Raw genomic sequence first — 103511 nt, 5'->3', positions numbered from 1 at the left:
CAGCATCCTGGGTCTGCTTCTGCCCTGCTGCGTGACCTGAGTCAAATCACTTCACCTCCCTGTGCCTGCCATGTTGCCAACTCTCATGAATTTATCATGAGTAAGGGGCACCGGAAAAGAGGGAACCAGGGGGCCATGGCCCCCACACTTTTTTCCACGAGCAACGGGGTGGGGGGAGGAAGTGGAGAGGAGCGAGCAGGGGGCAGGGTCTTTGAGGGGAAGAGATGGCATGGGAGTGGGGCCTTCGGAGAACAGGCAGCGCAAGGGAGGGGGCTTGGGGAGAAGGGGCAGTGCAGCGGGAACAGGGCCATGGTTCGGGCACCGGTGGCTCCCCCCACACTTGTAGGGACTTTCTGCCACTCCTGTCATGAGTCTCATAATAGCTGATGTTTTATTTAAAGCCCCAGCTCCTGGAGACAGGGGATTAAGAGAGAATCCCAGCTTTCATTAAAAAAAAAATAATAGGAGTAAGTTTCTAGCCCTTATGTTTGGAGAGAAAAGGTTGAAGAGGTGAGCTGAGCCCTCCCTAAGGCTCACAAACCAGAAGGCAAAGAAAAAAATCCCAAAGCTCTTACTTTTTGGCAAGAAAAAAAAAATCTCAAGATTTTTAAACCAGTCTCATTGTTTGGTGCCCCACTCATAGTTTCTGACTGCTTGGCAGTGCTGTGCCTGTCTTATCTATTTAGGGTGGAAGTACTTTGGGGGCAAAGACAACCTGTGGGTGTGTTTGTATCTGGCTACTTCAGGAGTACAAATAAAACCCTTCCTATTTATTAAGACGTGTCAGTCTTTGTCTCTATTCTCTTTTGATTTTAATAATGCTGGGGGGTGGAGGCTTGTGTTAGTAGGGGGCTTGAAAATAGATGTCGCTGACGTGATTAAAATGCTGGTGGCTACTAGCACCTCATCTACACTAATGCTACCATGGGGTGGATGTGACCTGTGAGCTCTGCCTTGTGTACATGTGCCGTCTCTTTCACAGCCTGTAGGGAATTAGGCTGTGGAATTCTTCATCTCCAGTCAAGGCAGGAGACGGTGAGAAAGGAAAGCAGGGTGTCTTTATTCACCGTCAGTCCTTGCAGGTGTTATTTGTCTTCAGAGCTCCCAACAGCCCAGTGAGGTCGGTCACTGGTCAGCCACTGTTTCGCAGATGAGGAAAACTGAGATGCCGGCTGGCTGAATGACTTGCCCATTGTCAGTGTTCAGAGCCAGGATTAGTATGTGCATGTGTATGTTCAGAATGTGTGTTGTTTTCATTCCTCGATATTTGCAGGGAGCTCCCCCCAGCGCTAAGGGGTGCCATGTGAGAAAGTGCAGAGCTGCTTGTGGGGAAATGTTACGACTGAGAAATCAAGAGTGGCGTAACTCTGACCTGGCCTCATCTCCCAAAGGTGATTTTTAAGTTTTGAGTTAAAAACAATCCACCCGTTTGTTGAGAATGAGGAGAGGAGAAAAACCCTTTTCCTATTATAAAGTAATTCTTGCCCCTTTAAAAATACCCAGCAACAATAAAACCCCAGCTGTAGCACCAAAGGGGTTTAGGCTAGAAAGCTGACACTCAGGAGCAGGGAGGTGTTCGAGGAGAACATGTGACTTTCTGTGCTCCAGGAATATAGTTACGGTTTGGCTGAGAGTTACAAGGGCTCATATGTGTCCATTAGCTTTCTTAATAATGATAATGCTTTTAAGAAGATATCTCCCAGTGCACCAAAGCCCCAGTTCAGCAACACTTCTTTGATATTAAGTGTGCAGTCATGCTTAAAGAAAAGCACCTGCATAAGTGCTTTGCTGGATCAGACTTGTAAGAAAAGAAGATTGCACAGCAAGTAATTTAGGTTCACGTTAAAACACCGAGGGAGTACTATCTGATTCTATGCAATGTGTTCCGCTGTGCATTGACCGTTCCATATGAGCCTTTAATGTGAGCATTGAACGAGAGCCAGGGGTTGTATAGAAATAATAGCATCATGTATTGTAATGCCCAGGCACAAAAGGGGCAAAGTTAAGTTTGCATATGCTACCTGAACAATAGCACTTCCTCTCTTCTAAGTGCTAAAATGTACATCCTGAAATATTCTCTTAAAGCAGCTGTTCTGTTGGAATGAGTGTCTTATGGTAGTGTGGCATCCTATCAAGTTTTTATTGCATGCATTTGGGATCGTTGTATTACTGGTAAGTAGTGTAGTCACATGTTGGTTTTAAGGCAAGAGGCAAAAAAAAACCAAAAAACTTTATAGGTCCTTATACCATTTCACACAGACTTTATGCCACTCGCTTTATTTATTCCTCACTCTTCTCTGCTTTTTCCCCTGCCCCCTTTGAAGTTATATTGGTTACTATGGAAACAGTGTCATTGGAAAAGGCAGAGCGTAGTGACATCCACAGATGCAATATGCAGTCAGCTCTACAATGGTTGGAGATTTGTGCCCTAGTCAGACAGCTATAGGTACTGGAGATTATTATCCTGGTCACATACAAAATCATGTACCTTGAATACGCGGATGAAAGTAAAGCCGCATAAATCTACTGGAACAGGTCAATTTAAAAGATTCAGAGAAGTCCAGCCAAAGAACCACAAAGATCAATGCCCTACACTGATTTCCCCCTGTATGTATGTAGGCTGAGGTTTTCAAAACTGCCTAAGGAATTTGGATACCCATTAATCTGAGGCTGCTTTGAAAAATCTCACCCCCACTGTTTCGAAAGACTAAAGTTACTAAAGTCATTCTTTCCCCTATATGAGCAGTTAGTGGCCCTTGTTCTTTGTTTTTTTCATACATCAACAAGAGAGGAAAAAAATCCAGTAGAAACAGGGAAACAAATTGTAAAAAAGAAAAAAATAAGCAAACAAAAACCTCCACAAAAGTTGGCCTGGGGACTCAGGAGCAGGTATAATATCTGGAACTACATCTCTACAGCTTTCTCTTCTTTTTTTTATTGACTAGATTTCAGGTTGCTTGTATCTCTTTAAGGAAACAGGAAAGAATCCAGGAACCTTCGTGTTGTTTGCTCAGCAGAAAAAGATTAGCCCTAACTGGGTAGCAAGTTGTGCTAATACGCTGCAACCTTTACTGATGACTGTATCATGGAACGAGCCAGAAAGATAAACTGGCTTATTCACAGAATACACAGTCAGCTGGAAAAGGCTTTGCCATTGGAGATATAGGGCAATCAATAACAAATAAATAAAGCGGCTGCCCATCCCAGTCTCTCCATCCCCCTCTTACTTCATCCCATGGACGTTTACAGAAAGAGAGAAAAGAGCCATTTGCTGCGCAGTTACAGTAAAAATGCGGTTCTAACCACAAACAGGTTTGTTTAATTAGTGATGCTCTATCTTAATTTGAAAACAAGCATGGAATTTCCTTTGCCTGCAACAATGACCTATATTTTGACATGATCTTTGCCAATAAAGTCTTCTCACTGAGAACTCATTCCACAGCTTGATACACTGATTCTATATTCCTGTATATAAATAGTAGAAGCGTGGTAACAAATATATACAATGGTGCCTTATTTCAGAAAAATCAGTACAAATTATATGCTTAAAATTGTATCCACTCATTAATGTTCTGACTCAAAGGGATATGAAGTTAAAATCACTATTAAGAATATGTTCTGTTACAAGCAAAATCTCAGAATATTAGAATAGAAGAAATAGTCTCTCATCATTTAGCACCTCTCTGTTAGGATCATGAACAGACAAGCCAGTTTCACTTCTGTTTCTAATCAGTTATACCTTGTGCATCACACACAACGTTTGGATTGCAAACAGTGAGAGGGAATGCTTATTTCGGCACAACTGTTTCTGTTAGAAATGATGGTGGGTTTTTTTTTAAATCATGGCCGCTTCTGATATTATATATTTTATAAATGTGTTTAAAAAAAACCACACATCTAAATTTGGGGTCAAAAATTTGTCTCTATTTCCCTAACATGACACTAGCACAGTTTATGCCATTTCACCAGGTACAACTAATAGTTTACAGCTACTGATATAATGAAAGTGGTATGCAGTTGCTTTTTTTCAGACTATAAGTAATATGGCAGTAATGGTAGCATCAAACACATTGAAACAATTCACTGAAAACAATTCGAACTGCGTTTCGCTTTAATGGGGATTTATAGTTCAGATGACTCAATTCTTTAAAATAAAATAAAGATATTTAAGGAAATAATGCCACATCATCACATGCCTGCTATGTGATGCTTGAACACCTATACCATAGCAACAAGGGGAAAGATAACTGCTACTTTATGGGCCTGATGCAATGCCCTTTGAATTCACTAGAAAGACTTCCACTGATTTCAATGGGTTTGGGAGCAGACCCTAGATCTATAAAGGACACTATAGCCAAGAATGAGCAAATAAAGCCCATTCATTCAGTTTAATAATGGAGGGGCTGAGAAACATCCGAAGTTGCTTTACCAGCGATGACGCTGTAAAGTTCTTTGGCAATTAAATGATCACTAATGGAGGCGCCTGAGGCATTCAGGTCAAACAATCAGATCCATGACATTATTTGAAATGTATGGGAAATCATTATTTATTTCCTAATGACCTTCAACGCATACCAGTCTAGGAGGAATTTGCACAAGATTGTTAATTCAATAATAAAAATTATGAAATTAGGGGTAGGCTTTGTTTAGAATACAGCAATGCGCCAGTGTAAAGAACTTGCTCTTTCTACGGCAGATGCCCCATCAGCTGACAAATGGCGAATCTTGTTTTGCACGATTAGTGACACCTGCTGGCTAAATAGGAGGGGCAGCTGAGTGTTACTTACTAGAGGAGTGTTGCAGTGACAGGAAGAAGATTCGGGGCGGGGGGGGAACCTGGAACCTTAAGATGATGAAGGTTTAGCACCAACACAACTGGGGTTTCATGACCAAGCAAGGCTGCCATTACCCAGACAGTCCCAGCTTATGGGGGCCTGTGGGGCTAGGGTTAAAGAGAACCCTATCGCACAGCTCTCTCTCTTGGCAGGGTACAGAGCCGCAAGCTTGAAGAAGCGAAGCTTCAGTAACACTAGACAAACCTCCAAGCCATTAACTCAAAGCTCTCACAGTTCCGCTCCCAGGCAGATGAGACAATAACACAGGGCCAGCTCCTCCTCCTTGGGGGTGAATTGACATAGCTCTGTTGACTTCATGGAGCTTTGCGGACTCACCCCAGCTGAAGATCTGGCTCTCTGAGCAAAGAAAGCCAGTCTGTACCCAGAGCACTTCATGAAAGCTCTGAAGAGCGAGAGTCAGCGCCACTCTGTTGGGCCCGGGCTACTTGTTAATCAACAGGTGATGTGCCATCCAGGAAAACTTAACACATGACTGCCACCAGCTCAGCTACCAGAGCTCAGCAGGGGCACATCAGCATCCCCGAGACTCCTCTTGCATCCTGCCAGCGCCCCAGTCTCTCTCATGTGCAGCATGTTATTTCATTGCTCTCGGGAAAGCACTGTTACTGCCTGGCCGCACACACTTGGATGCCGTCCAATGTGGAGAAATGTGACATTGGAGAGAGAGGCTCCCCTTGTTACCACAATAATAATTAAAAAAAAAAAAAAGCTGGACATCCTGTACTACATCCTGAATATACTTCAAGGTCACTAAAAGTATATTACACGGGAGGCTGCTTTTTTGTAAGTAGAGCGGGTAAAGAGTCCCCCCACACACACACACCTGCCTTCACTCTAGGTTCTGCATTTATGTAAAGTTGTGACCACTAATCAACTATTGGTCTTTTAACTATTCAGCACTGGAAGGAGTCATTTAAAAGAAAGGGGTGGGGTGGGGTTCACTCCCCCTCAGCTAACCTCCAAGTGTGAAGAGGGGTCACTTTCCCTGTCAGTCGGCCCAGCTTGGCTGGTAGATTGCACATTTGGGCTAAAGGATCATGGCATTTACTATAGCAGACCAGACCGTTGGGCCATCACATCTTGAGGAATGATGACCTTGAGGCTAAGGCACTGGACTGCAACTTGGCAGCGGTGGGTTCAAATCCCCACTCTGACTTTCTGTTCAACCTTATGAAAATAATCTGGGAGATGTTCAAAGCACTGTGCTTTGGCCTAACGCAGCTACTATTGACGTCAATGGGAGCTGGCTTGCATGGGAGCAGACTTAGGCCAAAACAAAGCGCTTTCAAAAATCCCTCTCAGTCTCGTTGTGCCTCAGTTCCCCATCTGTAAAATAGGAAGTGATATTATTCCTTTCTCCCACCCTTTTTCTGTCTCGTCTATTTAGATTGAAAATCTTTTGGGGGCAGGGACTCTCTCTTACTGGGCATACATACAGTGCCTAGCACAATGAGGCCCTGATCTTGGTTAGGCCCTCAAGGAACTAACAACAACAAACGACATTCCCTGTTAGTCTGTACAGCTCTGCTGGTGTATTTCACGTTTGCCCTACGGAACCATGGAATTTACTGTATTATATCAGAGCACTGGTCCATTGAGTCCTTTTGTGGAGGAGGGAAACATTTAGCTAAAGCTTCCCAAGGGTGACAGTGGTTATTTAATGTCTTTGCTGTACAGAGATTGCCTCTCCAGCAGATCTCCACAAGTTCTCCATGGCATCTGGCATGAGCCACATCAGTACATGGGATGCTGGAGTTACAGGGGAGGCAGATAGTTAAGAAACATTGCATCCATATTCCCTCACCCCAGCAATTCATTTCAAGTCTCTTTAGAAATGGACAGAATGAATCTGAGGGTCTCTTTACCATAATCTTTTCCAGGCTGCAAGTGCCACACAGGGGAAGGGAGATGGTCTCACGCAGCCTAATGGGCAAAGTGAACAGAACCATTCATTTGCTATTCCCAGCCTTTGACATGGGGTCAAAAGCCAGCAATGGTTTGCAAAAATTAAAAGCAGAAGAGGGTTTCCAGACACCACCATCTTCCCCAACTCTGTGCTTGGTGTTGTATCAACCTCTCCCTTTAGTGGTTTACAAGGCTCCTAGAAGGCTTAACTTTTCTGCACAAGGCATGTGAACAGCAAACACGGTGGGGGTGGCTGTCTGTGTCCAGTTTATACCATGTCTCCTCTCTCCAGTTCATACTATGCCTGCGAAGGCTAAAAGTATAACTGGATTCCAAAAGAATAAGTAAGTTCCCAGAGGATAGGTCTATTGATGACTATTAGCCAAGATAGTAAGGGATGCAACCCCATGCTCCAAGTGTCCCTAAACCTCTGACTGCCAGAAGCTGGGACTGGACCTCTTGAAACTGCCCTTTTCAGTTCATTCCCTCTGAAACATCTGGGACCAGCCACTGTCAGAAGAACGGATAGTGGACTAGAATGGCCATTGGTCTGAGCCGGTATGGCTGTTCTTATGTTCTTGCTTTTTCCTTTGAGGATCACATTCAATGAGAGACACACACACACATCGCCCAGTGGCTGAACTCTAGGACAATCAGACACATCCCAGTTTAAAATTTGCCCAGGGAGCAGTGGGTGAAAAGCAGAGATTTGCCCCTTTTTCTGCACAAAGCAAGTTCCAGCTGCTCAAAGCCTTAACTTTGCCGTTCAAAGCAGGCCTGAGAGGTCTTCACCAGCTTCTAAAGGATTAATCTGGTGCTTTAGGTACACAGACTAAATACATTTTCTGAGGACAACGCACCCTGTTTACCTGACCCCTTCGTTATAAAGTAACTGTGGATGAAATCTTGGCTCCACTGCATTCAACGGGATGCAGCAGAGCCAGGATTTCACTCCATAGATCAAATGTGGAGTCCCCAGGCTTCTGGGAAACTTCTCGCAGGACAGCTGAAGTGTCCTGTGTTTTCCAGTTAAAACCCACATACATTTGGCTTTGTTTTAACGAGCAACATGCCTTGGACAGATTGAACAGCGTGTGCTCTGTGTTTATCAGGAGCTGCCCCATGGATCAAGCACTCAGTGTGTGAAACAGTGTTTGAAATCAAGCAAGAAGCAGAATGAGAGCAGAGCAGACGCTATCAGCGTGGGTCGCTCGCTTAACTACCTTTGTTCAGCTGTTCCGACTGCGTTCTGAAGGAGTTTACAGTACTGGATAAACGTCCTCCTCGCTGACTGTTGAGTCAGAAGCTGGCAGCAGTAACACAAGCACAGTGTTAAAAAAACATATATTTGTGGGGCTGGTCAAAAATTCTGTCAAAATGGTTTTTCCAAGAAAAACTGGGTTTTGAGCTAAACAAAGCTCACAAAGACGGTCTGCTTTCTGTGGAAATTTTCAATTTTTTATGGAAAAAACAAATGTCTGAAGTGGGGTTGTCAAGCGATTAATTGCACTTCATCACATGATTAATTGCACAGTTAAACAATAATAGAATGCCATTTATTTAATATTTTTTGATGTTTTCTACATTTTAAAAGACATTGATTTCTACTACAACACAGAATACAAAGTGTACAGTGCTCACTTTATATTTATTTTTGATTACAAATATTTGGACTGTAAAAAACAAAAGAAATAGTATTTTTCAATTCACCTCATACAAGTACTGTAGTGCAATCTCTTTATCATGAAAGTTGAACTTACAAATGTAGAATTATGTACAAAAATATAACTGTATTCAAAAATAAAACAAGGTAAAACTTTAGAGCCTACAAGTCCACTCAGTCCTACTTCTTGTTCAGCCAATCACTCAGACAAACAAGTTTGGTTTGCAGGAGATAATGCTGCCTGTTTCTTGTTTACAATGTCACCTGAAAGTGAGAACAGGCATTCACATGACACTGTTGTAGCCAGCGTCACTAGATATTTACGTGCCAGATGTGCTAAAGATTCATATGTCCCTTCATGCTTCAACCACCGTTCCAGAGAACATGCATCTATGCTGATGATGGGTTCGGCTCGATAACGATCCAAAACAGAGTGGACCGACGCATATTCATTTTCATCATCTGAGTCAGATGTCACCAGCAGAAGGTTGATTTTCTTTTTTTGGTGGTTCGGGTTCTGTAATTTCTGCATCAGAGTATTGCTCTTTTAAGACATCTGAAAGCATGCTCCACATCTCATCTCTCTCAGATTTTGGACGGCACTTCAGATTCTTGAACCTTGGATCAAGTGCAGTAGCTATTTTTAGAAATCTCACATTGGTACCTTCTTTGCGTTTTGAAAATCTGCTGTGAAAGTGTTCTTAAAACGAACATGTGCTGGGTCATCATCTGAGACTACTATAACATCAAATGTGGGTAAAACAGAACAGGACACATATAATTCTCCCCCAACAAGTTCAGTCACAAATTTAATTAACGCATTATTTTTTTAACAAGCATCATCAGCGTGGAAGCATGTCCTCTGGAATGGTGGCCAAAGCATGAAGAGGCATACGAATGTTTAGCATATCTGGCAAGTAAATACCTTGCAACACTAGCTACAAAAGTGTCATGAGAATGTCTGTTCTCACTTTCAGGTGACATTGTAAAGAAGCAGCAGGGAGCAGTATTCTCCATAACTGTAAACAGACTTGTTTGTCTTAACAATTGGCTGAACAAGAAGTAGGACTGAGTGGACTTGTAGGCGCTAAAGTTTTACATTTTTTTTTGTTTTTTAGTGCAGTTATGTAACAAAAAAAATCTACATTTCTAAGTTACACTTTCACAATAAAGAGATTGCACTTCAGTACTTGTATGAGGTGAATTGAAAAAGACTATTTCTTTTATAATTTTTACAGTGCAAATATTTTTAATAAAAATAATAATATAAAGTGAGCACTGTACACCTTGTATTCTGTGTTGTAATAGAAATCAATATATGTAGAAAAACATCCAAAATATTTAATAAATTTCAATTGGTATTCTGTTATTTAACAGTACAATTAATCATGATTAATTTTTTTGAGTTAATTGGGTTAGTTAATTGCGATTAATCAACAGCCCTAGACAGAAGACTTACGTATTTTTATTTGACTATGCCACCACAATGTCTCATGGGAGTTATAGGTCAGTTGTTTCACTCATCCATTCTCCTCTATAGGTTGGTCTCAAAGGTCAGGCTACATCTCACACAATGCACCAAGGTCTCACCCTCTTGGAGAAGGTTGGCAGTATACATAGGAGTCTCTAGCCGTGGTGCATCATGGGAGATGTAGTCCAGCTGTGGCCCCCAGCTTACAAAGGAGAACAGGGAGATGAGGCACTGCAGCAGCATATCCAAGTCAAAATTTCCCAGGTTTGGCTGAAATTTCAGCTTTTGAATTTTTGCCAAAAAAGTCAAAATATTCAGCAATTTTTTTCCCCCCTAACCAGGTCTAGTATTTAGTTTTATAAGAGTATTTTGGGAACCTACCAGGTGTTGCCACAAAAGTGCCACAGTTGTTTTGAAACGCAGCCACCCTAATGGTTAATCAAAAACTTAATCAATCAATAAGTCTGCCTCTGCAGACTTATTTATTTATTGGTAACAGCACCATGCAATTCTCTTCCACTTATCCAAATCCCCATCCCATTTGTGTACTGTTTCTTTAAGTCTAAAGCAAGAAGCCAAGGAAGCTAGGGAAGGTTCTAGGCAGGAGCTCTGCTTCACTTGCTTTTGGGATCACAACTCTTTGTGCTGCTCTTTCATATTGTCACCATTCACCGCCCCTCTCCCTCGCCCCCCAGGATTTCAGATGTTCCTGTAACCCTTCAGAGAAAGACAGGAATTGTCCTTCACTTCTCACTCCTGGACCTGCCAACATTCCAAATCTAAAAGCAGGGAAGGAAATGAGAGAAGGATACACACATCAGTGCCATCAAAATGAATCAGACTTTGTCAGATCAGGTGCATTCTAGGAGGCGGAGCTCACTAATGAGTCAAGTTATAAAGTATTTGGCTCTGGGGTAAGCGGTTTCCTTTAGGCACACAGACGTTACGAGCCCCTAGTACATCCATCCTGTCTCGGACAACAAGCAATATCAGCTGCTTCAGAGGAAGATGAAAGACATTCTGAAGATGGCAGTAATGGGATAACCTGTCCCAAGCCCCAGAGAAAGTTCCCTCCTAACCCCCATTCGTTAGTGGCTGGTTTATATTCTGAAGAAGGAGGGCTTCTGTCCCTCTCTGTTTTGGAAGGGCTTCCTCAGGCAAGATGGGAAATGCAAAGAGGTAAGAGCATGGAGTCAGAGGCTACCCTGTAAACAGACCACCATGGCTTAGATTTCCAAAGCAGCCTAAGAGAACCCATCTCTTCTGGAATTTCAGTATGTGCCTAATTCCCTTTGGAAATTCTGCCCCATGTTTGTCCCCAGGTTTTGTGCTTTGCTACCTGCTTACAAAGAGAAGCACATAGAGCTTTGGGGACACAGAGGGAGAAGAGTTAAACATTTGGCTAAACAGGGACTGGCCCTGCACAGCAGAGTAAAGTGGAACATATGGTCCTCCATGAGTTCTCTATTAAACCAGCCTTTGCTGGCCTCCTCTCTCCTGGCACCACCCAGAGCCTTCCCCTCCCTCCCGTTTTCTCCACTGGAAAGAAAAAGCCAGCCAATTTGTGATGATGAACCGGGACTCTGGTTTGTTATTAAAGACAGCAGCTTCAGGGCTTTAAGCCAATACAAAGCTGTCCTTGGCCTTCTCCACTCCTATCAGCTGGGCTGGGGCCTTATCCCAGGGCCAGGAGGAAAAAACACACTGAGGCCCCGACAGGGCAACTCACCATTGTGTGGCCAGGTTTAATCCCCTTCACTTCCCATACCGGGCCCAACATATCTCCACAGCAGCCCTCAAGCATAATATTTGTCCAGCAAATACAAGTCCCAATGTACAAAAAATGACAGGGTGGGTGGGAGTGGCCAGCTCCTTAGAGAGAAAACATTCTTCGAAACGTTACCAGCTCAGAAACTCCAACCAGTAGATTAATTGAAAGAAAAGGCTTTTTATCAGTTATGCAATTTTCAGCCTGTGGAGGGAGGATTTGTGAACTTCAAATAATCCCCATACCTGCAGGAGCCAATGACAACATGACCTATGGAAAGCAAAGATAAATGCGGGTCGTTCTGAGGGAATTTCTGAAGTATGATCTAATGGCTCAGATTCCAAAATGGAAGAGAGGAGGTACTGATCCAGCTGCAAAGGCTGTCACCCACGGGCACACAGGTCTTCAAATGACTGTGGCACAGATGTGTGTGGGGGGGGACTAACACACTAGCTCTTCAATCAGGAGAGACAGGTTTAGGTTACACACGTTGTGAGAATGGTGGTCTCCAATGGAGACATGCTGCCAGGGTGATCTGCACAAGTTGGTAGAACCCAGTCATATTAACCTCCAGATACAGGTACACTGGTTAGGTGTATAGTTCTCTAGCTCTAGGATGAGCCAGTGTATGTTTTGGATACGGTGCCAATGAGTCCATTTGTGACACCCCTTTCAGTCCCTCTCCTACTCCGGCCTGTGCCTTTTTCCATTTCTCCCCATACATGGCATGCCCTCCCCTAACCCATTTGTCAAGACACCAAACCCTCCTTCCGCCAACCAACCGAACCCCCACAAGCCACAACCCCCACCACCAGCCTCCCCCCCCCCGCCCACTTTTGCTACCTCACCTATGGGAAGTGAGGAAGGATGAAGAAAAAAATCCTTAATTCACTGAATCATCAAGATGTGGACATGCCTTACACCCCAATCCTGTAGTCTGCTCTACAGGAATCCTGTAGCCTGTTTCAGTGCGACTCCATAAAGTCACAAGTATCTGCCCATGAGATTACAAGATCAGCTGTTACTGATTAACAACATTATCTTCGTACTCCTCTCCTCACCACCGTGGCTCCGGCTGTCATCTCAAATTCAGGACTGTAGGCTCCTTGGGGCAAGCTCATGTTCAGTGCCTAACACAGTGGACCGCTGATCTCAGCTGGTGCCTCTAGGTGCAAGCATAATACCAATAAAGAAGGGAACTGTTTGCTTACATCTGAGTTTTGCAGAAGATTTCTCATGCCCTCAGCATAGTCCTCCTCCTAGATTCCTTTATAAACCTGAGCCACATGTTAACAATACTCACTAGGTTTCCCTGAAGCTAGTTTTGAGCTTTGCATACTGAAACACTGAGCTTATTAAGTAAAAACATAACAAAAATCAAAGCCATGTTAATGCAGCATTAAGGTTACATGGATAAAGGTCAGGAAATGCAAAAGTTATGCAAAAAGAAAAGGAGTACTTGTGGCACCTTAGAGACTAACCAATTTATTTGAGCATGAGCTTTCGTGAGCTACAGCTCACTTCATCGGATGCATACCGTGGAAACTGCAGAAGACATTATATACACACAGAGACAAACCTGGCAAAAGTTATGGTTTCCAAAGTAGTGCTAACTCAACCACATTGCTCATCCGGTGTTTTTCATGGTACCTGCTCAAAGGGAAGAGAGTTCATCCACTGAGGCCAAAAAGGTTTTTGATTTAGTTAAAGTGTTTTGTTTATGGATTTTTAAATTTTGTTTTTAGGGCAAGTGGATTTCCAGGTAGAATTCATACTATTGATTAAACCGTATGGGCTCCATTAGTGCTGTCCTAAATCAGGGCAACAGCAAGGATTTTTCAGAGGGACTAGTGATTGGGTGCCTACAAGTTTTGGTTGCTCAACTCGACTTAAAAGGACCTTATTTTCAGAAAGGGCAGAGCGCCCATCCTCTGAAAAAATCAGGGCTTTTTCAGGAATCTCCATTTGGGCACCTAAAAAGTTTTGGCACAAATCTAAGAGAGAATCATTGACGTGACAAATACACACCAAGATCACCCTTTCTCGCTACGCCCCCTCAACAGAACCAGTGGCAGCCAGTACCAGAGAAAAATGAAAAATAAAGGGGATTAAAAATGTTAAGGAATGTCTGGACAGCAATTCTGCAGTAAGCTACGTCTTTTTTTAAAGTGTGGATTAAAACATACAGTGTTCAACTCGATCTCATTAATGTCTCTCAGGGGATTTTCTGTAGTTCTATCACTGCCTTTAGTATTCTGTTAGAGTTTGTTCAATGCAATTTCTCTCTTCTTCCTTTCCTCTTCTCGCCCTCCCAAACTCAGAGAAAGGGCTGGGTGTGGGTGTGGGTGGGTGTTTTTTACACTGGATAGCCTTGTGGCTCAGACGCTACCCTGGGAGATTTCAGTTCACTTCTCATGTGGCGTTGGACAAGTCATTTAATCTCTCTCTCTCTATGCCTCAGCTCCTCATCTTTAAAATGGGAACAATCCATCCCTACCTCACAGGGGTATTGTGAAGATAACATCCATTAATAATCATGAGGCACTGGGGAACTATGGGAAAGAGGACCATAAATTCCTAGACTGATCAACTGATTATGTAGGACCTACACCACTGAATGGTCCATTCCTGCAAGGGAGAAGTTCAAGAAGCTAACAGAGTATTGCAAAGCTGGGCTGACATGAACAATTTACTTCACCAGCACAAACAAGCTAAAGAGACCAGGATCAGGTATGAGGGACCTTGAGCACCTCTCTGTCATCAGTCCAGGCCTTGTCCCACTCACACAGCTGCTGAGGTCTTACCTTTAAATTCTATGCAACTCTGGTATACATCTCACTGGGGTGGGGGGGGGCGGGGGAGAAATGCAAATGGATCACTTGACATGGCAGCTTAAATCAGAAGCCAGATTTGCATGGAAAGCAACAGGATGAGCCAAATATTTCCAATGACACAGCAAAGAACTGAAACCTATTATCCATCCATCCTGGAGCTTATGGCTACTAACCCACAAGTGGAAGGGGCAGAATGGGGCTGTATTTTACCATTTGATTATCTCACTCTGGTCCTGCTAGACTTTTGAGTACCAGTTTAGAGGTAGATTAGAGATACTGGGGAATTCTCTTTAGGTAAGAAGGGAAAAACTGGAGAGAAACAGGTTGCTGTTGGACCTGAAAGCTGCCATTGTGTCTAGGAGATGGGAAGCCAGACTCAGGCATTTGTAGCAGGATTTTCTTACATCTATCACAGGTGAAAAGCCATTGGGTAAGGTTACACGGCCCTTGTCAGGCGATAGCCAACCCCTCCCCCTGCAGATATTCTCTAGGAAGCCATTATTAATTAAAGTAATTAAATGCTCCCAAGGCCTGATGATCTTGGGAACATTTAAAAACTGAATTTTAATCCCCGTTCCCTGAGAAAGAGAAAGCAGCTGCAGCCCTCTCACTAGTGGTATCACCTACGGGAGGGTCCCCCCGCCCCACATCTGCCTCGCAGATACAAAGCTACCACCTGCCACGGTCCCCTGTGAGTTCCCAAGAGGGGGTCCATCACATTCACACCTACCTCTCAGGTCCCAGCTAGTCCAGGAGGGCCCACAAATCCAAGCCAGAATGTAGCCATGACTGCCAGAGCTGAGAAGGACTAAATACATTTTGCCTCATCTAGAGTAAGCCAGTCTCAACCTGATTATTTGCAAGATTGCACCTAGGAGGGGAGCTGGATTCAGTCTGGCTGTAAAAGATTTCCAATGAAGAGCATTAGCTTGGGAATCTGCTAGGGTTGCCCATCCTCCAGGATTGTCCTGGAGTCTCCAGGAATTAAAGATTAATCTTTAATTAAAGATTATGTCATTTGATTAGACCTCTGGGAATACATCCAGCCAAAACTGGCAACCCCAGAATCTGCTATGGTGGAAAAGGAAAATCTGCATACACCCTCCATCCTTTCCCCCAGTACGTCCCCAGTGCTTTGGTATGAACCGTCACCAACCTCCCCAGTCTCACACAAGCAGCCAGGAGGGGGCACTCTCACCACATCGGCCAAAGAGGCAATGCTGTGCAGCTGAGAAATACTCACAGATGTCCTCTTACTTTTTTGCCTCTGTGTGTCAGCTGTATTTGCAATGGTTGTGCAGCTGGATTTCTTCAGAACACTTCGAGCAGTCAGCATACTCCCTGCCTTTAGATTAGGACCAGGCAAGAGTAGATGCACATGTACAGAAAAAAACAACCAAGTTGGGTTTACATTCTTTTATGAAGGCAGCCCAATCACTCCAAGGAAAGATTTTCATCCCAATAGTGGCATCATGTTACGCCCAGTCATTTACAGCTTAATGAACACAGCATTTATTCACATGATACAATACAGGATGCAGAACCATGCAGAAAATGTATGCAACTCTCCAGCCTTCTGGGAGCCAGCAAAAAAAAACCCAAGAAACCAGAGAGATAAATAGAATCTCTTGCCTAATAAGATTTTGTCCAGCTTCATCCTAACCTCTGAGGAAAAGCCCATAGTCGATTTATTTTTTCTTTTCCGCTGTTCCTTAGCAAGATGCCAATTTGCTTTTGTTTTATTTATAACTAAGACCCCTTCTTTGACGTTAGCATATTAGATCAATAAGTCCCAATATGCTAGTACTGAGACATTGAGAGTTACATCAGAAGGTTCCCCCTACAAAAACACAGACCAGGAAGACAAATAATTAAGATTCTTGCACTTTGATCCAGACTACTTGGTGTACATTTAGACTATCAGACAGAAATGTAGATGGTCATCATGAACCAGATCATATAGTAACCAATATCTGTTAATCAGAACAACTCCAAGAAACGTGAAAGGATGGTCCAATGGTGAGGGTGCTACCTCAGCCCTCGGGAGACTTGGTTCAATTCCTTGCTCTGCCACAGACTTCTTATGTGACCTTGGGCAAGTCACTTAGCCTCTCTGTGGCTCAGGTCCCCAGCTATAAAATGGAGATGGTAGCATTGCCCTACCTTACCAGGATTTTGTGAAGATAAATACAACAACAACTGTGATATGCTCAGATACTACAGTGATGTGGCCACATAAGTACCTTAGATAGAAACAGAAACTTCCTCCTCCTGTTTACAGCAACACCTTCCCTACCACAGGAGTTACTCACCTGATATCATATACACACAGAAGGATAATAATTTGAGAAAAGCACAAAAACTCTCAGCATATTCATATGTTCACTGATCCTTTCAAGTAAGTGCCTCCTTAACACAGGCAGGTGCCAGTTACGCCATGCTACGTTGCCATGACATCCCCAGACCTAGCATAAGCTTGTTGGTCTCCATCTGGCCACGCTCTGGGACCTTTTGAGTGTATGTCAGAGGATTCAAGACTCCCTCAGCTACTTCTCATAGACAGGGGTGTCTTTCTCCCCACCACCGTGAACTCTGCTCGCCCCATGAGTAATTCCTCAGAGATCTGGCCGGGCCTGTACAGCCCTCGCTGCTGCGGCTTTGCTGTTCCAGGGGCTGAGCAAGCTATATTAAGGCTACCTTGGGTATGTTGGCTCAAGCTGCAATCGTTCCTCATGACTGCAGTATAGACACACCCTTAGAATGTGTATATCACTAGATATTGCTATAGGCATAAAAAAAAAATCACGCCTGCATGCATACTCATACAGACAGCACAGCTGGCGGGACAGATAGCCACCCAAGTACAATCCCATCCAGGACCCTGGCTACTCTGTAAGTAGACATACCCTTTGAGAACAGGGTATGGATGCTACTAACATCCTCCCACGCAGAAATAATCTAACACTTGAATTTCCTCCAGCCTTGCCTATCGGCTCAGAACATCATGCTTAAATTTCGCACGCTGGCAATAAACATCCTCCTCCTCGAACAAACCAATGAGTCAAATAAAACATTCTTGGAGTCCGTGCCAACACTCTAGACATGAGTCATGAAGCCCTGCCACAGGTGGCAAAGAGAGAATACCTGCTGGGAAAGCCTAAATACCTACCAGCATCTGGGGGGTGCAGGACTCATTCTCTCAACCTGGGTTAGGGCCAGGAGAATTCAACAGAGCTCTGGCTCTGACTCAAAGTTCACAGCACCAGAATCTCCACACGACCCACAACAGACGCCAGCCCTGAGACGTGCAGCGTTGTCTGCTCGCATGAGTTTGTCACAAGTCTTGCAATACGTGCTGGTTTTCTGAAAGTCCAGCTCTGGAGTCATGTGATTAAACAAGACTCTCGGGTTTCATTTTAAAAATGAAAAAAAAAATGTCTCTAGCCCTCCTGGTTGCAGCGGAAAGCTTGAACACATGATCTGAGAGCAGGGGAAAGGCTCAGAAACCACAAAACACAGCAAATGAACCCCCCAGCTTATTTTGAAAATTCTTGTGATTTTTGGTGCTTGACTCATGATTTTTTGAATGTTTTGAGCTGCCAACATGCAATGTGCCCTAGAACACCAGCAGTCAATTATTTTTTTCAAGGTCCAAATTTCTTGGTCAAGGTATAGTCAAGGTCCAGTCTCCAGAGAAACTTTTTTCACACCAGAAGCGTCCCTGTTCAACAAATACATACAACGCTGTGCATTGGTAATGTACCCCATTGCTTATATTTTTAGTGTATTAAATGAAACATAAAAGCAAACCACCGTATAACCTAAAAATAACCTCCAAGAAAGATGTAATAAATTACATCTGAAACTGAGAAAGTATATATGCTCAGTTTTTTATTGGCAGAAACTGATGATGGCAAAAATTAAGCAAATAAGGAATTAAGGAGAACCAGTCAATCATTATTTCACAGAATAACATATTAGAGGTCGCATTGTGAGAGAATGAGAGGGTAAAAAAGTTTAAAAATAACAATATGGATAATAAGTAAATACAAAGATTTTGCAGTCCGTTCCAAAGCATCTGGCATTCCAGATTTGGTCTGCCTATTGACTACCCCTGCCCTAGAACATGGGACAAGCAGAGAGGGAATAAATCACTGAAGCCACCTCAGGACTTCCTGTACAGAAGCAGAGTCAAGGTGAGGCACACTGAGTATAGCACAGGGGTTCTCAAACTGGGGGTCCAGACCCCTCAGGGGGTCGCGAGGTATTACATGGGGGGGTTGCAAGTTGTCAGCCTCCACCCCAAATCTTGCTTTGCCTCCAGCATTTATAATGGTGTTAAACATATTAAAAAGTGTTTTTAATTTATAAGGGGGGGGTCGCACTCAGAGGCTTGCTATGTGAAAGGGGTCACCAGTACAAAAGTTTGAGAACCACTGGTATAGCATGTTCCTTAGGACATGTTCCACAGGAAGGGAAATAGCTCTTGGCAACAATCATGGACTTAAGGCTTTGGGATGCAGGATGAGGAAAAGAGGACTTTTGCTTTACCAGCACCAATAGAAGTGATCAGAACATCTCCAGGTAGCATCATCTCCATTTCACTCCTCCATGCTTCACCAGACCTCACAGTAAGCGCAGTGACAATCAAAGGAAAGAGAAGCTGGCCTATATTCATAGAGCTGCCCTTTTTTTAATGTTGCCGCAAAACCAATGGCTCAAGATTCAAATATTTAGTGAAACAAAATGTGCACCTTAGTCTCTACACAGAGATCCACGCCTGGTGTAAGATGACACAGCTCACCTGAAGTCAATGGAGCTGTGCACATTTATACCAGTTGAGAACCTTGTCCAGTCTCTCTAAAGCCAAGCTAAGCACCTTCAAGTAGATTAAATGGGATTCAGCCCCTAGGGCAGTCCCATCATCAGACCAGAACAGGTTTAGTGAGTGAATCCCATGTATGAGATTTTTGCCATTATACTGGGGAAAGTAACTCTATCCTCCTACATGTCAAAGCTGTTGCAATGACTGATATCTGTAAAGTCTTTTCAGCATGAAAAATGTCACGTGGGTAATGAATTTGGTACTGGTATGATTTGTTTCACTGTCAACTGATCGGATCCCTTTTTTCCCCCCTCTGCTGCTTCTTGGCAAAGCTATGAGCAATAGCAGAGAAACAGGGAGCTGTCTTCTGTCTGCAGACTAAGGAAGATGGTATATCTAGTTCTCATTTGGAAACTGATCTTTGCAATAGTAAATAGTAGAAGGTTATTTTTTTAAAAATAGTTTATATTCTGCAGAAATTGATGGCAAGGGCTTTTCAGTTGCATGAGAAAATTTTCCTGCTCACTAGTGGCAGACAGCATAGGTGCTGACTCTATGGGTGCTCTGGGGCTGGAGCACCCACAGGGAAAAATTAGCGGGTGCTCTTCACCCACCGGCAGCCAAGCTCCCCTCACCCCCCGCCACCCTTCCTCCTCCCTGAGCGCGATGCATCCCTGCTCCACTGCCTACCTTCCAGGGCTTCCTGCCCAGCTGCCTCCAAACAGCTGTTTGGCAGCATTTGCATGCTCCAGGAGGGAGGGAGAAGAGTGGGAATGTGGCACGCTCAGGGGAGGAGGCAGGGAAGAGGCGAGACCGGGGCGGGGATTTGGGGAAGGAGTTGGAATAGGGGCAGGGAGGGGGTGGAGTTGGGGCAGGGACTTTGGGGAAGGTTTGGAATGGTGCCAGGGCAGGGGTAGGAAGAGACAGGGTCTCATAGAAGGGGTGGAGTGGGGGCAGGGCCGGGGGGGTGGGTAAGAGCAGGGTCAAGCATCCACGGGAAAGAGGGGAAGTCGGCGCCTATGCCACACAGTATAAATTGTTAGGGCTTGAAAAATCAGCTGATTGGCTGGTCTCTCTATTGATACTGGCAACAAAGATGGAGAGGCTCTGGGAGTAAACAGATCTCTCACCCATTGAGGGGGTTTCCACATACCAAGGCTGAAGACTGTGAACAGACAACCACCTATCCTATGAATCAGTACAGAACTTCATCCATTCAAATGTTGAAAGGGATCTAAATCTTCATGTTTGAGGTCTTAAATCTGTCTAGAGATTAAGCTAAAACCTTTAGGGGGGAGAGATTACCTCACATTTGCCTACTGCAGGGTTCCTTTCACCCTTCTCTGAAGCAGCTGGTGTCAGAGGCAGCGTACAGGCTTAGATGGAGGACTGGTCTGATCCGCTGTGGCAATTCCTATGTTCCAGTCTCCTGGGCTGTCCAGCCAGCACCCTTTTAGCAGCACAGGATGCATATTCTTTAAAGTATATGTTTACTTAGTAGTATGAGCCCAATAAAAATCTGTATTAAAAAAGGGACAGGATGGTTTGAATTACACCCAGAATTCAGGGTAAACCAGTTTAGTAAGAGGTTCTAGGTGTTTAGATATTCTCTTTATGCATGTGCTGTTTGTAAAGGACACATTCATCAGCTCACAACAGCAATCTCCCGGACATCTCCACCAGAAAATCTTGGATAGCTGAGAGAGACACTCCCAGATTATGATGTCTCTGCAGGATATTCCTGGCCAAGATACACTGACATTTATATGTATCTGAAGCTTGCAGTCATTGGTCTCTTTCCCCTGCTGCTTTCAGGAAGCCCCACAGGAAGGATCTGAGGTTACATACACAGTCACTGCAGTCGTCCATACTCATGTGTAGCTGAGAGGAAGGCACCAGGGTTCAAAGACAGGACTTTCCATTGTAAAGCATCATGCTTTACTGGCTCTGACTTAGAAAGTTCAGCTAGCAGAGAACCATTATAGCTGATAGGTTTCAGAGTAGCAGCCGTGTTAGTCTGTATTCGCAAAAAGAAAAGGAGTACTAGTGGCACCTTAGAGACTAACCAATTTATTTGAGCATAAGCTTTCCTGAGCTACAGCTCACTTCATCGGATGTAGCTCACGAAAGCTTATGCTCAAATAAATTGGTTAGTCTCTAAGGTGCCACTAGTACTCCTTTTCCATTATAGCTGAGCAAGTCATTATTCTATAGAGGTCCCCTACACCCCACCCAAACATCACCCTCTTCTGCGCACCGAATGTCATCTGCATCCAGACACTGGCAAGGGAGGAGGTGGATCATAACCCGATTTGCATGTAGATATTGGAAAAACAAGGAGGGAAGAGCCCCCCATTGAAGTCAGTGGGAACTTGCCTGCACACAATGACTTGCAACATCAAGGCCCTACACTGTAAACTGCTCTGGTCAGTGCCCACATCTTTGTTGTCTGTAAAAAGAAAAGGAGGACTTGTGGCACCTTAGAGACTAATCAATTTATTTGAGCATAAGCTTTCGTGAGCGTGCCATGCACTCCACAGCACTATATACAAGTGCAAAAGCCTTACAGTTAGCCTTACAGTTTGCTCCATCCTATAGGGTTAGAACCCTATTTAATCACCCTACCATTATAAGGCAGTGTCTGGGAGGGAAGAGGGCTTAAGGCAGCAAACTTAAACCAGGTTGCCATCTTTTACAAGAAAGAGACTAATAAGTTAGACAGACAGGGTGAGAAGAGCCCTGCAGTGACTAGGAAAAGAGGCATATTTAATTCTGAATGAGCAAGAACATTCCCAGCTCAGGGGGATCATCCCAGTGCAGTATTAGGCCAACTTTCCCCACTAACCTACATACCCCACATTACAAGCTTTCAGATAAACGCAGAGTGAAGCATAAAAATTTTTTTTTAAGAGACAGTCAGACCTACTTAATCTAGGCAAGGTGATCCAATAAAGCCAGGTGAGTGTTCAAGTGAACGGGGTGCTCCGTTGACTAGTCTGCATGAAAGTGAAGCTCTGGAACTGAGCTGAACGAACGATTTTGTCCTAATCCCCGCATTTCTCTCCCTGGACTCTGTTGGCAGCTGCCTTCAGAATATTCACTTTCAATGGCTTATGACCAGTCAGTACCTCCATCTTTATACTGTCATAATCACCTCTGTGTCCTACTGGCAATGTACAGGATGAGAAGGAAGGAGCTGTGAAAAGGGATATAAATGTACCCTTCTAAAAACCCAGGAGCTCCAATCACTAATCTTTTCATAAAAGGCTTTTAGAAACAGACGTGCTGAACTTTTATAGTTCTCCAGCTCAGGGAGAATGAAAAGCTCAAAAATATCCTCTCTTGTTGCTCTCCATGGTTATTGCTGCAGGACCTGAGCTAAAGGCTTAAGTCAAAACACCAAGCAAACATACAGTCACAATGAATGTTCCAGACAATGTTCTGTATACAACACTTACCAAGAAGCCACTCTAACAATTTCAATCAAACATTAGTGATCCAATCTAAACACTCAGCAGAGCAGCAGCTCTGATAGGTGTGTGGAGGGAAAGGGAGTATATACAAAGGCTAAAGCAGCAAAAGCTCTGAATGAGTTCTCAGTCTGAGAAGAGACACTGAGCTGGGTAATTCAGGGGGATGCTCCCCATTAATGCTTAGAAACCCCAGATATGGGCAGCAGAATATACAGCCCCAAAATAGAGTAGATTAGGCCTATTGTATCTATAGCCAACTGGTGGTATTCCTTGGTCACTCCCAGAGTGTAATTAACTACCCCCTTAACCTTTCACAACACAGACCAGTGTTTCCCTGGCAATAATTATCATCTACCAACCTGCCAGGCAAGGGCTCTGGAACAGTTTTTATAGTGGGGGTGTTGAGAGCCATTGAACCAAACTGTAACCCTGTATATAATGGAAACCACTTCAAATCAGGGAGTGCTGAAGCACCCCCCGCACCCCGACTTCCAGCACCTATGTTGCCAGGGCCAAATGGAAAACAAGGAGCCAAAAATTATGGACACAAGTTGGGGAGGGGGCAGGAGGAGCCTGATGGAATGAGAGTTTTACAAGCATGTGTCACCGGCTCATTACTCAGCCCCCTGATGGAAATCACACAGGGCAAGAGGAAACCGGGGGAGGAAGGGGGGAGACAGCGTGGGGGGGGAGGGGAAGGGGGGGCACGGATCAATAGAATTCTGAAATGAGGGCCCTGGAAATGGTAGGAGCTGGAAATCTGACACACACACCCCCGCCCCAGTTCCCTGTAGGGTGACCAGATGTCCCGATTTTATAGGGACAGTCCCGATTTGGGGGTCTTTTTCTTATATAGGCTCCTATTACCCCCCACCCCCTGTCCCGATTTTTCACATGTGCTGTCTGGTCACCCTAGTTCCCTGCCACAGGGGCAGAGCCAGACTGAATAGTACTGGCTCCAGGGCGAGCACCCCAGGGCAGAGCTTTCAGGGAAATGCCCCCCCCCTCCTGCTTCTTGGGCTAACAAGATCCAGCCCCCCATGTTGACTGAACCCAACTTTACCTGCCAGACTTGGGGATTCAGAAGCGAAGCCACGGGAAGGGCAGAGAGGAGACTGGCCTGGAGGGGGGGGCTCGCCTGGGAGTCTGTAGACGGAGCTCATTGGGAAAGCATCCGACCTGGGAAATGATCCCTCCAGAGACCCCCGCCCGCCCGGGAGCGCCGCTGGAGCCGGGCACGGCGCGCAGGGGAAAGGGAGAAGCCGCCGGCTGCTCTCCGCTTACCTGGCGCCTGGGCTCCGGGCCGGGGAGCCGGAGCGGGAGCCGCCGGCGCTTACAGCTGGAGGCGTCTGAACCCGGAAATGCCAGGAGCCCAGCGGGGCCAGGAGCCCTGGCAAAGCCCCGCACACGCCAGGCGCCTTAACCCGCTGGCTGCTGCTTTGCAGGCGCAGCGCCCCGAGCCTGCCAGCCCCAGGGCAGCCTCCGCCGCGGGGGGGCTGGGGCTGGGGCTGGGGCTGGCTCTGGGGATGCCCCCCCCGCGGGGCTAGAGCAGCCGGGGGGAGGCTGAAGGCGTTTGCCAAGCCCACGTGGAGTTATTGCTTTTTCCACCCCCTGCGCAGGGAGAGCGCCCCGAGGGGAAATCCATGGGGAACAGACAGAGAAAGCTGGGGGGGGGGGGCACAAACGATCCGCGGGGCTGGGGGTTGAATCTAGCTGTCCCCAGGCTGAGACACTCAAAGGCGAGCCAGCAGCCGCTTCAGGGACGGCGGGGAGGAGCGAAAGGGAATCAGCCTGAAGGGCTCACACGCGAGGGGGAAGGAAGCCCAGGGCCAGATGCCAACGGGATGAAATGAACAAACCCTCCCGTTCAATCTGTCCCCCCGCCGCAAACTACAGGGAAGACCGGGGGGTGGGGGGCAGTGAACAGGGCTGTGAAGCTAGAAAGAGCCGCCGGTCAATGGGACACTTGGAGAATTTGAATATATACAAATTAGCCTGGCCAGGTTGTATTCATCCCCACTCTGTATTAAGGACATCCAGCCTCAGTCCTGCCATGGGTTAGTCGCAAGCCTAAAACTCACGCTGATTCCTGTTTCATTAACAAGGCTTCCGATTAATAATGTCCCTTCGAGAGAGAGAGGAGGGAGGGAGGGAGGCGGCATTTTAGGGGGGAAAGCAGGAGAGGTTTTCTAAAAGAGAGATTAGCCTGTCGAAAGCATCCCAAGAGAAGGGAGGCTTTGTGTCCTATCTACATTTTCCAAGCGCTTGGCAATGTGCGGGGTGGAGTATACTTCGATAAATACCTATTTTCAAGTTGAGGTTAAACTCCTTCTCCCGTGTAAAGCTCTCTTGATCTACTGGCATGGAAAAGGGGTGCATAGTACAAATAATTGTGGGGTGTAGGGAAGGTAGGAGTTGAACATCTTACCGGATCGGAGCCTTCATTTGTATATACGAAAAAATAGTTCTGGAATTGATTTTGATGACTCTGATTCAGCTCCGAGTGGATTCTATATGGCCAAATTAGACCCTTAGAGAATATGGGTTGTTGATGAAAGGTTACGCATGCTCTGTCATATTATACCTGTACATGTCATGCACTATCTGTCCTATTTAGTGAGAATTATATTTCCCTTTGCTAAGAGTCAGATTGTGATGCTTTTACTTATGCTAAATAGTACATTCCTCCACAAGTAGCACCACTGGTTGGAGACAGAGTGACCTAGACCTAGGGGATGGAGCTCTAGACTAGGACTCAGGAGAGGTGGTTTCTATTCTGGGCTCTGTCACTGGCCTCCTGGGCAAGTACACCCCTCCCCTCATACCTCAATTTCCCCATCTGTGTAATGGGGATATGGATACTGACCTCCTTTGCAAAGGAATCTGAGATCTATAGCTGAAAAGAGCTCAGTGCTATTATTGGTTTCAGAGTAGCAGCCCTGTTAGTCTGTATTCGCAAGAAGAAAAGGAGGACTTATGGCACCTTAGAGACTAACAAATGTATTTGAGCATAAGCTCTTGTGAGCTACAGCTCACTTCATCGGATGCATTCAGTGGAAAATACAGTGGGGAGATTTATATACATAGAGAACATGAAACAATGGGTGTTACCATACACACTGTAACCAGAGTGATCACTTAAGGTGAGCTATTACCAGCAAGGGCAGGGAGAAAGCCTTTTGTAGTGATAATCAAGGTGGGCCATTTCCAGCAGTTGACAAGAACGTCTGAGGAACAGTGGGGGGTGGGGGGGGGGAATAAACATGGGGAAATAGTTTTACTTTGTGTAATGACCCATCCACTCCCAGTCTCTATTCAAGCCTAAGTTAATTGTATCCAGTTTGCAAATTAATTCCAATTCAGCAGTCTCTCATTGGAGTCTGTTTTTGAAGTTTTTTTGTTGAAGAATTGCAACTTTTAGGTCAGAAATTGAATGACCAGAGAGATTGAAGTGTTCTCCGTCTGGTTTATGAATGTTATAATTCTTGACATCTGATTTGTGTCCATTTATTCTTTTACGTAGAGACTGTCCAGTTTGACCAATGTACATGGCAGAGGGGCATTGCTGGCACATGATGGCATATATCACATTGGTAGATGTGCAGGTGAACAAGCCTCTGATAGTGTGGCTGATGTGATTAGGCCCTATGATGGTGTCCTCTGAATAGATATGTGGACACAGTTGGCAATGGGCTTTGTTGCAAGGATAGGTTCCTGGGTTAGTGGTTCTGTTGTGTGGTGTGTGGTTGCTGGGGAGTATTTGCTTCAGGTTGTGGGGCTGTCTGTAAGCAAGGACTGGCCTATCTCCCAAGATCTGTGAGAGTGATGGGTCGTCCTTCAGGATAGCTTGTAGATCCTTGATGATGCATTGGAGAGGTTTTAGTTGGGGGCTGAAGGTGACAGCTAGTGGCGTTCTGTTATTTTCTTCGTTGGGCCTGTCCTGTAGTAGGTGACTTCTGGGTACTCTTCTGGCTCTGTCAGTCTGTTTCTTCACTTCCACAGGTGGGTATTGTAGTTGTAAGAACGCTTGATAGAGATCTTGTAGGTGTTTGTCTCTGTCTGAGGGGTTGGAGCAAATGTGGTTTTATCGTAGAGCTTGGCTGCAGATAATGGATAGTGTGGTGTGGTCTGGATGGTGTAAGGTACAGTCCAAGATAACTAAGAGCATTACAATCTGCCCCTAAATAGCTTGTGATGATGCATCTCCTCATACCTTAACCTAGGATAAGAATTGGGCCCAAAATGTTGTAAGGATCCTTCCCACCTCACTTGTCCTGAAAATTACCTGAAGTATTCAGACACATCCCTCTGTTTTACCTCCTTTTTCCTCTGTCAGAAGAATGTGGGAATGGCCAGCAGGAGAAATATCAGGAATAAAAGCAACAGCAACCTGAGGATGAAACAGTACCCAGGCAAAGCATCATCTGTGCTCAGCTACCCGGCAGTTCTCATAGCCCCCCTGACTCCGCTCACAACCTGCATCCAAGAATAAAAGGCATCTCAGGTGTCACCAAGACCTTATCGAATGACTATAAATTCTGAGCATGGCATGCCCAGGACTTGGATATTTGGTTATTCTGAAGAATCCAGCACTGTCATTAAAAGCAAAAGGTTGTTTGATCTGTCAGTCCTGCACTACAGACTCTAAAATATGGCTCCAATTTCCACTGCCTGCTGTGTGTTGAACCTGCACTTCCCTCTGTAACACATGAAGTGCACAAAATTATTTTACTATTGTCAGTATTGGCAAACTCAAGTGTTTGAAAACTAGGAGTCGGGCCACCACAAATGATGAGATTTTTAAAATCTCATTATTTTAACTCAGACAAGTTTTGGGGTTCTTTTTTGCCTTTTTTTTTTTAACTTGGAGCCTTTCAGATGCACTCAGATCACATTTTCAAACTTTTCTCCACCACCAGAGTGCTAGAGCCTGTAAAAGAAAGGTCAGAATCTAATATAATCACATGACTCCAGGAGCTGGAGCTTTAAAAAGTCAAAACTCCAAATATCACAAGAATTGATATCACTTTTTAAACCCTGGGGTGAAATCCTGGCCCCATTGAAGTCAATGGCAAAACTCTCATTGACTTCAGTGAAGCCAAGATTTCACTCCTGGTGTCTACCATTCAGTGGAAGGAGCAGCTCTGTTCTCTGTCCCCTCTGAAACCTCCCTCTTCTCCTTTGTTTGTAAGCAGGGGAAACTGAAATGTAAAGGAGACTCTCAGCTTTCATTAACTTTTTTTTAACCCTTTGAAGAGCCTGGTGATTGGCAACAGTTAGCAGATTGCTGAGACTGAACAGGACCTGCATCTGCGCTCTCTCTCTGCAACAGGAGCCAAGGGACCTCACGATCTCTCACACGCTTTTTGAGCTGTACCCCAAAGAACCATTTTGCCAATCCCAAAATAACACAAAGCAGCAGCAGTTCTGGGGGGCGGCTGCCCCAAGTTCCCACGCCCCCACTTATTCTTAGCAACTTGCTCCCCACCACTCAGAGAGTTAATTAGAGCTGGGAATAGAAACCAGTGTGACGCTCTGTACCTCGGGGGAACACCCTACACTGCCATGTTCAGTTCAGGGGCAGCCTGACGGAAAAGTAACCAGCCAGCCTGTGGTGAGAAGCATCTAAGTTTGTAAGGACATTGAAAGTGTTAAGATCAGCTTAGAATGTGTTTTGCTTTTATTTCATTTGACCAAATCTGACTTGTTACACTTGACTTATAGTCACTTTAAATCTACTTTTATAGTTAATAAATGTTTATTCTACCTAAAGCAGTGCGTTTGGGGTGTCAGAGGCTCCCCTTGGGATAACAAACCTGGTACATATCAATTTCTTTGTTAAACTGATGAACTTATATAAGCTTGCAGCATCCAGAGGGCATAACTGGACACTGCAAGACGGAGGTTCCTAGAGCTGTGTCTGGGACCAGAGATATTGGCTAGTGTCATTCGCTTGCAGGTAGCTGGGAGCAGCTTACATGCCAGAGGCCGTTCATGAACAGCCCAGGAGGGGGGGTTCTCACAGCAGAGCAGGGTAAGGCTGGCTCCCAGAGTCAAGGATTGGAGAGGCATAGCAGATCACCCGTCCGAATAACACCAGAGGGGAACATCACAATCGGGTCTCCTGAATCCCAGTCATGTGCACTATCCACTGGGCCACACTACCTCCAATGCACTCAAGAGGAGTGGCTCCCATTAGGCTGCCTAGAACTTGATGAACTGGGTGCAGCCCAAAGTTTCCAATGTACATCTTGGAGTGCATTTAAAATCTTTCATAAACTTTTAGTAGTAAAAGGAAGAAAGCAAGCCACCACACCAGCTGAGAATTTTTAGAAAGTTTTTATTAGAGGTATATTTTTGCCAAAATAAATAGTTACACTTTCTTCAGCAAAATATTAGAAAACAAGAACAGGAGGGGGAAAAAAGGCATCAAAATTTTAATGCTGAACGTTCAAGTGACTGAGTGCTACTTAATGACATTGTTGTGTAAATAAATCAGTTGCTTATGTTGTCACTGATCTAATCACTGCTCTGACTTCAGTAAATTCCCGCAGGACTCTACATTTGCTCTATATGCTCTGCACAGGCACACCACATCAGCAGGAGAGCTCTAAGGAGGAGCTGGCCCACAGAGTTCTCACCTATACACTGCAAGTGAAACACTGAAACAGAAAACAAGTTTTATTTCTAGACCTGTACTTGGCATCTGCGGTTCCCTGCACTTTGTAGGCAGGCCTGAGTGCATCAGTTCAGGGCAAGGGCGCTAATGCATTAGAGATTTACTGTAGTGGAGCCCTGCACCGGCATGGGGTGGTGGTGGTGGCAGATAGATTTCTCTCGTTTCCCTCCCCGACATGAAGCATGTTGAGAAACAACTAACTGCAGCCGCATTCAGAAAGGCAGATTCCACAGGGAGAGTGGAAAGGGGAGGTAGGGAGTGTGATCGGGAGTGCAACAAGGAAGGGAAAGGGTGGGAACACGGTGTAAAGAAGGCACACTGTGGAGTTCAACGCAATGCTGAACTGGCAGATGCATCTGACTGACCAAGCTAGTCCATTGTTTCCTTATCTCCTCCTAAATCAAATGCCAGCTCTCATCTGAGAAAAACGTATATATGCGCTCTGAATGGTGACCTCATGGGACGCTTGCAAAGCTCAGCATAGCATTGACCAGAGATGGACTGCACAAGGCGGACAGCAGGAATCTTGTCCACACACCCCTCGTCCACACTTGCCCTTTCTGCCATGGTAACTGGTGGAAGTCTCATCACTGAAGAAAACCATCGAAAACCAGACAGAAGCAGGAAGACTCTTTATTGTAGTCTGGTAACAGCCCTGCTGCATTGGCAGAGGGATAACCTAGATGACTAGAGAGAGCTAAGTTTCTCTGGCCCCCTATGATCTTCCAGAAGGGAGTGATCCCCAGGACCACTGAATATCAGAGAAGTGTTTGGCATCCTGTCCCCTTTAAGAGCCACTTGCAATAATATTAGGATTGAGGAAGACACGACACACACCCAGCATAGGGTACACTCATAGTTTACAGAGCGAGTTCAGAAGATATGCAGCGTTGTGCATAACATAAAATAACTATACAGCACAACTTAATTTAGTCATTGGTTATATACACAAGTTCATTATGTATTACAAGCAGCAAGCAGTATTTACATAAAGTATATTTAGCTTCTTGTGCACGTGGGCTAAGGTGCTATATTAATAAGCTTGACATTACAGAAAGCAACCTTGGTGTGAAAGTGGTGGAAGCTACGTGGCTCAGGACATTAGACAAAGCACTAGCAAATTGCTGAAGGGAAGTATCCTGCACTGGATCCCAGGCGATTGGCTCAATGTAACAGGGGTTCTCTCTCATTTCTTAAAGACACACGCTGACTAGGACCAGCATCACCACATTCAAGGGCTTTGAACTATTGCGTGATGCACATTAAAGTTGGTTTCTCTCAAGCCAAGTTTTCAAAGTGTCCTCTTGTGTTGGGCACTTCAGATTTTGGGCTGATCAATGTTTGTCTCACCAAAGAATGAGTTACAGCTGGCAAGGAATGTTAGACATAACAAGAAGGGGGTCTTCAAATATGTCAGACATAAAAGAAAGATCAGGGGGATGGTGTGGGTCCACTGTTCACTGGAGAAGGTGAGCTGGTATCAGAAGATGATAGGTAGGCAGAGCTGCTCCTACTTTGCTTCAGTCTTCTCACAAAAAACAATGTGACCGGACGATTAGCCAAGTTACCATAGACAATAAAGGGGAAGGGATACAGATCGGGATAAGTAAAGAACACGTCAGAGATCTTCTGATCAATTTGAATTAATTCAAATCAGTGGGGCATGATGCTATTCACCTGAGGGTACTGAAGGAATTAGCTGAAGAAATCTCAGAGCCAGTGGCAATAATATTTACAAACTCATGGATGACAGGAGAGGTCCTGGAAGACTAGAGAAGGGCTAAGGTGGTGCCCATCTTTAAAAAGTGGGGAAAGGAGGAGCCAGGGAACTGTAGACCAATCAACCTGACTTCAGTACATGGGAAGCTATTAGAGCAATGTATAAAACATTCAATTTGCAAATACCTAGAGGATGCAGGGGGGATCAGTAGCAGCCAGCATGGATATACCAAGGACAAATCGTGCCAAACCAGCTTGATTTCCTTCTTTGACAGGGTAACGGGTTTGGTGGATAGGGGCGATGCGGTGGACATAATATACCTGGATTTCAACGAGGCTTCTGAAATAGTCCCACGTGACATTCTGATAGGGAAGTCGGAGAAATGTGGGTGCACTGGAATTACAGTTCAGTGGATACATAATTGGTTAAACAATTGCAGACAAAGCGTAATGATTAATGGAAAGATACGGGACATAAAACAAGGGGAGACTGCCCACACTTTGGAGGATAAAGCTAAAATTCACAGGGATTTTGATAAATTGGAGGACTGGGTTATGGACAACAAAATGAAATTCAACAAAGACAAATGTAAGGTGCTATGCTTGGGGAAGAAAAACCAAATGCACAAATACAGAATGGGGGAAAACTGGCTAGCCTGGACTATTGCAGAGACAAATACCAGGCCCGTTTCATCAACTGAGCAGGGGCTTGCACTATGCAGGTAATGTCACTTGAAGATTGGCAAGGGGACACTCTAAATCACACAAGCTTGTTTCCAGACCAGTGTCTTGTGGGCACAGACAGGTCTACCACCACCAGGGCCTCTCCACCTTCAGAGTCCTGCTTGCAGATGGCAACCACAAAATGAACACCGTGGTTACTCGGTGAGCTCCTGGCTGCTTTCTGCCAGAAGGTCTCTATGGTGCATGTCATTATAGGCATTATAGCAATACTCCTTTTGGTGGAGGCAGACACTCCCACCCACACCAAGTGTATCATCCAGGCCATGGCTGCTAGCAAGCATGCAACCTCACCTTCAGAAGGAAGGACACCTTTTCTCATCAGGTCCAGGACACGTATGCTCTGCTGGACTTTCTATTCTCTCTCTCTCTCCAAGCTGTTAGTTATTGATCATGTGCCAATCACCACGGTTTCTGGGTGCATCTCCTCTTCTTTACAAAGTGGCATTTGAGAACCTTGTATGAGTCACTAGTCTATGTATACAGTATATAGCTGAACCTGCCCCCCTCCAAAAAAAAAAGGACACATTCATTTTGCTTTGGCCTATTGCAGCTTGTTTGTGCTAGCAGAGGTAGAAAGAAGCCCCACACAGCCAGAGGCATTGCAAGGAGAGGAACCTTGAAGATGGTTTTGTGTCACAGACACAGTCACAGTATTAGGATTTTGGCTTTTTCAGTACGTACAATCCCCACTGGCGGCCATCTCTCCCCTCCCACTGAGAAATGAGGCAAGTAACAGGTGGGACTAGACACCCATCCTCTCACGGAGAATGTGCCAAAGAAACAGCTTTGCTAGAAGCATATGTGCAATGGAATGCTACTGGGTTACCTTGGGACACTGCATATTTCAAGGCAGCACCTTCCGAACACTGGGCAGAGTTCAGCCCTGGTATAATCCCAATGACTCATCTTTTAAGCGACAAAATAAAGATACAGTGGCCTGCACACGGATTTGGCACTTCTTGCTTCACCTCCCTGACTTCCTTGTTCTTCTTGCGCACACTATGCTGTCACCTTTGGGGCAGTACCACCTTCGGTCAGAATGGGGGGCACACAGCTCCCGCTTGGGGAGTTGACACGGCAGCATCTCTGGGACCGGCAATCTGCATCATCCAACGTCAGCTCCTTCACTAAGGTCCAAAATCACCACAAGCATACGCAGGTGCAACATCACTGGCTATGACGGAATTCTGTCCTTTTGCGCCAGCGGGGAACTGGGTTTCAGGGTTCTCCAGCTCCGTGGTCCCTGGGACTTGGAACCCATTCCCCCTCCAGATGACCATCTCCTGGGCACCTGCTGCGACATTCCACCACAAGCCACTGGGACACAACATGCACTGTACAGTCTTCACATTCGGCCTTCCTACAAGTCCTTCACATTCCTTCCCCAGCGGCAGCCATCGGGCCAATCCAGGGAAGGAAGGCTGAGATTTCGCAATGCCACCTAAGGCTAGTTCAATTAAAATGAATGGGAATCAGGCACCTAAATCCTGAAAAATCTCAGATGAACATCTCATGTTTCCCCCCCACCAAAAAAAATTCCCAGCCAGTTTTATCACTTCAGATCTCAGGCCTCCAGAGCCCAATGGAGACAAAGATCCCTAAAGGAGAGAGGCAAGAGAGACCAAGAAGAGATGAAGGAAGCTTAGAGCACCATCTGGGGGTATCCAGTTCTCTCCTGTAACTCTGTAGTCCCAATGCCAATGAAATCTACATTAACAGCAGCAGGGTCAGAGCTGGCTTTGAGTGAGGACAGAGGTCAAAATTTGGCTCCAACGAAGGAGAGTTGAGAGGCGGGTTTGGGCCCATACGATAGCTGCTTTGGTACTACGGGCTGCTTTACCTCCTGGTAGCACAAACAGTGAAGAGCCACAGGGTGCTGGATTGTTTAAAACAAAAAAATCAAAGAAGCAAAGCCATGAATTTGTAGATCTAAAACCAGAGACAATTAAAACAAGCTCCAGAGCATGAGCTACATCCTGATCTAGGCTACATCCCTCCAGGTATGTCTCCTGGAGGAGCCCACTGGAACCATTACAGCACAGTCGGGGATTGCCACCTCCCCCATGCTGGGTGCTGATACACTTCTCTAAGTGGTCATCATCAGCAAACATGTTCACTTTAACACAGAGCCCCCTTCCCCTAGTCAGGCAAGTAGCAATTAGCTACAATGGATGCCACTGCTTTGTTCATGGGGAAGCTCCCATCACAGGCTTCCAAGAACCAACGGTGCCAGGTTGCTGAGATGCAGGTCTGACCCCACCAGCCTGCCTCCTCCTGGCTGCGGCTGGGGGCTCAGAAGTGTGGCAGGCTCTCTTGCACATGGTCTGTCGGTGAGAGTCTCATCTGCAGCCCATCCGACGGGAAGATGGAGGCCTGCATGTCCACGTTGATGCAGAACAATCCTAGCATGAGCTGGCGCTGATATTCCTCCCACTTTGTCTTAACGTCTGTCAGGGAGAGGTTGCTTCGCACCCACTGGGGCAGCACCTCACTGTAGGTAGAGGCCAAGGGGATTGGCAGGCTCTGGGTCCTTCGGAGCTCAAAATGGTAGTAAAGCCTGAAAGGCAATGAACATGGGTTACAACTTAAATACATGAGGGTAGGGACACTCAGACAGCACAGTCCAGTGGCCAGGGCACTGCACAGAGAGTTGGGTGATGTAGGTTCTATTCCCAGTTATGGCACCAACCTGCTTGTGTGACTTTGAGCAAATCATTTCACCTCTATACCCATCCATTTCTGCTCCCCCCTTTGTCTATCTTGTGTATTTAGACTGTAAACTCTTCTGGGTCGGGGTTGACTCTTACTAGGTGTACGTACAGTATTTAGCACAATGAAATCCTGATCTCCTTTGGCACCTCTAGGCTTTTCCATACCACAAGGAATGTTATTTAGATAAAGCATTATATTCTCACCTCAACCTCGGCCCACGCAGGGCACTGGCCAGGCATAATGCAGACAAGCAATGCTAGAGTTGTCCCCAAGTATCTCGACACTAGAGCTGGCTGGGAATTTTTTGGCAAAACTGTTTTCCGTTGGAAAATCCAGATTTGTCAAAATGGCATCTTTCCATGGGAGAGAGTCAGTTTTGATTAAACTTTTGTTGGGAAGGTTTCCTAAGTCCAGGATAGAATTTCTCGATAAAACCAGAGACAGAGAAAGAGCTGTACCCCAGAATAACCAACAGCTTGGTGTTTGGGGGACTCCGCTGGGAGACCCACGTGCAAGTCACTGCTCTGCCTGATTCAGAGCCAAGACTTGAACCTCGGTCTCCCTCATCCAAGAGGAGTGCCCTCCCTACCAGGCTGTTATGGGAGGTGGCGGGGGGTGTCTGTCTCACGGTCACATGCACCTCAGTTTTGTCCCAGTGCAGAATGGGAAATTTTTTTGAAATCGCCACAGTTTTCATGGGACGAGAAACCGGTTTCCCACCCAGCTGTACTCCATTTTGACCTGGACTACCCTGGCTCCCCTAGTACTGCCCCACGCTACTCCAGTCATAGGCCTCTAAGCAGAAACGGCCACTTGAGCTGAATTATCTTCAGAGGAAACTTTGAGGCTCCAGAGTCATCAAGCTAACAACCACCATGCAAACGGGCATCACTGCGTCTTCTATGAAATGGAGCCAGGTGGACAAGTGAGTACGGCTTTTATACCACGCCCACTGTTATGCTATCTGATCGTTTCAATACAGTATCATCCTGGGAGGGAGGGCGGGAACTTTACCCCAGGACTAAGCAACCCAACAGACAAGGTCTCTTGATTTGCTCCAAGTCGATTCAGTAAGAGTGACACAGCGGAAGGTGAAACAGATGTGTCCCCCTCCCACAGGCCGTACCCACCCCTAAATGGCTGCAGAGGGAGGGCTGGGAGGAAAGCAGAAGAACCTGGCTGAGAGATGGCTTCCCAGTTTCTTCTTGGCTTCCCTCATGAGATAGGTGCATAGATTACTCGTCTGTTCCTTCATCCACCTAATGTCCTCAGGGACATCCGGCAGCCATTCCAGCAACCTGAACAGGAGAGGAGGCACAAAAAGAGAACAATTAGCTGAGAGGCCACTGCTAGATCTGCAGACATGAGAGATGGAAAACATCTTGCAGACCTTCTAGTCCTAGCCCAGCAGGGCCAATGCATGACAGTTTTCCAAAGCTTCATGTCAAATGACTTGAATGATGGCGCTTCCACCGCTTCCTTGATAGGGCACAGCCTAGTCTTGCCTGGAGCAGCAAGATATACATGGATTTCACCCCTGAGGCACTGACAGTCAGCATATTCATGTTGCCATCTCAGGGAAATTTAGTTCATGAACTCCAAGGAGGAGGTAACTAAGAGATGAAAGGCCACGTCACTTTCCAAACCTCTAAGAAGACTTAAAAATGTAGCCAATTCAGGAATTGAACAAGGAATAGAATATTGAATGTGGTTTTCCTCTGCCTCTATTGCCTTCTTCCAGCCAGAAACACTATTTCCGTAGGGTGGGTCCATGCTTTACACCAATCCCAACAAAGCACTGAGACTTGTTGCTCTCCCCTTCCCCCTAAGGTGGCAAAATGGGGTCAAAATTCAGATCCAAAACTATCCTCCTCTCCCTCCTTTCCCCAATCAGACCACAATGGCATGTTAAACCTTGTAGGACTCATCCCACCCCCAGATTAACAATCGGGGGGGATGGGCCTATGCTAACGCCACGCCTCTCGACCCTCCTGTATCCTTCCACTCCTGTATTCGCGGTGCTGGGGAAGTTTCCAAACAGAACCAGCTCTCTTCAGCCTCATGAGTTAGACGGGCTGCGGCTGAAGTCCCAACACAGTGGCCGAGAGGAACTGAAGTTGTCTCCTGGGCAACTATCGTACACAGGAGGGCTGGAATAGATCCTTGGCCTGCCCTAGATCCATGCCCTACTGGCCACATGGCGTGCTGCGCAGCGCTACCAAGCAAACGGGTGCGAGGTTTACCTGACCGTGAAGGAGACGGCTGATTCCACAGGCAACGTGTAGGGGATCATCATGGCAGAGGCCAAGCGCACAGGCAACAAGTTGGTGATGCCAACTAGCAGGCCCCTTTTCTCAGTGCAAGCTTCCAAAAGGGCTGAGGACAGAGAACACCACAGGTTCAGACCAGCCCCCTAGCAAATGCAGCGTGATTGTCCACCACCCCCCCAGTGCTACATGAGCTTCACAAATTATCCTGGCTCAGGGAAAGTCTCATTCAGAGCATGCGCCGTTCCAAACGAGGAGACAAGGAGTTCAAGCCTTTGGCTTCATCTGGCTCATGAGGAGCAAAATCCAGAAACCCCCCTCTCTCCCTCCCACCAAGGGGAGGTGAGCGAGTTCCCGCTCCCGCTCACTTAGGCCACACCGAAGAGCTAAGTAGTGTAGAAGCAACCTACAGTGAGAGAAGGGGGTTTTCCCGTGGGGTAGGAACACCACCTCCCCGAGTGACAGTCAGTGGGAGCATTCTTCCATCAGCCTAGCTGCGTCTACACAGGGGGTTAGGTTGACGCAGCCGCGGTGCTGGAGGGTGTGGAGTTTTCACAACCCAGAGTGCTATAGCTGTGTCAACCTATATTTCTAGTGTAGACCAGGCCATAGTCTCTGTGGTCCCTCAGAAGAAGGTGCGCAAGCATAACCCAGTAGTCAGGATGTGTTGCACATGCTCCCCCGTCTCCACACACATACACCGGTGCCCAGTCTATACAGAATGTGAGGCTGGTACAGCTCTCAACTACAGACCCTGGCTCTTTAGCTCAAGGTGTAGAGTTTCCAGGTTTTAGCTCAGGAGGGCTCCAGTTCAATACGCGGTGCATTAGCTAACATGGCGGTCAACAAGCAACACTCACATCCCAACAGGCCAGTGAGCTATGCTGGTCAGCTTAGAGAGGAGTGAGTTTTTCACTGGAACAGTTAGAAGCCTGGACTGTCCTCCTAGGGACCATACCTTGGTTCAGTCTGGGTGGCAGGTGTTCAAAGATGTGGTCTTCGACAGCAGCCAGGGCAGCGTTCTCCCTCAGCTGGTCCTCAGCTCGTACCTCCTCCTCCTCCGGGTCCCTCTCCCCTGACGAGTTCTCAACAGCCAGGGGAGGGTGCGAGGGCCCTGGGCGGTGAAGGAGACCTGGGGAGGGAAGGTGAGTGGAGGGACTGTGGCAATTTAGCCAGTCGTTTTGCTTGCCGATTGGTTAGAGTGCTAGGTTTTACCTCATCTGATGCCACGAGCGGGGATTAACCTTACAGCCGTGAAATAGGCCTTCTATCTCCAACCGCGGGCAGCCATTTTGGCTACCTGTGTTATGGTGCATAGCCAGGTATATTAGATACCTGCTCACCTATGGTGCAACGTGAAGCTGGAGTGCCTTTCTCAGCCAGATAAGCTAACACCTCCCAGTACACTCTGGAAATACCGTAGGTTATTGCTTTCATAACTGTTTTATTGGTATATACTCAAACCATAGGCAGAGTCAGACCCATACTTAATCCAAACCTCTCGGATTTACTATACGGCACAGATCCAGCCCACCCTGCAAGACTATACCTGCTTGTAACTTCACCATTGGCAGACCCTGCCTACATGAAGGTCGTTTGCACCAGTGTAAGCACACTTCACCGGTGCAGGCCCCCCATACTGATGCACTATGCTGACAGAAAGCACAGCTTCCCCCAGAACAGGGACATCCAGTGACATAACAGAGACGCTGCCTTTGTTTCCTTACCATCCCCGGGGGCGAAGTACACAGGACAAAATGAATGAGTAAAAAGCTTGATCTGCTACAGCCTGGCCACAAGGTGGCATCACAGGCACATGCAGTGTGCCATGAAAACAGCGTTAACACGGGTTTCAGAGTAGCAGCCGTGTTAGTCTGTATTCGCAAAAAGAAAAGGAGGACTTGTGGCACCTTAGAGACTAACCAATTTATTTGAGCATAAGCTTTCGTGAGCTACAGCTCACTTCATCGGATGCATTCAATGGAAAGTACAGATGTATTTTCCACTGAATGCATCCGATGAAGTGAGCTGTAGCTCACGAAAGTTTATGCTCAAATAAATTTTTCCACTGAATGCATCCGATGAAGTGAGCTGTAGCTCACGAAAGCTTATGCTCAAATAAATTGGTTAGTCTCTAAGGTGCCACAAGTCCTCCTTTTCTTTTAGCATTAACACAGGATGTCAGTAAAGCTGGAGCAGAAGTGTCTCACTGCATCAAGGCAGAGAATACGAGAGCTCTGCAGTGCTGAGACATACTTCGATTTATTTTATTGCTTACAGGCTTTGAAGCATCAGAGGTCAAATTCACACGTGGTGTAACCCCGACTTCATTGCAGTTACACTAGGAATCAATTTGGCCCTCAGTTTTCCTGCATATCCCCGCCCCTCCCCCAACAACTTTCAGTTAAACCCCATGGCCTGGCACAGAAGGGGTTAACCAAGCCAGACAGTGTCCCTTTAACATAAGCAAATGCAGTCAGTGCAAGGTAGTAGCCTAGTGTCTTACCATTCTTCTTCAGGAAGTGCAGTGCATCCCGGTAGCCCTGCTTGCACATGTCCCGGAGCACCTGCATGGAGACACAGAGTGGGTCACTGGGGAGGCAGGGGAGTTTGAGCCCAAGGTTGTTTGGTTGGGTGCAGTGTGGTGCAGATTTCAATCCTGGGCTGGGATTTCTAGAGGAAATGCAAGAACTCTCTCCCCATCCTGCCCCACCTGATCAGGAGGTTGGTTCATTGCTTATCCTTCCTCCCCCCACAAACTCATCCCTGCCAACCTCTTCATCTGCTCCCCATCCTGGCACTTGAGCAGCAAAGGAGGGAGGGGAGGGTCAGAAACAGTCTTGGGGGCAAGGGGACACCATGTGAAAGGAGGCACCACTTGCATGGCCATTTGCATCTCAAGAGCCAGCCCTCTCTGATCCAAGGTCACAGTGGGCATGTCACATCGAGACATGGCCCTAAAAGTATTTTTTGGCCTCCCTGGTAAGCTGCTCTGATTGGTAGGTAAGTTGTGGAATCCTTCACCAACAGAATCATAGGATGGTCCACTGGATATCTGCCCTTATAAAGCCCTCCAGAGAACAGGGGGGTGGGCAGCGCATGTGAGGCAGAGAGAGAGGCAGCTCACAGTATCCAAGCTATCCATCAGCTGGTTGGAGGGCAGTCACTGCTGAGCCACCAATGGCAAGATGATGCTTAACCTTATGCCTAAAGGTTCCAGACTGGCTTTTAAAATGCAGGGGGGGATTGGTCCTGGGTGCATGTGCATCCTTGTTCGGAAGTGGTTCCCATTTCTTGCATGGTGCCAATTAAATCGAAAGCCACCCACAGGAGGGTATTTTCAGGGTTTCCACCAGCGCCTGCATTCAGGATTTCCCAGGAGGAAGGACACCAGTGTAGCTTGTTTAAATGGCGATGGGATGAACTCTGGGGGCTTAAATGTCGATGCAAACATAGGATCCAGAGCACCACCCACCAAGCTGTGCTGCACAGTCAGCATTCTGCTGCCCCAACAGGCCGCTCACCTGAGGCTCTGGGGGGAACAAGGCTTTCGAGAGGCGGTAGAGGTTGCGAAGGTTGAACTGGATGCTGGTGTTGGTGACTCTCAGCTCGTGAATGTTTGTGGAGCTGTCCCGGGGGCAGATGTCACTCTCGCCTGAGAACGGAGACACCGTGATGGTGTTCTTCAGCTCGTACTGTGGCAAGTTGTCCGAAATCCCTCCATCAACATACCTCTGGAGGGAAGGAGACAAAAATGACTGGATAAGGTTTTTTCCCCCACCTCTTCCTCCGTAAGCCAGTTTCTATCTATCCTCTGCATCCCTAGTGCACACACCCACAAGCCAGGAGTACTACAAATAGAGTTTACACTAACAGTGGCTGGACTGATAGCCATGTCTTCCCATCCAGGGAGTTTGTGATACTTTCTAACTGGCTTTCTGTGCCTATTCACCTGAGTGAATTTTTAGTCACAGGAATGTTTGTGGAGACAGGAAAAAGGTCACCCCTGTGAATACAGATTCACAAGTATTTGCACCAGAAACCATAATCAGCACTCTTTGGGGGCTTGGGAGCCATCCAATCAAACAGCAGAAATAATATGGTGACATTTAGGTGACCAATAACACTGTGGGTGGCACTAAGCTAAGCTACGTTCACAGTGACTAGTTTGCAAGGAAGTCTGTACTTTGAGCATTCCTATAAACCACGCATCTAGACATTTTAGAACAAACGAGTTAGTAAATACAGAGGCCTGCTGGTGGATAATTGGGCGATAAAAAAATTAAGGCGTAGATTCTTTGCTGCCAATTTGTCTGCTCAGCTGTAAAAGTCACATACATGCCCATTTTAAACCCTTTTAAAGGAACCCATTGGCTGGCTAGGTTTAGCTTTGGCATAGGAGTGGAACAGGAGGGTTCTCTGGTGTTGCGCACAATTACCATGCTCTTTTAATAGCGATGGTTCTGTGCACACAGTTACTGCTAATTATCCTTGGTGGAGAGACAGCTTTGGCATGTTCAGATCTAGCTAACTGGGTTGTAGTGAGGTGGCTGCCCCAGTCCTGGAACAGGGGTTAAAAGCAGCCAAGCTAGGCTGATTGGAGTAGCTGACCACAGGTGTGGCCAGCCCAATCAGGCCACAGCTGGCCCTATAAAGGGGCTGCAAGCTTAGCGCTGGAAGGAGTTTCTCTTCAGTTCTGGAGGAAAAGGGCCTAGCTGCCTGAGATCAAGGTACCTGAAGTAGAGCAGGGCTGGGGGAAGGTAAGAGGAGCTGTGGAGCTCCAGCCTGGCTAAACCCCCAGGCTGCAGGCCTTGTTGAAGGCCTACAAAAGGTACTGGGGCCACAGGGGGGCAGCCCAAGGATAGGCAAAGGCAGCTGGTCCTAACCCCTTACCAATAATGAGTGGCCACTGCAGTCTGCCCCAGTGAGCAGGGGCTAGATGATGACTGGCAGTTGCCACTGAGGCAAGGTGGGTTTAGAGGGTTGGGGGTTCCCCTGGGAGGGGAGACCCACAGTGTGGGTACTGCTGGGGCAGAACCCTGAGGTAAAGGGCACCGGGGTCTGGGAGGGACACAGGGGCCAGCGACAGGCGAGACACTGGCCTGGAGGAGGCGTTCCATATACTGGAGAGCTAATTCCTGAGATGACCAGCAGGAGGTACCGCACCAGTGAGTCATTGCTTTGCCACATGGATCAATTCAAAGCATCCTTTAGCTTTTGCATGATCATAGACTGAACACGATGACTCCCACCCTGGTCCAGCAAGCAGTAGCCAGATGCTAAAGGGATATGTTACTGGCTCGGCTGGCAGAGCAATAAGACAGAAGAGACTCCTGTAGAGCAACGAGGCAGGAACCTGAAGCCTCTCAGACAAGGCTCCTATTGACTTGCAGGGAACTGCAGGGTCAGCCCCAATGTAAGAGACCCTTCCGTCTGGGCAGGTGACTAACAAAAAGGAATGCCTGGATGACGAATAGCTGGCTAGAGGAGAACCCAAGCTAGACTAAGGAGCTGCTGGGAGGAAGAGGGAAATGCCCCCGCACTCAGCTCCACTGAGCAGCCCATTAAAAGGACTGCAAGGCTGAGGGCAGTCAAGCATTATAACAACAAGAAACTGACAAGACCTTTTGGAAGTCAGTCCAGCCCCATAACAGGACACTTGAGTTCTGGCTCCCTTTTCAGCCAGGCCAGTAAGAAGGGCGGATCTTTCACTGTGCAGTGCCGGGGAAGGCTGGATATTGGGAGGAGAGGGGAGGCAGGAGAAAATGTTTTACATTTTGTTCTCCCTAGCTGGAAGGGAGACAAGTGGCTTATCTCTGAACGGCTCCCATCAGCCCCCTGCTGTTGCTGTTATTCACGTCCTTATGTAACAGGCCAGAAAAAATTCCTTCTTCACAGATGGCCTTTCACCTACTTCTACTGGGGAACACAGAGCACACACTGAACTTCTCCAGCAGGCTCCCGGGGCCCCGGGCGAACAAGTTCACGTGCATGGTTCCTACTGCTGCCTGGACTGAGTGCTTTTGCCCACCGGGTGATCTCTGGGCTGCCCAGCACACTTCTCTGAGATAAACCTGGGGGAAAGCAAGACCCTGGGCTTTTATTGTTAGGTTTGCAGGGCAATTCTGATTCAAAGGGCCTAAAAGTAAGAGTTCAAGGAGGGGCTGGATTCCCCAATGGTTTTTACAGGCAATGGCGCCTATGGCAATGCAATCAGCAAATGGGCTGAGGGTGTTTACTGTGTGGACGCTGGCATCTCGACACACCAGATATGTGGAACTCGGTGACCATGCAGGAGTCGCAATAGCAAGGTGGGAGAGAGATAAGAGGGAACCAACAAAACTCAAGGGGAAAACACAGCATGGAATAGCAATAAATGACCCCTGCACAGGGCGCTGCCTGGGCATTAGCGAACCCAGCCTCAACAAAAGTTGCTAAGGAGGACCCTGCGTCTCCACCTGGTATTTCACAGACAGTCCTCCTCTATCCCCAGGCTGAAGAGAGCTGCAGTTGTTAGGTACCATTCCCTACCCTGGCAGCAGCTCATTTGAAGGGTCACTTTGTATAGCCAGAGATGGAGAGACCTGCTAACCCCACAATTTCGGGGGGGAGGAGAGGGGAAGGCAGAAGGAGAGTAGCTAGAGAAGTCTGCTCCACAGTATGAGAGGTGGATGAATGTTTGACTACCTTGGGTCAGGGACTATCTTTTTTGTTTGTACAGTGCCTAGTACAATAGGGTTCTGGGTCATTACCACAGTTCCTAGGCACTACAGTAGTATAAGTATTAAATAAGTTTAGCCCAGTGGTTCTTAACCAGGGTACGCATACCCCTAGGGGTACACAGAGGTCTTCTAAAGGTACATCACTTCATCTACAGATTTGCCTAGTTTTATAACAGGTTGCATAAGAAGCACTAGCTAAAATTTCATATGACTTGTTTATACTGCTCTATATACAATACACTGAAAGGTAAGTACAATATTTATATTCCAAATGATTTATTTCATAACTTTATGGTAATAATGAGTCAGCAATTGTTCAGTAATAGCATACTGTGATACTTTTGTATTTTTATGTCTGATTTTGTAAGCAAGTCGTTTTAATTGAGGTGAAACTTGGGGGTATGCAAGACAAATCAAGACTCCTAAAAGAGGTAAAGTAGTCTAGAAAGGTTGAGAACCACTGGAATAGAGTAGCCCAGTGCTTCTCAAGCTATCTGCTGTGGGGGACTGGCAATTTTTTTTTCCCCAATGTGCACACAGACTGGCAGCCGATGGCTCCGCGGACCACCACTCTGAGTAGCACTGGAGGAGACCATGGCACAGACAGTGTTTTTGTAGCCAGGGTGAAGAAGCAGATACTTTATACTGCCACCTGCAGGAAAGCAACAGCTCCAAAAAAGGGTGTGTTACTGCAGCAAAGGTGATGGTACCGAGGGCTTCTCTAATCAAAAGGAATCTACATGTGGGCCGGCGCACCCTGCCATCTGGTTGACTGCTACTGACTGTTCCTAGTTCAGGCTCATCTGCAGAGGCACCTTTGCCACGGTGCCCCTCTCTAGCCAACACTACCACTGTGCAAACCCAGGCTTGCTCTACACAGCCTATTATAACCTAGGCTTTAAGTCCTTGAGCGATCCCCTCTCTCCCTCTGTTCCTGCCCAGCAGTTACAGCCCTGCTAGGCAGGTTAGCTTTCAGTCCTTAGGAGCTGCCAGGATTGGGGCAGGGTCCAGGTGTCTCAGCCAAGGGTCCTCTTTTGTGGAGGAGGGTCCATCTCTGGCTCCCCTCAAAGGCATGTTACAAGCTCAGTTTCTTTCAGATGGCCAAGTTGCCAGGGGTTGGTTCTGGGCCCCTTTTCCCTCCTTTTGGGTCTCCTCCCCCCCAGCACCTGCTGCCTCAGCTGATGCCATAGTGGGAGCTGACTGGCCTTGCCCTGGTATGTATGGCACACAGATACAGCGCACACGTGGAGAAGACTGGGTTGGTTGCTTCTTTCCATTTTCACTGCTGGGAATAAGAATTGTCACACCCCTTACTTGGCTCCTGCTGAAATGGAGCCAAACAAGGGCCCAGCAAGGGGCTGTGTTTAAACTCCCTCATTCCTCCCCCTTCCTGCCCCAATAAAGGGAGACCCATGGAATTCCTCTGGATGCACACAAAGAGAGCAACAGGCCCAGCATGGCAGGGTGAGGAATGTTTAGTGGCTGGTGGGCTCCTCAATAGCAAAACCAGGAGCTTTCAGTAGGAGAACTGGGGCTACAGGGAACAAGAAAAGGAACTAGCCTAAAGCCAGGTTGGAGAGAACACCCTGAAATATTCCACTTGGTGACATGGCCCTTCCTTGTTACAGGGCTTTGCTCTGCTTTACAGCTCTTGTGGCTACAAGGCCCAGGCTGTATTCAGCATTATGAATAGGGGCTATGTTGGGTGGGATTAGTACGGTCAGATATTTTAACAATCTTACAGGTGGTGGCTTTTGCTGGTTTAAGGATAGCCAGAAGAACTACTCCCTGAAGCATAAACTTACCCTCCTTGTATACCTCCCCTGAATATTAAACCTGCTGCACAGTCATAGGCCTGCTCTGGTGCCAGCACGATAGTGGTGTTGACAAGTGGTTACAGCACGACAAGTGTAGGCTTAAGACATTGTTGCTTTATGAGAGGAGGAGGAGAAGAAGCCCATAGAGTGCTGAATCACGCAAGAAACAGTCTGAGGGGACCTAACACAAAAGGAATGCTATGAGGGACTTATGGGAGATGTGCACATGGCCTTTTGGTTGTTATCCATCGCAGGCTGTAAGGGGAGTCCTCTTGCTACATCTGTCTGAGTATCTACTGGGGTAGTTCTGTGAGATAGGGCTGTGCAGTTTGATGACCTGATTGTGTAGGGGAGTTACCAGGGTGGGCTTGGGAGCTGTGTACTGTGACTGGGCAGCTATAGCCCTTTTCTCATATGCTCACACTTTTTTTTTTGCCAGGTGGCAAGATGGTATGTGGCAAATGGTGACCCTGTCCTTGCTGTGTTCTCCACCCTCACCAGCAGCACGGTGCTTACCAAGAAGCCCAGGTGCTAAGTATATTCCCCTCATGCACACTAGTGAGTTAACCCTCTCACCCCCAAACCCTCCAACTCCAAAAGCGATCCCAGGGAGCAGCAGCTGTGGTGCAGGAAGGGGGTGTGGGAGTTTACTTCATCCCCTCTGTCCCTCCCCATTAGAGGCCTTGACCCCATGAAAAGCTATGTTGATACATCAGCAAAACCAAGTGGCAAAAAGGCAAAACAGCTCATCCTGAACATTAGAAGGAAAAGAGCCTTGAGTATTTAATGTGGTTTTAGCATGAATGGTTTTGGCAGAGATGGGCCACCACAGAATGGCACAATCAGGAAGTTCTCATGCAGCACTGATCAAACCCAGCATCAGCCCCCTCTGCCATTTATACTCCCTAGGGGTCATCCCAGGCACATGCTACCACTTCAATCACTTTTCTTAAAGGTCAGCTATTGCTCACATTAGCCTTTTTCCCCCTTTCTCCTCCTTGCCCATATTGCTTGCTTAATGAAGAGGGAGACAGCTATGCTGTATGAGAGGAAGGCTAGCCTTGTAATTGAGGCACTGGCCTGGCACTCAGGAAAGCTAGGTTCAAGTCCCCACGCTGACACAGACTGCCTGTATGACCTTGGGCAAGTCACTTCAACTCTCAGGCTTCAGTTTCCCATCTGTAAAAGATGATAACAGTTCTGTCTGTTTAGGCTGTAAGCTCTTCAGGGCAGGGACTGTCCTTTGTGTGTGTATGAACAGTACCTATCACATTAATAGAAACAAATATGTTAGCACTTGGAAGAGGGAAGACAGCCAGGACAAGTACTTGGACCTAAAAAGGTGCAAAGACCAAGGAGGGAGAAAAACTGTCCAGGGTGATTCCCACAAGAGGCAACTAAAGAAAGCAGCAATGTTTAAGCAGAGGCCTAGGACAAATGTGTTCACTGAAGAGCTCTGTCTGGAACAGCATCCCCACTGGAAATGGTGGAAAGAAAGCCTCCTAGATAAGGGATCTAGAACAGACAAGGCACTCGAGAAAATCCAGCAGGATACAAAGGGTTTGATTAGATGACTAAACCTACTGGATTATCTGCAATTTCTATCGCTGTGATTAATTAGGCAGCATGCCTTAGGAATTTGGCAAGCACCTGGGAGCCAGGCCAGCTCTACTAGGAAGCCAAAGCAATAGTCTGCTAAATTGTTAGGTGTTGGTATGGATAGGTGCCCACCCCAGGCAGACAGAAGAAGGTAGAGCAGCAGCCATTACCAGGTCTCCAGCACGATGACACAGCAAATTCAGCAATGTGGTTGCCCTTGGCAGGGAATGTGCCAGCCCCCTAAAGCAGAAAAATTCTACTGCTACCCCTCATTGACTGCAGCAAAAGCCTTAAGCTCCTCTGTTTGTGCAGCTAATGCAAGCCAAAGGAGGAGCATTATATACAGTCTGTTGCACTCGCAGTTCTGCAATGCAGCCTCCACCCAAGCCTGTTGTAGCCACTCAGCACATTCCACTTCAGATGAACAGCTAGGCCCAATCCTGGCCTATACAAGATAATTCTGATTCATCTCCCATGCCCTCAGCAGCATTTACATAGCAAGTGACCCACTTCCACCTCCCACACAGTTTTCCCTTAGGGAATCCTCATCTGCCCAGTTCCAACCAACACGCCCCAGTTAGCAAGGAGGGAAGAGAGCCACTCTGGCATTTTAACAGACTCCCCTTGTTATGGCACTGACTGAAGTACAATTGTTGTTTTAAGGGTTTCTGTGTCAAAATGGAGGGAAAAAAAAAAACACACACAACCAGCATCAGATGACAATGTCCCAAGGCAATTCACCTAGCTCAAGGAGAGCCATTAAGGATAAACCCATCCCAAATCTGCTAACTGGGCTGGGCTTTGTAGGCCTCACCACTTCCAAACCTGCAGTACAAAGTAGCAGCTTGTTGACCATAGCCATGTCAGGGGATTCCTTTGTGCCACGGGAACACAATGATTCCACAGATCAGGGCAGCCAGATGTCCCCACACACACAGGGGTTTGTGTGTCTCTCAAACTCACACACAAAGGTGTAAAATGTCCATAAGGATATTTGTTGTTTTGCTTCTTCTGGGGCAGGGGTGGGTCTGAAGGCAGTTGGGCAAGATGCAGAGTTTTTACTCACTGTAGACTAAAGGAGCCAGGTTTTGGTTTTGAAAAATCCAGGGATGGTTTGTGTCCAGGCTCTGCTTTACCAGAGCTTGATATGATGGCGGTGGGGAGGAATCAGAGATTCTAGATACCAGGCCTGGCTGAGCTCTAGCATTTACTGGGCAGAACATGGCTGCTGATGTTTTCACTGTATCAGGACAATAAGGTTGACAGCGTAGGCAGGAGTTCAGGAAGGCAACTGAATCTAATGAGAGACAAATCAAGGGTGACTTCAACTCCCTGCATATGACCTGGACAAGTGTCATGGCAGGACAAGGTGTAGGGGAATAAACACCTCTTAGCTGCTCTAGGAAGCAATAATTGTTCTACAGCCCACACAAGGAGAAGCTAGTTTTGATTTCACCCCAGGTACCATCTAGAGTTAATTCAGAATGTAACTATAGTTGAACCATTGAGTACTAGTGGCCACATACAACTGTTAAATGTGACATTCCTGGTGTGATTGTACCAGAGACTAGTATTGAATATTACAATTTAGAGGGGAGGTGAAGTGTATGGGAACTGGGTGGTATCCCTTTAAAAGGTTTGGGAGCCCTTTAGCAGTCCTCCCTGTTTTCTATTGCAGAGGCTACCAGAACACAATAGAGCAGCTGCATACATGTTACTCGAGGGAATTCTGCACCACTGCACATGTGTAGAATTTATGTCCCACACAGATTTCTTTGCTTCCCTGCAGAAAAATGACATTCTGATGGGGAAGCAAAGGGAAACCACAAGACCAGTCATATGACCCTCCTGAGCAGTATGTTTTGGGTGCCTAGGGCTGCCAGCAGAGAGGTAATTCACTGTGGGTCAGGGGAAGACCTGGCTGGTGGCTCCTACCCTGCGCCAAGCTCAGCTGCTAGTCCTGGCTGGGCTTGGGAGGACAGGACTTCCTCTTCCCTTGCACAGCATCCGGGGCAGTGTCAGACCCACCCCCAGATTTCTCGCTTGGCTGTGGGAAGCTCTACAAACTCTTCTCTCTCCCCCCCCAGCCCCACTTCCCTCATGTGCTTCCTGCACCCATTGCTCATCAGCTGCAGGGGGAGGGATCGCTGTACAGGGAGCTGCTCCTGCATCTGTCCAACCCCTGTGCATCTAGACCCCTCTCATACCCAGACCTTCCCATGGAGCCTCACCCCCACCCAGAACCCCCCTTGATGAGCCCTACTCCCCCAACAAGCCACCCACACCTGGATCCCCACCCCTCTCCCCCACTGAGCTCCCCACACCCAAGCTGCACCCCCCCCCATCACCCACTAAGCCCTAACCACCTTCACCTGGACACCCCTGCAGAGTCTAATTACTGTTGCACTAGAACCCCCAACATGCCTCTGTGCATCCAGATCCCCCCTGCACCTAGAGCCCTGACTGAGCTGCCCACACCCAGATCCCTCTCAACCCACACCTGGACTCCACACTTTGAAACTGCCTTGCTGAGCCTGCCTGCCCACACCTGGTGCACCTGGCACAGAGGGGCAGGGCCCTGGGGTGTTTCTTGGTCAGGCCTGGTCCTTGTGTGGTGTCAGTGTTGGGGGAAGCCTCATCATTGAGTGTGTCCAGGGGAGGTGGAGGGGTTTACAGAGTGATCCCCCCCCTCTGTGCAACCAGTGGCCTGTGTTCTCCAATGACATGCTGGAGCTCCCACATTTGACAAATAAAAAACATTTACAGAATTTTAAAATATTGTGCACAGAATTTTTAGGTGCAGAATGCCCTCAGGAATGATGTGCAGCAAGGCTTTGTATGTTTAGATATAGATAGTGTCATTTGGAACCCAATTGCATCTGTGTAGTCCCCCCCCGCCAATATTCTTAATGTTATGTAGCATGCCAAGACACAACAGGAGGGGATTCTAAAAACAAAACAAGGAAGTAGGGCTTAACTACACACACAACCCACCACAACCCTGAAGTCAAATGTGAGGCAATTCAAATCCTTAGACTCAGACATGGGATGTGTAAGTAGCCTCTGAACTAAGTCACGAGAGGAATGTATACTCCCTATACTTGAAAGGAAGCAAGAAGGCAAATAGACCAGTATAATTAAATGGAAAGGTTTTTGAGCCAAGCCATTAAGAAAATGGAAAGCCAGCTCACTTGAAGCCAACAAATTGATGTGTAAGGAGAAAATTAGGAAAGCCACCGTGAAAAGCAAATAGACGCAGATACAAGAGAGACAAATGGGTTTCCTGTGACAAGATTGGTGGGACAGGGATAGGGAGTAAACAAAATAGTTATGGAGGATATGAATGCTATGGAGATGCTCAGTGGATTTCTTAGCACCAATCTCCACCAGAGGAGGTTGGGGAGATACCTAATGCATCTTTATTGTCTGAGAAAAGTCAGTATCTGCAACTTTCTCTTTTCAAGACCAGAGTTTATGATAAAAACAACAAGTCACCAGCCCCAGATGGCTTACATTCAAGAGCTCTGATGCAATTTCAGAGCACCCTGACTAAGCAGTGCCGGATATATGCCTCAGCCGACCCAGGGCCCCCTCAGTTCCTTCTTGCCAGCTACTCTGACAGAGGGGAAGGAGGGCGGGTTTGGAATGGATATGAGCAACACATCTCGAACAATAGTTAAAGGTGAGTAACAGTCTTTTCTTCTTCGACTGCTTGCTCATATCAATTCCAATTAGGTGACTCCCAAGCCTTACCTAGGCAGTGCGGTTGGAGTGAGATGTCACGGAGTGAAGGACCGCTGAACCAAATGCAGCATCACCCCTGGACTGCTGAATTATCACATAGTGGGGGGCAAAGGTTTGCACCGATGACCAAGTCGCTGCCCTACATATCTCCTGTATGGGTACGTGTGTCAGGAAAGCAGATTATGAAGCCTGAGCCCACTCCACCCTACTAAGTACACTAAACTACACTAACTATTAACAGGTATTAAGAGAAAAAGCTAAGGAGAGTGGAGATCAGCTATGCTGTGCTCCACAGTTCCAATGACCATCACAGGTGGTAAGAAGGAACTGAGGGGGCGCTGGGTTGGCTGGGGCATATATCCGGCACCATGAAGGCGCCACTCCAGGGGGCGCCTCAGCCAACCCACCGAGTGTTGCTGGGGTAAAAATCTTCTGACGATTGTGCACGTGGTATGCACATACCTAATTGGAATCGATATGGGCAAGTACTTGAAGAAGAATACAAACCATCAGGCTTCAGATCATAAGCCAGTCAGTCACTGATGAGGTTAGGAAGCAGCTTCCATTATGGGCAAGGTATTCCATAAATTGTTGATCTCAGGGTTACTTGCACCTCTCTTAAGTATGTAACCAGACAGTGCTGGATTCAGGACTAGATGGACTATCAGCATGATCCACCATGACTATATCTAGGTGTCTCACTCTTGCACTCAAGGGGAATGTTACGAGGGCTACTTACCACTCCCTGCAGGCTTGGTGGGATCAGCCCACAGTATACAGGGATGAAGGTGCTGCAAACACAGGCCTGAAAGAGAGAGCACAAACCCAGCATAAGAGATCAGAAACATTTTTGTAAGAAACAAACCAGGACCTGAAGACAGCAATTCCCTGGGAAGGCTGGCTCAGCCACCTGCTGGATCATCTGGAGAGAGGTGGCCTGTTGACCAACAGCAACCTGTTCAGAGAGTCTTGGCTGTGGTTATATTCTAATGTGACAGAATTTTGGAACGAAGACCAATCCCTCAGTAATTCTCCAACAGAGAAGGGAGCCTGCAGATATCACCTAAGCCAAGGGTGGCCAAATTTTTTCGCCCGAGGGCCACATCTCGGTGCGGAAATTGGAGAGCCATGAATGTAGGGCTGGGGCAGGGAGTTGGGGTACGGGAGGGAGTGTTGGGTGTGATAGTGGGTGCAGTGTGCAGGAAGGGGCACAGGGCAAGAGGTTGGGGTGCCAGGTGTACAAGGGGGCTCAGGGCAGGGGGTTGGCTGCAAGAGGGGTTTGGAGCAGCTCTGGAGTGGCAGCGGCATACACTGGGGCCAAGGCAGGCTCCCTGCCTGCCTGCCCTAGCCCTACGCCACTCTGGGAAGCGGCCAGCATCATGTCCCTGCGGCCCCTGCAGGAGCGGGCTCCTTGTGCTGTCTTTGCCTGTGGGTACCTCCCCTGAAGCTCCAATTGACCACAGTTCCCCATTCCTGGCCAATGGAGCTTCGGGGGAGGTACCCACAGGCAAGGGCAGCATGTGGAGCCCTCTGCCCCTCCCCCCCAGGGGCTGCAATCCCACAGGCTAGATCCAAAGCCCTGAGGGGCTGGATCCGGCCCATGGGCCATAGTTTGCCCACCCCTGACTTAAACGGTGGAATGGGGGGTAACAATTTCCCCACCCACCTGAATCAGCTCCTCTTTGGAATGGAACTCTGACAGGATCACATTCTCTCCATCAGAGACCCGTGTCAGCGAGATGCCCAGGCGTCCTTTAGCCACTTCGTGCCCATTGTCCGGCAGGGTCTTGTACAAGCAGCTGCGGATGATTTTCACCAAGTTGAAGGATGGGTGTAGAGGGCCCAGGAACCTCTTCCGGGCTTCTTTTGAGACCTGAATGATATTAGCGCCCGCCTCACCTACAACCAAGATAGCCAGCAAACAGGTAAAAGATGCACCACGAAACTCGAGGGAACCAGGGAAAAAGAAAAAACCTCACACAGTGGACAGTCACTTTGTGTGATGGGAGGTCACGGAGCCTGATCAGTTAGTTTTATGACAATTAACAACATCCGTAATTATGCAGCTTAAGATAGAGGTAAATGAGATTCATTCTTCAGGAGCATCAGGTGATCTGCCTTGAGATTAGAAATATTTCCAACCCACCCCACTCTATATATTTCTAGTACTGCATGGTTGCACTGGTGCATTATCCCCTCAGCACAGACAGAGTCAGCCCAAGAGGCCAGTCCTTAAGACAACACAGATCTGGTCAGACCCTGCTCATCCATCCCCTCCATCATCCATACTGGCCCAACTTTACTGCCATCCCATACATTCCTGCTGGTAAAGCAGAGTGGCATTTAGCATTTCAGTCCTGTGGGAAGTTGATATTGCAACACTTGTTTTCATTTCGGATTGGGACAAAATTTGAAATAGAGGTTATTTTAATGGAATGAAAAGTTTCTTTAAAAAGTTTTATTTCGGAAGTATCAAAACATTCCAAGTCAGTTTGACACAGCATCCATGTAAGAGGCAATGGTGCCTTATAGATTTTGTAATTCTGATGTCCCTTGTCCCCTTTCTCCCTTACTGACTAGGATCCTTGGCTGCACTATATCTCCCATAACACACCATGTGACTTGGTCAGAGGGGAAATGGCAGCGCATCATGGGAAACAGCTTGGTTCAGTTCAAACGGAAAGGTTTCCATTCAGGTGTACTCAACCTGAAACATTTTTTTTTTCCCCAACTGGGTGGGAGGGGGATTAGTTTAGCCAAAAATGGAAATTCTTACGGAAAGTTTCAAACTGAAACTTTCAGTTTGCAGAACTTGCATTTTCTCTTGAAATGAAATGAAAAAATTCTGGCCCGGCTCTACATGCAGGTTTCCTGTGGCTTGCTACTGTGCTTTGTTAATTGGCATCTGACAAGTCAGGTCTTGGGGATAGGATCAGTGTTACAAAAAAGTCACCTCAGTTAATTGCATTTCCTATCACATACCTCTCCCCCAGACTGGGGGTGAATTCTCCTTATTTTTAAAGGGCCATTGTCTCATTCACCTGGTTTATGCTAGCCTGACATGTGGGAATAGACTCCAGAGTTCACCTAACCCTTCACCTTTCCAGTACGGCTCTTTACTAGCCAAATGTAGGTCTGGCAGGTGCATCTTTATTAAAGCCAGCAGCTGGGCCACCCCTGCTTATGCCCATGGATTGACCTCCAAGGAAACTCCTTTTGAGGGAAATTGCCTAGTTTGGAATGAACCTTCCTGCTACTAATAGAAATAGTAAGTGCTTTCCAACCATTAATTATCCTCAACTCTGTGAGCACCACCCACATGGGGAAACTGAGGCAGCGAGGTTTAGGCCACCACTTTCCAAAAGATCTTTTCAACTTGTCTACCTCAGTCATTTAGGTGCCCAACCGGAGACACTTGGGCCTCAATTTTCAGAGTGCTGAGCACCTGCAACTCCAGTGGACTTCATATGAGTTGCAGGTGTTCTGCACCTCTGTAGATCAAGCCCTAGGACTCTCAGGTCAGGCACCTAAATGACGGAGGTACCTAAAATTATCAGAGCTTTTGGAAAAGTTCAGGGCCAAGTGATTACCTAAGATGTCTGAGAGGGAGCATGCTCATAGCAAAGCTGGGATTCATACACAGTAAGCCCTTGCTCCCAGGGCTCTGCTCAGACCCCACCTCTCTAGATTTACCACCTAACCTTGCTCCGCCTTCCACAGACTGGAGATTCAGCCTCTCCAGAGGGCCAGAGGTCAGCTGGCCACCCAGACCTAGTATGTGAACATCAACCCATATCACCAAGAAGTCAATGAAACAGACACTATTGACCTAGGTTGGATTTGAATGAGGGGCCTACAAAGGAAAGGCTCCATATCCCAGTTTGTAGGGCACTGCTCTAGCAGAGACATTAAACGAGTGGCTAAATTAGACTGAAACAAGTCATGGGGTGAGACGGGGAGTGCTGCTCAGCCAAGCCTTGGAGCGGTCTCCCGCTGCTTTTAGTAGAAGAGAGGGAGTTGTGATTAAAAATCCTTCCACAGTTCCAAGCCTAGAAGGGAACATTTAGAAAAGGTTCAGCTGGTGAGCCACGGTCTAGGATGTGATTTGCTGAGCGCTGTTACAGTCCGATAGCGTGACCTTGTGACACTTTCCCTGTGGAGCGGTTCCACCCCATTTAACTTGGGCTGCTCTGGAGAAGGACCCAATGGGAAGCCTGCTTCAACTTTAGCACAGTGGCCTAGCTGGCACTGGACAGGGATGCAGCCATCTCCCTGCAGAGGGAAGGAACAGCTGATTCTGCTGAGCTGCCTCAAGCAGCCCAGTTTGGGAGGAGCATCAGAGCTCTGCAAAGAGAGAGTGTGAAGGAACAGAGGCAAAGGGGGCAGAATACCAGCCTGAGCCAAACCAAAAACCAGGCTGCAGTGCTGCTGTTTGCACGCACACATCACCACCCCCACAAGCCTCTCCTAGTAGAGCTGAGGAACAAGAGCCTTTGCTTTACATGCAGGATAAGAGCTACTCTCAGAGACAGAGGGAGAGGGGACAATGTGGGGCGTGAAGGACTCTCACAAAATAGAGCTTCAGCTTCATGCAGGAACTGTGTCTGATTTGTAGAGCAGGAAGGCAGAGACCCCGTTAAAAAATCAGCTCAGAATCCAGTGCCATCCCCCTCTCCAACTGCAGGAGGGAAACATTTGGTGTGGAATAAAAAGGATTCCAATTTGCTAATAAGCAACAAGCAATCACATTGTCAGAGCCCGAGGTATTGGGATGTTCCCCATTGAAAACAAGAAATGAAAAGCCACTTAGTACTTATATACACCACTCTTTCATGGTTAAAAGCATTCGGAAGCCAATTCCACACCATTGAGTTAATGGGACCTTTGCTAGTCACTTCAGTGGGTGCAGGATTAGGCCCTTGAACTTCATTGAATATTTATAAATAAAGAGGTTCCAATTTTTAAGTGGAATTTGGAAACCATTAGGCTGCAACGGAGCCGAACAGTCTGAGCTCTCACCTGTGAAGCAGGTTTCAGCACGATCAACCCTTTGTCCTGCTCTGCCTGAGACCAGTATTCAGTGAGTGGCTTCACTTCTGATCTCAGTCCAGCATGAATTAGTCACATTTACTCATCTCCTCTCATCCCCGCCTGCATTCTATCTCTGCCTATCTAAAGCTGGTGGCACTGGGGGCTAGTGCTATCTATTAGGACCCCCCACCCCCGCAACATGTTATAAAAATGGTGGCCCACTTGTGCCAAAAAAAGTGGTATTCTGCATATCCAGTAGATTAAAAGCAGGGGCCAGCACTAGGGGATAGCAAGCAGGGCAATTGCATGGGGCCTCATGCCACAGGGGGCTCTGCAAAGCTAAGTTGGCTTCATCCCCATGTGGCAGAGTTCAGGCTTCAGCTTTGGCCCTAGGCAGTGGGGCTCAGGCTTCAGCTTTCTTCCCTGGGCCCTAGTGACTAATACCAGCCCTGCTTTCTGGTTTATTTTGGGGGACCCCCTGAAACTTGCTTGTGCCCCCCCTGAAGCCTCAGACCCCCTGGTTGAGAACCTAACCTAGAAGGTTATCAGTATTCTGTTTAGGTTATTATATCATAACCATCACCATAGTATCCAAGTGCCCCACAAATACCCCTATAAGGGACAGGTATATTTGGCCTATTTACTGATGGGGGCAGAGTGGTTAAGTGACTTGCCCAACATCACACAAGAAGTCTATGGCAGAGCTGAGACGTAAACACAAATATCCCAAGTTCCAGTCCAGTGCCTTAACCACAAGGCCATCCAGCCCCCCATGCAAAACTGGGATGTGCATGTTGGGAAACTATGGGTTGAGCCAAGAACACCAAGCTCCCTTGCTGTGGTTCCTGCACTCTGGATGTGAATGCCTGCGTATGGAACGAGAAGGGCACAGGGTTAAAGAACCACATAGGGAGGATTATGCAACAAGAGATGTTTACTGACAAGAAGAGAGTTCTTAGAGCCAGCACTTCAGTTTGCTGGCCACGGCTGAGAGAGAACACACACACAATTAGCGCAAATATTGTTAGTATTTTAGCCAGTTATTGATTAGCAAAACATCTGGGTGGGATTTTTATTTTTTTTTTTTTTAAATCAGAGCTTGACCAGCAAACGCTAGGTTAAGCTGAGATATGTTGCTCCTCATGTCTGACCATCCACCTATTTTCCCCACCCTCCTGCCCCAGACAGTTGTAAAATAGGGCCTGGTGTGACATGGCGGGAAGGGGGCAAGAGGTAAAATGAGGAAGATGGGGAATGAGGCAACACTGACTGGAAGAGATGAGAAATCCTTTCCCTCCCCACACCAATTCCTTCCCCCACTCCGCAAACAGGGGACAGCAGAAATCTTTTAAGAAGCAGAAGCCTTAAAACCTCAGATACTGGCATATGGGGTGCAGAGAGACAGTGAACTGGAGCCCTGTGGGACTGAGAATGGACAGCATCTTTGGGGGACTTCTCCCGCCTCCTTTAACACTATTCAGTGCGTAAGAATAGAGGTGAGACTGCTGTAGGCTGTGAGCTTCTTAGGTTATTTTGAGCTATTACAGACAATGGTAGGATGGGCCATACTGAGCTCTCATTGGAGACTTCACTTTCATAGAATCACAGGACTGGAAGGGACCTTGAGAGGTCAGCTAGTCCAGGCCCCTGCACTCATGGCAGGACTAAGTATTATCTAGACACCCCCCCCCCCCCCCGACAGGTGTTTGTCCAACCTGCTCTTAAAAATCCCCAATGGAGATCCCACAACCTCCCTAGGCAATTTATTCCAGTGCTTAACCACTCTGACAGTTAGGAAGTTTTTCCTAATGTACAACCTAAACTGTCCTTGCTGCAATTTAACCCCATTGCTTCATGTCCTATCCTCAGAGAACCACTTTGGTTCTTCCTTGTTTTGTTGTTTCCTTCAGTCATTTAGGTGAAAAGTATAGGGCTGCTCTGTGTGTGTAAAGAAAAGAGAAGTGTATCATGAGGAGCCCAATCTAGCCTGTTATCCTGCCTTTGGCAATGGCCAGCACCTGAGCCTGCAAAGGCAGGGTTCTTAGCACGCCATGCAAGACTAATTGTGCAATGCTGTACGGAGGTCGAGGGGAAGGAGAAGCTTCCAGAACGCCACAAGCAGCAGCTAAAAAGCAGAAGCATGAGATTTGATTACTCTTATTCAGCTTGCATAGCCAGAGGCTTATTACTAGTCATATCAGTTACCCCACCATTTGATAAACGTTCCCCATGCCCTCCCACAGCAGCCAGTGCAACGGGTTGACAACACACTGTAAACAAAGAAGTTGGATAGAGGGTCTGTGGATCAAAAGTAGCAAGCCCAGTGCCCCAGATGGGCAGAGAAGGCTTGATGGAGCAGCACTGGGAGCTGTTTGCACTGCTGCTGCCTCTACTGGATTTGTTCCCTGGACGGAAATGATAGTCTCCAAGGCCGTCAGTACAGCACTAAGCTCACCACGTTATGTTAGATGAGCCATTGATCCTTGTGAGCTAGTTATTCTTTGAGTCCTTACATACAGGAAGTTGTAAGTATATGAAAAGCCACTATTCGGCTACTTCATTTAAAAGCAGCTGTTGCCCTGAAAGCTTGGGCGTGACAGCACTGAAGGATAAAAACTCCCTTGGGGAGGGATGGGCAGAGTGAACTCCAGAGCCAGGGACTTTCCTGGAATCAGGGCCAGTGCAGAGGTCCTGCCAAAGGGGATCATGTTCATTCATTTGGGTGGTCATTGTCACAGGACAGGTGACATCTGTGAAGGCATCTGAACATAAATGAGTGGGTGTTATACCCCCATGACAACCAGAGATGCTGTTCCAGGAAAGCGCAAAACAAATTCTGCTTTGGGTTTTGCTAGGGACTGCCAGTGAAGATGACCAGAGAGCTGGTGAAGGCCAAACATTAAGGGGAGGGGGGGGAAGGAGAGTGTGTGGGGGGGGAAGGGAGAAAGAGGAAGCCCACCTACCCCTCCCCCCCACAAGGTACCAACTAGCCTGCAATGGATGTTTGCACATTAGCCTCATTATTGGGCCTGATCTAACGCCAACAGAAGAAGTCAGTGGAAAGGCTCCAATGGGTCTTCGTATAGAAGAACCTAACCTGTATGCCACTTCTGTCTGCTCTGGCTGTGCCTGTGGGACACATGTAGAAAGTCTGTCTCATCAAAAAGCCATTTCCACTAAAAGACAGGTCAATGGAAAAATTTGACCGGCAGTAGTTATAAACAGACTCCTCCTCTCCCCGCCCCCACTTAAGTCCTCTATGCCATCTGAATGCTCCTGAGCAGCACCTGCCTATTAGAATCCCAGGACATGGTAGCACATGAGAAGTGCCAGACTGACAGCCCTGGTGAATGAAGTCCTAAATATCCCTGTGCCCTCGCAGAATCAGCTCTGAGGAAAGGCCATAGTTCAGTCTCCAGCCAGCTCAGACCTTAGCCTCTGTGTAGAGGCTACCAAAGGGGTGAATTAATACTAGCTGTGGCGCTGGTCTGCTTGTTCTTAGTCTCGTTCCTAGCTACACCAAACCCATTTCCACACAGGTTACTATATAGCTAGACATGGTAAAGACCCCACCATCTGTGAAGCTGCTGCAGTCTGGTTCCCACAACCATAACAAGTAGAACCTGGTGCCAAAATACCAGAGGTCCAAGTCTCCTTTGCTGTGCACACTGTGTGATCATTCACACATTAGTGCAAAGGGTGTGTAAAGGAACACAGTGCACAGGGCAACAGAGAACTGGGCCTCAAGCTGTCAGGAGAAGTGGGGAAGAAGAAATGGAAGAGGAGGAGACAGATATTCTGCAGAGATCTAAAGGAGCCTACAAGGCTATGCTCTCCACTGAGGCCAAGCACACTACCAGGGGTTAATGACAATCTAACCACACTTCTACAATAAAGTTTGGGGTCGGGAAAGCGGATGATAGGTCATTTTCAGCATTAGAACTGGATCAAAAGCAGCACCTTGAATCAAGGGCATATGGTACAGTACTAAAGAACGCAAAGCATCAGACCTAATTAACATCTGCCCTCTTATCAGCAAGAGATAATCTGACCTGCAAAATATTTAAGCCAATAAAAAACAAAATGGAAGAATGACTGCAAATAAAAAGATAGGAACAGCGCATCCAGGAGAATGAAAGAGGAGTTTTAACATTAGCCTAAAGTCATTCCTGCTGCCACCCACCCGGGGAGTTGTGGCTCCCTTTGGAAAGGCTCCATCTCGGTATAAAGAGCACCAGTCCATGCCAGGGACATTCCTGTTCCATTAGCTATAGCAGCTGGCACACATGGAGCATGAACTTAGGACATGGGTGGGGAAGCAATTTGATGCTGGGTGGAACCACAAGTAAAGGGAAAGTTAACGGCAAAACGGAAAGTTAATGGTTTCCAATGTACCCAGAAAGGATGAGGCTAAAGAGTGAGGAATGGATTGCTCTAACACCCTCTCTGCCTGTCACCCATCCCCAGGGGGGTAAGAAATGGATAGTAGCTCCTCAAGAGAGATTTAAGGGCTTCAGATAGAATTCAGGCATTTTATGAAGTCAGGGGCCGTGCTGAACATGCCAGAGACTGGCCTATGCTACCCCTCCACCTCTGCCAACACCAGTGCTAGGCACCAGCATGGTTAGTTTAGGTGCAGCTTTCCCATTTCTAATGCACTCAGCCCCATTTTGCTGCCCTTGTCTTTACCCCTGCAGATCACTCCACTCAGCTGTCACCAAGAGGATTCAAGTGAGTTCCCCTCTGCATAGGGAATGGCAAGAGCAGCAGGATGTTAGTCAAGCACTACGATCTGCCTTGGCTATTTAGAGTGTAAACTCTTCAGGGCAGGCGCTGTCTTCCAACAGGTGTACACAGCACTCAAAGTCCCAACCAAGATCAGGGCCACGTTTACATGCTGCTGTACAGATACTGTAACAGAGGGTCTAATCAGATGTCCACATTCCCAACTTCCCCGAGACTCTCATAATAAGGAGAAGAATGTATGTTCTCCCCCACACCCGCCTGCCCCCAAAGCAGACTCGTCTTCCAGCGTTACAGGAGTTGCCTTATTGCCTTCCACCTGCTCTGGTAAAGCATTACAGCTCCTCCCTGCTACTTTTCCCTTCTCTCTCTCCTGCTCAGAACAGCTTTTTGGAGGGTTTGTCTGCTTTTCCCTGGGAGCAAACAGTGTAGAACTGAATTGTGCTCTGCTCACTCCACATGGGGGTCCATGTTGTTACACTCACCTGCTTTCTGAATACTGAGGGTAAGTCACATGCTATTTCCCCAGTTGTCACCAGGATGGTTATGTTTCCATTTTAAATGTTTTAAACAGAGCTGATCTAGAATTTTCCAACTGAGGGGCTTTTGAGTGGCGGGCGGAAATCAGAATACTAATCTGTCAATCCAGAACAGTTGGTGGGAAAGGGTCAATTGCAATGACTCTCCCGAGTCAAAGTTTCCAAACAGTCTATCTTGACATGGGACAAAACATTTTTCAGTTCCAAATGACTTCAGTATAAATTAACTAAAATTTCAAAACAAAAAAATGAAAAAAAACCACACACAAAAAAGGTCAAAATTAAACAAAACATTTTGATTGACCCAACCAGAAATTCTTTGGCTTGGTTCATGAGAATTTTTAAGATTGACTTTTCATCCTGATTCATGATGGGGAAAGTTTTTTTTTTTTTTTTTTTTAAGATTTCAAAAACACACACCACACACACGCACCACCCTCTCCAGGGATTGGAAAACCATTTCCTGGCCAACTTGAGATGTAAACAAGATTCACTGCAACAGGATTTGTGAATCAACAGCATGGAAATTTCACAGGGAGAGAAGATTTGCTTATGGAACTTTTCCTTGGGCAACTCAATTGCCAGAATGGTCTCTGTTCACCATTTACAAGGAACCTCGCATGGCTGCAAACTAAACCATTCCCTGAATTCCAAGGTTAAGCCATCTCTGCCTCTTACAGGGTAACCCAGGGAATCACACTGCAGTGTAACTGGGAGGGTGCAGTCCTCTTCATTAGCTGTCTCTTACAGGCTGTCTGTTGCTTTTATTCATGCTGTCACTTTCTTCTGGGCTCCTTAGGGCGGAGCAAGAAGTGGGTTTGGTTGGACTTTTTACAATGTTGATCAGCTGTTAAAGCTAGGAAATCTAGAAGGGGAAAGGAGCATGTCAAAGCTCTTGAGCAAACTGGGAAAAGGGGCACCATGCCAAGAAGGGAAGAGGTAAGAGATTCCTTCACCTACCACCAAAAATGAACAGAAAACTAACTCCATGAAAAGCCAACAAGCAATCGCTGTAAGTCACAGGTCCTTAGAATCTGGAGCAGAAACAGTACAGATAAGATTTGGACATTTCAGTTTTTTTCTTCCTATGCTTCACAGGTGACATCCATGCTGAAGGAACACCACAGAACCTATATCAGGCTATTCACTGTGGGAGGAACAGTGAATATCATAGCAGGCAGGCAAACTGGGTTCCCGTCCTGGTTCTGCCACAGATACTTGCATGACCTTGGACATGTCACTTATGGCCAGATTGTCAGGCCTTAACCTCCCCCAGGCATGTGCACACACTTACACCTGCATTTCACAAGCACAGATACTTGTGCCTTTATGAAAAACTGCACACACAAAGTAGTGGCATTATCAGGGGTTTGCAACTGCAGTGTATTGTACATGTGGAGGTGGGTGTTGCTCACAGCACCCATGTGTGTATTTTTGGCCCACCTGTGGGTGAAGACCAGGCAGCAGATCACCTGAAAACAGTCTATGCCTTACTGTGTCTGCTACAGTTTCCCCATCTCTAGAGCAGATATTGTAGATCACTTGGTGTCATACATGGCTTTTCTGCAGTGACTGCTTCCTGCATCCCAGAACCATGTACTGGACATAAATCAGACGTCAAGAATTATAAACATTCAAAAACCAGTTGGAGAACACTTCAATCTCTGGTCACTTGATTACAGACCTAAAAGTGGCAATTCAACAAAAAAACTTCAAAAAACAGACTCCAACAAGAGACTGCTGAATTGGAATTAATTTGCAAACTGGATACAATTAACTTAGGCTTGAATAGAGACTGGGAGTGGATGGGTCATTACACAAAGTAAAACTATTTCCCCATGTTTATCCCACCCACCCCCCCACACACACACAACCGTTCCTCAGACATTCTGGTCAACTGCTGGAAATGGCCCACCTTGATTATCACTACAAAAGGTCCCCCCCTCCACCTCCACCCCCACCCCCCGGCCCTCCTGCTGGTAATAGCTCACCTTAAGTGATCACTCTGGTCACAGACCCATTGTTTCATGGTCTCTCTGTATATAAATTTCCCCACTGTATTTTCCACTGAATGCATCTGATGAAGTGAGCTGTAGCTCACGAAAGATTATGCTCAAATAAACTGGTTAGTCTAAGGTGCCACAAGTCCTCCTTTTCTTTTTGAGAACCATATACTGTATCTTGTGTGGGTGGACGGATGGGTGTCGGATTTCTCACAGGCATTAGTGTCTCATGTTCCACACCTTTTCAATTTTGTTTTCTGTCTGGAAAGTGTATAAATCCTTAGATCATAAGCTATTTAAAATAATATTTCCAGAGTCCTGTATGGGGAGTTAGGCCAAAAGGTTTGCCCACCCCTGTTCTGAGGGCCACATTGGGGCTCCAAAACTGCCTAGAGGGCCGGTAGGAAAGGCTGTGCCTCTCCAAAAAGCCTGGCCCCACCCCCTATCCGCCCCCTTCCACTTCCTACCCCCTGACTGCCCCCCCCCCCAGGACTCCCCACTCATCCAACCCCTCCGCTCCTTGTCCCCTAACTGGCCCCCTGGGACCCCACCCCTTATCCAACACCCCCTGCTCCCTGTCCCCTGACCTATCCACACCCCTGCCCCATGACAGGCCCCCGGGGACTCCCATGCCTATCCAACTGCCCCCTGAGATCCCCTGCCCCTTATCCAACCCCCCTGCTCCTCGCCCCCTTACCATGTCGCTCAGAGCAGCATGTCTGGCAGCCGCACCCCCTGGCTAGAGCCAGCTATGCCACTGCACTGCCTGGCAGGAGCTCGCAGCCCTGCCGCCCAGAGTGCTGGCAGCATGGCATGCTGAGGCTGCAGGGGGTGGGGCAGCAGGGGAGGAGTGGGGGCTAGCCTCCCTGGCCAGGAGGTTGGTCCCACGGGTCAGATGTGGCCTGTGGGCCAGTTTACCTACCTCTGAGTTAGAATTAGCAGGAATCTTTTGCAGGCATTCGGTATGATCATTTATGAAACCCAAGCATGTTAAGAGTGTCATACTAGTACAAAGAGTTCCTCTAGGACTTTTTATTTTTTAAATAGATTCATAGATATTTAGGTCAGAAAGGACCATTATGATCATCTAGTCTGACCTCCTGCACAATGCAGGCCACAGAATTTCACCCACCACTCCTGTGAAAAACATCACACCTATATCTGTGCTATTGAAGTCCTCAGATCATGATTTAAAGACTTCAAGAAGCAGAGAATCCTCCAGCAAGTGACCCGTGCCCCATGCTACAGAGCAAGGTAAAAAACCTCCAGGGCCTCTTCCAATCTGCCCTGGAGGAAAATTCCTTTCCGACCCCAAATATGGCGATCAGCTAAACCCTGAGCATTATGGGCAAGATTCATCAGCCAGATACTACAGAAAATTCTTTCCTGAATAGATTCAGTCCCTCCCCTCACCCCACCCCACCCCATTGCTTTGGCACCTGTTAATGAGACGGGGATTGGCTGACTGTTCCTGATGAGCATGTGAGAAAGGAGACTTTTCTAAACTGTAGACATAGTAAATACAGACCCCTCCCATCCCCTCGAGGTCAACCTATAGGTCAGCCTTGTTGCATAATCCGCTACTCCTATGGTAAATGCTTCATTCGTCAGAGGGCCTGTGCAGAACTCAGATACAGCATTGTACAAACAGTTCTGCGAAGGAGGGTTCCTAGAAAGCCTGGCCATAGGCCATAAATAGCCTGCTCTTTTTTCCTTGAGTTTTCCGGCTCATTTCCCTCTAGTTTTCAATGGGAGCAGAATAAGGGATCGGTTATAGTTCCCCTATCTAGATAAGCAAGTACTGTTACCCTCTACGGCAGACTTGTCCCCACCAGGGTGCCCTCCTGTGGCAAGACTGATAAATCCTGCCTCAGTTTCTCCTACAGTCCCTGAGGCTGCCTGAGTTTCCTTATCTTCTCTACCACCAATCAAACTTGACTGTCACCTCTTCGGTGGAGGACAGAAACATTACCATCCTAATTGTAGCCCTGCTTCTGGGCATAAATTTTTTAGTATAAATGCAACTATCAGCAGATCCTTCAGATTACGATGATTCTCAAAACCCCAAAGTAAAACAGATTAAAAATGTAGCAGTTCTCCAGCTGCACACCAGGGACGATCTCCAGGCCACCCACCAGAGAGTCAATAGTCCCACTTCAATTCCTCTGCCCCTCTTCCAGAGCCTCTACGCCCCTGAAAGTTCCCCAGGCTGTTCCAACTCCTCTCCCACAGCCTGCAACTTAGACCTTCTGCAAGAGAGCTCGATGCAGTGTTCTGCTCTGGAAACCCCTTCGCTGACAACTCCTTCCAGAATCAACCCTCAGCCTGCACTGGCTGAGCTGGTTCTTCCCCTTTATTGGCGGGGGCCTCTGCACAAGCCTTCTCCTCACCAGGGCTTCCCTGCTCTGGCCATCTCTCTCCACTGACTCCCATCCATAGCACTCCCCAAATAGTGCATCAGTTCTCTACACACTAGTTCCCCCCCAGAAGCTCCTAACTATGGCTCTCATGCAACTCTCACCAGCTCTCTGCTGCTCTTTCCTGTTGCCTGGGTCATTCTAGAGGCCAGGTGCCCTGGATCAGACCCCATCCATCTCATCACAGGTGACTTGAACCCATTCTCCCAAAGGGGCCGGTTACTCTTCGACACCCCCATTTTACAGGTGAGTGGCTAAAGCTGCGAGATCAAGGAACAAATGTTGATGGAGCTCAGCCCCCACAATCAAGGCCAGATATTCAAAAGGGCTCAGCAGGTTGTTTCAGAAGGGCTCAGCATCCATCTGACCCACTCTATAGGTGCCAAGTACTAGGAGGTCTGGCTTCATGTGACCTGCCGAAAGACATGGAATATGGCAGAGCAGACAACTGGACTTCCCTCCCCTAGGTCCCAGGGCAGTGCTTCAGCCACAAGGCCAGCCCTCCTCCCTAATAAATAGGTATTACGTACAGGTTATGCTAATTGTTTCAGTCTGAGTAGAGACCCACTGGCCACAATTTATTTAACAAAAACAAACAAAAACACACACAACCTAAAGGCTCCTTTTGGAGTTAGTCTTTGGAGACCAGGAGGTGTGGCCATCAGCTGTGGTCCAGTTTCCTATTAGGAGATCAACCTCAACTAGAAATAGGTCTGTCCCCTCTCCCTGCCCCATCGAAGAGTGAGGAGATGGTAGATAAAAATGGATTTAAGCCACCTTGGGTTTTGCCTCAGCTCTCACAAGTCAATCATCCCATATGCTGCTACCTTCCACCCTGCATACACAGCGTGGTAAGACACCATCCCAGAGTCCATATGTAAGCACAGTTGTTTGAGTTCCATCTACGCAAGGTAGCTGGCAACTCTGCCAGAGTGCAAGGCAGGATATATTGGCCATGAAGAGCTAACAGGAATTCAGTTGCGTTTTTTCAGCTAAACGGTGCACTGGAGAGAGCTAGTGGGAGCAGGCAGGTGAACTGTACAAGCTGCCATTCTTAGTTACATTTTACATCTAAAACCTTTATGTTAGAGTCCAAGGCATTGCACAATAGTAAGTCACGTGGACAGCGGTCTGACTCACTACTGCCTTTGTATCAGGCATTGAAATACTTGCCTATGCCAAGCCATGTATAAGGGAGCTGCTGCTGAGCAAGGGGGTAGAGAAGAGCTTAGCTTAGACTGGCAGCCAGGATCATTCTGCTTTGTTGCTATTGGGATTAAAGCAGTTGATCCAGGCTGGATCATCTTTTCTTTCATCATAAGATAATTCCCTTATGTAAGTCTTAATACAGGGATCAGCAATGCAGCATTAGAGAGATGTTAGCATGGCGGAACAAAGCACAAAAGGGGGAGGTTTTAAAATAAGACTGACCCTCTCTACCCAGGAATCTAGCAAGACATACTGAAGAGCCAACTTCAGCCCTCTCTCTCTCTCCAGGCAACCCTCCAGAACTCAGTGGAACCGCTCTGATATGAGGACAGAATGAAACCCACTAAGCACAAGGGACGATTCTGTTCTGACCCCCTGCTCCTGGGTTAGGGAGAGATCAGAACTTTCTGCCATGTGGCATCTATAGGAGATGAGATCGATCAGGAGTGCATGCCAAGTAAACTGCAATGCTCATTTCTCTGAGGTCCCCACCCTGCAAATGCCAGAAGCAGGAAGACAGGAGACAAACACACATGCACACACACACCCCCACCCAAACCCCCTCCAGGAGAATTAAATGGCCTGATTCTCTACTGCCTTGTACGGGCATAGATGACCACACACAGGGCAAAAATGGGGCCTTATTCTCTTGCAGTTCAAATCTGGAGCAACTCCACTAAAACCAATGGTGTTGAAACTAGTCCAACGTGCATCAGGTGCGGGTAAAATGTTACCACTCAAACTCACTAGTGAGTGACAACTGCTTCACCTGGGGTTAAGTGACTACCCAAGGTGGGAGGCAGTGAAGAATCAGGTGCTCAGCTGACAGGTCTGCAGGACAAGCCAAGATCAGCACAGTGAAAGCTGCTGTCCTGGTACAAATGTGTCACACTGGGCGAACCTCCACTACAGGAGATATTGGCTACATGCTCTTGCCCCAAGGGATAGATGCAGTCGGGTTAGGACAGAGGAGTCTTGCTTTGGGAGAAAGAGCCCAACACACAAAAAGCTAAGGCCAGCTCCTCAATGGGGGTAAATCAGCAGAGCTGCATGGATGTACCCTTAGCATTGGTGCAGCTGTTCGAGAAGCTGCAGCGAAATCAGACAGCCTTTCAGCCAGAACTCTGTACTTCCACTGCAAGGCAGGAGAGAGGCAAAGAAGCAGCAGTCAGTCTGTGCCCATTTTCAGGGGTAGAGTGTAGCACAGAGAAAAATCCACAGAGTACTTGACAGATTTCATGTAGCCTCAAAACCTGGGGGGGTGGGGGGGGAGCAGAATGACCATACATAGCACATCCCCACCCACACCCCTGCAGAGCTCACCAGGCCATCTGCCTTGGAAAGCAGCAAGAACCAAGGTAATTTCTGCCCTAGTCAGCTGATGAGAACCAGCCCTTATCACCTTGGTTTCTCCTGTCACTCACTCAGACTGGAGAAAGCCAGACTGCTTCTGTTGAGATCTGGGCCCTGTACTGACTGGGCCTGGGGGAGTTAATAGCAACTAGCCCATGGGGGATAAGCATGAACACAGGAGTCGTGCTGGCTGTGTCAGATTACCAAGCGAGTTACTTTCCTTGCCATTCTTTCTCCAACCCCACCCGGGCCCACATGGTCAAAGTTTAAAATATGTCTACTCCAGGGATTAGTGTCCTAACCCAAATCCCATTGAATGTAGAGAAAAAAAAAAAGATTCCCGTTCCCCAGATAGGAAAGATGGTCTTGTGCCTAAAGCACTGAACTAGGCCTGAGAAGACTTGTGTTTGATACCTACCTCTGCTACAGGCTCCTCTTGTGAGCTCATGCAAGTCATTAATCTCACTGTGCCTCAATAAAAAGGGGCTAGTAATACTTCCTGTGTCTGAATAGTCTCTTTAGGCTGTAATTTCTTTAGCACAGGGACTCATCTCTTAATATGTGCATGTACAGAAGTCTCCTTTTGCTAGAGCCTCCCACCCAAGATCAGCACCTACCACAATAAGAATAAGACTTCAAGAGCTTGCACCAATTCATGAAAAAAAACAGGGCCCTTGAGGAGCAGTGTTAGGCTCCAAGCACATTCTGTGCACAAGAGATCAGCTTTTCCAGTTGGCACTATATGCCAGCCACCTTATGCTATGCCAAGCGCCTGTTATGGCCCCACTTGCTATGTCCTCTTTGCCCTTCCATCATGTGGGTATGTATTCAGAGCAACATTACACCAGCCAACTTTTCTCCAGCAGTATTAGGTAGGCAGGGCAAATTGACAGCAACTAAGTCATAATGAGAAATTTTGCTCTGAGTCACCCTGGGAGGAGACCAGGGACACATTTAGCTTTGCAAGGAATCCCTTTCCATATGGGATTTACTTATGGGGGTGGGGAGGAAGGGCTGAAAGGTTAGCAGGTTCTCTTCGGGTTGTGATGCTACAATACCAGAAATGAAGGTAAGATTATCACCATGGCCCACAAGCAGCCGATTCTTGAGCACAAAAAATGACCGACATTTCTAACCAACTGAGATCTGAGTGTACTGGTCACAAAGCATAGCATGCAGCCCTGTTTAAAAGCTAACCCTCTGCTCCTCCTACAAAGCTGTTAAACAGGATAGAAGCCTGAGGAATCATGAGACAGCAGAGTTTAGCCTGAGACCTGCCAGGCAGAGCAGAGCCCTCATGGAGCTAAGAATGTGCCTAGAATTGGCTTCTCTGTACGTGCATGTATTTTAGGAGACTTAGGGCTTGTCAACAGGGCAGAGTAGCTGTCCCCCACACACCTCTTATTTCAGAATGCATCCATGCAGGGAATTATACTAAATTTAAATATAGTGGTTTAAAATTCACACCCTACCATATGCCAGCATAGCCTTCCTGTGTAGCCAAGCCCTAAGTAAGTTGCATCCAGGGACCCCACTAAGAGGTGAATTGGGGCAGGTCATGTTGGCCTTGCTTAAGGGCTCACCCAACCATTAAAATCTTTCATCAGTTTCTGTTCCTCTCAGCCACGATAATTGGCAGGGGAGAAAGTCTCCCAGATGCTGCAGCCTTCAAATCCTACCTCCAAACAGGGGTCTTCAAAAACGAAGAGAGACTTTGTGGTATGAACCCATTTCCCCTTCACAGCAAGGAACAATAATCAAGGTTTCCCACTCAACCAGGAGTCTGGAAAATGGCTGCTCAAAACACATTCACCAGGGTTTTATACCCTGGTCACTTGCCAGACTGCAGCCATCACAACAGCTGCACCTGCACCAGCAGAGACAGAGAAAAGCCATTATTTGTACTGGTGCAGCTCATCCTGGTTTCATCACAGCAGGTATGGTCTACAGGGACGACACTAGGTGTTTGCTCTCGTAAACTGATTGGCCACGGCTGGAATAAGGCAAAACTCCCAAAGTCCAAGACTTAGGAAGGGAAAACCATGACTTCGAGAGAGATCTGCATCTGAATCCCTTAGCCATGTTGTGGGGAGACAGAGAGAAGTCATCCTTCTGTAATGATCCTCTGCATCAGGGAGGATGAGTGATGTAGCTGTAGAATTTGGGAGGTGGCCAGCAGGCTACAATGATCTTCTAATTATAAAGCTCCTCAGATTGGCTGCCCAATACACTAGTCTGTAGCGAAGTCCCTACTCTTTCATTCATAGTCTGTTGGAATCTTTCCTTTCAGAGCCCGAAGCTCCTGCAGTCTGATCACAGGTAGTTACAAAGCCACAGAAGGCTGCGCCTGAAATGTAATGGCAATTTACTTCTGCACCGCACCCCTCTAGGCACTGATTAGACCAGACAAGTTACCTGCCCTAATTAATCCCTGCTGGGATCACCTCAATGTCTGGTTTGTTTAGGCATTTTAGTTGCAGATCACTTTCCACAGAAACGTGTTCCATGCGACCTCCACAGTACTGTGAACTGATGTCACAAGTTGTTGGCTGTGCCTGCAACCAGTCCTGAGCATGATCCAGACAGACCCCCTTTTGTTCTTCTGCCCAGGAAATCCGAGTGAGAATCTTCATGTTCATTTTTGTTAAGAGGTGCCTTGGCAGGGCAGGCCTCAGCATCACATGTAAGCTCTAATACAGTGGATTAATGCCTTCCTCCCAGGAGCCATCTTAGAAAGGTCACAGGACATTCTAATCACTTTGTGGCCTCTTGCAACAGGATCAAGTTTACCCACGAAAGCCACAGAGTAGTTAGCAAAAAAGACGAGGAAGAGGAAACTATCGGCCAACCCCTTTAATGTACTTGTTACTGCTTGACAAGCCAGGAAGCCTGACAAGAGTGCTACAGAGTGACCACTCCTAGATCTCCAGGATTCTGGGAGCTCTGAGGCTACAGTCCAGCTCCCCTCCCTTCTGTGCTACCAAGCACACTTAGCAACTGAAGGAGTGAGGGAGACAAAAGGGTTGAACTGGGTAAGTTTAGAGGCTATGAAGAAAAGCCACCAGTGTGAGAGGATGCCAGCAGGCTCAGCATTCAGGCATCAGCTGTATTTTGCCTGGGGAGCAAGCACACACACACACAATGCCACCCACTGTCTTTGCTCTGTTCTTGTGTGCTGAAGGGGTGCTGAAACTCCCAAAGATAATGCTCTTTGACAGCAGGATTCTTGTCAGTTTCCAAACCCTGCCAGCTCATGAGAGCAGAGGGCCAGATACTCCACTGCTTTGCCACTTGCACGGTCCCTTACAGCGGTATGGGGCATGTGCAATATGCAACTACATCAGAAGGCTTCACTCACTCATGCTGGTCAGGTCTCTTACACCCACTTTGCACGTGTATAAATGGCAGAAGAAGCAAGGCAGCAAGCAAAAGAGTCAGGCACAGATAGTCTGGGCTGAGTGGGGAGGGAGTGTGAGGCAAGAGTCCAACCACAATCATCTGCAAACCCAGTGCTTTGGAAGTTAATGTGGTTGAGTCACGCAATTTAGAGGAAATGATCCAATGGGCTACTGGACAAACTGACTCACACAGTTCACAAGCCTTAAGTTTGGTTTACCTAACACTTCCAGCTCTAGAGAAGCCAAGGGAGATTTCAGACTGAGAAGAGATTTCGGGGGAGAAAAAGGACTGATTCAGTCTGGAGGAGGTCAGTCTTGATATAATCCTTTGAAAGGCCAATGGAATAGAATTACCATTTCCCTTCAAATAAAATGCTAACCTGACATGCATTAACAGTCAAATGGCAAACAAAAGAAAAGACTTTCCATATTATAAGCAGGCCTCACATGATCTTAAAAGGATTTCTCTAGAGATGAGCAAGTAATATGATCAATCATCATTGCTGTCAACTTTTTCCAGCTGGGAAGATTAGTGAGGGGGCAGCAAGTCAGGGACCTGTGGAACCACGGTGGGAGGGAAACTGTCAGTCTGCAAGCCAAGGACATTTGCCAGCTGACAGATTTGGTGGCATGCAGATGGTGCCTGTGTGGATGCACCATACCATCATGATTTAAGACTCAGGGCTTCACCTCTACTGATTCTGGAGTAGGTTATACTGATCGCTGGGGAAGAAAAAAAATATACATCAATGGAGTATTTCGCATGTAGATGCAAGGTGGCAGTTCTTCCAAACAAGGCCATAGTGGCTACTTAAAGTTTGAGGGGCCCCCCTTTCTTAAGTGTGTTTGTGAGGCACCACACATAATTACAGATTTCCACACAAGTTCTTCCCAGTATCTTAAGAAGCTGTCCATATGCCACAACTACGCAATTTATACCTGGGGTGGGGAATCTCCTTTTCATGTGGAGACAGCTTCAGGCTGTCCCATTTCCTTCCCTCGTTCCATGATTGCACAGAAAGTCAGACTATTGCCTCCCAATCTACACTTCGCTGGCCAGACCTCAGCTAATGAAAGATGGGGTCACTGACTTTGGGCGGGGGGGGGGGGGCTTTGCCTAGGTCTATTAACAGGGGATTTGGTCCAACATTTTCCCATACACAGTAATCTCTGCTGTCTGTTGATAAGCCATTGTGTGCACGCTATGAACAAACTCCTGAGGTGTCCTTTTTAGCAGGGGGTTATTATTGTTCATTGACCTCAGTGAGCCTCATCAGAAAGGAAAATGTGCTGCCCGCACAAAGGTCTCTGGTGTTGAGCAGTGGTCTTCCTTGGGGTCACATGACAGCTTATTGTGTTATCACCCGAGAGCATATACCTGAACATCAAATAGCCATTGCCTCGTCCCAGATCAAGGCTGGGACAAAAGGTCTTAACTATGATACCAATAAAACCTTGGTATAGCCTCTAACCTAAGGACACCCTCTTAAAGAATGTCATGAGCAAACAACATTATCCTGCTCATAAATCTGTGGCCTCCTCTATGTTGGCTCACAGCCGTGTGTGCAGGATTCTCATTACTGGTGAAGTCCTTACATGCTTTATGGCATTTGCTGATAGTGTCAGATTATTTATGCTTCAGGTGAATCATTGATAACATGTTTTTGTGGTAACCAGGTGTGTACAACAAAGCTGCCTCCTCCTTGAAAAAGTGGACGATTTAGCAGAGCCAATCTGCATTTATTTATGCTACTCTACAGCAGAGAGCAATTGCATGTTACAGGAATACTAGAGATGGTTACAGGTCCATGGACATTATAGGTTACATAACCCAGAAAGGATGATCTGCTGGTCTAAGCATCAGGTTTAAAATGCCAAGGTTCTCTAGAACCAAACGTTCAAAGTCCAGAAGAGTTGATATTGGCAGTCATCCCTCTAAGGCAGATCTATCAACAATGCGATTGGATTATTGGAGATGGTTATAGGTAACTCAAAGGACGGGGTCAGGAGAGATTTTACTGCACAGTAGAGAAGGTCCCCAGTTTAAATAGTCCACGGCACTAAGAACAGAGATCTGTCCTAGAGTTCATATCCAAGTTTGCCCCATCTCACTTCCCCACTGTTTAAAAAACAGCTGCTTTCTCCTCTCTGACCCAGACATGGCTACATTTTAAAAGTGGTTCCTGCTACCTACAGCTGTAATTTGCACATTGACATGCCTTGAAATTGTTTGCGACGCTACAAGTATTTAGCGATATCCAAGTTCGCATTAAGAGGGTTCTAATGTAGAATGTGCTCCACACCAAGTGCACAGGCATCGTACTGGTGTAGGACACTGCCTTACGTACTTCAGATGTAGACGATATGCTACCAATGCAGCTACCCTCTCGGAAGCATCCAAAATCCTCAATCCACTGTGATGCCCATGGAGGCATACCTATACCTAACAATAGGTAGGTGAGGGTCCATTTGGGATTTATTAAAACCTCTTGTTCGCCTATATTATTTCTAAATAAGAGCCCACATAGAATGCATATACACAACTGTGTTCCTTCCACTATCACCCTTGTCTTTGCTCTGTGTTTCTCACTCACCTGTGGCATCTTGCCCCTGTTTAAACTAACAGTTCTTTGGTCAGGCACTCTGTTCCACGTCTGTACAGCCTCCACCACAATGAGGCCCTGATCTTGACTGGTGCTCAACCATAATACAAATAAATTGCTCCTAATTCAGGGATGTTGGAGAATTAACCCAGTGACGAGTTGGAGGCAATCAGAGACCATGATAGTTGCATGCTGCAGGGACCAAGTGCAGACTGGGAAGATGCTGCTACTAACAGAAGCCTGACTGTAGGGGCCTTGGGGCTTTGAGTCAAAGCCCCGTGAAGCTAGCAGAAGGAGTCTTTCCACTGACTTGGATCAGGACTTTTGAGACAGAATGAAATCAGGCAGAATGCGCTAACATACAAGAGAACCTCACCCCTGCCCAGACAGCATTTGACATGGCATGATGAGGTCCAGTTGAGTTCAGAGGCAAGGTACATATGCACCATAGCCTCAGTCATACCTGCAGGCAAACAAACAGGGCTTCTCCGAAGTGCCCCTCTGCTTGTCATCAATCAATAGAAACATAAAGATACTTTAGTGTTCTAATTTGATGATCAGAGGGCACCACAGGGCAGCTGCCACAATTGCATTAGAACCCTGAGCAACCAGTATCCTGCAGCACCTGCTACCACCCAGCTTCCAACATTTGTCATGCAGCCACTGATAGCTTTTCCTGGAACAAGCTGTTTTGCTGACAAGTGCAGAAGTCTGCAACCTTTGTGTCCTCTCCCATTAGTGATTCAGTCCATGCACTCCAAGCCTAACCTTGGAACTACAGTCTAGGGTTCAGAGTCAAGTGTTTACGACAGGGATGAGGTGCAGGGACTGTTGGACGTGCCCAGCTGGGCACCAAGGCCACTTTTACCTTCAGTGGCAAACCAGAGTCAGCCATTTTGCGTTCTGTTGACTTATCTGCTCTCCCATTAACGGAAATGACAGGTGCCAGCTACCTACAGAGCTCCACACACAGCTACAGAAATAGACTGGACACACCAAGTTCAGATCAGATTTCAAACCATCCTACAGAACACAGAAGGGTTTGGATCTAGGTACTGAATCCTCTGCAGACATAAATCAGCTTGGCTTCATTGACTTCAATGGAGTTGTGTTGACTCACACCAGCTCAGGATCTGGTTTTAGGCTGGTCTCTCCTCAGCACTTATCCCCCAACACCCCCCAGGATATAGGCAAATAAATATTAATCCTAGTTTATAGAAGTCCCTGATTGTGGATTCTTTGGGGGCAGGGACTGTGTGCCTAGACAGCACCTGGCATACTATAGGTGTTACCTGAATACAAACAGGAATAGCGGTAGACGGGATAAGTTACTTGCTTGAGGCTACAAAGGGAATCTGTGTCAGAGCGAAAAGCAGTACTCAGGAGTTCCTGGCACCCAGTTTCTTGTTTACAACAGTTCTCCTTGCAGATCAGGGTGGCAATGGGATTCTCTGAGTAGAAATGAAGGCTATGTCTACCCTACAGCCTATGTCAGCATAACTTATGTTGCTTAGGGGTGTGAATAAGCCACTCCCGAGTGACGTAAGTTACACCAACATTAAGTGCTTGTGTGCACAGCGCTACGTCAGCAGGAGAGCTTCTCCAGCTGACACAGCTTCTGCCACTTTGGGGGGGATGGGGAGGGGGCAGAGTTTATGCCCATGGGAGAGCTCTCTCCCGTCAGCACAGAGCATCTTCCCCTCATGCACTGCAGCAGCAGGGCTGTATCGGCACAACTGTGCTGCTGTACGTCTAGACATGGCCTAGTTGTTCTGTCATTGACCAAAGTTCAATGGTGGACAGAGAAGCAGCTGCATCAGGTGAGTCCCTGGCAGCAGCAGCTCTCTCTAGACCGAATCCTCCATGGGAAGTGATAGATTAAAGAAGTCCTACCCCCTCCACCAGAGCAACTGGCACAAGGAGCAAGGCTACAGTCTCAGACTGCAGTATGGGTGGCCCATATACTCCCCACCCATGGTACATTCTGGCAAATTCCCTGCAAATAAGTGTTTGAGGTCCCATAGGGCGCAGTTACATCTAGGCTGGTTGTCACTGTAGAAGTAGTCATGTTGGGGGAAAAGCCAGTTACAGTTTATAGCAGTGGTTCTCAACCAGGGGTACAAAGTCAGTACAAACTAAAACTTCATGCAGACAATGACTTGTTTATACTGCTCTATACACGGAGCTGTAAGTACAATATTTATATTCCAATTGATTTATTTTATAATTCTATGGTAAAAATGAGAAAGTCAGCCATATTTCAGTCATAGTGTGCTGGGACACTTTTGTATTTTTGTGTCTGATTTTGTAAGCAAGTAGTTTAAGTGAAGTGTAACTTCAGGCTATGCAAAACAAATCAGACTCCTGAAAGGGTACAGTAGTCTGGAAACGTTGAGAGCCACTGGCCTATAAGTCCCTGATGTAGGTAAAACATGGTTTGGTCTTGCCACACAAGTTGGCCTGATCCATTGCATGCAGGCCCCCCACTCCAAAACCACAGCAGGTTCCACAGAACAGACAGAACTTTTAGAGAGGCCTAACTTCCGGGGATCAAGGGAGAGGAACACCAAGTGGCAAGTATAACCACTTGTTATTGTGCCCAAGAGTAGAGTGTGATTATATCCTAGTATAAAGAGGCAGATACTCGTGAGTCATTGTTAACCCCTTCACCTCTGAATTCTTTGCAGCCATACACAAAACATGCCTCAGTGTGTGTATATGTGCACACTCTCCTCAGTTTAGTTACATAGAACATTTTAAAATCCATTATATTGCTGCATGTTGGACATGGTGGACTGGATTGCCAGACCTGTATAGCTAATAAATGCCACCAAGTGACTACAGTTTCCTGGACATTTCATCATGATAAATGAAAAGTGGGGGGGGAATTGGTCCCTTTTATGGACACCCAGCCAGCCAGCTATAAGTCCCTCTTGGTGGCTGTTCTCTGCTTGCTTTACCTGTAAAGGATTAAAAAAGTCCCCCAGGTAAACGAAAGGGAATGGGCACCTGACCAAAAGAGACAATGGGAAGGACAGAACTTTTTAAAATGGGGTGGGGGGGGGGGAGAGAAAAGAAAACTTCCTCTTTGTGTCTGTTGTTTTTCTCCGGAAAAGACGGGAACAGGAAGCAGTTATGCTATGAGAAGCTTTAAGGCAGGTATGATCATAAATCATCAGATCCTAGAACTACTTATTTGTAACTCCCAAATGTGTAAGTAGATCAGGAATGTTTACAAAGATGGGATTAGGGTTATTACTGTTTATTTCTTATGGCTAATGGACTCCTCTGAGCTAACCCCAAATGCTTTGGTTTGCTTGTAACCTTTAAGCTGAACCCCCAAGAAAGCTATTTTGGGTGCTTAATTTTTGTAATTGCTCTTTTAAAAATCTAGCAAAAGCCTAAGTTCCAGATGTATTTTCTTTGGGTTTTTTTTTTTAAAAAAACAGGATTGGATTTTTGGGGTCCTAAAAGGTTTATGCATATGTTGTTTAATTAGCTGGCAGCAATAGCTGATTTCTTTTGTTTCTTAGCTCTTCCCTAAAGGGGGGAGGGGGTGAAAGGGCTTGAGAGTAACCAACAGGAAGGAATTCTCAAGTGCGTCTTCTTGGGTTCCAAAAGGGGTTTTGTTTGGGTGCTGGCAGTGTTTGCCAAGCCAAGGTCAGAGAGAAGCTGTAACCTTGGGAGTTTAATACAAGCTTGGAGTGGCAAGTATTAATTTTAAAATCCTTGCGGGCCCCCACCCTCTGCACTTGAAGTGCCAGAGTGGGGAATCAGCCTTGACAGCATCACTGAACTCTTTGTATTATAGGGTCTCGTAAGCAGCTCAGGAATGAACAGCCACAAGGCCCCCTATGAGCTCACTAAGTTGTTGTCCATGGCATACATGAACAAAACAAAAAACTTGCTGACTTGTATACCTGTGCAGGAGATATTCTGTAAAGCTACATTTCCTTTTAAGTTCCAGAGGAAACATCTAAACAGAAGGTTGAATCCTGAAAAAGAGCAGGTTTAGAAAGGTGATTGCCCCTTGTCCCCCTTATTTTCAGCCTCTCTATTTAAAGAGATTTCCTGGTTTCTTGGAGACATGGATGATCAGCGTGGGTAGCCAAACTCATAAGCACATTATATGCTGTCCCTACTTTTTCCTCCAGTCACTTTTCTGCTTCCAGTACAAAGCCATCAAGAACTCATCTGCTCTATGTTTCCGTCCCCACACGGTGGTAAGAGAGTGACAACGAGCAAGGAGTAGGTTTCTTTTAACTACACTGAAGTTACAGAACTTCATCAAAAGCTGAATCTTCGCTTAGCTTGCGCCATTGTGGTCCAACAATGATGCAGGTTTAAAAAAAAGTCATGCTTAATTTCCTATATTAATTGGTTTTGATCAATCTGCATCACAACCATAATGCTAGTCCAGTATCACGAATGCACAGCAGTTCCCACCTAGCATGGTAATGTTATAACAAAAGTACCTTTTTAGAACAAAGTTCCACATTTTATCAATGCATTACAATGTACAAAACAGTTCACATTGCAAGACATGCTCTAAAGCAGGAGTGGAGAAACTATGGCCCATGGGCTGCATCTGGCCCTCAAGCTCCTGCTGAGGAGCAGAGTCTGGGGCTTTCCCCACTCTGGTGCTCCAGCTGGGGAGCAGGGTTGGGGGCCACTCCATGCGGCTCCCGGAAGCAGCAGCAGGGCCTCCCTCTGGCTCTTAAGTGTAGGGGCACCCAGGGGGCTCCACTCTGCATGATGCCCCCACCCCAAGTGCCGCCCCCACAGCTCCCATTGGCCGGGAACTGCAGCCAATGGGAGCTACAGGGGCGGTGCCTGCAGACGGGGCAGTGTGCAGAGCCACCTGGCCTAGCCGGAGAAGGGACATGCCGCTGCTTCCAGGAACCACTCGAGGTAAGCGCCACCCAGAGCCTGCACCCCTGAGCCTCTCCCCACACCCCAACCCTCTGCCCCAGCCCTGATCCCCCTCCCACTGAACCCCTCGTCCCAACCTGCACACCCTCCTGCACCCCAAACCCCTCATCCCCACCCCAGAGCCTGCCACCTAGCCAGAGCCCTCACCCACCCCAGCCTGGAGCCCCCTCCTGCACCCTGAACTCCTCATTTCTGGCCCCACCCCAGAGCCCACACCCCCAACCAGAGCCCTCCCACCCCCAATTTTGTGAGCATTCATGGCCCACCATACAATTTTTATTCCCAGAGGTGGCCCTCAGGCCAAAGAGTTTACCCACCCCTGCTCTAAAGGTCCCCCCCAATCAACTACACTATAAATCAACATCCACTACGGGCCCACTGTACTCATTAGGCATCCTTTTATAAGTTTTCATGGGCTATATCAGGCTCATAGTGATCACTTACACAGAAGCTGGTCTCTGAAAAACCAGCTTCTCTGAAGTCTAGCCACATATACCCATCCATAAACAAGACTAATATGGGTTGTTTTCACTTGCCATTTCAGATCAAAGGTCCCTCTTTGGTTTTAGTCTGTGCTCAGTGTTCCTGCATGGTCTTGTATAACAAACAAACTAACTTGAAAGGATATTTTGGAGGGAGAAGAAAGAAGTAGTAGTTCCCTGAAGGTGGATAAGATACATATAATTTAAGAAAAAAGAGATCCCATGCTGGCACTCTTCTAGAATAGTCACTTTTATTCCAGACTAGTGTCCACAGGTGGAGCTGTTCCCAAATAGCTTATTCCACAACAGTTATGCCGCTCAGTTTCCCCATGAAGACCAGCCATAAGAGACAGTCAGTCCCCGATTCAAAGAGCTTCTACATTAAAAAAACCAAACCAAACCACTGCTTATGTGCAGCTCAGAATTTACCAGCAGAAGGGATCACCTGGGGGCAAAACAGTTTGCCTATTGGAGTGTGTTTTTTGTTCTGGTGAACAGAGAGGACCCCTTATCGGCCTTCCCTTGTCCAGTGGATCTCGAACTTTTCCATCCCATGGCCCGCCTCCCATCTAGCCAGGATCTAGGGCAGGATCATGAACGCCCCCCTCCCCCGCCCCCACACACACACCTGTTTATGACACACACACGCGTGCGAGCCACAACCCCAGGTTGACACACACACACACACCCCGGCCCTACTTGACATGGGCTGGGAAGGCATAAGGCCGGGTCTGCCCTGCACTAGCAGCGGGGACAGGCTCTTTGATTTCCCACCGCCGCCGCCCACCCCGAAGCTATTTGAACTCCTCACCCAAGCAGGCTCCCGTGACCAGGGCCGTGGCCGTCAGGGCCCCGGCGGAGGCTCCGTAGATCGTCTTGGCGTTGGCTACCAGGAAGGGGGCATGCTCCCGGAGGCAGCTGGCCACCCCGATGTGGTACACCCCCAGGAACCCGCAGCCCGCGAAGGAGATACTCCAGGGGGAGTCCAGAGGGAACATCGCCTCCCCGCCTGGCGGCGCCTCTGGCAGGACAGAGATGGGGGGCAGCCGAGGCTCGCCCAGCCCTCGGCGGACCGACGCCCCGCCTGGGCAACGCGAGCGGAGGAGCGGAGCGGGGCACCAGCGAGGTAAGGGCAGGAGAAGTTGCGGCGCCCCGGATCCGCGTGCGTCGCTCTTCCCGCTCACATTCTCCGGGGCTCTGCCGGCCCTGGCCCGGGATAAAGGGGAATGGATGGGGGGCGGCGGCGTCTCCCTTCCTGCTCTGCCCGCTTCCTCCGCCGGCGGCCGCTGCCAACGCCTGATGAGCGGCAGAGAGGGGAGGGGGGCAGCGTTATATCGGCGGCGGGCCTGCCCGGGGCGGGGCTCCGGTTTGTCAGCCGTGGGGTCGGAGCAGCCAATCCCACGCCCAAGGCCAGGGGCCGGAGGGAGGAGACTCCTGCACCGGCTAATGGCAGCGGGGGGGCGAGCCTCTACCGCCCTCCCGGCGGGTGGGGCCATGCAAAGCGGGGGGAATGTCATTGGGAGAGGACTTCCCGCTCGGCGCCGGCGCCGGCAGCCGCTGCCGGGCCCCGTGCTAAAGGGGCAGCCCGCAAGGGGAGCAGGGCGCACAGCTGGGGAGCGCGCAGCTGGGAGGCACATGCGGCTCGCTGCGGTGCGCTCCGCAGTTATGGGGCTGCCGGCTGCGGTAGGGTTCGGCCCAGACCGAAGACAAGAGATCCACTCACTGGCCAGAGGAAGTCTGGCTAGGCACCCTAATGACTCTGTGTGTGTGTGTAGCGTGTGTGTGTGTGTGGCGTGGCTTGTGTGTATTGTGATGACGCGTGTGTGTTTTGAGGACTGTGTGATGGGTTGTGTGTGAAGGGGGTGGAGGGCTTTGGCCTGGTGCGCATGTGTTTTTGTGGGGTGGAGAGTTCTGGAGGGGTGGGCGGTTGTGGCATGTTGTGTGTGTATTCTAGGGTGGTTTGTGTATGTGGGAATAGTAGTTTTTGGAGTGTGTGTGTGGGGGGGTGTTGTGGGCATACAAGGTTTTGGAGTGGGGGGGGTGTATCGTGGGGTGGGAGTACAGGATAGTGCAGTGAGGTGTGTACATTGTGGGGTGGTTTGTTTTTGTGTGTGTTGCTGACGAACAAAGAAAAAATATATATTTTAGTGTATTGTTGCTTTTGCTCTCTAGCTGGCCTACCCCGGCTGTTTACCCCAGCCCGCATTTTCCTGCACATCATCAGTGAGATGACCACACATGAAAACATACACATCACCCTCTACAAGGAGGATCCCAGTCCTTGGTGTGACTAATCTCTACATCAACTGGAGGGGCTATGGGGAGAAGGGAAAGCCGTAGCTGCAGGAGCACAGGTACCAGCTGGAGGCAGAAATGGGGAGAAAAGCCCAAGACTCCATATTCCACTTCAGGGACTATCAGAGCGGGAAGGGGCTCTGCACAGCACCCTGCAGCACAGGAGGATTGCGGAAGCTTGAACTTCCCCATTCATCCATGGAAATGACACATCAGCTGTGGGAGGCATGAACCACCCTGTTCATCTCTATGGGTGCTCTCCCCCATCTCCCATGAGCCTATGCCCTGTTGCAGAATACTAGTTTTCAAAGCTGCCACCTCACTCCCCTCCCTGTGGATTTTAGAGTAATTTGAATATTAAAATGAGGTCCTTAGTGGGGTGGGGGGCTGTATCTGAGGAACCCTTTGACCAAATTACCCCAAATTTGCACCAGGAGGTATACCCTGGCTCCTATTGTGCTGTACCAACATTCAAGATAATTGTCCTATGCACATGGATGTTTGAGCATTTTGAAAATTAAAACTGCTCATTTTGTGGGTGGCCATATATTGGGATCCCGCTTCCAATAGCCCCAGATTTTTACCACAAGTCCCAGACTCTGTTGCAACATGTCAGTATATCTGTGCACATGGACTCTAGAGCATTCTGATAATTAGGAGCATCTCATATTGGTGGGCTGCATCTCAAGAAACGTTTGATCAAATGGTGCTGAATTTGCTTCCCAAACACTGCTGAGCTCCTTTTGTGCATCTGGCAGCCCTCTACATCACTCAGCTACCAAATCCCATCTCTCCCTGGACCCTCCCTGTCCCTGGTAAGATTGGAGGAGCCATGGCATTGCACATAAGAGCTGGGGGCATCAAGATGGAGGAGAGAGGAGATCCAGAGTTCCTACCCCAGATCTGAGCCTTGTATGGGGAAGGGGATCTGCACATCTACCTGCAGGTTTGGAAGCAGAAGTGTGAAATGGCAACATTCATCTCAAAGGTTGTTCTCAGTTAAAAGAGTACTCTTCATGGCACTGAATGGAGCTATGTGAACTGCCCTTGTGGAGGTGCGGGGGATTTTATGCCCATGGGAGAGCTCTCTCCCGCCAGCACAGAGCATCTTCCCCTCACGCACTGCAGCGGCAGAGCTGTATCAGCACAACTGTGCCACGGTACGTCTAGACATGGTCTAATTGTTCTGCCATTGAACAAAGTTTTGGCTGACAAAGAAGCAGCTGCATCAAGCGAGTCCCTGGCAGTGGCAGCTCTCTCTAGACTGATTCCTCCATTCATTTTAACGGATGTTCTCATCCCTGTCTCCCTACCTTATGGTCTGCTGATGTCTGCACGTGGATTGATTCCGGAATAGATATTGCACTTTAAGTTCATACCTTACTTTAATTCAAATTAGTGTCCCCAGTGTAGACAAGTCCTAAGTGCCTGTCCCACACACTGAGCATGCCTGTTCTTCATATTCCCTCACCCCTCTCTGCAGTGCTGTGTCCCTCGTGTGTGCATCCAGCAGACCTGTTCCAGGGGCCAGCAAACTTCTAGCCCATCATGCTGAAAGCTATCTGGTAGGAGCTCTACCAGTAGAGAACTGATTCATCCTGGCTGGGATTCTTGCACCAGCCTGCTGATGTCATTTTTATGTGGCACCTAGTCTCTCCCAGATCAGCCCAGCCCCACACATCATACCAGGCTTCATACTCCACATACTATGCTGCCCAACTGAGCCCAGGGCAGGACTTTCACAGACAGGTAGATGGAATTGAGGGTACAGTTGTGGGGAGCTGATCTCCCTCAAAATAATGAACAACACTTGCACTTCCAAGGAGAGCCCCATTGTGGCCCGTCTCCAAGCAAAGGCAGATTGTGCACAGCATGCAAATCTCCCAAGGAACAGAATCAGACTCATGGTTCTTGGGTACAAAGAGCTGTGAATGTTCCCCATAGCTTCCATGTAGTTTGCGTCTCTGCTCAGAAATGCTGTGTAAGCAGAGGTGGTAATGCCTGTATTGCTTCCTCAGAGGGTCAGCGGGTGCTGGACACTAACTGACATAAAATTGGGGTGGAGGAGTACAATAGTCTGAGCCCCATGTACAGAATAAGACATAACTGTAAAATGTGGATGTGATTTTTGGGGAGTGTCTCAGGACCCCCTTGCTCCAATGACCCCAAATATGGACCCTAGGATGAATTGTATTGAGGCGCAGCACAGGTCAAGGCAATCTGAGTCAGCATGTGGCGTTTAGAGCACATAGTCGAGTCAGCTGTTAAACCGTAAGCCATTCTCTGCTATGGTGGAGCTACTGCCCCATTATAATAGAAACTACGAGCCTGATGCCAAGTGCCCACAACCGTCGCCGAAGTCAATGTGTGCTGTGGGAGTCCAGAACTTCACAGGATCAGGACCCGAAGGAAAGCACTAGTGGGAACATTTTGAGGAAAAAATGGGGGAGCAAGGAAAATTCACAAAAAATGTTTGCTGAAAAGATTTTCCATTTCCCCGCCAGTCAGCAAAACCAGAAACTGTGCTGGAAATGCCAGGATATACGGAACTGACAGAAGCACAAGCATGAGATCCAGGCCTATGACCCTTACTCTGGTCACCCCCCACACCAATAGAGGGGGTTGGTGGACTAAGGAATGCAAGATCAGCATCATGCTGCCAGTAGGGAGCATGTAATTACACAGCAATTCTTCCCAATTTCCTATAATTAGCTGGATGGACAAGGCAGCGGTTGTGCCTCGAAGGGGTGGTCGTGCTCTTATAATAGCAGATTTCTTGAAAGTAATCCAGACACAGGCTCCAGTTCAGTGCTGTAACCTGCCTTCCTCAGGGACTCCGCTTCTCGGAGGTCGCTGTTCCAGAGGGATACCACAGGGAGGTTCTTGGGCTTCCCCATAATGCAATGCTTCATTTTCCTGGGAGGAAGGCAGTGCCAACAAACTTGGACGAGAGAGGATTATCTCCTTCAGTGGAAGAGAATTCAAAGTGCAGGACGCAGGGGGATCAGTGTGTCCATGTTCTTCATTTTTTGTGGGAGGGCAGGGAGTGATGGGTAATACAGCAGTGAGTCATCTCTGGGACAACATGTTTTGGGCCTGACCCAAAGCCAGACAAAGTCAGTAGAAAGACTGCCATTGACTCCCGTGGTCATTGGATCAGCTGCCTTTATCAGATTGTTCCATGGACAGCATGACAAAATACTGTCTCCTCACTACGTCAGCACACAGGCCCAGAAAGATCCTGGAATGAGTAAGCCATAATTATGGCCCGCAGGTGAAATGGCACAACAATGTGACAATGAGAAGCGCTGACGGGAGACTAAAATTAACACTACAGGAAACAGAAAAGACTCCCAGCCCTAAACTGTGCTTGTTTAGATCACTTGTGTAACTGCATTATTGAGAGAGGCATTAAAGGAGACTGAAAAAAAATCAGAACAGCTGCAAATTAAGCACCAATAAAGTCAGGTTAGTAACACTTGCAGTGAGGGAATCCAGTACCCTAATTGCCATTGACTTCAATGGTCTCAAAATCAAGAAAAAAACCAAAACACTGATATGCGTGTAACTGGTGACATGTTCCCATTTAGACAAGGCCTAAAAGTTGGCCTGTGTCCTGATGAGCTCACAGACAAGGCTGATGAAAACCTCGTCTACACAAGAGAATTTCTCCATTTATCCCAGTATAACTGTCCATGTGGATGCTCTTATTCTAGAGTCAGAGTGGCTTTTTTTGGTTTAGCTTAACCCGCTTCCTAAGCCACATAAGCTAACCCAAAAGACATATACCATAACAAGAACAGCTACATAGGGATCATACAAGTTGCAGCAGGAAGCTACACAGCTTGGCTTCAGGTCCATCTGCTGCCTCAGTTTCCCTCACTCCAGGCATCCACTGGCATCCAACACTTCAGGTGCTGGGCACTAGTCAGACCTGTCATCCTCCCTTGGTCACAAGGCTCACCACATCACCTCACTGACAAACGACAGATGAAAAAACAGTTTTTCCATCCTCCTCACGTGCAACACCAGTATGGGGGCACCCACATCCATGCTCTACTACAGGTTCCCGATCCTGGGAACACTTCATAACAGGGCTATCTAGCCTCCCTCTGATAACCTCATTGTGGGGCTCTGATTTCCCAGGACCGCTTCCTGGACTCACTCTCCTCCCACTCTTTACAGAGCACTAAATCCAACTTCCTCTGATCTCCCAGTTCTACTGCTGTTTGCAATTCCTCCCTGCTCATGCCCCACAGGCTGTTCACTCCTGGTTTAGTCACAGGACCTTTGTCACGTGAGTTCAGCACTTAGCGCCTTCATCTGGGGAGGAGAGCTAAGCTGGGACAAGTGCAGCGGCACCCCAATCCTCTTAAAGGGCTAGCTCAATTTGTGACCCCATATCACAGAATCAAAGAATCATAGGACTGGAAGGGCCCTCGAGAGGTCATCTAGTCCAGTCCCCTGCACTCATGGCAGGACTAAGTATGATTTAGACCATCCCTGACAAGTGTAAGTGTATTGGTTTAAATTCATACTTTAGGTTATATTGGAAAAAACCAACACTTTCTGCTGTAGGCACAGCCAAAGGAAACATTCCTCGCCACATTTTACAAAGGCGAACCAAGGCACAGAGGGGTTCAGTCACTGCCTCAACATCACATAGGAGTTGGGACTTAAATCCAGATCCCTTGAGTTCTAGCTCAGTGCTTCAACCAAAAGACCAGCTTTCCTCTCAGGCTAATGTTGCTTCTGCCTGTTTTTCCACACCTTGCAAACTGCATGGTTCCGTCTGTAGCTGAAGGAGAACAATGGTGCTGGGGCTGCACCAGTTGAGAAACATCTCCTCAGATGTTTACATCACCCAGTCTTTGGCCTTCAAGGTTATATGACTGAGGCCTTATTATTGCCTGGCAAAATAGCACAACACTGTTATGCTTGTTGCAATAAACAGTGTAAACAGTAATTTCTCGCTGAACATTTCCTGGATTCTTTAGCTGGTAAGAAAATGCTGGCAAACAAAATAATAATGGTGTTTTTCTCCCAGGTGGTAATCCCCCCAAGCCAGTGATTTTTCAGTAAGCAACCAGCAGCAGGGAAATCAGCGTGACCCTCAAATGTGTTGTGTAAGCAGGCTTTATACCAGTGCCTTTCTGACATGTTGGATACTCATCAAAAATCACATGTTCATTCATGCCCATTGAATGCTCAGTATGCAGCAAAAAAGCTTCCTCTGCAACCCTTTCATTACCTTCTTGTTACTCATGTGGGTTACGTACAGTTAACATCCTGCTACTATTATGGTACAGCACATACAAAACCAATGTCAGCCTCTCTTCTTGATGACATTCATATATTACAGCTTGACGACACCGTGTTCCTTTAGATGATCCAGGGCCTGATCCAACTCTCATTAAAGCTGATGGAAAGACTCCAGTTGACTTTCTCCCTATTTTAGGGTTGCCTTTGTGCTTTGTGACTATGTATTAGACCTTCATAACACAGCTCTGCTTTACTAATCTAGGCCAGTCCAGAGTCTTTGCTTTCATAGTACGGCAATATTTGTTCTTACAACTACTTTTCCCTTTGAAAACAAACCCAAATTTAATGCAGATAAGTGTGGGCTGCAGCAATAGCCTGGGAAAATAAGTCTTCATCCACAGAACATGTATAGCTTGGATACATCAGAACAAGCTTCCCCACCACTATGCTTCAGACTTAATCTGGAGGGACACCTCCAGGGCCACCTCTCGGGGCAGGCAATCTCCATGCTCCATTGATCCTTGAGCTTCCTTTTAGGGTTGCTAGTAAGGGTGCCAGCAGTGACTGGACGTTTAAGCCCCTGCTGACTGTTCTGTGCAGGTGGATGCTTGTGCCTGTGTGGAGCACCATTGACTTCAATGGGGTTCTGCCACTCTGGAGCAGCGCACAAAACCGGGGTGTTAGGGTATATCTACGCTGAAGCTGGGAGCAAGCCACCCAGCCTAGGTAGCCAGACTCACGCAAGATGGGCTCAAGCTACCGTGCTAAAAGTAGCAGTGTGGATGTTGTGGCTCAGGCAGCAGCTCAGACTCTCAAGCCACCCCACACCCTATCTCTGAACTTCTGTAGCTAACCAGTCTCCACCCAAGCTCCACATTGCCATTTTTAGCATGCTGGCTTGAGTCTGTTCACCTGAGCTGGGAGGCTTGCGCCAGGTGCAGTGTAGACCTACCCTCAGTGACTCAATCGAGAATACTAATTGACTTCACAGATGCCACCACGGAGCCATCACTTAATTACCATTTCCAGTAGCACCTGGGATATACTTGGTAGTCTCCAAATAGAGAAGATGTCATGCTTCCTGTCCTGAGGTGCTTGCAAGAAATGATTTTCTTTCACTACTGAGCTGGAGTAGAACTAATATCCCAGAGATGAAAGTGTCCATCTCTTACCATCAACCTTATTAGCAGATCACTCTCCCTTGCTATGCTAATCAGTTACCACCATAACTTCCAGGATAAAGATTTGGTTCTCCTTCCTTTCCCAATATTGCTGATGTCACTACCTTTGGACCAGAGCTTGTGCCATAGGATGTGCCAAAGTGAGCCATGTTCCTGACATTAGGATAAAGAGAAAGGGATATATTTAGAAGTTTATAGCATATACAATATACCACAACTTTCTGGGCCTTACCTGTGGTTTCAGTAGGAACATGCCCTTGTCCTTATCTTTTAAGGCACCTTTTACAATGATTCATACGGACAGGCTTGACAAAGCCCTGGCTGGGATGATTTAATTGGGGATCAGTCCTGCTTTGAGCAGAGGGTTGGACTAGATGACCTCCTGAGGTCCCTTCCAACCCTGATATTCTATGATTCTATGATATAAGAAGCATTATGACTGTGAAGAAGGAAGCTACAACTGAAAATACAGAACAGCATCCATAGAGACAAAGCAATGGGTGGGTCAAATTGCTCAGTGGTAGACACCTGCTGAAGACAGTGGAGTTAGAACCATGATTAATTTGACCCAGTGCATTACAGGAAGCTGATGGAGATTTCTAGATACAGCACTCTGATTATAAACCAGTTCAGTGGCAACTGAAAAGACTTGGAGTTGGGGAGAATAGATTAAAGTACTTTTGCTTCCTTGTTTGGAGTAAACTTTTATCATTTCACAGGACAGGCTAGATGGTTTGCTATTGAATTGTGAAACAGGCATGCAAACTTCCAGCATAGCTAATTGCTTAAAACATACATAAGTCCCCCTCCCTCTGTAAGCTTCATGGAATGTTATTTAAAGTGTATTGCCACCTTGAGGGTATTCTGGGAACTCCACCAATGCAGTATTTAACAAGTTTTGGTATGTTTAGAGCTCAGAAGTGGTCTCTGCGGCCAGGGGTTTACTATAGACTAGGAGGGATAGCTCAGTGGTTTGAGCATTGGCCTGCTAAACCCAGCATTGTGAGCACAATCCTTGAGGGGGCCATTTAGGGATCTGGGGCAAAAATTGGGGATTGGGCCTGCTTTGAGCAGGGGGTTGGACTAGATGACCTCCTGAGGTCCCTTCCAACCCTGATATTCTATGATTCTACGAACGTGCTGCAGACAAACAGAGCACCAAGTGGTCTGATTATATATTTATCACAAAGTGGTGTGATGTAGTCAGTTGGTGGTTTTTAAACACACAAACCCGAGACTGTGCTTTCCAGGGCAGATTAGTTGCATAAGCTTTAGCAGAAATGGTGCATTTTCAGGAGAGTTTTGAAGTAGATGGTAGGTGGCCAACCATCAGGTTGGGTTGATAGCCCCAGGCCTGAAGAATGGGAGGACAGTCGGAGTAGTTAGGCCTCTTGTGCAGCTCATACAAAGTGCTAGACTAGGAGACATCAAGACTCGGCTAGGCCAGTTATCAGCCTGCATCTCAGCTGCCTTTTCTGGTTACAATTATTGAACAAATCGTGACAATCAGGTGGCCTCAGTACCCTTGGACACTTGTCAATTTGGAGGCATGGGACAGACCAGCTCTTGTTACATCAGTAGATAATCTCCCAGCAACAGGCCAAGATTGCATCTCCACCCTGACATTCTTAGAATTGCCAACTGCCTTTGATACTTTTGATCATGAGGTGTGTGGACTCAGCTGGGGGCTGCACCAGGAGTGAATGGGGTTGCTTTGGGGTGGGACCATTCTTGTATAGGTAAGAGCTTTCAAAGGCTGGTGGTTGGGCCCTCCCTTGGAGGGCTACAGGGCTCCATCTTGTCACCCGTCCTCTTTACAGAGCTATGGGGCAGTTAGAAGGGTTGGTGAGGAGGTGGAGATTGCTCTGACTTCACTATGCTGATGGGGCCCAGCTCTTTTATTTTCCTAGCAGCCAAAAGGGTCAAGTGCCTCAGCTGGTGTTTGGATGAGAACGAGCTGGCTTACATTTGGTTCAGAGAACATGGAGGTGATACTGATTGTAGGGGAACAAGTGGAAGAGATGGCAGAGATAACATCTCCTCCTTTGACTGAGGGAGGGGCTAGCTCAGCATTTGTGGGGTAAGAGAGCAACCTAGGAGACTGGCTGGCCTTCCAGCTGCTATTAGAAAGTCAGATTGAGGCTACAGCCACAATCAGCTTTCTTTGATTACATACAAAACAAGAGGCTGTGTCTGTTTCTTTCATAGACATTGGCAACTGTGCTTTCATCCTCTTGTGCAACCACTATAACATGATTGGTGGTGCTACACTTCTTAAATCTATCCAGAAACCGACGCCAGGTTCACTTGTTATGGATACATCTTGCCTTGACACCAGTTTTTGAGGGCCTGTAATGGCTATTTATTACATTGGAACTGTAGCATAGTTAAGGTTTCAGTTCAACAGGAACTTAAAACTTTTATTTTGTACAAATCTCATTGAAATAGCAAAAGCCAAAGTCTTTATCTTTGAGCACTGTTTTATCTTCTCATGGTGGGTTGATGAAAAATGAATTGGTAGAGAGAATAAAGTTAAAAAATACTTCCTTTTTGGCAAATTTTCACTCTTTTCTTTGTACCCTTTTATAAAAAAATCCAACACTCTGGGGGCCTGTCCTTGGACCACAATATTAGTTGTCTTATGCTGATTATCTATGAATAACTGATAATTGAGCAGTTTGTCTATATTCTATAAGTTTTTAGCCATAACAGAAAAGAGAGGCAAATCAGAATTGACCTACTTTAAATGAGTCAGACAGGGAACCTAGCAGAAAGGTATTTGAGCTGGAAAAGAGGAAATCATTTCAAATCTCACCTGTTTAAATTTCCATGTAATTTACTACCCTTAATAGTGGCCAAGCTCATTAACTCTAACCTAGAAGGCAGTCAAGGAAGAGCTGTTGAATCCCGTGTTGAAAATAAGTTAGCAGAGTCTATGCAAGGACACTACATGCATGAAACCTAGGTCTTTAATGGTAAGATTTTCAAGAGTGCCTATGCAAGTTAGGCACCTAAATCCTAGTGACTTTCAGTGCCCAAGTTACTAGAGACATTTTGAAAATGGTACCCTAACTTGAGAAAACACAATCCTATCCCCCACACAAACACTGCCTTTCATATTTGAGCCTGGTCTACACAGATTTTATATCAGTATAAACTATGTTGGTTAGAGATATATTTTACTGAAAATTATACATATATAATCCCTAATGTGGATGCAGCTATACAGCTGTAAAGGCATCTTACACTGAACTTATTCCCCTTCCCATACACGAATAAGCTCTACTGGCATAAGAACTTTTATACCAATCTAGAATTGCATCCACTCTAGTGGACAGGTTGTACCATTTTAAGTGTACAGTTGTACACCTCCACTATACCCGTATGTAGACAACACAAGATCATACATCACTTCAGCAGTGTTACCCACAGTAACTTACCAAACACACGGAATGCAAGTCAATCTGTTATCAGAGGTTCTTAAACTTCACTGCTCCGCAACCCACTTATGATAACAAAAATTACTATACGACCCCAGGAGAGCGTTGGGGGACGAAGCCTGAGCCCTGGGCCCCAGAAAGTCTAACCCCAGCCCTGATGATCCCATTAAAATGGGTTTACAACCCACATTGGGGTCCTGACCCGCAGTTTGAGAACTAATAATATAATGGATATCAAAGCTGTGAAGCGATTTAAGATTTTGTGTTTGCACATTTGATGAAGTTGAGGTGTGCATTGCTTTTAGAGATCTGTTGGAGATGGAAGTGAAATCCCTAAAGAATGTGTTACTGACAGCATTGTAGGCAACATGCAGGTAGAAAGGAATGAACAAGTCTTGGAATAAGATCTAATTTGTCAAAGAAATGAGTGCCGCTTTGGTCATTTACAAAATATAATCTTTATGAGAGTTAGCTTTGAAGTGATGCAGTAGAATTTACAAGCTAATTCTGATTTTCTTTCCATTGGGTTTTACAACATGATTTAGAATCAAGTGCATGTTTAGGTCCTTCAGGGTGGGGTTTCAAAGGTTTCTAAGTGATTTAGGAGCATAAGTTTAATTGGCTTCACCTACATGGAGAATCAACGAGGCTAGTTAAGAAGTTTTTTTTTCTTTAAACAAAGCCCAAATCCAGATCACCGTTCTTAGATGAGAGAGAAAACTTCAGGGACAGTAGGGTTATTATAACAAAACACCTCAACATCCATTTTAAACAAAATGTTTTATTAGCTTCTGTAGCAAAAGTTTAGTCAAATAGGCCAAATCCCATGTCATCATCAGACTCCTCAGACTCCTCCTTTTTCTCTTCTTTCTTCTCCTCAGCTGCAGAGAGAAAAGATTTAAACGGTGTTTACTCTCATCTGGGAATATTTACAGTACATTTTGGACATTGCAGGTGTGAGGAGATCCCAAAACACACACTCTTCATGAAAGGTTTCAGAGTAACAGCCGTGTTAGTCTGTATTCGCAAAAAGAAAAGGAGTACTTGTGGCACCTTAGAGACTAACCAATTTATTTGAGCATAAGCTTTCGTGAGCTACAGCTACAGTAAGTGAGCTGTAGCTCAGGAAAGCTTATGCTCAAATAAATTGGTTAGTCTCTAAGGTGCCACAAGTCCTCCTTTTCTTTTTACTCTTCATGAAAGAGTATCTTCCAATTAAATGGACACAAGTCACCCCTTTAAGTTTCAGTCTCCATATCTACTCTGTGCGTTACTAACAGATTCAATTTCTTTTTAACCTATATGTTTAAAGATTAAGTGCCAAATTTTGCCTTCAGAGACATATGCACCACTCTCAATTACATCCACAGGAGTTGCATACTCACACCTGAGGGTCCATTTTGGCTCTACAGACTTAAACCAGAACAAATTAATGAAGGTGAGGAGCAAGCAACTGTGTATAACTCTTACTGGTTGACTGGTTTTAGCTAACCGCCTTCTATGCACACCACTTTAACAGTTCATTCCCAGGTACAGTGCAGAGATAGTCTTTAGTGCTAAACCATGTCAGTTAATATTTCAATCTCAGGACAAGAAGCCAAAATACAGTAGAAGAAAGAAAAGCTTCCTAAGTTTACATGATGGGAATTAAGGCACTAAGATTTGAATGTAATGAGTTTTCATAGAGGGGCTCCATTTCCCCCCTTGTTTTTACTGCACTGCACAAGTATACTCACCAGCAGCAGGTGCAGCAGCAGGAGCAGCAGAACCTGGTCCAGCTGAGACTGCTACAGCTCCACCAACTGGCATGCTGGCAAGTTTGCCGTTACCTGTAAGGAACAAAAGGGTGGGGAACTCTAATTAAGCACTCAGAATAGACCTGGCCCTGCAAATACTGCAACACGCAGAACCAAAGTTATGTAGTAAGATGGCACCTAGTCAATATGGTATATGGACATGTCTATGATAGGATGAAATGAATGAGGAAAAAAATATAAAAATATCTAAGGGATGTGATTACAGGCTAGCCTCTGACAAATTAACGCACACTAGCCACCTGCAAGGAACAATAAGGTGCCAGGTATTTCTTTGTTTAAAATACAGCACATTCTACAACAAGATTCTAGAGTTTAAGACTGAAACACTGGGCAGCTAGCCTACCCAAAAAACCAACAAACAACGTGGTGTTGACAATAGTTTTGGGCAGTATTTTTTTGCCTACAAAATCCCCCAAACCTCCATATTAAAAAGTTAAGACATCAACAGCAAGCAAACTTTACCAAATAAAGAAAAAGGTATCCTTCGAGAAGAGCATTTCCTATATGACCTCTGCTAGGTCCTGTCTATTCTATGTTGTCTACAATGTGCTACAACCTTGGACTGTGCAGCAATGCAGCACTGTTTGGGAATATGATTAGATTGCCATGTACAGAAGGAGACCAAACAACACTGAGCTGTTCCAAGAAGTACTGTGTAATAACTAGGCCCCTCCAACACAGAAGGAATTACATTACAGATGGGACCTTTGAGATTAGTGACCTCACTACTGCTTAATGTCTCCAATTTCTGAAAAGTTAGCTCTCTGCCTTTTCCCTTGTGAATACTGAGAGTCCCTCTGCTTTCGAAGTTTGCTTACCCAGTCCTTTTGCTTGTACTTCTTTTCTAAGAATCAATTTCTAAATAATTCCTTAGAATTTCAGATTCCTATAACTAGCAAAATAAACATGTTTTATAATCAGGTCAGATATTCTAGGAAGCCACGTACAGTAGAACCTCAGTTACAAACATCTCTGGAATGGAGACTGTTCGTAATTCTGAAATGTTCATAACACTGAAGAAAACATTATGGTTCTTCTTTCAAAAGTTTACAACTGAAAATTGACTTAATACAGCTTTGAAACTTTACTATGCAGAAGAAAAATTCTGCTTTCCCGTTTTTTTAACTAGTTTACGTTTAACACAGTACTGTACTGTACTTTTTTGTTTGCTGCCTGATTATGGACTTCTGGTTCCAACTGAGGTGTGTGGTTGACTGCTCAGTTCATAACGCTGGTGTTCATAACTCTGAGATTCTACTGTATTTCTAAAATAAATTATTCCATCAGCAGACAACTGAATCATTTTAAGAGTGTGTGGTAAGTGCATGCATAATGGCTCTTTCAGGTTTTTATACAACATTCACAGAAGTATCTAACAGCTGCTGTACTTTCTGATAATCATTAAGGCCTGATCCTGTGAGCACTTAAGGCATGTGAGTAAAGTTACAAAAATATCTGCTTAAATGTTTGAAGGAATGGAGAGTAAATCATTAAAGAGCTTTGGGCTACTCGAAGTATTCAACATGCTATATAAAAACAATGTATTTGGTCAGAGCCAAATATTCAGTAAGTGGAACATTCAAATTGTTGTGCCCTTCTAAATTTATATTTATTAATTTTGCACTGAAGGTAAAATGTGATTTTTTTTTTTTACTTCATTGTTCTCTCTCAACAAGATTTATCACTTCTAGGTCTCCCTGAAATAAACAGAAGGCTTGTGAATGAAGGATTTAGTTCATGAAAAGAAAAGGAGTACTTGTGGCACCTTAGAGACTAACCAGTTTATTTGAGCATGAGCTTTCGTGAGCTACAGCTCACTTCATCAGATACATACCGTGAAAGTTCATGAAGTGACTTCTCGGAGAAAGAAAGTTCAAGAACACAATTGGGTAAACCAAGAGTTACAATTTAGAATGCTAAAATCTGGCTCATTCTCTCACCTAGCAACATGTCCAAAAAACTCTTGTTATGAGCAGACTAACTGTAAACTCATATTTAAGAGCACTTTCCAGTTTAATCTGGTCCACAAGCGAAACCTAGCAGGTACTGGCACTGACCTGCAGGAATTAGGATGGACCCCTACCCATTACATGATTTATCCCAATTTCTATCTTAATTGAGAGCCCTCTAAAGCAAGTCTGATTTAATGAGGAAAAACAAAATGGAAAAAAGAAAAGAAAAGAAAAATCTGGTAATTCTCCGCTCTTAAGGGTCTTTAAATTAGTGACTTAACTAGAAAGGCAATCATCATAAATGTCACCCCCCCCCATGCCAATACCATGAGATTACACTTACCCTGAGCAATGACATCCTCTACATTTTTTCCGTTCAGTTCACCAATAACCTATGGAAATTACATATAAAGTATTAAAACAAATTGTTTGATAAGCTGTTTTAAGTGTTAGTCAATCAGGCTTCTGTGTAATACCACCTAACCAGCTGCTTGTAAGACTCCATCTTGCCCTGTTTCTCAGGAGGAGAAACAATGAATATAGGGTTTTTTTAAAATAAATAATTTAACATTTAATTTTGAATTGACAACCTACGTTAAGACCTAAATTTATGATCTATTAAAATCATTTAAATAATTGTAAAAATAGTATTAAATGTTTGCTGCTGATGTTTTAAAAAAAGTCAAGCCACTGAACTGGGAAAAAGCACTGGTTAAGTACTAGGAACCAGAGCTGGTTGAAGCGCTAAACCAGATTTTGACAATAGGCGTGCTCTACAGAGATTATTTTGTTCATTTCAGTTTATTTCTCTAATTCAGTTCAATGACTAGTTCATTCAAAGTTAAGAAACCAACTGGGAGCTGAAGAAGCAGGGAAACTTGTTTTCCCTCTTCCAATCTATGAAAAGCTAGGTGTGATGATGAGATCTACTAGTTCTAAAAATAAGGACACAGTGACCAGAAATAATCAGTTCAATTCAACAACTATAGATAATATTTCCTATGTTTAATAAATCAGTTTTAACAGCAAAACATGTTTTGATGAACTTTCTTCCTTAGGTATCAGGCACATTCAAGATAATTTTTGATAAAATAAAATTAAATGCTGTTTTTGTGCTTTTTTTAAACTGAATTTGAATTTCCATCCAAATAGAGCCACAAGAAAAAAATTAATCTAGTAAATAAGAAATGTGTCATTCATCAATTGCTAACATACAAAGGTAGAAATAAATACAAGTTAAGCTATATAACTGCTTATGTAAATACAGTGTGTCCACATAGTTAGCAAAAAGCAGGACCAAATTTTGTATAAAAGCTATATTTAGTAGCAAATCAACATATTTCAATGGTTACCGAATCAATCTCTTTTTTAGGAGAATAACCAAAAAGTATAAATACAAAACAAGATTAAAATCTATGATTTAAATCAATATACTTTATAGGACACTGAAATCCAAACAAGTCCACAGTTGGAAATAAAAACAAACATTAAGTGTGCCATGATAATAGCTCATCTTAACTAATTAGCCTCTCACAGTTTGTATGGTAACTTTCAACTTATCTGTATGTATGTATATATCTATATCTTACTATATGTTCCATTCTATGCATCCGATGAAGTGGGCTGTAGCCCACAAAAGCTTATGCTCAAATAAATTTGTTAGTCTCTAAGGTGCCACAAGTACTCCTGTTCTTTTTGCAGATACAGACTAACACGGCTTCTACTCTGAAAAATGTGCCATGAATGAAAACTGAAGACTGACACACTGGAGCACCTGTGCTTTTCTGCAGTCATCTCCTCATGAAATCCATTTCAATGAGTTCACAATGAATTCAGGAAGCTCACAGCAATGAAGACTATAGAAGCCTTCTACAAGTCACAAAACAGACCCTCTGCAATGGTTTGTTAGGCATTTATGAAACTGATGCTGTACCCCCTTCCATGCACATGCTCTACAGCATGGGATCCTGAACCCGCATGTGTGTTCCTCAGTACTCTGACATATGCTAAAGCCCAGCTGATCATTTCAGCTTTTCACTGGAATGTAAATTTTACTATCAAAGTTGGAGTCCAGGCTGGCAAAGATTAAACAGGAAAACAGAAACTGCTACCATCTCAGAAGCAAGCGTTAAAGGTCAAGGGTGCTGCAGCTCCTCCCGGTGTATTTCAGCTATTGGATAGCAGTGCAGGATAAAGGAGAGTCACAAACCAATGTAAACAAACAGTGGAGGCAAGATTTTAATGATAGGAACTGTAATGTCAAAATACATTGCAGCTCAGCGATAGGGACATATCTAAACAACATTTTTCAACAGCTAATCTCCTGCTCAAGTGAAGCATGCAATATGTGAATTGCCATGTTTGTGTTTATTTACTCAGAAAGGTGTGTTTGAAGAGTCCTCTAGAGTTATATTGGAGTAAGATCCGGTCAGTGTTAACAAATACAGATAAGTCAATGATGACAAGAACAAATTCCAACAAAACATTGTGGAAAAGGGATGATCAGTGAAAACTAGGTGAGTTTATATTTTTAACCATAATAAAAAAGTGTCAATTTGAAACACACAACAGAATAAGAACCTCTATTTCAGAGTGCAGAACTATATCCTAGTACTGCATGGATTCTGGTTACAGAGAACTAACCACTCTTTTGGTTGGATTTCTGAAGATTACAGCTATCCATCTGAAAAACCTAGTTTCCCCAATATCCTCTTTCTTAATGCATCTCTTGTAATACCTGACACACCGTGTCTGCAAATAAGATTTCTCATTTGAAAAAATCTTATAGAATTTCATCAATTGTTTTCTTTTTAAACACCTTTTAAAACACCACCACATTATGAAAAGTATTTAAATCTTTCTTCCCAATCTTCCTTCAAGCCCTTCTCTGCCACACAGCCTTTCAATACTGATCTCCAGGCTGACACTAATCCTGCAGAATCTTTATGTTATTTCCTAGGTATTGTTTCATCTGGGTGCATCTCATTTACTTCCATGCCATTACAGGAGCCTCAGGCATTGGTCCACCTCAGTGTTTCCTATGCTCTGCCCATGGCACCCAACAGTTTGTCTCCTGAGGGCTGTAATACTTTGGTCTAATTCCAGTTGTTAGGTTAGTGTGCGAGTGGCTGGATTGTATTAGTGGCCACCTTGTATTAATGGCCTGTGACACACAGGAGGTCCAACTAGAGGACACAGTCGTCTCTTCTGGCCTCAAACTCTTCGTATGACTAGTTGACATATGTCCCTTGTAGCAGGTACAAGGGCTTGTGTGTTTTATGGAAAATGCTGTGTATACACTTGGCACCCCATAAATGTAGTGCAATAATGTTGCCAGAAGCTGGGAATGGGCGACAGGGATGGATCACTTGATGATTACCTGTTCTGTTCATTCCCTCTGGGGCATCTGGCATTGGCCACTGTTGGAAGACAGGATATTGGGCTGGAGTGACCATTCTGATGTTCTACCTTTTGCCTGAAAGGTATGACCCTCCACTAGATTTAGATCAATTTATTTTGAGGCCGTGCATAACTGCAAATTGAACACTGTATCTCACCAGAATTTTTTTTTGCCACCAGCGTCCACTAACAAGGCAACTACCAGCCTCTGATAAGAGCCATTAGGCAGCCCTTGTTGTATGCAGTGTAGTTGTAGCCGTGTCAGTTCCAGGTTACCACCACCTGTCTCTCTAATTACAAAGACTTATCAGTTAGAAACATAGCTTGTATTAGCTCTGTCCAGTGAGGTTATTCAGACTGAATTTTTGTAAATAAGAGAGCCTGAGATCTACAGAAATGCTGCCCCAAATACTTTTTATTGGGCAATTGGCACTTGAGAGACCATAACCACATACATACCCATACTTGGAACGACACAAATATTTTTAACATCCCTTGGATTAATAAGATAAGATTCATAGCCAAGTGAATACAGAAATGGCTCCCATTTGGATATTACACTGTCAGTTACTGCATTGTCACCTTGTTCAGGCGTTCATCATCCGTCTCAATGCCTACACTGTCGAGAATCTTCTTCAAGTCCTTTGAAGCGGGGGACTCGTTGCCCCCGAGGACAGCCAGAAGATAAGCTGCAACGTAACGCATTCTGAAAGAGAATTAAAATCTTTATCATGGAGGCTGTTACAGATTTTAGAAGCCAGGGACTTGTTCCCAGCTCGCTGGAGCCCTGTCGCAGTTACAAAAAAGAGAAGTGCCTTCTTAGCTTGAGTTAGCTAACTCAAGATAAAATCCTAGTGAAGATGAGGCAGTTTTCATGAGTTTTAAGATCAAGTTCTACGGGAGCCTAGTGTTTAACTGCTAAGCTATATTAAAACTACAAATTACCTCATCTTCCCTAGAATGTTACCTCCAGTTAAGAACAGATGTCCCCTCCCCACCCCCCAAGAAGACAAGGTCTTAGAGAAGCTGTTAGTCAAGACAGTTGGTTTTAAGTGTCCTAAAATAAATGGCTTTTACCTCGAGCCACTACGAAAGTTGATACATACACAGCTCTACACTTCCAACCCTTAACAGTGACATCAGAGGATGTGGGGGGAGAGAATCTAAGCAGCTAGCAACTCGGCACCTTTCTGAACAGAGCCCGCTGGGTAAATGCCCATTGCAAGCTGAATGCAGGTGGGGGGCAGCCCAGCTGTACACGTCCCTGGCAGGCGCCCGGAGGGGCTCAGCGAGCCCAGGAGAGGGGGCTCCCCCAGCTATGCAGGCAGGGGCTACAAGGGGCTGTGCGTGGAGAGGCAGCTGCTTGGGCACGACACTGATGGCAGAGCGGTTTGCACACTGGCCTGCTAAACCCAGGGTTGTGAGTTCAATCCTTGAGGGGACCATTTAGGAATCTGGGGCAAAAATTGGGGATTGGGCCTGCTTTGAGCAGGGGGTTGGGCTAGATGACCTCCTGAGGTCCCTTCCAACCCTGATATTCTGTGATTCTATGACCACCCCGCTTCCCCCCCCCCCCGACCCCCATCCCGCCCCCATTCAGTGGGGTGCTCCCCGCAGCCCTGGTAAATCCCCCTTTGTAGCCCCCCACTGCGGTCCCAGCACTGCCCCACCCCACAAGCTCCCCCCTCGCTGCGATCCCAACCCCGGTACCCCTCCCTCCAGCGTCCCAGGCCCGGCGCGGCAGAGCACATGGGGCCGCCATCGCTCCTTCCTCCCCCCCTGCTCCGCATGGTCTCGGCCCAGCCCTGCTCACGGCCAGGGCGGGGGGGGTCCGGGCGCGCTTATTAGAGGGAAGGCGGCGGGGGGGGAAGGTCCGCACACTTACTTGACTGAGTGGGGTAGGACGGGAGCTGGGTCTAGGGACGTGCACTCGCTACGGCGGCCCGGCGGCTAAAGGGAAGGGGCAGGGCCTAGACAGACAGTTCTTCCTTTTACAACGCCTCACCAACCAGCTCTGCCATTGGACGAACCGAGGCGGGTAGACAGCCAATGAGCAGTGAGATTGTTACCAGCGCTGCGGCTGCCATGACACTAGAGGCCACACCTCGGGCTGGCACGTGCTCCAGCCCCCAGCCGCTCTCGTGCGGGGAGGGGGAGAAGCGCAGGCAGGCCGAGGCGTTGCCCACGGGGTGCCAAGGCCTCCGGCCGTGCTGGGCGGGGGCAGCATCATGGTGCCAGGCCCACGGGGGACCCTTCCTCCCACAGCCCGACAAGCTGGGGCAGCGTGGGGCTGCAGAGAGGGCAGAGCAGGGGGCAGGAGATGGCGCAGCCCTCCCCCTCCTTCCTGCCTGCCCTGCAGCAGCTCGCCCCCCTGAGCGGTCACAAGAACATGGCACGCCTCGTCCCCTGGGCACCGTCTCCAGGGCTGACGGCCCTGCCTAGGTCGCCAGAGCCAGCCCGCGCAGACGTGGGTCACCCCCCCCCCCTTGGCTGAGAACTGTAACAAAGGCACCACGCACAGGAGGGCTTGGAAGAGACCCCTTTTTATTTCCTAGCCGCAGTCCTCTCCCCGGGTCAGAAAAAGAAAAAAAGCAATCCCATAGCTGGAGTTTGTATCCCCTGGATTCAGTGAGAAGGAAGTTAACACCCTTTCAAAGAGTTCTCCCCCCAAGGAGGGTCCCTCCTCCCTTTTGTTTTAAGATAAACTAGATCTTAAAAGCTAGAAATTGTCCCTCTAGGTTTCCCATTCCCCTCTACATAAGAAAATTGCTGTGTTTCAGCTCTAGTTTGATTTTTTTTTCTTCAGGTGGGTTAGTTATGGCCTCTGATTCTCCCACTGGTAAATACACAGCCTGGTTTGTCTCCCAAAAATGGCCTGGAAGGGCCCTTGAGAAGTCATCAATCCAACCCGCTATGGTGAGGCAGAAGTCTCAGGACCAAGAACATTTAGAACATCCGCAGGTGTTTATCTAACCTGTTCTTAAGGTTAGATAAACCAGGGACATGCACTCGCTAAACCCCTGACCAATCTCCTTTCAGTTACAGGGATTCCACAGCTGCCACTGAAAGCCTATTTCAGTGCTTAACTACCCTGATAGTTATAAAGGGCACGTCTTCACTGGCACCATTGAAGTGTTGCCATGGCAGTGCTTTAACATGGCTTGTGTAGTTGCGGCAGCTCTAATAAAAAACCCACCCACCTCCACAAGGGGCATAGCTGCCAGCGCTGGGAGCGCAGGTGCACTGTCTACACTGACACTTTTCAGCACTGAAACTTGCAGCGCTCCGGAGGTGGGGGGAAGGGTGAGGTTTTTTTCACACCCCTAAGCAAGAAAGTTGCAGCGCTTTAAAGTACCAGTGTAGACAAGCCTTAAGTGTTTCCTAATATCTAATGTAAACCTCCTTTGGTGCAGATTAAGCCAATTACTTCTTGTCCTACCTTCAGTGGACATGGAGAACAATTTATCACCATACTCTTTATAGAAAGTTAACATAGCTGAAGACTTATCAGTTCCCCCTTGTCTTCTTAAGATTAAACATGCCTAGTGTTATTTAAGTTTCTGCTCATAAGTCAGATTTTCTAAACATTTTTGTAGCTCTCCTCTTCATTAAATATATGGAGAGAGTCCAGAGTGGCACCCAGAATTGGACACAGAACTCCAGCTAAGGCCTCACCAGTGTTGAATTGAATGGGACAGTTATCCTCTCATCTTACATGCAAGACTTCTGTTAATACAGTCCAGAATTATATTAGCCTTTTTCACAACTGCATCACACTGTTGACTCAATTTGTGATCCGCTACTGTATAGCAGTGGTTCTCAACCAGGGGTATGCGTACCCCAGGAGGTATGCAGAGGTCTCAGACTTTAAGGTCAGAAGGGACAATTATGATAGTCTAGTCTGACCTCCTGCGCAACGCAGGCCACAGAATCTCATGCACCCACTCCTGTAACAACCCCCTGACCTGTATCTGACCTATTGAAGTCCTCAAATCATTGTTTAAAGACTTCAAGGAGCAGAGAATCCTCCAGCAAGTGACCCGTGCCCCACGCTGCAGAGGAAGGCGAAAAACCCCCAAGGCCTCTGCCAATCTGCCCTAGAGGAAAATTCCTTCCTGACCCCAAATTTGGCGATCAGCTAAACCCTGAGCATGTGGGCAAGACTCACCAGCCAGACGCCCAGGAAAGAATTCTCTGTAGTAACTCAGATCCCACCCCATCTAACATCCCATCGGGCATATTTACCACTAATAGTCAAAGATCAATTAATTGCCAAAATCATGTTATTCCATCATACCATCCCCTCCATAAACTTATCAAGCTTAGTCTTGAAGCCAGATATGTCTTTTGCCTCCACTGCTCCCCTTGGAAGGCTATTCCAGAACTTTACTCCTCTGATGGTTAGAAACCTTCATCTACTTTCAAGTCTAAACTTCCTGATGGCCGGTTTATATCCATTTGTTCTTGTGTCCACATTGGTACTGAGCTTAAATAATTCCTCTCCCTCCATGGTATTTATCCCTATGATATATTTATAGAGAGCAATCATATCTCCCCTCAGCCTTCTTTTGGTGAGGCTAAACAAGCCCAAGTTCTTTGAGTCTCCTTTCATAAGACAGGTTTTCCATTCCTCGGATCATCCTAGTAGCCCTTCTCT

At 46.7% G+C, this 103511-nt stretch overlaps 2 protein-coding genes and 1 non-coding gene across 3 annotated transcripts; all 3 read right to left on the bottom strand.

Moving 5' to 3' along the window:
* Nucleotides 1–29115: 29115 nt before the first annotated feature.
* On the bottom strand, nucleotides 29116–80789 carry PNPLA2 (patatin like domain 2, triacylglycerol lipase). Its single transcript, XM_077818236.1, has 9 exons — nucleotides 80320–80789; nucleotides 52465–52697; nucleotides 51538–51603; nucleotides 40441–40650; nucleotides 39423–39483; nucleotides 37875–38048; nucleotides 36893–37025; nucleotides 35825–35947; nucleotides 29116–34494 (listed from the first exon to the last, which is right to left on the bottom strand). Exons 1-9 carry the CDS (start codon nucleotides 80504–80506, stop codon nucleotides 34230–34232), a joined length of 1452 nt encoding a protein of 483 aa, XP_077674362.1. The 5' UTR covers nucleotides 80507–80789; the 3' UTR covers nucleotides 29116–34229.
* Nucleotides 80790–92447: 11658 nt separating this feature from the next.
* On the bottom strand, nucleotides 92448–100859 carry RPLP2 (ribosomal protein lateral stalk subunit P2). The gene is made up of 5 exons (XM_077818235.1): nucleotides 100740–100859; nucleotides 99437–99560; nucleotides 95799–95847; nucleotides 93423–93515; nucleotides 92448–92567 (listed from the first exon to the last, which is right to left on the bottom strand). Exons 2-5 carry the CDS (start codon nucleotides 99557–99559, stop codon nucleotides 92491–92493), a joined length of 342 nt encoding a protein of 113 aa, XP_077674361.1. The 5' UTR covers nucleotide 99560; nucleotides 100740–100859; the 3' UTR covers nucleotides 92448–92490.
* LOC144267190 (small nucleolar RNA SNORA52) lies at nucleotides 95450–95582 on the bottom strand. The gene has a single exon (XR_013346560.1). It is a non-coding gene; the product is annotated as a small nucleolar RNA SNORA52 (small nucleolar RNA).
* Nucleotides 100860–103511: the final 2652 nt, after the last annotated feature.

Source organism: Eretmochelys imbricata, chromosome 6 (assembly GCF_965152235.1).
Source record: "Eretmochelys imbricata isolate rEreImb1 chromosome 6, rEreImb1.hap1, whole genome shotgun sequence".
NCBI lineage: Eukaryota > Metazoa > Chordata > Testudines > Cheloniidae > Eretmochelys > Eretmochelys imbricata.
This window is presented reverse-complemented; position numbering and strand designations above follow the sequence as displayed.

Excerpts from the sequence above, each read along its gene's own strand:
- PNPLA2 (XM_077818236.1), bottom strand. The coding sequence starts at position 80,506 with ATGTTCCCTCTGGACTCCCCCTGGAGTATCTCCTTCGCGGGCTGCGGG. Across the intron at positions 51,604-52,464 it reads CCAAAGAGGAGCTGATTCAG|GCCTGTGTTTGCAGCACCTT; the intron begins GTGGGTGGGGAA and ends TCTCTCTTTCAG. Across the intron at positions 34,495-35,824 it reads GGAAGCCATCTCTCAGCCAG|GCTTTACTACCATTTTGAGC; the intron begins GTTCTTCTGCTT and ends ATTGCCTTTCAG.
- RPLP2 (XM_077818235.1), bottom strand. The coding sequence starts at position 99,559 with ATGCGTTACGTTGCAGCTTATCTTCTGGCTGTCCTCGGGGGCAACGAG. Across the intron at positions 95,848-99,436 it reads ATGATGAACGCCTGAACAAG|GTTATTGGTGAACTGAACGG; the intron begins GTGACAATGCAG and ends TAATTTCCATAG. Across the intron at positions 93,516-95,798 it reads AGAGGATGTCATTGCTCAGG|GTAACGGCAAACTTGCCAGC; the intron begins GTAAGTGTAATC and ends TGTTCCTTACAG.